Source organism: Oryctolagus cuniculus, chromosome 16, assembly GCF_051225735.1.
Source record: "Oryctolagus cuniculus isolate XC-2025 breed Fujian yellow rabbit chromosome 16, ASM5122573v1, whole genome shotgun sequence".
Classification (NCBI taxonomy): Eukaryota; Metazoa; Chordata; class Mammalia; order Lagomorpha; family Leporidae; genus Oryctolagus; species Oryctolagus cuniculus.
In genome coordinates, this window is record NC_142882.1 from 50,876,081 (window position 1) to 51,019,150 (window position 143,070).

At 50.2% G+C, this 143,070-nt stretch overlaps 2 long non-coding RNA genes across 8 annotated transcripts; both read right to left on the reverse strand.

The window, feature by feature from the left end:
- Positions 1 to 15,527: 15,527 nt before the first annotated feature.
- LOC149121740 (uncharacterized) lies at positions 15,528 to 20,825 on the reverse strand. 3 transcript variants are annotated; one of them, XR_016223203.1, is made up of 4 exons: positions 20,556 to 20,825; positions 19,545 to 19,685; positions 19,139 to 19,396; positions 15,528 to 15,744 (listed from the first exon to the last, which is right to left on the reverse strand). It is a non-coding gene; the product is annotated as an uncharacterized LOC149121740 (long non-coding RNA). The 3 variants fall into 3 exon arrangements; XR_016223205.1 differs by lacking the exon at positions 19,139 to 19,396 and having other exon boundaries at positions 15,528 to 15,718; XR_016223204.1 differs by lacking the exon at positions 19,139 to 19,396.
- A 2,083-nt stretch (positions 20,826 to 22,908) lies between these two features.
- On the reverse strand, positions 22,909 to 57,838 carry LOC149121741 (uncharacterized). Of its 5 annotated transcripts, XR_016222523.1 has the most exons (5): positions 56,788 to 57,838; positions 44,976 to 45,112; positions 36,023 to 36,172; positions 24,102 to 24,240; positions 22,909 to 23,928 (listed from the first exon to the last, which is right to left on the reverse strand). It is a non-coding gene; the product is annotated as an uncharacterized LOC149121741 (long non-coding RNA). The 5 variants fall into 5 exon arrangements; XR_016222526.1 differs by lacking the exons at positions 24,102 to 24,240; positions 36,023 to 36,172; XR_016222524.1 differs by lacking the exons at positions 22,909 to 23,928; positions 36,023 to 36,172 and having other exon boundaries at positions 23,938 to 24,240.
- Between the last annotated feature and the right edge of the window lie 85,232 nt (positions 57,839 to 143,070).

A 143,070-nucleotide genomic window follows, 5' to 3' on the forward strand; every position in this document is an offset into this window, starting at 1 on the left:
GCTGCGGCGCTGGCCCTCATGTGGCTTTTAATATCGTTAAAGGAATGTGTCTGGATGCTTGAGACTTTTCCGGCATGAGAGCAGGCAACACGTGGGAAATGGAGCGAAGCTGGAGATCCGTGTGTGCCCATTTACAGCAAGGACATGGACGTGAGCACGCTCCCGATGGAGATCTGGGATGCTCGTGCAGTATCTCATGAACTGTCTAGATCAGCACTGGTTCTGCTCCCCCTCCCCTTCTTTTTGGGGCACTCCTGGTTTCTCTGTAGGGCAGTGTCTTGAAACAGGCAGTGGTAGATTATAAAGGGGATGTGGGTGGGCGTTTAGTATGGTGGCTAAGACACTTCCTGGGGAGGAGTGGGCAGCAGCACTGTGGCGTAGAAGGTTAAGCTGCCATCTGCCACACTGGCATCCCATCACGGGTACTGGTTCGAGTCTCGGCTGCTCCACTTCCAATCCAGCTCCCTGATAATGGCCTGGGAAAGATGTGCAAGGGGGTCCAAGTGCTTGGGCCTCGGCCACCCGTGTGGGAGATCTACAGGAAGTGCTTGCTCCTGGCTTTGGCCTGGCCCAGCCCTGGCTGTTGCAGCCATTTGGGGAGTGAACCAGTAGACTTTGGAAGATTCATTCTCTCTCTCTTCCTCCCTCCATCCCTCTCCCTCTCATTCTCTATCCCTTTCTACCTCTGCCTTTCAAATAAATAAATAGTTCTTTAAAAAAAAATACAGGGCTGGGGCAGCAGTGCTGTGGTGTAGTAGGCTAAGTCTCTGCCTGTGGCTCTGGCATCCCATATGGGTGCCAGTTCGTGTCCTGGCTGCTCCTCTTCCAATCCAGTTCTCTGTTTGTGGCCTGGGAAAGCATTGGAGGATGGCCCAAGTGCTTGGGCCCCTGCACCCACATGGGAGACTTGGAGGAACCTCCTGACTCCTGGCTTTGGATCAGCCCAGTTCTGGCTGTTATAGCCATTTGAGAAGTTAACCAGTGGATGGAAGACCTCTCTCTCTCTCTCTGTAATTCCACCTCTCAAATAAATAAATATTAAACAAAAAGACTGCTTGAGATGCCAGCATCCCATTTCCATGTACCCGGCTCTCCTGATTCCAGCTTCCTGTTACCGAGCACCCCGTGAGAGTAAATGACGGCTCAGGTCGACGGGTCTCTGTCACCCACATTGGAGAACTTGACTGAGTTCCTGGCTCCTAGCTTTGGCCTGAACCAGCAGATGGAAGATCGATCTCTCTCTCTTTCTCTCTCTGCCTTTCAAATACAATCAAAGTAAATAAATACAAATTTAAGAGGGGGATGGTGATCCACTGCAGGGTGTGCTGGAGCAATCTCATTTGCTAGCCCAGAGCACGGAGGGTCTGCAGAGAATGGGGGCAGGGGCCTGGGCCCAGGGCTTCAAGGTGGAAGCACCCAAAGTCATCCACTCTGGCTGCCCATTGGGGTACAGAGCAGGGCCTTGGCAACTCAGCTCATCAAAGGGCTCTTGTAAGTCCATAATTCACCCCTTTGGTATCCAGTCAATACCTCCTTCAGCTCAACTTTGTAACCTTATAAATAGAATGGAGGCCTTGAACTTCAGCTCGTGGCTCATTTTTTTTTTTATCTGATCTGTGCCAACCATCCCTTGATATTTCCCTTTAAATAAATCTGTAGCTAGTACTTCTTTTCCCTCCCCACTCCCAACACAGACACACAGACACACAGACACACACACACACGCACGCACACTGAGCTCATCAGAATAAGATAACTCAGGCCAGCTCTCTACCTTTTTATCTGTGAAAGTGACTTCTCTCCACACCTATCTCAGCATTGCAGACGGACAAGCAGTCTTTCCAATTTGCAGTTAGCAAAGGTTAAAAGGGTGGACATTTGGCCTAGCAGTTAAGATGCAGCATTGCATATGGGAGTCCCCAGGTTTGATTCCTGCCCCACTTCTGAGTCCAGCATTCCTGCTAATGCGGACCTGGGAGGCAGCAGGTGACGGCTCAGGTTGAGTCTCTGCCATGCACGCTGCAGATCTGGTTGAGTTCCTGGCCCCTGGCTTTGGCCTGGTGTAGCCCTGGGCATTGAGGGCATTTGGGGAGTGAATCAGTCGATGGAAGAGCTCTGTCTGCCTACCTCTTTCCCTGTTCATTTTAAATAAAATATTTTTTAAAAAACTTATTCACTTATTGAAAGTCAGTGTTACACAGAGAGAGAAGGAAAGGCAGAGAAAGAGAGATCTTCCATCTGCTGGTTCACTCCCTAAATGGCCACAATGGCTGGAGCTGCGCCAATCCAAAGCCAGGAGTCAGGAGCTTCTTCCAGGTCTCCCACGTGGATGCTGGGGCCCAAGGACTTGGGCCATCTTCCACTGCTTTCCCAGGCCATAGCAGAGAGCTGGATCAGAAGAGGAGCAGCTGGGACCTGAACTGGTGCCCATATGAGATGCTGGCACTGCAGGCAGTGGCTTTACTTGCTATGCCATAGCGCCAGCCCCAAAATAAATAATTTTAAAGACTAAAAAAAAAAAACTCTCTAAAACATAATCTGGGAAAGGCGATTCTAGCTTCTAGCTAAAGAGATTGTACACTAATTAAATTGAAGTGCCTATCAGGATTAAAGCAAGTTCCATGAAAGGAAAAGTTTCACCAATGCAGAGAGCATGAAACATAATAAATTCATTTAATAATCTTCTTAGGGTAAACAGTTAGAATAATGAAGATTTTCCACACAGGAGGTCATTATTATATTCATCAAAGTTGGATTTTTTTCCTCTTTCTCCCTTCCTTTTGTTCTTCCTTCTCTTGTCACTCCCCCCACCCCCCCTTTCTGAGGCAGGTGCACATGCGTGCGCACACACACACACACACACACACACCCCACTCTCCCATCTTCTGCTGGTTCATTCCCTAAATGCCTACAACTGGGAACTCATTCTCCTACTTGGGCGGCAGGGGCTCACATACCTGAGCCATCACCATTGGCTCCCTGGTCTACGTTAACAGGAAGGTGCAGTGAGGAGCCAGATTGGGAATCAAATCCACATGCTCTGATGGGGAATGTGGGCGTCTTAGCACAGTCGGCTAGATGCCCACCCATGGGCTATCTTATTTTATAAAACGTTGGGCAAGGCGCGGCTTCACGCCCACTGCAGGATCAAGCATGCTTTAAGCACTTGGCAGTCAGCTAAGGACCTCCCCGCTCAGCAGCTCATCTACCAAGAAATCTCCCTCCTTTTCCTGCCCCTCCCTGGCGAACCTTCCAAGGCTCAGCCCAGTGTAGGCCGTAACTCCTAACGCTGTTTGTTAGACTATTTGTCATCTTTCCACCCACTCTCCAAAGTCACAAAATGTCATTTTTTTTTTAAGAAAACCAAGATAGTTACAACTCATCAGAGAGTTGGACCTAGTGAAGAGCGATTATTCTATAATTTAATCATGGGCACAGGGATGTGCCAAATAGCATTTTCCTATATGAACCACCCATAGAATGTGCTGGAGCTTTAAATTGAGAAATACATAGAACACGGGGCAGTCATTTGGCCTAGTATAAAGGCACCTGCACATCATGGTGCAGTACATTACACAGCCGCTTGAGACACCTGCACCCTGCGCTGGGCACTGGTTCAAGGTCCAGCTGCTTTGTGTCCAAACCAGCTTCCTGCTGATGCACCGTGAGAGGCAGCAGATGACAGCTCAAGTGTTTGACCCCCTGTCACCCACGTGGAAGACCCAGATGGAGTTTCTGGCTCCTGGCTTAGGCCTGGACCAGCCCTGGCTATTGCGGAGATTGGAGAGTGAATCAGTGGGTGGAAGATCTCTCTCTTTTTGCCTTTTAAGTACATGAAAAATAAATATATTTTTAAAAGATTTCCCATATCCCATATCAGAGTGCCTGGATTCGATTCCCAGTTCTGGCTCCTGATTCCAGCCTCCTGCTAATGCAGACCCTGGGAACTATCAGGTGACGGCTCAGGTTCATGGGTCTCTGCCACCCAAGTGGGAGACCTGGATGGAGTTCCCAGCTCCTAGTTTTAGCCTGGCCTGGCCTTGGCTGTTACAGACATTTAGGAAGTGAACCAGGGGATACAGTTTTGTCTGTTTCTGTCTCTCTGCCTCTTTAATAATAATTACATAGAATCTATGATTATCTCACTATAACAACTTTAATTTTAAAAAGCATAATGCCCTAATTCACTAGTCAAGACTTTCATGAAGTTAAGCACGCAAGCAAGAGGGGCCTTCCAAAGATCACTGACAACAGTATTATGAAAAACTACATGTAGATTTCAAAAATTTTTGGCACCAAAATAAATTTACTTTTTACTTCCGTTTCTCTAAGCTCCTTTCCAAGTACCCTCGACTCTCCCTCCCATGAGTCAATTCTAAAAAGCACCTTTCCCTCCCCCATCCTACTCCTAACTCTTCATTCTGACATATATTTCATTTTTCCGCAGAGAGCTCAGTACTGATAGGACAACAAAGGGTTCTGGGTGGGAGTAGGCAGGATGGGGCAGAAGAAGAAAGAACGAGAGGACTGGTCTGAGACACAGATCCTCAGACCACAGGAAGGTGCAAACACAGAAGCGTCTCATTGTCTGTTGTCTTGCCTCCTAATCTAGCTGATCCCTCAGAATTCAACGTGGCCTTGAGACTATTTACAGCCCAAGGAAGCCAGACATCTCTAGGTTAGGTGATGTGGGAGTAGTGTGGCTTATTGTTTCTTTTAGAAAATGTGTTCAAGTCCAGATATAAATGGATTCAGTAAGAACGTTTTTAAAAACAAAGAATGGGAAAGGTTGAGCTTATATCCAAGGGTACTTCAAGAAGTTCATGGAGAATGGAATTGAAAATTAAAATTAGGTGTGGGAGTTTGGCTTAGTGGTTAGATAGTGGAGAAGATGCCTGCATCCCATGTTGGAGTACCCGGGTTTGATTCCCAGTTCTGACTCCCGACCCCAGCTTTCTCCTAATACAGACCCCAGGAGGCAGCACTGACAGCTCCAGTTACTGGGTTCCTGAGAGACCTGCATTGAGGTTTTAGCTCCTGGCTTTGGCCCTGTCAAATAAAAAAGCAAATGAAAGAGGTCTACTAAAGCAATTTGAAGAGAATTTTTTAAAAACTTTATTTTGGTGAAAAAGTCGAAACCCACATAGGGATTTTGTTCATGGCACACATTTCCCATGAACCTTTTGAAGATTCCCTCATACCTCCCTTCCATTGCCTTAACACTTCACCCCAAATTACGAAAGATGAGCTGCTTAAGGGTCACCCAATAGCTTTTCTCAGGCTCCCAAGTGTCCCATCTGAGGTAGGGCCCAAATGTTAGGAGCATTCAAAGCACCTGTTAAGTTTATAAACTTATGATATTGCTTCTGCAGATTCTTTGACACAGAGGTGGCACTGCCAAGGCATGGTTAGAATCCAATACCGCATCAAGATACTCTAACGGACTCCATCTTGCTTACAAATCAGCAGAGTTGATGTCATTAATCTTTGAATAGATTACTGTAGAAGTTGCTAGAATACAAACATCTAGAGGACATGGAGTCTTATCTGTTTGTTTACGAGCCTATCCCAAGAGATCAGAATAGTGGTTTCATGTGTTAAGTGCTCAACAAATATTTATTGATTGAATTAAGTTAGAAGCTCAGCTCAGCCGGGTGCATTCCACATTGTAGTCCAGCAGTGAGAAGGTGGCTGTGCTTAGAAGCAACTGTGAAGAGAGATGCAACAGGCTCCTGGCTGATATTAATCTCTGTGGAGAATTTGCTTTTCAAGAGCGTGAGATTCTCCTTCTAAGTGTAACAGATCTGCAGAGACACTGACAGGCAAAGGAGAGGTTACAGAAGAAAACACAGAACCATTTTAATCAGCGTGTCTGAATGTTTCCAACTCTAAAATTCAGTTAATGATGCTCCTTTTGCAATTTTAGAAAATGCTCAAGTTAGGACTATATTTCTGATTTTGAGTCTTTCCTTGGAGAACATTTTCTCAAATGCTATTGTTTTCAACTATGCCTTGCTTATGCGAGATTCTAGCAATGGCTCTGCATTTTGCTATTTCTGTGGGACTCAGCATTAGTCAGGGTTCTGATCATAGGATGAGGTTCCTGGGGTATAGCCTCAAATCAGCCCCCAGCGAGTTAATTGCATGATCTTTGACAATTCAGGGTCTTTTGTATCTCAACTTCATCATCTATCAGATGAGTTTAATCCATCTTTGCACCTATCACCCAGGGATCAAAAACCTTTCAAAAACTATAAGGCAAGGAAATACAAGCAAGAAATGAACAGCGTGGTTGGATCTATGTATTGGCAGGGTGCTTCACTCTCATGCCTACTCTGAAAACATTCTGCTGATGTCTTCTGGAAAATCCAAGCCTACAGTCACCTGCCTTTGGCAGCTCTGATGGACTCCACAGAGCTCTGGTGTCAGGGACATCAGCTTAGGTTCACTATCAGTCTGTCGATCAGCCCCGATCCACCTGTAACATGGGGACAGCAAACAGAGCTGCTTGGAATAATAAACAAAAGCAGTGTGCATGTGGTTTGCAATTATAACAATGTATATTTGCATATTAGTTTGCTGCAGTTATGGGAATCAAACTCACGTCCCCAAATTTCAAATTTTCCTTTTCGTTGTTCTGGAATTAGACTTGCAATAGGATAAACTTCGAGGTTCATCATCTGGAGAAAATAGCTGATAGTTTGGTATGTGCCTTAATAAAATGCCATCCTTCAAGTCTCACTCTTGGGGGCTGGCGCTGTGGCACAGCAGGTTAACGTCCTGGCCTGAAGCGCTGGCATTCCATATGGGCGCCGGTTCTAGTCCCGGCTGCTCCTCTTCCAATCCAGCTCTCTGCTATGTCCCGAGGAGGCAGTGGAAGGTGGCCCAAGTCCTTGTCCCCTGTATCCATGTGGGAGACCCAGAAGTAGCTCCTGGCTTCTGGTTTTGGATTGGTACAGCTCCGGCCGTTGCAGCCATCTGGGGAGTGAACCAGTGGATGGAAGACCTCTCTTTCTGTCTCTCTCTCTGTTTCAAATAAATTAAAAAAAAAAAAAAGTCTGACCCTTGAAACAAACTGAAGAGGCAATCTACAGAATCTTCAGTGTTCTTCCATCTCCTTTCTAGTGCAAATGTTGCTTATGGTGACCGGAGGGATGGCCAATATTAATACTTAACATAGGAAGCCATAGCTTGTGGTTAATGTGGAGGTGTTGGTGGGGGCATTGTGCTAGAGCAGGCTAAGCCATGACTTTGGGTGCCTGCGTATCCTAGTGCTGGTTCAAGTTCCAGCTCCTCTGTTTCCAATGCAGTTTCCTGCTAATGCACACTCCAGGAGGCAGTGCATGGTGGCCCAAGTACTTGGGCCCCTGCCACCAAAGTGGGAGACCTGACTGGGGTTCCAGGCTCCTGGCTTGGACCTGGCCTAGCCCTGGCTGTTGCAGGTTTTTGGGACGTGAAGCAGTAGATGGAAGATTCTCTCTTGCTCTCCAACACTCTGCTATTCAAACATGTAAATTATTAAAGCTTTATTTTTTTTTTTAAATGTAGATGTCTTTGTAATGGAAAGCATCAGACTGCCACTCTGGAGATTGTGGTACAGGGGATGTTTAAGATCCAAGTAAAGCCGGCGCCGCGGCTCACTAGGCTAATCCTCCGCCTTGCGGCGCCAGCACACCGGGTTCTAGTCCCGGTCGGGGCGCTGGATTCTGTCCCGGTTGCCCCTCTTCCAGGCCAGCTCTCTGCTGTGGCCAGGGAGTGCAGTGGAGGATGGCCCAGGTGCTTGGGCCCTGCACCCCATGGGAGACCAGGAAAAGCACCTGGCTCCTGCCATCGGATCAGCGCGGTGCGCCGGCCGCAGCGCGCCGGCCGCAGCGGCCTTTGGAGGGTGAACCAACGGCAAAGGAAGACCTTTCTCTCTGTCTCTCTCACTGTCCACTCTGCCTGTCAAAAATAAATAAATAAATAAATAAAAGATCCAAGTAAAGATGCCCACGTCCCATGTCAGAGTGCCTGGCTCAAGTCTTGGCTCCAGCTCCTGGTTCCAGCTTCCTGCTAATGCACACTGGAGGCGGTGGTGAGGACTCCAGTAAGTGCTTTCCTGACACCCATGTGGGAGACCTGAATTGAGTTCAACTCTTGGCTTCAGCCTGGCTGTTGGGGGCACTTGGGAGCACACATTCTCTCTCTCTGGAATCAAATCGATTTAAAAGAGATTGGGAGAGGCTCCAGTCACAGCTTCCGTTACCTGCGTGATTTCCTGCAGAAAAGATTTCCATATTCCCAGTTTCCCGGATTTTACCTTTCTCTTTGTAGACCACGTCTACATACATAAAAGTTACCAAAAGCAGTACTTTTATTTTTGTAAGAAGTGACACAGTCTTCTAGGTTAACTGGGAGTAGGGGGCGGGAAGCATATTTTAATCCTATGCTATCACTACTCCTCCAAACAAATTTTCATAGCTTTCCTTGTGGGTGAGGATACAAGTCTACTTTTGGTGTTAACCAGGCTGTGGTAAAAAAATAAATATACAGAGGCGGGATTGTGACACAGCAGGTTAAGCTGCCACCTGGGACGCCGGCATCCCCTGTATTAGTGCCGGTTCAAACCCCAGCTCTTCTGCTTCTCAACCAGCTTCCTGCGAATGCACCCTGGGAGGCAACAGATGATGGCTCAGACACTCGGGCCCTTGACACCCACACAGAAGACCCAGGTGGAGTTCCTGGCTCCTGGCTTTGGCTTGGCCCAGCCCCAGCTTTTGTGGGCAATTGGCAGGTAAACAGCAGATGGAAGATATTTCTTTCTCTGCCTATCAAGTAAATGAAAAGAAAGTTTTTTTAAAAATGGTGTATACATACAGAATTTATCACTTGAGCTATTTCTGGGTGTATGGTTCAGTGGCATCCAGTCCATTCATATCATTGCACAACCCCCATCGGCATTTATCTTCAAGACTTTCCAATGTTCCCAACCTGAAACTGCACCCATTAAATAAGAATTCTCCATCGCCCCTTTTCCTCACCCTGAGGGCCTATAATCTGCTTTTAAAGTTTTAATTAATTTAAATTAATTTTTAAAATTAATTGATTTAAAAATTTAAAATTAATTTTAAATCAATTAATTTTTAAAATTAATTAATTTTAAATTAATTAATTTGAAGGCCAGGGAGGCAAAGAGAGCTCCCGTATGCTGGTTTAGTCTCCAAATGCCAAAAGCAACTGTGGCTGGACTGAAACAAAGTCAGGAGCTGGGAACTCGGTCTACTTGATGGCAGGAACCAACCACTGGGGCCGTCACTGCTGCCACCCAGGGGCTGGGTTAACAGGAAGCTGGAGCCGGAGTCAGAACGAGGACTCAGACCCAGGAACGCAGATATGGGGCACAGGCATCCTAACCTGTAGGCTAAGGGCCTATTCCTCTACAGTCAACGTTCTGTCTCCATGAATTTGACAAACCTAGGACCTTGTATAGGAGGAGTCATACGCTGTTTGTCCCTTTGTGTCAGACTTTGTGTCGGAACCATGGCATCACAGTTTACACATGTTGCAGCACCTGTGAGAGTGTCATTCCTTCTAAGGGCTGAATGACATGCCATCGTCTATGATATGCCACCTTTTGTTTATCCATGCGTCTGGCAATGCACTTTTGGACTGTGCCGCCTTTTTTGGCTTTGGTGGATGACATTGCCCACAAGCACTGATATACAAGTATCCATTAAAGTCCGTGCTTTCCCCGTGCTTTTGGAAATGTGACTGTCGGATCCTATGGCGATTCTGTCTAAGTTTTCTCATGGAGCTTCCTGCTATAGTGTTTTCCACAGTGGCTGTACCATTTTACATTTCCACCAGCAATGCAAAAAGATTCTCAGTTCTCTGCATCCCCGCCACTACTTATATCGCATTCTGTGTTTTCAATAATTGCCACCCTAGCAGGTGTGAAATGGTTTCACCTTGTGGTTTTGACTTGCATTTCCTTAATGATGAGTGATACTGAGTAACTTACTGTTTTCTGAACCAACTAAAACTCATTAGCTGGAGAGTCAAGACCCCATAACCCCTCCTCACAACATATCTGAGCCTGTACTCGCCCTCCCCACCTGTATTCCCTCTGGTATCTTTCTCCCTATCACCTTGTGGCCCAACACAACAGCACGTGGAAGGCAAGGCAGAGCACGGAGCCTCTGTCTGGAGATGATCATGGAAGCTCTCAACTTCCCCAGTATTCTAATGACTCACTCACATCTGTCACAATATCTGGACCACGGTGGTAACCGATGCTTCTGAATTCGAGTTTGCCTGCAGTCTTATGGTGTAATAGTTTACGGTGGTAATGGAAGCTTCTGAAGTCGAATTTGCCTCAAGTCTTGACACACAAGTTGAGGTCAGGCCTGTGAACCAGCTACTTTACTTACAGCTCCAAAGCGTTAGCAGGGATGACCCAGATATGGACCCATCCCTACCTGATCAACAGTTGCTTTGCTTTTCCATGGGACACAGGTACCATAGCACCACCCCCTCCTCTCATCATCAGTGAATGGGTAACTCTTGAAGCTTGTTGGCGGGTACACGGTCTCTCTACCTTCATGTGCATCTGAAATTTTTTTTTCATAATAAAAGGAATAATGGAAGGGATTACTCCCAGCCTTCCTTACCCATCTGGTTTGATGCATTTGAGTAATTCATTTGGAATCAATGGATCATTGTTATGGGATTTAATTTAATTATACAATCAATTCTGTGCTGACAAATGCTTAAGGCATTTTCAGTCCGTAGGACATAAAAATTATGTGATGAGCCATTTTATATAGTCATTTTAAGTTATGCTTCATATTTGCTGAGCATAGAAAATAACATTTAAATAGCATTCAAATACCTCCTATAATTGCACTGAAAAAATTTCCCCAGTGTTACTGAAATCAGCTGCAAGTTTTCCTTCCAGATACATGAAGTACTAGAAGAGAAGCCAAAACACAGACATGGACTCAACATGCTGCCAAAAATAATAATAGAACTTTAAATGTTAAACGGCTTTTGCAAAAGCTCCTCTCTGGAATGAGATGCGCTCACTCAAGTGGTGACTCCTCCACCCTCCTGCTTCTTGGAACAGATGTGCCTGCCTGGCTGACGTCCCCAGTCCCACTCCGGTTGCCACTGTCTGGGATGGACATGTGGGGCTACTGCAGGTCAACACGGAAAGTGGAATGGAAACTGCGCACTTTGGGAAACTTTACATTGGAACTAAAAAACAACAAAAGAGCAACAGTAGTGAGCTGCTGCTGTGAGGGCAAGCTGATTGTCCCTCATCTCTATAGGCGTCATGAAATGCACTAAGGCCAACACTGGCCTCTTTGTTGTGTTTCTTGGTGAAAAATGAGAGCACCAAGGATTGTCCTGTGGTTGGCGTTCCCTTCCTTAGACACAAGTTATTACCCCTTACAAATGGTTTTATCGGTCATGTAGTGGGCATTGGCAAAGGTTCATTGCTTTTCCAAGTCATGTCAGAATGTCTATCAGGGTATTTCATTCCCGGCTAGCCCTCTGAGTCTGGTTGTCCCTAGTCATGTAGTTAAAAGACAACTGGCAAGGGGACCACAATGCAGAATTGGGGGTAGCGATCTCTATGGAGCAGCCAGCATAACCTAGATCCTCTCCACCAGTGTGGACCACACTGGGAGTTGGCCACTTCGTGCCTCCAGCAAATGCTGGTCATGTGCCAGCAAGTTCTCCCAGTTTTTAGGGAGATACCTGTGATGCCACAGTTTTCAAGCCATCAACCATGGTGTTTGCTTTTTGAAATGTTAGGAACAAAAAAAAAATGAAAATCAAATAAGACAACATATGTAAAGTGGTGATATTGTAAAAGTCTATAAATGTTAGCTACTACTTAGGATTTATGATTACCCTATCCACAGCAAAATTTCTTCCAAATTTCTTTTTCATTCAGAAATGACTGAGTGCCAAGTGTGTGTCAAGCACTGTATTTGGGCACTAGGGATATAGCACTGAACAAACAAGAAAGTTCTTTGCTTTCATCAAGTGTACGTGTTATGAGATGGAAGATGGATGGTAGATTTCCAAACTAAGTAATTCCACTTAATAGTTGCCATAAATTTAACAAACCAGGATAATGGGGATAGAGAATGACTGAGGAGAAGGGGACTGAACCCAAGTTAACTTTCTATAGAATGACCAAGGAAAGCCACTCTGAGGATGAGACCTAGGGGGCAGGTAAGATGGAGCTGTCTCTGTGAAGATTCAAAGATGGGGCATCCCAGGCACAGGGAACAGCAAGAGCAAAGACCCTGAGATGGCCCCCATTTCAACACTGGGGTACGCGACCACACACAGTACATGCAAGGCTGCAGTCCTCTGCTGTCTGAACAATTTTGAGATAGAACGAGGAGGGGAGAAGAAGGGAGAGAAGGAGAGAGGGAGAGAGAGAGAAAACATAAGCTCCAATGCCTGCAATGACCCTGGCTCAGCTGGACCAAAGCTAGGAATCAGGAACTCAGCCTCCGTCTCCAACATGGGTGTCAGAAACCCAGTCACTTGAGTCATCGTTACTGCCACCCAGAGTCTGCATTAGCAGGAAGTTGGAGTCAGGAACAGGAGTAGGGACTTGAAGCAGTACTCCAATGTGGGATGCAGGTGTCTCAACCAGCATCTTAATTGCTCGTCCAAATACCGGCCCTGTTTCTTTTTCAAAGCAACCAGCTATTCTACCTGCAATCAGAATAAACTGCCACCAGTAGAGTTCGATAGTCAGGTGAAAACTCACCCATTTATGTAAATGGTATAGAAACTTTAACCAAATAGGAGCAGTGACTCCTGGAATCAGTGTTGGTGGCTATTGCTCTTTCACATTTCACTGGGTGGGTCCAGCTTAGATGGTTGGGACCAGACCCATAATCTACTACTACTCAAACTCACTGATCTAAGAACAAGAGTAGGAGCTAGGTTGGGTCCTGCTGTGCCAGTAGCCTGGGATCTGCTCTTGAACAGGTCATTTAGACCTGATGTGACTTAGTTCATTCATCTAGAACAGAAGGGATGCTTGGACCAGTGCATCTGTACCTTGAATGTGCCTTCCAGTCCCCCTGGGGACTTTGTGGCTGGCAGCCTCTGACTCATGGGGCTGGTGTTTCTAAGCAGGTCTCAGGTGGTGCTGAAGTAGCCCACTTCAGACCACAGTTTTGAGTGGTCAGAGTTTAGATTACCTCTACGGTGTCTTCCAGTTCTAAAACTAGGGCTCTGAGTCCTAGGTTTACTGTGACTTGAACTTCAGGTCCTCGATCTAATCTTAATACAGTGAAGATCTGGAATGAGCAAGATCTTACTGCAATTCTCAACCTGTCCCTTCTGGCTTGTTCAACCCTTGCAAATCAAGGTCATTGCCTCACCTCAGCTCCCTCCTACTGACACCTATGCATCCTAGGGCAGGATGGGTGAAACTCCTTATCACTTGTCAAAGCTATTGATGTGGAAATGAGGAAGCTTCAATTTCCTACGTGTGCCCGCATTCGGGATGCAATGGTTTGTTCTCCAGAATAAGCAATGAAGGAGCACAATATTTGATACACATGACTTGATTCATATGTATAATCGTCGGGCAAGATGTTTTAAAGGTGACACAAAATTCCATACAGTTCCAGAAGTTCAGTGAAAGATATTATTGTTGGTTTTACCTGCTAAGACTCCCTCGGAGCGCATTAGTAGGCGAGCAGCCAGGCTGGCAAGATCTACTCTGTAACAAGCAAGGGGGAAGGAGAATCAGCCTACAACTACGGGAAGTATGAGTTCTTGTTGGAAGAGACTGATGTTGGAAAGGCAGGAGGTACGATGGGGACAGTCCTGCTGATCACGATGGCTTATGTTTGAATGAGACCAAAAAAGCTTTCAAATGGTTTCTAGGAGTTATCAGATGTCATCATCTCTTTATGACCAAGGAAGCTGCGGGCTCAAGAGAGTGACAAATCGACAAGGAAAGAGATGGGCTCTGAACTCAGATCTACGCAGTGTCATCTTTGGTATGAGGATGGTGTTCCAGTTCTAGAACGGTAACCCAGTCTTCACAAGCTCGCAGAGTACAGCTCAGACAGGGAGCGAAGGATTCCATCCAGTTCCATCAACTCTCACAGTGACTCTGCTGCTGCCGGCCCCAGGCCCTGGGATTTCCTTTGTGGGGAGGTTGGGATCACATAATCTATATTTCCCATCAAACGTGCTCTCCTGTACAGAGTCCCATGTGGATAGATTGAGTCCAGCCAGAATGCCAATAAATCGCGTAATGGAATTAACTGCCATTTAATTCATTTCGTCTTCAGCATTTCATCTCCCAGACATTAGCCCAAGGGATCATAGTGTCAGGGGGCATCCATCAAAGGGAAGATAAACAAAGGAAATGGGACTTATTCTTCCTAATCCTTCTCAGGGTTTTCAGGGCACTGCCTGATAGAAAACTGGCCATTTCAGACAAGAAACCACAAATACCAGCTGTTTGGTATCTGCATGTTCAATCAGCTTTTTTCTTTAAGGAAAAAAATCAAGCCACAATATTGCTATGAAAGGAAGATTGTCTGCTTGGAGTGCTTGAACACACATTTCCAGAGAAGTGGTATCACCAGGTACTTCTCACTGCCCACTAGCAATTCTTTTTGTAGAGGGATATTAGGTAGCAAATAGAAAATCACATTGAACATGCCTCTTGACCAAAACCTGGAATCAATTCAGGGCAGTCACAAGGAAGAGAAGTATTTAGCTGTAACTCCCACGTATTGTGGGCTCCGTATATGGTTTCCAGGAGCCACAACAAAGTTTTAGAATTGATCATGATGTGTAGATAGACAAAATTAGTAGACAGCGATGCCTGGGCAAGGTTGCTTGTATGGTCTTCCCAGCCATCACAGGCACTTGTAAATATGCTCCTAGGTGGTGGTGGTGGGGTCTCTGTTCATGCTATCACATGATGTTTTCAACATTAATTCCAACACAGACAAACTACACCAAGTCACAGGCCAAAATCCAGCACACGGTATAGCATTAAACTTCCCCATGCTAGACACAATGGAAAACCCAACATCAATGAAAACATCTAGCATTTGTCCCCTCATGTTTCTTCTTTGTAAACCTTGTTATCAGTGGGATTACACTATTTTTGAGTGGGCACGCTACACTGAACTGTGGCCCTGGTGAGAATGAAACTGGCCACACCTACCTGTGAATCCTCCCCTCCCATTCCAGCCATGCTGGCCTCGGCTGAGAAAACGGTGACCACGCAGGCTTCCAGTGGTGGAGGGGTTCTCCGAGCAGGAATTCTCTCTCAAGCCTGGCACTGTAAGATCTGGGTAGGATGAGTGGCAGTCCCCAGAGGCAGCTTCAGAGTGGCAGGCCACCATCTCTTCTCCTTTGGATGATTCAGAAGTTGAAGGTGATGGCACTGCACGTGTCACAGCTGTGACTCCAGCTGGAGTTGGTGACCACACCCTGTCTTTTTTTTTTTAAGATTTATTTATTTATTTGAAAGAGTTACACAGAGAGAGGAGAGGCAGAGAGAGAGAGGAGAGGCAGAGAGAGAGAGAGAGAGAGAGAGGCCTTCCATCTGATGGTTCACTCTCCAGATGGTCGCAATGGCCGGAGCTGCACCGATCTGAAGCCAGGAGCCAGGAGCTTCTTCTGGGTCTCCCACACAGGTGCAGGGGCCAAAGACTTGGTCCATCTTGTACTGCTTTCCCAGGCCACAGCAGAGAGCTGGATCAGAAGAGGAGCAGCTGGGACTAGAACCAGTGCCCATATGGGATGCTGGTGCTTCAGGCCAGGCGGTTAACCCACTGAGCTACAGCACCGGCCCCTTCCCTTTCCTTTTTTCTTGGGGCTAGAGAATGTGCATGCAGAGGTAGGGGGTGGGAGTGGGTGCACTCTGCCAGTGGTGTGGGCAGTGACCTGGCAAGGTAGGGAACTTGAGAAAAAGACAGAGGATGCAACCATTTGCATCAGGTACCCCATTCCCATATCAGGTACTCAGCTCCCACATCTTCCTTCCCCTCACTCACTAAGGACATGCATTTCTTGCTTAGGAGTTAATCCAGGGATCTGGGTCCCCAAAGCCATCACTCTCAAATGACCTGGAGGCACTGATGGTCACAGCGGTCAAAGTGCTGAAGCAAGCAAATCCTGGCACTGGAGAAAGTTCTCCACTGAAAGAACCCGAATTTCCTCTCCTGTACCCCACTCTGATTCAGCGCCATCGGAGCTGGCTCCCAAACTATAGGTACTGCTTTAGGTTTCTGAAAGGAGGATTTATTTTACTTATTGGAAGGGCAAAATCAGAGAGAGAGAGAGAGAGAGAGAGAGAGAGAGAGAGAGAGAGAGAGATCCTCCATTCACTGATCCACTTCCCAAATGGCTGCAACAACTGGGGCTGGGCCAAGCGGAAGTTAGGCGCCAAGAATTCCATCCAAGTTTCCCACATGGGTGGCAGGGTCCCAAGCACTTGGATCATCATCTACTGCTTTCCCAGGTGCATTAGCAGGGAGCTGGATTGGAAGCAGAGCAGCCAGGACTCGAACTGGCACTCCTATGGGATGCAAGCATCAGAGGCATCAGCTTAATTGGCTGTGCCACAAGGCTGGTCCCAAAAATACTTTCTTCTAGATAGAGCAACACAAGGTCCCCATGTATGAGCTGCAGAGGACGGATCTGGGTTGGCAAGAGGGATCTTCCCCCAACTCTCTTGCCTGATGGTCATAGAGAGTTTCTGTGCAGTGCCCGGACTTTTTCTACACTTCCTAGTAGCTCCAGGCAAGAGGGGAAGGTGGAAAGAATGGAAGCCAGATCACAGAACGGAAGCCAGGATGAAGGGCTCCTACCACGATGCCTCACCTTGCCTGGTTGTAAGCCGCTGGCTCTTGGAAGTAGAACCCACCTCCAATCACTAGGGGAAGGTCTTGACTGTTGGTCCAGCAGACCCGATGACCTGTTTGGGCTCATTTGGCCACTTCTTGGCCCTTGTGTCCTGTTTTTCCTTCCTCCCCTTGCTTATCCAGGGTAACCCAGAGAAGAGCTGAGAGATGTTAAATACGGTTTCTGATAGTGGAGATCTGGGAACCAATCAGTAAGGAGGAGCACGATCCAATCCAAGCTGACTCAGAGATGGCACGTGAGGACAGCAAGGAGGGCAGACGTCTGCAAGGGCTTGGGCAATCAACTCATTAGGGAGGAATTTTAGGAACAGAGACAGAGAGGCCAGGGCACAGACTGGTGCTAAGGATCAAAAGGCACTCCCAGCCCCACACCCAGCCACCACACGTGTCTGTCTGGAGAGACAGGGTTAGGTAGAGCCACGTCCTGCGTGGTGAAAGGACACCTTCTAATTTTGTTGTCAGCCAGACTGCATCTCCATCCACGTGAACTGAACACCTGCGAAATCCCAGGTGCCGTGATCAGACTAAAGTCTCTGCTCTCCTCCCAGAAAGAGTTTTCTAAGATTCAGCCCCAGAGCCCTTCATCAGCTCCCAACACGTGATCAGTGTTTGGCTGGGAATGGGTGGGAAGGTGGCAGTGGCCGGGGCTGCAGAACAAGAGGCTTGCTCAGATGCGATCCAGAAGCCTGCTCAGGTGGGAGCCCAGCCCAGGTCAGTCCAGTGTAGATCAGCAGCACCCTGGGAGCCCAAGGCTGCCCTTACAGCTATTGCATCAGTTAGGTACAGTGGGAACTTGGGCTACACCAATGCATTAGTAGAGCCATCCCTTGGAACTCCCAAGGAGGCTGGTTCCAGACCTCCATGGGCACCAACATCTGCAGGTACTCAAGTCTGTATACAAGATGGGCTACAAGCATAGAATCTGTGTCAAGCCTAGGAACATCCTCCCGTGCACCTTAAATCATCTCTGGATTACTTGTAATACTGAAGACAAGGTGAATGCTACTCCAATTGCTGTTGTACTGTCCTGTTTAGGGAATAATGGCAGAGGAAAAAGTCTGTACAGACACAATTTAAAAAAAATTTTTTGATCCACAGCTGGTTGAATCCCTGGACACAGACCCCATGGATACAGAGAACCAGCTCCATGGTGAGTCAAACAAGCAAAAATCTGCCCAGTAGAGTTGAGATTCTGAGGGTAGACACTGATCCTAAATAGCATCCATGAAACTAAGTGTATTATATGTTGTGTTAGAAGAAGCCAGTATGGACATAAAGTAGAAGGGAATTGGGTACTGCAATTGAAACAAAGGGTGCTCAGGGGCAGGTGTTCGCCTGGTGGTCAGGATCCTGGAGTCTCACATTGGAGGCCTGGATTTGAAGTTCAGCTCTGCTACTGATTCCAACTTTGTGCCAGTGTAGACCCTGGGAGGCAGCAGGTTATGGCTCACGCAGTTGGGTTTCCACTACCTGTGAGGGAGACCTGGATTTTGTTCCTAGCTCTTGGCTTCTGCCCCAGGCCAGTTGGGTCTTTGTAGTTGAGGGCATTTGGAGAATGAACTGGTAGATAGGAGTCCCCTCTCCCTCCCTCCCTCCCTCCCTCTCTCTCTGTCTCATCGACTCTTTGCCTCTCAAATAAAAAAATAAATAAATCAGGGTGCTCCCAGGGGCCCCCTTAAGAAGCGGTGTTAGAGCAAGGGATTGATGGAGGTGATGTGAGGTTCACTCCCAGAGATGCTGAGTCCCAAGCCCTCCTCCATGTCAGTCAATCAGGCCAAGAAGGGCCTCCCCTTCTGCAAACTGTACCACGCCTGCAGAGTGAGCTCTGCGTGCTGTTCACCTGGTGTGTGCCTCTCCTGTGGGCCCTGGTAGCAGCTGCTTGATTAAAATCCAGTGCCAAGGCCATCGCTGGAACAGCCTCTTAGGCCTGCTCTGGTGGAGCTCCTGAGCTGAGCAAGGCCCTGGGGGAGCTTGGGACCCAGACAAATCACTGCTGCTTTAGGACAAGACAGGACACCGAGCAAGGCCCTCACAGTGCTTTCCCGTCTCCACCCTCTCAGACTATGTTCCCTGCATAAATGCTCAAACGGAGTGATATGCAACCAACAGACACGTTGCAAGCAGTTTTCTGTCCTGCCCAAGGCTGTTTCGTCATCTGGCCAGAAGTACAGGTCTCTATAACAAGCCAGTGCAATCCACACTCCTCCCTGTATCGGGCTCACCTTCTGTGCCTTCTCAGAAGCTCTTGGTTTTCCCTGTCTCCTGGACTCTAAGCCCCATGCTCTTTGTGGCAGCAGGATGGTCAGCCCCGCCACCATCCATGCACATGGACGGCCAGCGTCTCCCCAGTCTCTGGATTCTATGCAGCCTTGGACCAATGGGTACAACATCCGCATCCACACCACAGCTAGGGGTTGCCATGCCCAGTGAAGGCACCAGCAGAGAACTGGCCTCTGTGTTCTGACCTCTCCTGGCCTATTCTAAGAACACAGAGCACACAGCAGTTAGAGGCAAAATTGCTAAGAATTCTGTTTGTTCCCTCGGACACGCATGTCCGAAATAGATTTCCAACACCCTTGCTCTAGGTGTGAGATGCAGCCACAACAATTCAAGGCCACGCATACTCACAGACTCAAGGCTTCAACTTTTTCCACCACCAACAGACACAAGGGACTCAGATTCCTCCCGGAGAAACTGACGACCTGTTTTCTTTCATTGCTAAAGTCTGTTTTAAAATTCGCCCCTGACCTGGCATCCACATCTCTGTCCCTGTAGGAGATAAACATTAAATGACGCTAACCTGGGTTAGAGGCGGTGTCTTATAAAGAGACGCTATTGCAACCTGAATTGCCATTCTGTGTGTGAGTGTGTGCGCGCGCACTTTTTCCTGACTCACAAAAACCAGTTAAACGCTTTTAAGCTGTGCACTGAAACATTTTTAAACTCAGACAATTTGCCAGGTCACCGGGTGCAGTGGTGCGTTCCCAGTGTGCATCAGCAAAGGCAATTCGCGGAACAACTCTGGAGGGATTATGTCTGTAGCACGATCCTTCCCTGGATGCTCTCACCCGTCTGCTTCCTTAGTCCTGTGGCCAAAGTTAAGGGAGCGAGAGCCACAGGCCAGTTTCACAACACAGTAATAGGAAGCCTGCTTTTCACAACACGCTTCAGATCGGTGTGGGCTCCTGGCTTCACATGCTTATTGCACGCAGAGGGATTTTTTTTTTTTTTTTTTTTTGGTAATGCTTGGCGGCTCTACCTAGAGCCAGCAAGTAGGAGAAGGGGAAACTAGCGCTCTCCTCTGGGAGCATGCGCCTCTGCATGTGATGTTCTGTTCTACGGGGCTTACCTACTGGCCTCAAGCTCCTTGATGGCGAGACTCTGAGAAGGCCCAATGCAGGGGTGCTCAGCGTGGGATCCTGTGCACACTTGCAACCAACACACAAGCCCAGGAATGCTCCCCCTCAACCATATTTTGGGGTATCTCCTTTACACAAAGAATAAATTTAGACAGGCCTGCAGGACCCTTTTTGGAACAGCTGCCTATCAATCTTCTCCCCTTTAGTTCCCTCCCCTGAGCCCCTGTCCCACAGCAGACTGCAAATCCCCCATCCTCCAACCCATCTTGCATTTGCTCACCTCTGGCCCTTTGCTCGCAGAGATCCCACTACCGGAAATGTTGCCCTCACCTTCAGAAATCACAGCCACCTTCCTGGCCTCTCCTCCAAGAAGCCTTCTTGGGTAGCCTTTCCCCGTTTCCCAGTTGGGGTTCATCTCTGCTCCCCTACTCCCTCCTCGCTCTGTGCCTCCATCTTTACTTACTGAATGTTTATGGGCTTATTTTACTTGTAAAGCACACACACATGCGCAGATCTTCCAACCAGCGGCTCACTCCCCCACTCCTTTTATTCGCCGGAGGAAGATGAGGCAGCACATGTTTGGGGCAAGTGGGAAACACTGGGCCCAATTACAGACAGGTGTTTTCAATTCCACTCCTCTTCTTTGCTTGGAGCTAAGTAGGAGCCAAGCACGCAAGGCTGGGGGTGGGTTAGAGGTGGACAAAGTTTTCCAGGACCTTCCGTCCAGGTAGCTTAGAGGTGGGATGTTCAAGGGTGAGCCGAGAAGGGGGCCAAGGATTTAGAACCCAGGGTATGCACCCGGGAGTTGAGATTGGATTGCTGCTTGCATTGGGCCAGGCAATAACGAGGGAACAGCCGCAGAGAGAAGCTGCCTCACATCTGAAGAGCTCTCCAAAATTATGGCTGTAACCCCCAGGGACTCCGATACGCTGGGGGTGGCAGGAGTTAACAGGGCTAGAGCACTTATCACAGGCAGCTTGACAGCTCTTGTCTTTGCACCTGTCTCAGTCACTTGGCTTTGAGCTTTTTGAGGGCAGGGATCAAGGCTTACTCATCTTTATACCTCCCACATACTAGCACTCAATAAATAATGGCTGGAGAACTGAATTGAGTTACATCAAGTGCACTCGGGCAAAGGTTCTCTCTTAATGTTCTCTTAATAGCTTCTATAAGACAACTGGATTCAATTTTACATAGCTTGAAAACATTTTATGTAGCCCGAATCAGCTTCAAGGAGGAAAATGCTTCTTTCAAATAGGTGTGTTTGTCTGGAAATAGGAAACCAGCCAGTAGAAAAGGCTTCCTTTTGAAACGGTATCTAAGCCTGGAGCAATGCAGCCTAGCTTGGGTCCTACAGTGCGAGGTGCTGTCTCTGCTCCTGACTTTGAGATATGGAAACTTCCTGGAAGGTTAGAGAAATTTTTCTGATTCTGAGGATTCGTGTCAGCTGTATAATTGGAGGAAAAGAAAAGTATGCACAGAAAAGGAAATTAACATGTTTCTGCCACCCAATGATAAATGTTCCATCATGTTGTGCTGATTGTCTAAGTATTTCTTTGTGTCTCAGGTCCTAAAGATACCCAGAACTCTGTACCAGAACTAGGGCTGCTACTCTTTTTTTGCTTGGTCATTGCTTACTGTGTAGGGTTTTTTTTTTTAAGGTTTATTTTTATTTGTTTGAAAGACAGAGTGACAGTGTATGGGGCATGAACAAGATTGACCAAAGTGACTCCATTTTGAAATGTGAAATGGAGCAGCTCTAAGCCAAATGGCATTGGTGGAGGATTGGTCAATCAAACACACAGATCCAGGACTTGGGTCCAAGAAATGGCCCAAAGGAGATAGATATCAGGCGAAATAAAGACTCATTGACTTGAGGATAAAGTGACAACTCTACCTAACGTGGCCCATAAAAGGAGGAACTTCAGCTCAGTGCACCAGACAAAGCTGGCACAATGGCACACAGGCACCCCCCTTCAGCAGCTGGTAGTTGCGTGACGTGCTCTGCCCCAGGGACTCTGCAGCACCCTCGACTGCCTTGACGCCTGCCTGCCCCATGACCGCAGCCTCCCAGACGACAGCCTCCACTCTCACACCCCTTCCTCTCCTCCTCCCCTGATCTGAGGGACATGCATCAGTGACTAGCCCTGTGCATTGCTGTGAGTGATTTGTGTGTGCGTGCATGTGTGTGTGTGCATATGTGTGTGTGTGACAGATCTGACACTGTGGAAAGACACACCATGTGTGGTCACCTCCTTGGGAGAGAGGGTCTCTCAGGTATGTGTGTTGGTACTCAGGACAGAGGAGAGAGGGAGCAAGACAGAAATCTTTCTTTTGTTGGTTCACTACCCAAAAGGAGCCAGGAGCCAGGAACTCCATCTGGATCTACCACATGGGTGGCCAGGGCCAAACACTTGGGCCATCTTCTACTGCTTTGCCAGGCCATTAGCAGGGAGCTGGATCAGAAGTGGAGCAGCTGGGGTTCAAACAGGTGCTCTAAGATGGGATATTGGCATCACAGCTGGATTAACCCCTGTGCCCTAACATGGGCCCTCATAGCTTATATTTCTCATCCTGTTTTTTCTTTCTGAGTTTTCTCCCACTCTAAGATATAAGATTCTAACATCTCTGACTTTTTTTTAAAAAAGATTTTATTTATTTGAGAGGTAGAGTTACAGACAGTGAGAGGGAGAGACAGGGAGAGAAAGGTCTTCCATCCACTGGTTCACTCCCCAGATGGCTGCAACAGTCGGAGCTGGGCCGATCCAAAGCCAAGAGCCAGGAGCTTCCTCCAGGTCTTCCACATGGGTGCAGGGGCCCAAGGACTTGGGCCATCTTCTACTGCTTTCCCAGGCCACAGCAGAGAGCTGGATTGGAAGTGGAGCAGCCGGGACTCGAACATGTGCCCATAGGGGATGCCTGCACTGCAGGTGGAGGATTAACCTACTGTGCCACAGCTCTGGGCCCTAACATATCTGTCTGTAAGCTTTCTCCTCTCTTCCTATCTATTAGACTCTACCCTCAGGAAAAGCTATAACTCAATCACACTAAAGTGTGAATCATAGTTAAGACTAGTCTACTTGTTCCCCACATATTTCTATTTAGTTAGAGCTAAAAGCCTTCAAACACTTACACCTGGATTCCTAATTCTAACCTTTAGAGCCATATAATGTACTTTTTCATTCTCTCTGGAGGCACATTCAGGTTTTGAAGACCATTTTCAGGAAAAAGAAATTGAAATTGTGAATATAAACCTAGTTATACCTTATTTATTTAGAAGAAAGTCCTAACGTCCAATCGTTGAGCTTGACCGTGAACTCACCCGGGATGATTTCATTGGTCTTTGTCTTCCGGAGAAATTGGCCATGCAGAAATCATCAGCCTTACTTACAGATGAGGAACCCAAGACCCAGAGAAGCCGCACAACGAGTAGAATCAGACAGCCACAGGAAGTGTCCACCCCAACGACCTGAGGCCAAGGAGAGTGGCGTGGTGTGTCGGGACTAAGGGAGCATTGGTCCATGAGATCCAAACCCAGATCTTCTGGCTCCAAGCCTACTGTTCTTTCCAGTACTGTTGCCATCTTGCTGAGGCCACGGCTCACAGCTCCGAGCGTCTGTCCAGCGCTCTCTGCCAGCCCTCCTGTGCGATGTCTCCCTCCCAAGAAGAACAAGAGAGGGTAATGTTAGTGCAGACTTGGCATTTTCATATCAACACGCACAGTGACCAAAAAAAAAAAAAAAAACTTAGTCTGCTCTTGTAACAGGTGAGACGGCCTGGGAGAAAGCGCAGGTGTCCTGTTTCCCGTGATTGGGATGTGGCCTACCCAAGGAGCTAGATGAGGCCTGTGCGAGCTGGAAGCTGCTGCGGGTCCCCAGGGGTAATTCTATCCATCTGCTTGTCCATCAGAACACTCCCTCTGCCAACACGCACACTTTATCCATGGAAATGGGGATCTTAAGCTCCTGAAAAGGCATCAGAAAATTCTCAGGTGGTTTCAGGCCTATGAAGGCAACACCCCCCTACCTCATAAAAGAGGCCGACACGGGGTGGAGGGAGTGTGCCCACTCCCTCTCCCTCTCTCTTTTACTGGGGACCACGGCTGGAGGTGCTATGCAGAGCCTGGTGAAAAATGAATGCACCCATGCCCACTTCATGGGAGCGTCCGGAAGACTTCCACATCAAGTTTGTCTGAGATAAGTTTCATGATGAACAGAGAGGTACCTGTTTCCAGAAACTCCATAATGAAACCTTCTGTTAAAAATGAAAAGAATTCTTGTTAATCAGAGAAAAACATCCTAATTTCTCTTTTGACAGTCTGAGGTTCATACTCAGAGCTTTCCTAAGAGCACGATTACACACGGTGGGAAGAATGTAGGAATTTGGACAGGCTGGGGAGGTGGCCAGAATTAGAAACTGAGATATGGCTTGCATTTGTTCGACAATAAGAAGGGGCTTCCTGCCAGCGCCGCGGCTCACTGGGCTAATCCTCCGCCTTGCGGCGCCGGCACACCGGGTTCTAGTCCCAGTCGGGGCGCCGGATTCTGTCCCGGTTGCCCCTCTTCCAGGCCAGCTCTCTGCTGTGGCCAGGGAGTGCAGTGAAGGATGGCCCAAGTGCTTGGGCCCTGCACCCCATGGGAGACCAGGAGAAGCACCTGGCTCCTGCCTTTGGATCAGCACGGTGCGCTGGCTGCAGCGTGCCAGCCGTGGCAGCCATTGGAGGGTGAACCAACGGCAAAAGGAAGACCTTTCTCTCTGTCTCTCTCTCTCTCACTGTCCACTCTGCCTGTCAAAAAAAAAAAAAAAAAAAAAAAAAAAAAAAAGGCTTCCGTGCGTGTGGGTTTTTTTTTTTTTGTTTTTTTTTTTTTTTTTTTTTTTACTTATTTGACAGAGTTAGAGAGAGAGAGAAAGAGAAAGAGAGAGAGAAAGGTCTTCCTTCTGTTGGTTCACCACCCAAATGGCTGCTACAGCTGGCGCACTGCGCTGATCCGAAGCCAGGAACCAGGTGCTTCCTCCAGGTCTCCCATGCGGGTGCAGGGCCCAAGCACTTGGGCCATCCTCCACTGCACTCCCAGGCCACAGCAGAGAGCTGGACTGGAAGAGGAGCAACTGGGACTAGTACCTTATGCCCATATGGGATGCCGGCGCCGCAGGCGGAGGATTAGCCAAGTGAACTACGGGGCCGGCCCCGGATTTGTTTTAATCTCATCAATGTGAATGGTGCTGCCAACAAGTTTCCTGTCCTATCTTTATTTTTACTTATTTTTTTTAAAGATTGATTTATTTATTTGAAAGGCAGAGTTAGAGAGAGAGAGAGACCTCTCTCTGTGTTGGTTCACTCCCCAAATAGCTATAACAGCCAGGGCTGGTCCAGTCCAAAGCCAGGAACCTGGAACCCCATCTGGGTCTCCCACATGGGTGGCAGGGGCGCGAGTTCTTGAGATATCTTCTGCTGCTTTCATGGGTGCGTTCGCAGGGAGCTGGGTTGGAAGTGGAGCTGCCAGGATTGGTACTGGGGCTCATACGGGATGCTGGCATCCCCAGGCACAGGTTTAACCAGCTGTGCCACAATGCCAGCCCCTTGTCCTCTTCTTACCCATTCTCTTAGAAGCTGTCCTGGGTTGATGGTAGGTGTGGCCACAATCGTCCAACCCTCCTGGATCCGTGCTCTTTCTGTGTTGAATGGCAGTACTGCCATTGAGAGGTGCAATGTACTTCCCCACTGTTTGAACATGGGCCGGGCTGTCGACTAGCTCAGGCCAACAGAATGCAGGAAAGTGCAGGAGTAGGAGTCTCGGGCCCAGGCCCCACCTTGAGAGGCTTCCACGTATCTGGTTTTTCTCTTTGGCCTGTGGACCGGCAACGTAAGTGCTCCTGGGGGGCTTGTGGGGGAATGAGAGACGCAAGACCCAGCACCTCCCTCTCCACTGCCACTGCCCTAACTGTCAGCCTCCAACCACCTGCCCCATGAGGAAGGTCATCCCAGAGTAGCTGCTCCCAGCAGACTGGCCGGCAGGCTGCAGACCATGAGTAAGCCCAGTCTGTTTCATACTTGGACAGAACAAAAGAACCGCCCAGGCGGTCCTCAGACCCAAGAGCTGAGTAAGTCTTGTTATTTTAGGGCATTACGCCTTGGAGAGATTTTTTTTTTTCCACAGACAAATACAGAAAGCAAGCATAATATATTCCTACAAAGCACTGGATATTTTGAGAGTATTTTCTACTTAAAGGTGGAAATTTTTTGTATGGCAGTTGGATAATCTAACTTTCATCCATTTGAACGTCTTTGACGGGTGCACTGTGTAATCTGAGCTTAAATACTCGCATGTTATGGGTATAGCCACAGGGAGTCATAGACATACATTTGGCAAGAACATGATTCTGGACATCATTAGAAAGCAGAAAAAAAAACCATAAAGTTTTTAAAACTAAGTAAAATTGTTAAAACGACAAGATCTGATTACATACCCTAGAGATTCAGGGGTTTTATTTCAGACATATTACCAAATAATTAAGACGTTTTAGATAGGCTGAGAGTTTTCCATAGAGCAGGGTCTTGGCCCTCTGTCCATTTCTATAAGTAAAGTTTTATTAGCACACAATCATACTCATAGTATGTTTACATACTATGTATGTATTGTTTACAGTACTTGTGGGACAATGGCAGAGTTGAGTGGTTGCAACAGATACTTTGTGGCCCACAAAACCTAAAGCACTAATTCTCTGACCTTGTAGAAAAAGTTTTCCAACACCTAGAGTATACTACAAATATTTTTAAGTAAAGCTATCAAAATAGCCATTATTAGCATACTCCGAAACGGCAAGCTTGGGCTTGATAAAACCTAACCGGCAGCATTGCAGAGAGAGAGAAAGTACAAAAGGGAAGAAGGGACACAGGAATGCAGTCACTGCTGAGCCCGTTGGCTGGGTTTCTTTCAACGAAGCCACAGTCAGATCGCACCGATGGGAGAGCCAGTCACGGAGGATTCACAGCAAGCCAAGCTCCGCTGAGCTTTGCCATCTGCTTTGTTGTAGCCTGTTCATCACTCAGGTCCCGCAGGCATCACCTGAGTCCTTCTCCAGAGCCACTGTCCCGTTTCGGGGACACAGGACTTGCAATAGGGCAGAGAGACTGCTGGGCTGCACAGTCACCTTCCTGAGCTTAGTCCCATGTGCCCCAGGGGCCATCAGGTGGTCTCTCAGGTTCTTGGCTGCGTCCTGGCACTCTGGACTGCTGCTAATGGTTGTGAGGCTGCTAATGGCGCAGCAGTGTTGGCAACCAGCGGTACTGCTCCAGCAAAGAAAGTCATTCACCGCTCAGGTGTCAGTGGGTCCTACACACCTGCCGACGCTCCCCCAGCTCACTGGACAGAGGCCCTGGGTTTCAAGCTCTGGCAACCCCGCCTGACTGAGAGAATGAGGTATCTGGCTGGTGCCTCACTCAGTGAGGCCACAGATGGGCAAATGGCAGCGATGGCAGGAAGTTGATCTTGCAGGAAGTGTTCCGTAAACCCAAGTGATTACAGAATAGCTCTGGACGGTGGGAAATCCGAGACTTTTATTTTCTTCTTTTCTCCATGTTTTATTAAAGATGTATTTACTTACATGAAAGACAGAGTTAGAGAGAGAGAGAGATTCATTCTCAAATGACTGTGATGGCTGGGGCTAAGCCAGGCCAAAGCCAGGAACTTGGAACTCCATCTGGGTCTCCCATGGGGGTGGCAGGGGTCCAAGTCCTTGGACCACCTTCTGTTACTGTTTTAGGCACATTAGCAGGGAGCTGGATTGGAAGTGGAACAACCAGGACTTGAAGTGGCTCCCATATGGGATGCTGGCAATGTGGCTTAATCTGCTGTGCCACAATGCCAAACCCTTTTCTTTATGTAAAAAAAATACTTTTAAGATGACTTTTTAATTTTTAAAAAAAATATGTTTATTCTATTAATTTATTTCAAAGGCAGAGTTACAGAGAGAGAGAGGAAGAGATAGATCTTTCATCCTCTGGTTCACTTCCCAAATGGCTGCAACAGTTGGGGCTGTGCCAGGCTGAAGTCAGGAGCCTGGAAATCCATCCAGGTCTCGCACATGCCCAGCAGGGGTCCAAGCACTTAGATCATCACCTGCTGCTTTCCCAGGTTCAATAGCGGGGAGCTGGAGGAGAAGTGGAGCAGCCAGGACTCCAGCCAGTGCACAGATATGAGATGCGGGCATCCTAAGTGTGGCTTTGCTCTATGTCCCACAATGCCTGCCTCTGTTCTTTCCATTGCTATGCAGTTTCTGCATGTATTAATTGCATAAAATAAAATATGTTTCTAGAGGGACCCCAGTCCTATTGTTGAAGCAAGGAGACTGGGGAAAGCTGATGACCAGATGTTTACCAGGTACCCAGGTGCACACCCCTCCGTGCTGGTTGTAAAATAAACCTTCCATGCACAGAGTACTGCTGGCTGATTCGTCTTGGGCCTGTCTCCATGACCCGAGGCCCGCTCTGACCTATGCTGTACTTGGCAACACCTTGACTTAGTTGAGGCATCGGCACCGCAGCCTGCCTGGCCATTAGAAACACCTGCTGCGATGGGCGGGGCTCATGCAAACTCCTAGTTCCCAGGGAGCGCAGGAGCAGTTCCCCGCGTGTTCTCCGTGGTCAGCTGCATGTGGGAAGCTGATCTTTGTGGAGCCAGTCAGATTCTGGGTCTGACCTGGCCGGGGAGGTCATTGTGGTCTGCTGGGCCTCGCAGAGGTCAACTAGAGACACCTAGCAGAGAGATGGACGGCAGTGCACCTGCTGTCAATCAGGGCTGTGCTTCCCCCTCCAAACCCTTTCTGTTTCCTTCAATGGTTATGAATTTGGCCTCTAAAACCATTCTGCCTACATCCAAAAGCTGGTTCTGCCACTTTCCTCCTGGAAGACACCTGGCAAGTTTCCTGACCTCTCTGTTCCTCAAGCCCCCTTACCTGTGCAGTGAGGATCAGCGTCCCTCCGTCCTGGGGTTGTTAGGAAGGTCGGGCCAGTTACTGGTTCAAATGCGTCCACTGCCCGGCACATAACGCTAATGGAGGCAGGCTGTCTTCACCACTGATTGAGTTTTGGGGGTGGGAGTACAGCGTGCTGTCCTAGGTCTCTCTTGCCTTCAGCTCTTTTCTGAGTGAAGCCAGTTTCTTGGTGGTGGTGGGGCGCTCTCACCAGCTTTGAGAGGTAGGCTGGGGCACACGTGTCCATGCCAGTGTTTGTTTTTAGGTTTTGTTTTAGGTTTTTAGGTTTTGCATTTCGGTTGCCGGGAAAATGTGCAAGTGAGCACTGCAGGGTCTAGAAAACATCTGTACCTGGGCCCTCCAAGTCCCACCCAGCCCAAATCATGCTCTTCTTTCCCACCTGTGGGGCTGGCAGGCTTGGCTGCACCAGCTGCCACGGCAAATCACCATGGGCAAACAACAGAAGTCTACTTGTCATGGTGCTGGAAGACGGGAAGGCCAAGGTCAAGGCATGGGAAGATTCAGTGTGCCCCGAGGGCCTGCTTTCAGCTGCAGAGATGGGGGCTTTGAGCTATGTCCCTGCGTGGTGGAGGGGCCAGGGTGGCTGTCCTATCTAGGGTCCTTTTAATAAGGTCCTGATCTCATCTGTGAAGGTTCTGCCCTTGTGACCTCATCACTCCCCAAAGACCCTGCCTCCCATGCCCATTGCATTCATGAATAGGTTTCAGTATGGAATTTTGGGGTAAAGATTTACTTATTTATTTGAAAGGCAGAGTTAGAGAGAGAGAAGGAGAGGCAGAGAAAGAGACAGAAGTCTTCTATTTGCTGGTCTGCTCCCCAAATGCCCAAAATGGCTAGGGCTGCACCAGGTCAAAGCCAGCAGCCAGGAGCTTCATCTGGGTCTCCCATGTGCGTGGAAGGGGCCCAAGCACTTGGGTCATCTTCTGCTGCTTTCTCAGGTGCACTATCAGGGAGCTGGATAGGAAGTGGAACAGCCAGGAACCGAATCGGTGTCCATAGGGGATGCCAGCATTGTAGGTGGTGACTTATCCCACTGTGTTACAATGCTGACCCCTCAACAGGAAATTTTGAGGGAACACAAACAATCAGACCATAGTCATTTGGAAAATATTCAATATCTTAAGGTGTAATCAGGAAAAAAACCCAAACACTAAACCCAAGGCAGATTTCATTGCTTGCCAAGCTATGGTTACAACCACGGCATTTTCAGCTTAGTGAATTCTTGCCTCACGATCACACTCTGGGGTTAATAAACTGCCCTGGTCACAGAGAGGCAGAGGAGAAGCCAGCTTTCCTCCAAGCTGCCAGCTCTGTACCTGGAGCCCCCGGGACAGCAGAGTGGCAGGTACCGCAGGAAGCCACCGCCTGCAGGATCAGTGGCCTCCTTCTCATGCAGCTGAGCTGGGCGACCTGGTGGCTGCTTTTCTCCAAAGAACATTATTGGCCAGCTATGATGAGCCAGGCCTTTATTTCTAGGCAGTAAACATGATTCTTGCCCTTCCCAGGATAGCGTCAGATACTTCCTTGGGTGATTTAATGAGCACGCCTTACAGAACTAGCACAGGTATCTACCATTATAGATATTTACAACCTGGAAACTTCTCGTATCACTCTACGTTGGGTGAATGTCAGTGGGGCACCCAAAGAGGAGGCCCAGGGCCAACCGTGAGTCCCTCAGAGCAGTTCTGCATCTCCCCAAGATCGCTCCTGGAGCCAGGAAGAACAGTCATCTCTCAGGTTACAAGCAATGAATGCCCTCGGCTCTTCCATCGCTCCCCTACACTTGCCGTCATTCGCAGTGGGGCAGGCTCGTGTAGGTGCGTCCTCTCCATGGGTGACCCCGCCTGACCCATCAGTGGCCACTTCCCCATCTTTCTTGTCCCTGCTCCTCAGTGGGCAGTGGCCACATGCTTTTGGAGGAGACGGTCTACAGGGTAGAGGGGACCTCCTTCAGCCTGGATCCCTGGAGCAGAGCATGCACATCTCGTGGGAAGTTTGGAGATTGTTACCCAGCCCACACTGCCCAGGCTCAGAGCTTCTGATTTTACTTGGCTTGGGGGCAGGGAGGAGAGGTGGGGAGGAAGAACTGAGCACTGAGAGTGTGCACAGCACATCAGGGGAATCCCCAGGACGGCGCTGTCCTGAGAACCACTTCCCACACCAGGCAAAGAACGTTGGTACATGTTGGTTTAACACTCTCAGATTTCCCCAAACCTGGGAAGTAACAGCGAAAACAAGGCATGGGGTTTCCTGGGAGCCAGCTCCAGCAGGGGGGCATTCAAACCCTAGAAGAAACCCAGGCTGGGCTAGCCTGACATGCCAGTCTGGCCCGCAGTGCGTTTGTGACCCAAGCCATTGTCCAGAGCGGCTGATCTGCTGCAGAATTTAACACATCTGCTAGGGGCAGGGGAGGAAATGCAAAGAAATGGTTCAGAGTTCGTTACCCAAGGCACCTGCAATTTTACTTGCTTCAGGTTCTAGTCTGTTGGGGTTGCAAGAAACAGAAGCCTGTTACTAGAAGATAGCTTAGGACATTGGATTACATCAGGACATTGAGCTGGGAGAGGATTTTTGGATATGTCTCCAAAAGCGTAGGCAATAAAAGCAAAAATTGACCAATGGGATTTTATATCAATCTAAAAACTTCTGCACAGCAGACAATCAATGGAGTTAAGAGAATGGGAGAAAATATTTGCAAACTCTGCCTCTGACAAGAGATTAATATCCAGAAGACATAAGGAATTCAACAGCAGAGAAACAAACAGTTCTATTTAAAATGGGGGAAATGATATGAATAGACATTTCTCAAAAGCAGAAATACAATTGGCCATCAAGGACATGAAATAATGCTAACATCACTAATTGTTAGAAAAATGCAAATCAAGACTACTGTGAGATATCATCTTATTCCTGTTAGAATGACTATTATATCTTTTTAAAAAATCCCAAAGTAGCAAATTTTGCAAGAATGTAGAGAAAAAGAGGAAACACAATTATCCTGTTGGTGGAAATATAAATTAGTACAGTCGTTATGAAAAACAGTTGGAGCTTCCTCAAAACACTGGAACTACCGTGTTCCATTAGTGCCACTCCATCACCGGACATACATGCAAAGGAACTGAAATTGTACATCAAAGAAACATCTGCTCACCCATATTTATCAGGGAACTATTCACAACAACCAAAATATGGGATAAGCCTCGATGTCGACGGGCAGGTGAATGGATAAAGGCAATGGGCTATGCACACAAGATGGAATATTACTCAGCCGTAAAAAATCACAAGATCCTGCCATTTGTGGCAACAGGGAGGCACTGAAAGGTGTGATGTTAAGTGAAACGGGCCAGGCCCAGAAAGTCAAATATTGCACGTTCTCCCTCATAAGCAGAAGCAGTGTGGTTATCAGAGGGAGAGAATAGTGGATGAGAGACGGCTGGATGGGAGAATGGATAGTTAAGGGGTACAGGGGTGCAGGCAGGTAGGAGGAACTACTCTGATGTTCTATAGCACGGTATGGTAACTATGCTTGCCAACAATTAGTTGTACATTTCAGCACGGCTAGCAGAGAGGATTTTGAATGTTCCAACACAGAGTATGATGACGTATGCTTGCCATGAAGGATATACCAGTTACGCCAATTTGATCATTACATATCGTTGTAACACACATATTGAAATTTCACCCTGGACCCCCTAAGTATGTATAATTAAGCATCAATTACCAATAAAAAATGAATAAATTTTAAAAACACACCACAATAAAAAATGAAAAGAAAAAGAAGTCTGCTCATTCGGGCCCAAGCACAGAGGATGCAATGAAAGAAATGTCACAGGCAAACTCATGGAGGCCGAGGGGCCCAAGGCCCGGCAGGCTACCAGGAACCCCGAGGCCCTCGGTCTTCCCCCAGCCTCCATGTGACCTCCCTCCTCTGTGTGCCTCTGAACTAATGGCCATCATCTCCCTCCGCCAGTTTCACTTGCTTGCTGCCCTGGCTTCCTCCCCCCAGCAAGGCCCCGGTCCTGATGCGGGGCGACTCCCTGGCTCAGGTCCCCACCTCCTGTTGGTGGCAGTGCACCGCCCTGCTCACATTCACGCACTTGCATTTGCTCAACCTCGTATATTTGTTTTCAGCTAGAAAACCCAAATCATAGGTCCTTGGTCAACCAACCAGCTGGCGGCCCTCGAGCTGGGAGTTGTCCTGGTCTCATCAGCTATGGCTGGGGAAGCCAGGCCATAGCAGGGGCTCAAGGGTTACACTGGAAGTTTCACTGGGGACACCGATCCATGCCAGAGAGTCAGTGCGTTGATGACAGCTGTGAGATGGGTAAGCATGCAGCGTTTGAAACAGGTCGCTCAGCACCAGCTGGGTTACTCCCAGGCTCACATCAAGAGGGACAGAGTCAAGAGATTTTTAAGGATCATTTTTTGAGGGGCAAGGGTTGGGTCCAGCGGTTAAGCCACCATGTGGGCTGCCCACCACCCGTATCACAGTGCCTGGTTCGAGTCCTGGATCCTCCGTTTCCAATCCTGTTTCCTGTTGATGCACAGGCTGGGAGGCAGCAGGTGGTAGCTCAGGTAGTTGGGTTCCTGTCACCCACATGCGAAATCCAGACTGAGTTCTCCTGGCTTTGACCTTGCCCTCCCTGGCTATTGGGTTCATCTGGGTAGTGAACCAGTGGGTGGACAGTGGGTGGAAGATTCCTCTCCTTCTCTCCTATTCTCCTTCTCTCCCTCCCTTCCTCCCCTCCCCCGCCACCCCGCCTTTCAAATATATTAAAATAATTAAATTAAAACATCATGTCTTTGGGGGAAAGCCGGCATGCCTGCAGCACCCCCACCCCATAGCTCTGGCCGTAACTCAGAAAGACAAACCTGTGTTCCCTGAAGGGACCCAAGGACTGGTGCCTGTGGGTGACGGGATGGGGTGATGTTGTCTGCAGGAACAGAGGAAACACGTGTACATAGGAAATAGCTTTCTAGGGGCAAGTCCAAGGCGCATGAGTCCCTGTGGGTGTCATGAGGCAATTGTGGTAGGATTGTTAGCTTGTGGGTCCAAGAAGGTGGGAAGCGGGAGTAAGGGGTTAGGGGTTCGGGGACACAACACCAGCAGATGTTGAGGGGCGGCCAGGAGAGGCCAGCCAAAGTGGGGGTACGAGGTCACACAGGGTGCATTCAGGAATCACAGAGAACCAACGAAAGCACCTGCAAACGATTGGTCTGGGGATGAACGCGCCTATCCCCTACCTTCCTTCTGCTGCAACCTTGAGGGTTCAGGAAATGTGGTCCAGCAGGTCCAGCTCACAGATGACTAGAAAGGCCAGACATGGGAAGAACGAAGCCACCAATCTTGGCTCCTTCCCGGACCACTGCAGGAGTGAAATGCTCACATCTACCATGCAACTGCTTGGGACAAAAGGACTGGAGGAATTTTGTTGTGATCTGAGGATGCCCATGAATGCTGTGGTTCTGCTCTGAAGCAGGAGAAAAACAAGCCCATTGAACAGATCGGAAGGGACAGTGGGGAACAAAAATAAAACTGTCTTCATGGCTCCATCCCGTGAGTCCTGCTGCAGGCAGTGGGTGTGGACAGGACAGACTAAGTTAGAGGATGAAGAAGTCAGGCAGTGAGGGTGTGTGATGGATATTCCTCCACTTACAGCAGCTCCCACGGGGACAGCATCGTGGCACAGCATCCCAAATCAGAGTGCCATTTGGAGTCCCGGCTGCTCCACTTCCAGTCCAGTTCTCGGCTAATGCACCGGGGGAAGATAGGAGAAGATGGCATGACTACTTAGGCCCCTGCCACCCATGTGGGAGACCCAGATGCAGTTTTGGGTTCCTGACTCAGGCCTGGCCCAGCCCTGGCCATTGTGGCTATTAGGGGTATGAACCAACAGATGAAAGATATTTCTGTGTCTGTGTGTCTGTGTGTCTGTGTGTGACTCAGTCTTTCAAACAAATAAAAATAAAATCTTTTTAAAACGTCTCTGCTTGTGACACTGGCATCCCATATCTGAGTGCCAGTTCTAGTCCTGGCCTGGGAAAGCAGCAGATAATGGTCCAAGTGCTTAGGCTGTTGCCACCCATGTGGGAGACCCAGATGAAGCCCCTGGCTCCTGGTTTCATCCTAGCCCTGGCTGCTATGGCTATTTGAGAAGTAAACCAGTGGATAAAGAATCTCTCTCTCTCTCTTCATCACTTTGCCCTTCAAATAAATGAAAAATAAATCTTAAAAAAAAAAAAGATTCTACACTAAAGCTGGGTTCAGAGGGAAGTTTTAGTCTTATCTGGCTTAAGGAATTCTTTCCAGAACTCCCGCTAAAACGAGTTTTCTGGAGAAAACAAAGCTCGTGAGTTCGTCCATGCAAGTGAGTAGGGACTGAGTGATTAGAATAGCCGGTTCTCCCACACAAGGCCCATGGGACAAAACACGGGCAGCAGTGAGCTCTGGCAGAGGGAAGGGGACAGAGACAGAGAGAAGAGAGATAGGGTGCACCTGGGAAAGATCTGGGAGGAGGTGCAGAAGCCATCCCAGTCACCACAAGGTACAGTCAAGAACATGAGGGCCTGGGGGTCTGAGCAGCCGGGACTCCCTCCCTGCCTGCTGGGCTAGCTCCATCAACAGCTGGCTGGGCTAGCTCCATCAACAGCTGTGGGTCCTGTTGCCTGTCCGCCCGGTTCTTCACTGTGCAAAACCTCACCGTGAAACGCTGCTTCAGCAAACGGCTCCAGGAGCTCACAAAGAATGCTCACCTGCCCCTTGCATAGACAAAAGCATGGAGAGAGTGCGCTGTGGCAGCTGCAGGTTAGAATCCGCTGGAGGCTTTTACAAGGTCCTGGTGCCTGGCTCCTTCATGCAATTGACCTTGATGGCTCTTAACCTTGGCTGTGCATTGGAACCACCTGGAGAACATTACGAAGCATTGGCGCCTGCATTCCTGGTTCCCCCTGCCCCCATTTGGAGATTCTAGCAGCCTGGGCTACCAAGCAGCCCAGCCCGGGTGATTCTGGCGTGCAGCTAAGGTTAGAACCACTGCTTGGGAAGAATGCAGGGCACGGATGCTCTGACCTGGGCGGTCTGAGTGGGGACCCAGGAGTCTCCCTTACAGCAATCTTCCCCAAGCAGATGACTCTCCCTCTGCAGTGCAAAACCAAGCCGAGTTTAGCCGTGTCAATTCAGAACAAGCAGATCAATCTGATAACCTAGCATGGTGTAGGCAGAGAACCTGGTTGATTGATAGAATTTCTCCCTTTTCCAGCCATCACCCTGACATCCTACTGGGAGAGCTGTCACACACCCTCAGTTTGTGCCCCATGATTGAATTGACTGGTCCATCCCGTGCCCACAGTGCCATCTTGTAGCCCCATGCCCATCACAGTGCCCGGCACACAGATGGTAATCAAATGTTAAGAGCAGGGTAGCCAGTAGTTACTTGGAGACCTTTAAAAAAACAAACAAACAAAAAAACAGGCCACACCCTGAACTAAATAAATAAAGATTTGGTATGGGGTTTGGGCACTTGATCTATCATTCATAGATGAATGGATCAGTCTTTTAGCCAAAATAATCAAACTCTGTGTGTGTGTGTGTGTGTGTGTGTGTGTGTGTAACTCCACCTCGATCTTTCTCTGACTTCTCTCTCTTCCTCAACTGGCCAAAGACCCTTTAGCTGCTTTGGGAATGGTACAATGCACCTGCTCCCCCCTCCCTTCCTAAACGCATCTCCTAGATGGGCATGGCACACCCGGGCAGCTTCACAGCTTGGGAATTTGCAGCTGCCTGAGAAATCCTTGTGTGGCCAACCAGTGGCTTTCCAAGGGGACAACCTGGCCTTCCCTAGAAGCACTGAAACACAAGGGTCCTTTACAGCTATAGTGGAAAATGGGATGAAAAGAGGAATTTGTCTTGGTGCGAAAACATTTTGAAATCCGAGCAAACGAGGGGTCTTCAAAGAGTTCATGAACATGCATATTATGGCAAAACTATGCGTGGATTTTGAAATTTTTTTTGGCACCATGGTAAATTTATCTCTTAATTCCATTTCCATGGGGGTTTTGAAGTATCCCAGTATTTCAGACCAAATCTGATACTTGAAAGATTTTCTGTATGTGAGGTGTGTTGCTTTCCATACCTGTTTAGTGAAGAAGTTGGTCTTGTACTTTGAGGACAAGGCTTCCCTTCTCGAAGAATGCTCTCCCTACCCACAAGAGCAACTGCCAGCACTGCCTGACTTTGGCCCTTCTCTGCAAAGGCCCACACAAAGCAGCAGGACCTGGGGAGATACAGGGAGACACTCCAGGGCGTTCCAGACCCTGTACCAGCACAGGGCTGTCCAAATTCCACATCAGGACAAGTAGACATGGCTTTGGACTGCGCTGTGCCTATGCTGGACAATAAATATTATGACCAGCTTTCTGGTCTACCTCCTTCCCCACTCAGACCTGGAGCCACCTGACCTCTACTGGCAGCTCCACAGTGTCCTGTCCTCTGGGACAGTCCCATCCACAGGAAGCAGAGATTTCCAAGGTTTTGTCCAAGCCCCTTGAGCTCAGTATCAACTCACACCTGCCCCCAGCCTGGTTCTGATCTCCAGGCCCAAGATCTCAAAACTGACTTCTGGTCTCACTGCCGAGAAATAAGGGAAATCCAGCCCCAGCTCCTGAATCCTCACCTGAGCCCTTGTGCCAACTCCCAGCCTGGATGAGCTGCGTGGCCTCGGCCTCTGCCGGAGCAGAGTTCACTTCCTTCCTGTCAGCCAGCCCTGCCCTCATCCCTCGGACCAGCTCAAGAACCCACTCTGCGTTTTGGAAACTGCTCTTTAACACGGACTTTTTGCACGCAGCTGCCTGCCCAGGACCTCCACATGCCATTGTGGTCAGGTGACCTCAGAGCAGAGAAGGAAGGAAGGGATAAGCCACATGGACGTGCAGGGAAGGGCATTCTAAGGAAAAGGATGAGCAGGTGCAAGAGGTGCAGAGCGAGCATGCACTGGGCGTGGCGAAGGGAACACGGGGCTAGAACGATCTGGGGAATGAGGTATGGTTAAAATGGGGCTTGACGTGACAGGTGAAGAATCTGGGTTGGGGTGGGCATTTGACGTAGCAGTGAAGATGCTGAGACGCCTGCTTCCCATTTCGGGGTGCCTACTTTGAGCCCCAGTTACTCTACTTGTGAGAGGCAGCAGATCATGGCCCAAGTGCTTGTGTCCCCACCGCCCACACCACATGGGAGACCCAGATAGAGTTCTACATTCTTGAACTCCAGCCTGGCCCAGCCCCAGCTGATGTAAGCATACAGGAAGTGAACCAGAAGATGGAAGATCTCTCTGTGTCTCTCCCTCTGTCTTTCGAATAAAATTAAAATAAAAAAAATGTAAAAAGCTCTATTATTGTAAAGAATACAGATTTTACTCTAAGTAAAATGAACAAGATGCAGAATCATCGTTCTTAAAAACTCACAGAACTTGCAACCCCAAACAGCTGAGGGATGAGTAAAAAGACGCTATAGGCAGAATGAGGAGGTGGGTCTGGTTCTGTCCATCTCCGTGATGAAGCATCATGCAAACGCCCAGTGGCTCTGAGCTTGCGCCTAGACCCTTCTCCCCAGAAGCTGCCCTGCCCCAGGGACAGTGCCCTGGTCCTCCCCGCGCTGTCCACTTTGCCCATGTGTAGTTCAATCCTTCTTGTCCTAAGCTACCGCGTATGGAAGGTGCTCATGCCTCCCCCTTCCCTGCTCCTTGAGAGAAATCAATAGCAGCTCCAGCCAGCCGAGCCTCCGAGGATGCGCACTGCCTTAGTCCGACCTCCTTACTGTGATGGAAAGCCTCAGGCTGGATACCTAGAAACAAAGGAGGCTGATTCAGCTCACAGTGTTGGAGGCTGAAAATTCCAGGGTGGGCAGTCTCTTCCGCTGATCTTCTGGTGAGGGTCTCATGGTCAACGGCACCGCCAGGGGAGCATGTGGTGGAGGTTAGGCCACTGCACAGCAGCAAGCTGAAGGCAGGAGAGGGGGCAGACTTGGCCACCCTTTGGAGGCCACACCCCCAGTGACCTAAGGCCCTCCCACAGGCCCTGTCTCTTGAGATCTCCATGCTGAGCACGGAGCTCCCAGCTCTGGGCGGGGGGAAGGTGGGGGGTGGTGAACTCAAACCATATCCAAACCCTAGCTTGCCCTTTGTGCAGAGAGGGGGCAGGAGGAGAGGGCACTGGGAAGGGGAAGACGCTGCTACTTTTAGATAGGGAAACCAACCAGCTGGCTCAGAAGGACTGTCTTCCCTCCCTCTCTTCATCACCACAGGCTCCACGGATTGAAGGTACTGTTAATGTCTGTAGCTCTGACTTCAGTCAATGACAGGGAACCCGGACCTGATTCCGTAAAATACACACTGGCCATGTCTACACTTCCTTACCCATCTACACATACTGCTCAATGACCTGACCTTGAGCCTCCATCATGGCCCAGAAGCAAGTGTCTTGGTGATGGCCACAATCCCAGAAGGTCTTGTATTCTAACTACAGCAGTCCTAAGAGTAATCATCTGGGGCGCAAACTTGTGTACAGTATGCCCAATGTCAGCACAGTTCAAAGACAGCTTTGAAGGTGCGCATATTTCCATTTATATACGTGAGCGTGAGTGTGTGATTCCAGGGTTCCAACTGAAGAATGAGAAGGGGCCAGCATCCCATTCGCGCACTGGTTCAAGTCCCGGCTGCTCCAGTTCCAATCTAGCTCCTTGCTATTGTGCCTGGGAAGGCAGCAGAAGATGGCCCAAGCAGCTGAGCTCCTGCCATCCACATGGGAGCCCTGGATGGAGTTCCAGCCTCTTGGCTTCAGTCTGTCCCAATCCTGGCTGTTGTGGCCATTTGGGGAGTGAACCAGCAGACAGAAGAATCTCTCTCTCTCTCTCTCTCTCTCTCCCTCCCTCCCTCCCTCCTCTCTTTCTCTCTGCCTCTACCTCTTTGTAACTCTGCCTTTCAAATAAATAATCTTTAAAAAATAAAATTGATTGGAACAATTGTGCAACATGTACCCCATTGAGTATTCCTTAGCTATCAAAAACAACACTGAGCAGCACTGCCTGACATGGAAAGGAGCCCATGACACACAGCATTCAAAAGCCAGATCGCTCAAGTATGCTGAATGGGGCACAGTTACTGGCAATTGCACCTCAAAGTCTGGAAAAATATACGCATATGCCCAAATCAATCATTTTAGGTTCACCTGTGCTTTTAGAGGGGTTGGTTTGGTTTTTACTTCTTCGTGTTTTCCTGTGTTCTCTGATTTTTCAATACTGACCATTAGTGACTGTTTAAATCAGATAAGACCAGTATTGCTAAAATGCTCGAAAGTGTGAGATGAAACGCTGGATCAGTCTATCTCAGCCGAAAGGAGAGCCCTCCCCTGTGCCGCCCCTCGGCCACTCCATCACGCCATCACAGATAGGATTACACTTCAGCTCGCTTGAGCAGATGAGCATCTGTCCTATTTTTAAAAGCTTCCAGAGAAAGAGGCTTCGAAATTTCCCTAGGCAACCTGTTCCAGGGTTTACCGAAGCCATCTGAGAAAGACATTTCGCCTTCTATCTCATCTGAAACACCTGCTCTGGGAGCCGAGCCCTCTCTTTCCTCCTCTAGCTCCCGGGGAAAATAAGAAACAGTATCCGGCATTTGTCCTAAGCAAGAGTGACTATTTTCCAGAATAGCTAAAATTATATACATCCTGCAAGTTCAACATATGTTCACGCCGGCGCACACACACTGTCAGGACGTGCACGTTCTGAACAAGCAGGATCCCATCAGCAAATGTGACATTCTGAGCCTGAAGCTGGGTAGGAGGAGGGCAAGGAGCCGCTCCGAGGGGCCCAGCCTCTGCCAGGCTGCTGTGCAGCACAGACTGGGGGCCCCAGGCTGGGTTTGCCTTGAGGTTTGCAGTGGTGGACGGGCCAGGAAGGCAGCCTTGGGCAGGAAGGAGAGCTGGAGACATGCAGGAAGTTACCTCACCCTGTTCTGGTTGATAAGGAACTGCACTAGCTCCCCTGGCCTTGAGACAATGAAAGACACTGAGTCTGCCAGTGCCGATGGCCCTGGAGAAGGATACATTGTAACAAGAGCCTTTCTCCTGCTCCTGCTCCTCCTCTTCCTGTTGATCATTCAGACCTTGCACCCCTTCAGCCTCTGCTGCCTGATCCCTTGTCCTCAGACCCCTGGCTGCTAACTTACGTGAGCCATGCACTGTTGTCAGAACGTACCATGCCTTCATTGGATCTCCGCCCCCCCGCCTACCTACACCGTAGCTCCTGCCACCTGCATTTACCATGAGCTCATCCAAGAGTGTGCTTTGCTACCTGCTGGGCGCCCAGTGGCCTGCCGCTCAGGAGTGAGGCTACCAATGAGGGCTTGATCCTTGCAGATAGCTGCTTGTCAACCCTGTGCCAGCAGGCTGTGACTTCCACCCTCTGCTCTCCATAAGCCATTTGCTTTTCCTTCCAGCTGTTGCATGACCCATGGGCATAGCTGGATTCCCAGGGGCTCGAGGCTCCTTTTCCCTTTCCTGGCACCTGCATACAGGGCATTCTCTGTTTGCCTGGCGTCGCCCTCATCACTTCCAGGTGTAAACTATCCAACTGTGAAAGCCAGGAAGCAACAGCACAACCAGGATTTGAACGCAGGGACTGTCTGTGCTTGGAACGCCCACATTCTGCAGCTTCTCTCTAAAAGCGTCCAATAGAAGAACAGGGAGACTGTGATTCATCAAAACAGTCCGTGATGGGCATTTGGTGCCTCAGTCAAACAAAGCACCTTGAACTTGAGATGCTCTCAGCTTGTATCAGGTGCCCGGGGTTTGAGTTCCAGCTCCGCTTCTGACCCAGTTTTCTGTTCATGTACACTCCGGGATGTAGCAGGTGAGTGAGTTCCTGCCATCCATGTGGGAGACCCTGAAGGAGTTCTGGCTTTGGATGGGCCCAGGGTTGGCTGTTGTGAGCATTTGGGATGGGGGGTGGGGCTGAACCAGTGGATGAAAGATCTTTCAAATAGAATGGAAATAAATTTTTTTTAAAAAAATTAAAGGTACTGTTAAACATCGTTTTTCTGAATGTCTAGTATCAGTTCTACCTGGCAACTGCATTGTAAGCAGTGAATTCTCTCCTGGTTGAATTTACTGAGTGCTGGCTGCACGCCAGGCCCTTTGCTGAGTGATGAAATGATACGAGGATGATGGTGATAGGAAATGCCAGTGACTGAGCTCTCAGGACGTGGGCGCTGTGGCAGGTGCTGAAGGCGCTGTCAGAGGACAGCAATGACTGATGATGGTGATGACAGTAACGGTTACCAGCAATTGATACTTGCTGGGGGCTACACGGTGTGCATTGCATTTCAGCCTCACTGCACCTTGTGAAACACGTGTTTCCCATGTGTGCCTGTTTTACAGTTGCGACTCTGGGAGGCGTCAGAAACCACCAGTGGGTCAAACAGCTCGGAATCAAGGCTGCTTCCCGTGTACTCTGTCTCCAGGGAGTAGAGAGCTCTACCCTTTGGGATTTCTTTCTGTCGCCTTCAGGCTGTAGCTAACTAATTCCACCCATGTTCTGACTCAAATGTGCCATTGGTAGGGCTCACGTTGTTAACAGAGGCCGTGTTGTCCGTAGAGCTAGTAAGTAGAGATGGTATTGTCGGCAGAGGTTGCACTGTCAGTAGAGGTTGTGCTCTCAGGAGAGCTCGTGTTGCTGGTAGAGCTGCTGTTATCAAGCTAACATTCTTTTCTTAAAGATTTATTTATTTATTTGAAAGTCAGAGTTACATAGAAAGAAGCAGAGGCAGAGAGAGGGAGAGAGGTCTTCCATCCGCTGGTTCATTCCCCAGCTGGCCACAACTGCTGGAGCTGCACTGATCCAAAGCCAGTAGCCAGGAGCTTCCCCTGGATCCCCCACGTGGGTGCAGGGGTCCAAGCTCTTGGGCCATCTTCTGCACTTGATCTTAGCCAAAAGGCCGAGAAGCGATTGGGCCATCTTCTACTTGCTTTCCCAGGTCATAGCAGAGAGCCAGATCAGAAGTGGAGCAGCTGGGACTCAAACTGGTGCCCATATGGGATGCCAGCACTGCAGGTGGCAGCTTTACCCACTACACCACAGCACTGGCTGCTATAACACTCTTTTGAGCACAGATATGTTGAGGTGAAGCCCAGTGGAGTAAAAGGAAAAATATTTTTCCAAACATTTTTGTAAGAAATATGAGTCATTAGCATTCCAGAGAAGCCTACAACAAGCACGGAGATCCTTGATATTCATCAAGTTCAACGCACCGTGCCAGTGAGACATGAATCTCATTACCTGCTCAGTGGGGCTCTTGGAACCACAGAAAGGACTTCCTTTTCCATTAAGCACCCTGCTTTGCAGTGAGGTCCTCCCCGGGCACATCTGCAGCAGGAACCAAACTTTGAACTCAGAGCTATCAAAGTTAACTTCAGAATTGGATGTCACTATCAAATAGCTGGATCAACCATTAAATGAATATGGTAGGACTTGTACCTCTGTGTGAAGGCTTTCATCTTTAAAAATTACCAAAGAAGGTCATAATTTCTTGTTCAACTAGTAATATAACCACTTACAAATATCAATAGCTCCATTTGTAGAGTTGTTTTCTGGTTTAGCCTAGGAAATGGACAGAAAAAGCAACCTAGCCCATGTACATGTGGGTGCACCTGGGCGCATGTGAAGTGTTTCTGTGCAGTGTGTCTTTCAATCAGTCATCTTACTGATGCGTGTGGTTCCAGGTGACGTTCTGCTCTTTCTAGAAATAAAAATTCACCTGCTACAGACATGTAACCACCAAGGAGAGCCAAAATCCCATGCTACAGGCTCTGCAGAGGGACGCCAGAGGAGTGGTTCCCAGGATGGCTTGAGGAATAATTTCACTAGAGTACTCAGGGTGAATATCCTTATTCTGTGATTTTTAAAAGTATTTTTATACTACTGCTTTCACGAAGATTTCAAGAAATCACCAATAATTCCAATTCCTTCACATTAGTTTAGCCCAGCAGTTCATCTAATAAAATTTCTGTGAAATTTTTACTTTTGTCTGGATGAAAAAGACAAAAGCTTTATGTTGAAGAGTATGAAAAGGAGACAATTTGAAGAAAAAATAAAAACATTTCGTCCAAATATAAAGTATTTTAAAATGTGGATTTCCCTCTTCTTTTTTTTTATTTACTTATTTTATTTGAAAGGTGGAAAGTGGAGGGAGGGAGAGGGAGAGGGGGAGGGAGAGGGAGAAAGTGGGGGACAGGAGAGATCTTCTGTCTGCTGGTTCATTTCCCAAATGCCCACACAGTCAGGGTCGGGGACAGGCCGAAGCTGGGAGCCAGGAATTCAGCCCAGATCTCCCGTGCGGGTGGCAGGGACCCAGCTCCTGGAGCCACCATCCCCTGTTGCCTCCCAGGATGTGCATTAGCAGGAAGCTGGAATTGGGGGTGGAGCCAGGACCCGATTGCAGATCCTTTGCTACAGCATGCAGACACCCAAAGTGGCATCCTAACCACTACAGCCAATGCCCACCCCCGTCCCCACCCCATCCCATCCCCAGCTGTTCCTTAAAAAGTTAAGCACAAATTGACCCCTCGATGCGGCAATTCAACTCCTAGGAATGAAGAGACATAAAAACAGGTGACCACACAGAGAATTGTACCTGACTTCCATGGCAGCTCTACTCACCGTAGTCCAGAGGTGGAAACGACCTGGCTGTGCCTCCAGGAATGGGTGGACGCAGTGCAGTGTGCGTCGGTCCACGGATTCTTATTTGGCAGCAAACAAGGAATGAAACGCTGCTACGTGCTGTGACGCGGCTAAACCTTGAAAAGGTAAAAGGTGCCTGTCACAGAAGTCCACGTACTGTATGATCCCGTTTATGTGAAATGTCCATGGAAGCCCAGGGAAGCCAAAGGTACATTCGTGTTTGCCCAGGGCTAGGGCAGGAACGGGGAGGGACCACAAATGCACAAGGGCATTTTCACGGTCAGCTTCGAACAATGCTGTAAATTTACTAAAGCCACAGAATTACGTGCTTCAAATAAGTGAACTGAAGGTAGAGAACTTACGACTCCATAGCACTGTCAAAATAAATACTATATGTTTTTTTTTTTTTTTTTTTTTGACAGGCAGAGTGGACAGTGAGAGAGACAGAGAGAAAGGTCTTCCTTTGCCGTTGGTTCACCCTCCAATGGCCGCCGCTGCAGCCGGCGCACCGCGCTGATCCTGGCAGGAGCCAGGAGCCAGGTGCTTTTCCTGGTCTCCCATGGGGTGCAGGGCCCAAGCACCTGGGCCATCCTCCACTGCACTCCCTGGCCATAGCAGAGAGCTGGCCTGGAAGAGGGGCAACCGGGACAGAATCCGGCGCCCCGACCGGGACTAGAACCCGGTGTGCCGGCGCCGCAAGGTGGAGGATTAGCCTATTGAGCCACGGCGCCGGCTCAATACTATATGTAATGACTTTCCCTCCTACCTATTTCTGGTCCCCAAACTTAAATTTAATGTAAAAAAGCAACAGGGGAATATATATATATATATATATGTAAAATACATAAAATGTGGGGATTTTATACATCAAAACACAAAATAAAAATAAAACACAAAGACCAAATTAACAATATTTGCCATACATAAGACATAATACAATTTAAACAGTAGAGAAATATTTCACACAAAGCCCAACAGAAAGAAGCAATGAGATCCCAGATATCATGGGTAAAGGGCACACACAGACTAGTTCACCGCCCCCTCAAAAAGTGGCTAATGAACAAAAGAAAATATATCCAACTCTAAGGAAAAAAAAAAAACAGAAAAATACAAATCTTAGAAACTATAGTTTTCACCAACTAAAATAGCAAATACAATTTTTATTTATTATTATTATTATTATTGTTATTTTGACAGGCAGAGTGGACAGTGAGAGAGAGAGACAGAGAGAAAGGTCTTCCTTTTGCCGTTGGTTCACCCTCCAATGGCCGCCGTGGCCGGTGCGCTTCGGCTGGCGCACCGCGCTGATCCAAAGGCAGGAGCCAGGTGCTTCTCCTGGTCTCCCATGGGGTGCAGGGCCCAAGGACTTGGGCCATCCTCCACTGCACTCCCTGGCCACAACAGAGAGCTGGCCTGGAAGAGGAGCAACCAGGACAGAATCCGGTGCCCCGACCGGGACTAGAACCTGCTGTGCTGGCGCTGCAAGGCGGAGGATTAGCCTAGTGAGCAGCGGTGCCGGCTGCAAATACACTTTTAAAAATGTGAAGTCCACATCTGCTGGGGTATTGTGAGATAAGCTCTCTTGGTGCTGTTGGGTTAAACACAAAGAAGGGGCCGGCGTTGTGGGACAGCCGGTTAAGCTGCACTTGTGACACTGGCATCCCACAGTGGAGACGGTCTGAGTCCTAGCTACTCCGCTTCTGATGCACCTTCCTGCTAATGTGTCTGGGAGGTAGTGGATGCTGGTTCAAGTGCTTAGGTTTCTACCACTTCCCTGGAGACCCAGATAGAATTCCTGGCTCCTGGCTTTGACCTGGCTCAGTCCAGGCTGTTGTGGCCATTTGGGGAGTGAACCAGCAGATGGAAGATATCTCTCTCTCTTTGTCTCTCCTCTCTGTTGCTCTGCCTTTCAAAAAAAATTTTTTTAAATATAAAGGAGGATACTCTTTTAGAAAAACAATTGGTTGTTTGTCCTAGAATACAGAAAAATATTGGTAACCTTTAAATAATTGTACTATAATTATAAGATGTTGGCTTAAGAAAATAATTTCAAAATATGGAAAAGATAATCATTTTAAGATACAGAAAAAACTTAGTACACACAGATGTTCAGTCTTTGTAATAGTAAATAATAAGACCTACTGAACTATTCAATAATTGGACAATGTTTTAAGTAAGTGAATCTATATTTATCCAATGGCATTCGATATGAACATTGAAAATATTTATTGGAAATTGATAATAACATGAACATATTGTTGAGTCATCATAATCATCAAGGGAGAATCAAGATACATACTGTCTGTGAAAAAAAATCACTTCCGGTGTGGTGGGTGGAGGCTGGGGATATGTTAAGCAAAAGTAGAAGTTTCAGTTAGACAGCAGGACTGCATTCTTTTTTTTTTTTTTTTTTTTTTTTTGACAGGCAGAGTGGACAGTGAGAGAGAGAGACAGAGAGAAAGGTCTTCCTTTGCTGTTGGTTCACCCTCCAATGGCCGCCACGGCCGTTGCACCGCGCTGATCTGATGGCAGGAGCCAGGTGCTTCTCCTGGTCTCCCATGGGGTGCAGGGCCCAAGCACTTGGGCCATCCTCCACTGCACTCCCTGGCCACAGCAGAGAGCTGGCCTGGAAGAGGGGCAACTGGGACAGAATAGGCGCCCCAACCGGGACTAGAACCCGGTGTGCCAGCGCCGCAAGGCGGAGGATTAGCCTAGTGAGCCGCAGCGCCGGCCCAGGACTGCATTCTTAAGATCTGGTACACAGGGGCTGGCGCTGTGACGTAGCAGTAAAGCCGCCGCCTGCAACACCGGCATACCATACAGGTTCCAGTTCAGGTCCCGGCTGCTCCACGTCTGATCCAGCTCTCTGCTGTGGCCTGGGAAGCAGCATAAGATGGCCCAGGTCCTTGGGCCCCTGCACCCACATGGGAGACCTGCAAGAAGCTCCTGGTTTTGGATGTGTGCAGCTCTGGCCGTTGCAGCCAACTGGGGAGTGAACCAGTCTCTCTCTCTCTGCCTATCCTTCTCTTGGTGTAACTCTGACTTTCAGAAAAATAAATAAATCTTAAAAAAAAAGATCTAGTACACAGCACAGTGACCCAAGCCATTAATAACACACTGTGTACTTCAGAATGGCTGAAAAAATATTTTCAATGTTTTTGCTATAAAAAATGAGAAAGTATGTTAGATGATGAATGCTTTAACTTGATATATAATCATTCCACAGCCAGCCCTCCACATCTGCAATTCTGCATCTACACATTTAACCAACTATGAATTGGAAATATTTGAAAAAATAATTCCAGAGAGTTCCAAAAAGCAAAGCGCAAATTTGCCACCCACTGGGCACTACACTGAGTGCATACACATGAGGTGACGTGCAGGCACCCCTGCTGCAGCCTCCCCCTCCTCCCATATCCTCAGCCCACCCTCACCAGAGCCTTGTCAACTTTTGTTGATTTCCCAGGCTGTTAACAGGGAGCTGGATTGGAAGTGGAGCAGCAGGGACTCGAACTGGTGCCCATATAGGATGGTGGCGCTGCAGGCAGCAGTTTAACCCACTGCGCCACAGCACCACCTGTCATGCTTGTTTTTTAAGGGGAAATCTTCAAAGCAAAAGACCAAAAGCTGGTATTGTGGAATAGCTCATTGCCCGTGCCTCTTACCTATCAAAAACCTGTCTGGGTTAAGTGACACAGTTGTTTCGGGTGATACATTAGAATTTACTTTTCTGAACAGAATGCTACACTCTAACCAGTTGACTGCTGGCATGTTACTCTGCAAGTGAAATGTTCGCCAGCCATCTATCTACCAAGCGGGGCTGCCCACGGGCCAGCCAACAGCCTATTGGTAGCATTAGATCGCTGCCCAACAGAGCAGTCGCTGTCTGCCGTACATCAAAAACAACTGTGCAATTAAGTCAGTTCAGGCCCAACGTCAGCCAATTCAGCGAGACAAATAAGGATTCACAAAAGCAAATATCAGTTGGCATAGCAGGAAGCAACACTGATGGATGGACTGAACTCAGTTTTCAACTCATTTGCATAGTGTTCCGCACACTCCAGCTGGCACCCATTTCGCTTAAAGTGAAGCCTGCCTGCAGCTACACCATCTTACCAGGGTCAATAACACTTTACTGAGGACCTTCTAGCCTTAGCAAGGGACCGGTGTTTGCATTCTGGCTGCCCATCCCCCACAGGGCAGCCTGCCTGCAGCCTGAGACCAGAGCAGAAACTGTTCTGAATATGCATCTAGCACAATGGACGTCTAGAGAAAGGCAGATGCGACAGCTGTACCCAGCTGAAGACAGCCTAGCCCGCGACAGGTTTACAGGATGGCTGGGGCAGCCCTCGGAGGCCGTGGCGGGTCCCTTGCGACTCTGAAGGCTGCTGTGTCTTGGTGTCGTTTGCCAGCAGTTTTTCTCCTTTCTGACTGGGGCTACCCACTAGGCCAGGAGTCTCTGTATCATCACACTCTGATGGAATGCGGGCAGCCAGGAGCCAGGGAGACGGTGAGATCCGCCACGGAGGGGAGGACTTCCGGGTTCTGAGCTGTGCGATTTAAATCACAGAGAGTCCTTTGGGCTCCTGGCAGTGTACAAAAAAATGCAAAGTTTGAAGAGTTCCATAGTCAGCAACGCAGCAAACCAATTCACCATAAAATACGAAAGAAAGAAAGGAAGGAAGAATGGAGTGAAATGCACAGTTGAGTTCAATAAGGGTAAGGGAAATCCTCAGAGAACAAAGGGAAAAAAATGAAACGAAAGTGTGAATCCAGAATTTTTTTAAGATTTATTTATTTATTGGAAAGAGCTATACACAGAGAGAAGGAGAGACAGAAAGTAAGAGAGAGAGAGAGAGAGGTCTTCCATCCACTGGTTCATTCTCCAGTTGGCTGAAATGGCTGGAGCTGCACTGATCCAAAGCCAGGAGCCAGGAGCTTCTTCCAGGTCTCCCACATGGGTGCAGAGGGTCCTAGTACTTGGACCATCTTCCACTGCTTTCCCAGGCCATAGCAGAGAGCTGGATCGGAAGTGGAGCAGCTGGGACTCGAATCGATGCCCATATGGGATGCCAGCACTGCAGGTGCGGGCTTTACCGGCTATGCCACAGTGCTAGCCGCATGAATTCAGAATTTGATTGCCCTGGGGACATTTGCTGGCATTCACGCACTGGGAAGATGGCTGTGGGCTGTGATACCTGGTGCCCTTGAGAGGTAGATAGACAAGCGGTGGATGCCCCCATCTTCCACCCTTCCTCTGCAAGCTAAGTTAGTGTGTGCCTTCTGGTGGATAGCAACCATGGAAACATGAACCAAACTGTCACAAAAGGCAGGGTGGCTCTGGCTGAAAGGCCAAGCCTCTCCTCTGAGCGTCTGTACCTTCAAGCCAACCTGTACTCATTCCCTTGTTCACGCATTCAGCAAATATTCATGGAACATCTACTATGTGCCAGGCTTGTGAGCCAGACATTGGAGTTAGCACGCAGGACGCAACAGGTGAGTCCTGTCTGGAAAGAGGGAACTCCAAAGAACTCATGGAAAATGAAATAAAAAGACAAGTTCCTTTTGGTGCAAAACATCTAAGCCAGACCGGAATTAGCAAGGATGTATTTCATGGAGAAGGGAAAAGCCAGTGTCTGAGAGACAGCAGGAGCCTTGTGGGCCACTCAGTGGCTGTGATTTATTTCAAGGCCATGTGAGGGCATTGAAGGGTAAGCTGAGGAGGAGGGGGCTCCCCGTGAGCACTGTGTGGAGGGCTGGCCTCAGGTGCACAGAAGCCAAAGCAGGGCAGAGGGTATGGACAAGCACAGGTGGCGATGGCCAAAAACGGGCAGAAGTGGGGCAGGCCTAACAGGTTCCTGATGGCCTAGGGGTGGGCTACAGGAGAGAGAGGGTCAAGAGGGCTTCCTGACTGTGCCCTGGTTAGCTGGAAGGACAGAGCTGGCTTTTCAGACATGAAGAGGGACAGCGAGAGGAACTGGTGGGCACTGCTGGTTTAGGTGTGGACGCACTTTGACTGCATCACAGACCTACCGTTGGAGGAAAAGTTGCTAACAGGAATTTTAAAGTGTGTGAAGACTCCCATTAGAATAGAGGAAAGGCCAGCGCCGCGGCTCACTTGGCTAATCCTCCACCTGTGGTGCCGGCACCCAGGGTTCTAGTCCTGGTTGGGGCACCGGATTCTGTCCTGGTTGCTCCTCTTCCAGTCCAGCTCTCTGCTGTGGCCCAGGAGAGCAGCGGAGGATGGCCCAGGTGCTTGGGCCCTGCACCCCATGGGAGACCAGGAGGAGGCACCTGGCTCCTGGCTTTCAATGGAGGCAGCGCGCCGGCTGTGGCGGCCATTTGAGGGGTGAACCAACGGAGGGAAGACCTTTCTCTCTGTCTCTCTCTCTCTCACTGTTTAACAACAACAACAACAACAACAACAACAAAAAGAATAGAGGAAAGGCAGAATTGCTAGAGGAGCTAGAAGTTCAATAGAAAGATCTGGAAATTCATGTAAGCAAGTAGGAGGCAGAACTTTTTAAACTAAGAATAAAGTAGACAATAAAAGTACCATCAAGAGGGTCAGTAGAACTGATGCTGATTCTTTGGCGGGGGGGAGGGGGACTAGAAAAATGAGCAAAATGCTATTGGGATTGCCTAGGTAATGAGAAAAAAAGGCACAAGTTCAGATGTTAGGCCAACACATTTTAATAAAGTAGACAAGTGCCAAATAAGTTGTTAACTTCTCCAAAACTGACCCAAGAATAGCAAGCACAATTGTCCTTAGAACTTTAAATAAATTCACTCGGTGGTTGCAGGTTTTGCCTTCCCACGGAGAAAGCACCAGTCAGTTACGATGGACATTCAAGGGTCATACCAACTCTCCAGAGAAGAAGAAAGAAGGGCAGGGAGATGGAGAGGGGGGAGGAGAAACCAGAAGAGGAACAAGGAGTACAAAGCTCATGAATCAAGGGGAGGCTGTCATCATGTAAGAAAACCAGTTTGAGAATCTCATTCATGAACAAAAACTCAACAATCCTCAATAAAATGTTAGGAAGCCAAATCTACCAGTTCACAAAAAAACAAAATATATGTGGCCAACATCAGCTTAACACTCGAATAACTTTTCATTTATTTATATGTTAGATTTTTGAGAGGCAGAGAGAGAGAGAGAGAGAGACAAGATGGAGACATCTTCCATCACTGGTTCTCTCCCCAAATGCCAGTAACAGCTGAGGTTGGGCCAGGTCAAGGTCAGGAACCTAGAATTCAACTTGGGTCTCCCATGCAGGTGGCAGGAGCCCAAGCACTTGAGCCATCATCTGCTGTCTCCCAGCGTGTGCATTAGCAGGGAGCTGGAATAGGTAGCAAAGTCGAGACTCAAACAGGCACTGCAATACAAACCCAGCAGCTTCTTATGCTGTGCCCACTGCCTGCTTCTAGAGAATCTTGGAATGCAAAGCTGAAGGCACAAGCAGGCGTTTTCCCACAGAGGGAATCATAAATGGTGAACATGTGGAAGATGTTGAAACGCTCTGATATATCAGAGAAATGCCATTCTTCCGGTGAAGCAAAAACAGTGTTTGGACTGGCGACAGTCTGAAGGGTAAGGGAGGCTGGTGTAACAGAAAGGCTGGTACATTGCGTGGGGCACAGACGGACGAAGACACAGTCATAGCAATGGGGTGGCAAACAACTCGTCGTGGTCCAGGGCCCTCAAAGCTGTGGTCATCCTATCAGCTGGGGGCTTCACCCATGGGTTTATACCCTGGAGAAATGCTTGTCCTTGGGCACAAAAGGACACATCCACCCACAGAAGTTCCCCGAGGGACAAGGTTTCTAGTTGCAAAAGCCTCGCTCAGATGTCCAGCAAGCAACAACAGCAACATGGAAGTGACAAGGACCCGACTGGAGCTACTGGGATCTCATGTCCCACTGTGAACTTCAGAAGGACTCATGCAGAGGGATGCTGTTTATCAGCCAAAACCTTCTACAGCTAAATAGTGGATTAAGATGAAGGCTTGTCTGATGGGTTTAAAAGGCTGACCCAGGCCAGCCTCCCTCTGTAGCATACACAGGGGTCTTCTAAAAGTTTATGGGGGGTTAGGATGCCCATGTCCCATAACAGAGTGCCTGGGTTCAAAACCTGCCTCCACTCCTGAGTCCAACTTTGTGCATAGGCAGGTCCTGGAAGGCAGCCGGGACAGCTCAAGTAACTGGGTTCCCGACACTGCTGTTGGAGACCCAGACGGAGTTCCCAGCTCCCCCTTGGCCTCAGTCCACCCCAGCCACTGTGGACATTTGAGGAGTGAATTAGACAGGAGCTCTGTCTCTCTCCCTCCCTGTCCCCCTGGCTTTCACATCAATCAATAATTTGTTTTAAAATGTCCATGGAAAATACATATTAGGAAAAGTTATGTGTGGATTTAAAATAATTTTGTATCCAAATAAACTTGTCTTTTTTTTTTTTTCATGCACTGAAGTTCTCACTCCAGTTATTGGATTAGGAAGAGAGGGCCTTTGGCAAGTTGCTTTATTATTTTTAAAGCTTTATTTATTTATTTACTTTTCAAAGGCAGAGCAATAGAAGGAGAGACAGAGAGAAAGATCTTCCATCTGCTAACTAACCTCAACAGCCAGATGTAGGGGAGGCCAAAGCCAGGAGTCTGGAACTCCATTCTAGTTTCCCACGTGGGTGACAGGGGTCCAAGCACTTGGACCATTCTCTGCTGTCTTCCCATGCGTGTGGGCAGGAAGCTGGGTTGGAAGTGGAGCAGCTGGGACTTGAACTAACACTCCAATATGGCACGCCGGTGTCTCAAGGGGTGGCTTCACTCCCTGTCCCAAAACGGTGGCCCCTGGGAGGTTTTTAAGTGACAGGAGCAGAGCCCTCCTGGATGAAATGAGTGCCCCTCTACAGGGCTCCCCTCGCCCCCTGAGAGCCCTCTCCCTTCTGGCACGTGAGGCTGGAGAAGCCACCCTCACCGGACGACCAACCTCCTGGCGCCTTGAACTTGGATTTCCCAGTCTCCAGAACAGTGGGAAAGGAATTCTGCTGTGTATGAACTTCGATTACAGCTGACCGAAGGAACCAAGGTAGTGCCCGTGCCACCCACACCTCTGTCCCCAGTCCCTTCATTAAACTAGGCGGCTACACCCTCTGTTTCCCTCCTGGACCTGGAGTAGCATAAAACCCAAGTAGAAATTAGGGGAGCAGCACGGAGAAGAGAGAGCAGACCCCAGGCAGGCGGCGCTGTGGCCCCGACTCCTGCCCCGCCCTTTGCTGGTCTCTTGGTCACTTGCCTCACTTGGCGTGCTGCTCCGGGTCACGTACGGGAGCAGTGGTTTTTAAACACACACACGTACACACAAGAGGGGTCTGGTCTGTTTCTAGAGAAAGGCTCCTGTCACTGCCTGAGAGCAATGGGCTTCTGTTGGCTCCAGGAGCCCTGCCTCAGGGGCCTATCTGACCCCGATGCTGCCTGGCTGCTCACAGCACAACCCAGCCCTAGCAGGAGACAGAAAAAGGGAGCCGAACGTGCTAGTGGACGGGGACTCTCACACTGGAGCAGAACCTCCATCACGGGGCTGTTCCCTAAGCAATGCAGACTCCACAAGTCTCCTGGTTATCTCCCCAGACTCCCACGAGGAACCCCCACCTCCCCAGCCCTTCTGCCTTGTCCCCCAGGGAAAGACGGGTGCTTGCTCCCACGGGCACAAGGGCAGGTTTTGGAGAGGGGGAGGTTTTTGGGCCAAACCAGTTTTGGAGAGGGGGAGATGTGTGTAGGAATGGGGGCCTGGGCTGGGGGGAAGCCGGGCTTGCCGTCCAGGAGGGTCCCTACAGGGCAGTCAATAGGCTGTAAACTGTGCGCCCATGAGTAGGAAGCTGGTATGACAAGACGTGAGGACGTGCACCTAGGACTGCGGAGAAAGCTCCTTCAGGAACCTGGGAACTGGTATAACTGGTTGTCAATCATGATGCATCGTGGAGGGAAAACTGTTGGGCTTTTGCATGAGAGAGGGAAGGGAGGGGGAGTGGAGAGAGAGAGAATCCATCCACCACCCACATCCTGACAGCTGGGGCAGGACACGTGCACCCACCTAGGGCTGTCTTGCAACAGCTGTGCTAACCACGTAAGAAGCCATTCTGTTTGAGGGCCCCCGGTCATTCTCCATGAAAACAAAAGGCCAAGGCTTCAGAGATAATTCCATCAAAGGCATCCACTTCCTGGATGATCTCACTCCAAAGATCTGCAGCACTCAGATAAGCGTGCTGGGGCCCTGGCAGGGGTCCCCGCAGAGGGAGGAAGGGGCTGGGAACCTGACTCCGCTCCAGGCTGGGTGCCCTCCTGTGGGCTGAAGGGCAGGACAGCTGTGGCCATCAAAAGTCAGGACGCCCCAGGACAGCCCCTGCCTGCTCCGTGAGGAAGCCAAGAGGAGGGCCACGGCGCCCCCAAAATCAGACCTCCACTGACGCACCCGTGTTCTCCAGGGGCCCTTCTGGCTCTCGTACCATCGATTTCTCGTATTTTCGGGCATTTGGATTCGGGTGTCATTCTTGAGCTTCTTTGTACTTTCGTAGTCTTAGAAAATCTAACGCTCAGTAATAGGTTAGGAAAAAAATATCAGGAGATGTTGGAATGTAATTTATGAGACTAACAGTGTAAGTCTGCAAGAAAGACAATGAAATGAGCTTCCCCAGCACTTGTGTGTTTGTTCTGTGAACAGGTTCAGGGCTCATTCTGTGCCAGACGTGACTCCAAGCCCAGGAGACAGAAAGATGAAACAGTTCCCTCTCCTGGCAGGGCTCTCAGATCCACCCAAGGTCACAGGGACTTCAACAAACAGTTAGATACTAAGTGCTACAAAGTAATTCCAGCCTTGGAAATTCTGCTAATATGACACTGAATAATGAATGGAACGGAGTGAGCATCGTTTATCAAGACTTCCTTTCATACTGCTCACATGGGGCCCTACAATTTGTTAACTTAGACAATACCCCGACCCCGAACCATTCGTCTTGCTCCCGTAGAACTTGGCTGCAATGCAGGAAAGGTTGTGTATGCCTATGTAAGCCATATGACCGAGGAACGGAATTTTGCATTTAATTAAAGTTCAGTCCACTTAAATTTAGGCAACAGTGGTATGACACGGTTCAGCAGTTCCTGGCCCCTGTAGATCTAACCAGATTTACCCAAACCAGGGAAGGTTCATTGGTTAAGATTAAAATGAAGTAACGCACCAATGGGAACGGCCACTGAGGCGTTGAAGAGCGAGCCACCTGCCTGCCCACCTGCACCCACTTGGCCTTGAAGCTCTAGAGGAAAAGGAGCCCATGACTCAGATGGAACAGGTAAGGTGGGGAGCCTACACAGTACAAGGCCCAGAAACTGAGATGGAGACACAGGGCAGGAACCAAGCAGCCAGCAAACTCCAGGGGCAGCAGAAAAGGTAGGGAGTGCCGAAAAGGAGAACCGGTACAGATTTGCACTTGGCCCAAGTCTGCAAACATTTGAGATGGTAGAAAAGTCAGCTGACTCCCACCCCAGAGCCACTCGTGGGCGCCTCTCCATCCAGCCACAGATGCTTTTCCGAGTGCACCCCACATGCTCAGCACCAGGTGGAGCTCATTAAGGCATCCACCATAGAGAGGCTGATGTTGCTTGGGAGGCCAAGTGCCCACACCTAGAACAGCAAGAAACCCACAGGAGCCCGCATGCAGTAAAGCACTGTGCTGTATTTAATGTAGCCACAGCGAAAGCTAACCTTGTAAAACATAAGCAGCGGGGGTGCAGGCTGCTCTCACCTGGGACGGCTTCGCAGAGAAGAGCAGTGTGATACGGAGGCTCTGCAAGTCTCAGGTCTCAGCTCCATCAGTCTGGCATCCCGAGTCCTTTACAGACTGCCCCTCACCTACCTCCAGCTGCATCCTTCACCAGACCCAGCCGAAGCCCTGCTTTTGCCAGCATGAACTGCGGCTCGCCCAGGAGCAGACGTCTCCGGCGCTGAGGGGCCCGTGCTTGGGCTGAGGGTGCACCTGTGTGGGATGCGGATGATCAGCGAGAACTTGTTTCTCTTGCTGAGGTTTTCTGGATGAAAGCTGCAGTAAGTGCTGACTCACAGCTCCCTTTCAAGGACTCGCTGCTGCTAAAAAGGAGGTATCTAGCATTTCTGCTGGTTTTAGAAGGTGGTGGGAGATGGATTCCATTCCACTCCTCCTGCCAGAAGTGGGGTGTGCCAGACAGGGATGTGTTGGCCAGCGCAGTGGCCAGAGGGATGCACAAAGCCAGCAAGCCCCCAGCGAATGTCATGTGGAAATTATATTAAGTGCTGCAACAGTCCATGGGACTTAAAGACTGAGCAGTCCTTTAAGAAAGTGTATATAAGAAATCTCAATGTTCTTACCATCATGGGTTTTCATTTATAATAAAGCTTAATATTACAACTATTTATCTTACTATTTGCTGACACTTGGTTGTTTGGCAGTAAATGTTCCCAGTAGCTAGTGAATAATAAAATTAAAGTGTGCCTGGAAGTGAAAATTAAGTCATCAAGAAAGTTGATGAGGGGCCAGCGCTGTGGTGCAGTGGGTTAACACCCTGGCCTGAAGCACCGGCATCCCACATGGGCACTGGTTCAAGACCCAGCAGCTCCACTTCTGATCCAGCTCTCTGCTATGGCCTGGGAAAGCAGTGGAAGATGGCCCAAGTCCTTGGGCCCCTGCACCCATGTGGGAGACCTGCAGGAAGCTCCTGGCTCCTGGCTCCGGATCAGCCTGGCTCTGGCAGTTGCAGCTAACTGGGGAGTGAACCGTCGGATGGAAGACCTATCTCTTTCTCTCTCCCTCCCTCCCTCCCTCCCTCTCCTCTCTCTGTGTAACTCTTACTTTCAAATAAAAAAATAAATCTTAAAAGAAAAGAAAATTCATGAATACATGACTTGTGCAGAATGTTGGGTGACATTTGCTATCTACACTGGAGGTCCTGGTGACGTCACTGACCACGTGAAAACCAGACAGGGCTCTACTGAAGAAGTAACAAAGTACTTAAGCATTAGAACTGTATCTTTTTAAAGATTCATTTATTCAAAGGCAGAATGAGAAAGATAGGGAGATCTTCTATCCGCTGGTTCATTCCCCAAATGGCTGCAATAGTCAGGTCTGGGGCAAACTGAAGTCAGGAGCCAACAACTCCATCTGGGTCTTCCACATGGGTGGCAGGGGCTCTAGCACTTGAGCCATCATTTGCTGCCCCCCAGGTGCACTGGCAGGAAGTGAAGTGGAACAGCAGGGACTGGTACCAGCACTCTGATATGGGAGGCAGGCATTGCCTCTCAACACCAGCCCCTTGGACACAGTTTTAAGAAGCATAGTGGTAAAGCCGCCGCTTGTGCCGCTGGTAACCAATACGGGCACTGGTTTAAGTCCTGGTTGCTCTACTTCTGATCCAGCTTCCTGCTAATGGCCTGGGAAAGCAGAGAAAGATGGCCCAAGTCCTTGGGCCCATGCCATCCATGTGAGAGACCTAGAAGAAGCTCCTGGCTCCTGGCTTTGAATCAGCCCAGCTCCAACCATTGTAGCCATTTGTAGAGGATGGGAGACAGCCTCTCTCTGTCTCCCTCTCTATGTAACTCTGCCTTTCAAATAAATAAACAACCTTTATTTAAAAAAAAAGGCTGTGCCCCGAATAACAATTCCACCTGTACAGCTGCAGAAAGTGTATTTGCACAGCACCCCATGAAGCGTGCCTTTGATTTCTATCAAACAACGGTTCTTCTAAATTAACCTTGCCTATTTTTAGTCCAAGCCCCTACACACAATGACTGAACAGCTGGACATGTGTTGGCTACCTTGCCAAAAGGAGAGCTGCAAGACTTGTGTGAAGCCCCTTCTAGACCAGAGTCCTCAGATATTCCAAGCAGAAAACCAAGTCCTTCCAAGGACGGCTTGATTTTCATTCATGCAATCCACGAGACCAAGGGAAAACTTTTTGGAAATTTCTTCTCTTGATAAACATCTGACATGGTTGAGAATGCTGTTATAAATTCAGTCCAAAAGTTCAACGCTGAGGATAAGACATTTTTTTTCCCAGAAATGATAGGAATACAAATTTCAGGGTGGAAGGACACAGGTTTGTGGAGAAACAATGTTCTAAGTTAAGGAAGTTAAAGACCACAGTGTACTTGGAAATGGCCGTGAGGCTCATAACTCACAAATGTGTCCAAAACACTGTGATATTCCACTAAAGGAAATGGAAAGTGCCACAGTCAAAAACTACAAATAGTTCTTTATGAAGTAACTGAAGTACCAAATTCTTGAGGCAGAACTTATATTAAGTATCCAATGACCACCCCCTCCAAAAACAACAACAACAGCAATCATCAAACCAAGAATCCTATATTGACAATAACAATAAAAACTTCAACTTGGGAGTACACACTTTCTTCCTCTGTTTCCTATCAGCAATCTGATTTTAGAACTGAGGCTGGCCCTGTAGAGCAGTGGGTTAATTCAGTGTCTAAGTTGGCATCCATATGAGCTCCAGTTCAAGCCCCGGCTGCTCCAATTCCCATCCAGCTCCCTGCAAATGTGCCTGTGAGGGCACTGGATGATGGCCCAAGTGCTTGCACCCTGCACCCATGTGGGAGACCTGGATGGGGTTTCAGGTTCCTGGCTTTGGCCTGGCCCAGCCTCAGCTGTTGTGGCCATTTGGGGATTGAACCAGTGGGTAGACAATCTCTTTCTCTGTCTCTCATGTCTCTCCCTAACTTTCAAATAAATACATAAATCCTTAAAAATAAAAAAAATAACTGAGCCATTGAATGACTACTTTGTACAGCAACCTAAATATTCTGGAATATCATTGAATTCTTTTGGAATAATTCTTTAAATGTTGGTTGCATTTTGATGAAAATTAGTTGGAATATTTTAATAAGTTATTCAATAAATGGAGTGCAAGGAAATTCAGAGTGTGAAGCTTTTTGCAAATGGTAATTATATAAAACAAGCATACACAGGGACACATGGAAATTGTCTCCATCAAAGCAAGTGAAGAAATTAACTACGAGAGCTCAGAGGTGTGGGGAATCTTGACTTGTGGGCAGAATCCTTTGATGCAGTTCCTATTGTTAATTGCATCCATTTATATTCTGTAGTGAAATGGAACATAATTGACAAGGCCTGCAATTTCACAATGTTTAACTTGAAAGCATTCAAAAGAATCACTCATCATAAATAAAAATGACTTGACAAGTCACGCCCTGTAAAAACACTTGTTAAATAACGATGCTCTGAATGGGAGCAAAAGACATACGTTGTGAAGATCTTCAGGAATGATGGAGGAACACAACTCAACGTGAGACTCTCCTCTCGGCTGCACTTGCTGACAGTACCACACAATCCAGCACCTGTGCAGAGGATTCGTGCGGCTAAGCAGATGTGTTGCTCCACAGAGAACACTCAATTTCAAGTTTAGAAATCACAAAATGCAACCGCAGATGATATGGGAGAGAATTCTACTTTAAGAATTAAAAAGACAGGGCAGTAAGCACATTCTTCAAAAATACCAATGACTTACCGCATGGGACACACACACGAGGACACGTCAAAAGGTCTGTGGGGAAGTAGAATTAAGGTAAATTGGGGGCTGGTGCTGTGGTGTAGCGGGTTAAAGCCCTGGCCTGAAGTGCCAGCATCACACATGGGCACTGGTTCTAGTCCTGGCTGCTCCTCTTCTGATCCCGCTCTCTGCTGTGGCCTGGAAAAGCAGTAGAAGATGGCCCAAGTCCTTGGGCCCCTGCACCTGAGTGGGAGACCTGGAAGAAGCTCCTGGCTCCTGGCTTCGGATTGGCGCAGCTCCGGCCGTTGCAGCCATTTGGGGAGTGAACCATCAGATGGAAGATCTCTCTCTATCTCTTCCTCTCTCTGTAACTCTGTCTTTCAAATAAATAAAATAGAAAAAAAAAAAAAGAATTCAGGTTAATTGACTTTGGTGCAAAAAAAAATTTGAAATCCATGTGTAATTTTTTAAAGATTTATTTTATTTATTTGTAAGGCAGAGTTATAGAGAGAGAGAGGGAGAGAAATACAAAGATATTTTTCATCTGCTGGTTCACTCCCCAAATGGCTGAAATGACTGGGGCTGGGCCGGGTTAAAGCCAGGAGCCAGGAGCTTTATCCTGGTCTCCCATGTGGATGCAGGGGCCCAAGGACTTGGGTCATCTTCAACTGCTTTCCCAGGTGCATTAGCAGGGAGCTGGATTGGAAGTGGAGCAGTCAGGATGCTGGCACTTCAGGTGGCAGCTTAACCTGCTGTGCTACAAAGCTGACCCCCCAAATTTTGCTTTATGGACATGAACGATATTATGTTCTGTTTTAAAAAATAATTTTTATGTTTTTGAGAACTATCAACAATTTCAAAACCGATTTTTTCATTATTTTAAAACTCTATCTCAAAAGTGTCTCAGGCTGGGAAAGTAGTGGCTTTACCCAAGCCATAGCTCATGTCAGTGTGCGTCATGCTTCTGTATGTCTTCAATCCACTGGCCTGGAACTTCTTGAGAGCCAGGATTTGAGATTACCTACCGGGGAATCATTGCCTTCCCCAATGTTCTAACTGTGGTTATCCTCTGGGCTGGGTATTCTCATGCCCCCCATTTACAGATGAGAACACTGAGGCAGGGACGAAGTCAACCACAGTCATCCATCCTAGACAGTGACGAGCTACGCTGTGAGCCCAGGCTTCCACCCACTCCCCATGTGGTTCTCTGGGTAAGGGTCTTCTGTAAATATCTGTAGAATGAATGCAAACCGAATGAATGAACAGGTAGGAGACAACAGCGCTTGTTACAACTATGATGGGTGAAAACATGGCAGTGAGAAGCCAGGACGACTTCGTGGTCACCCTCCAGGACGGAGAGGCAATGAGTTGGCGCCAGCACTTTGCAAGGGACAGTGACATGCTGTAAGTCAACAAGACCCTGCACGCAGCTCACCAGCTGCCAGGTGCAAAGAGTCAAGAAAACAAAGATGTTTCCCCAGGCTCTTTGCAGACGCCTCCTCACCGGGGCTGTTGACTCAGACACTGATAAGTGGACACTCTCTCTGAAACAAGGATGTTGTGTGCTGGTCCTGTGCACCCTGGAGGCGGTCCTGGCCTGCAGCTGGTGCAGGGAGCACAGGGGTCACGTCTAACAGAGCTCCTTCCCAGATGTCTGGGCTTGGAGTGGGGGTGGGTGCAGAGCAGCCTTGCATTCTGGTCCCCGGGACCTGATAGACGCCTTTGACATAGCTGGGATCTTAGGATAGAAAATTGTCCCGCGGTGGAGCCCTTGGCAGCGAGGGCTGGGCTTGTTGGCTTGTTGGCTGAGACATTCGGGAGGTGGGTGGGAAAGGAAAAATGTAGCCTGGCTGAGAGAGGGTCCAGGTAGGAGGACCCGGGAAGGGAGGAAGAACAGGGTGACAGAGACGCAGGTGCGGGGGTGGAAGGAACGTGGGACAAGAAGACGTAGCTTGGAGAAGGAAAAGTGACAATCATTATTACACCCATCCACGTGGCATAGATGCTGGCGGTGCCGGCGCTCAGGCACACCCCCGGGGAAGCTCACAGCCCAGGGTTTTTTCCTTCAGTCTTGTAACTTCTGCCTTTGACAAAGCAACATCGGTTCTGCCCTGTGGTCTCCCTCACCCAATGCTGTTTTCTCCTTCTCTGTCTTTCCCAGGCTTCCCCCTACCAAGCCCCCATGGCTAATTCCGCCCTGGTGTCTGCTTCTTCCTTCTTTGTTTCTAGAGGTTTCTAGAGGTATTTCCCCAGGTAAATCCCCACGCTTGGTTCTGTTCCAGGGTCTGCTTCTTGCGGGAGTTGAGCTGACACAGTTCCCACAATTGCAGGAAGTGATGTCTCGTCTTAAAGATGCAGAGTGCGTCCTACTGTTGCGTGCTGGGTTGTCTGCAAGATTCCTGGGTCCAGATTCTTGGTTTATTGGTTCAGTGAGGTATTCATGTAATCAATAAGTAGTATTGAAGCACCCACTGTGGTTTTTTTAAGATTTACTTTTATTTATTTGAAAGGCAGAATGACAGAGAAATGGAGAGAGAGAGAGAGAATCTTTCACCCACTGGCTCTTTCCTCTATAGACCACAACAGCCAGTGCTGGGCCAGGCTGGAGCCAGGAGCCCAGAACTCTATCTGGGTCTCCCACGTGGGAGGCAGGGGCGTGGGCCATCCTCTGTTGCTTTGCCAGGCACGTGTTCAGTTACTCCCACCAGGGGCCATGGGAGCTGGCAGCAGCCTGATCATGGTGAGACAACAGCACGGCCACACCAGCTGCCACGGGCTGGCATTCCACTTTCTCTGCGTTAAGCTGCCCACACCATCACCACCACCACCAAACCCAAGAGCAGCCACAACCCTTCCATGGGGCTGGAACCACCAGGACTGTGGAGCAGACCAGAGAAGGAGCTGGCCAAGAGCAGGTGCACAGAGCCTGTGGAAGAGGGACAAGGAGCTGTCCCTGTAACCAGACTCTCAGTGGGACACTGAGCCCCACTCCCCAACCCCCTCACATCTGTGTTCCTGCCAGGAAGCCAGAGATCACCCCAGCCTGACAGGCTGTTGTGGAAAATGAGCCACAGAGCCTGTATCCCTGGCACAGCAGAGACGCACCCAGGGCTGCAGGGAAAAGCTGGAGTTCTTGGGAAGGTGGCAGGTTTAGCTCTCAACTCTGCCATCTTCCCATCTTCATCCTGAGACTTCTCCAGGCCTCCGCTTGCCATGCCCTGAGCGGGGAGAGCAGCCACACTTGCCCAGTAAGGGAGACACCGGATGGGACACGCGCAGCCTGCCCGGTGCAAGGCCAGGGTGAGCGAGGATTCTTCTTGGTTGCCTGTCTCTCTAACCACGTGGCCCTCCGCTTGGGCAGCCTTTCCCCCTGAGGGGCTGTGCTCTGAGTGTCTCTGGACAAAGTGACAGCACCCCCCCCCCCCGCCCCGCACCAGTGCTGTTTCACCATGGGGTAGGGACCCTGTGACCCTTCCCCCAACCCCACCTCAGTCCACCCCAATACAGTGTGCATTTCCCGGTGAGCATTTCCTGTGGCCTGAGCTTATGCTGGGGCTGGCCACACGGGCAGCAAGGCTGCTTTAAGGTGAGGGTGGCGGGAGCTTCTAGAATCTTCCACATCGGTGAGGCCCATAGCGCTGACAGACCCTCTGCAGGGGGCAGCGTGGACCTCCCAGGGGCGAGGTTGTCTTGGGCAAACAGTGGATTGGGCACCCTGGAAGAACAATGGTGGACGCTCTTGGCCTTGACCTCCAATGCGCCCTCCTTTGAAAGTCCAGGTCAGCAGTGCTAATATCAGACATTCTCCAGAGAGGACAGCTGGGCCATCCCCACCCAGTGTCACCTGTGTCACCCAGTGGCCTGCCAGTGTCAGCTAGTGACGCTGAGACCCCCCAGGCCTTGGCAGGAACCAGCCACAAGGGCAGGGCGGCTCTGAATTCCCTTGCTGGGGACTGGAGTCCCAGCAGGAGGACGGGGCTGCAGGAAGCATCTGCAGCTCCAGGGTACACCTGCCCCACCCCCAGCCTTTGAGTGGCATTTCCAAAGGTTGACCTTTCCCAGCTGCAGGAAGCCGCCAAGTTCCCAGCAGAATGTTCTGAGCTCCAGGCTCCGAGCCACCAGCTCCCCCTTTGAGTCTGGGTAAGAGGAGGAGGGAGGAGAGGTGGAGAGGAGGGGGATGGAGCCCTGGGACAGGGCGATTTCTCCTCCTGGTTTCCTTTGCTTGGGGAAGCATGAAAGCAAACCCATCAATCAGGCCTCCTCCCTCCTAATGAGTCAGAAACTTGACAATGGGAGTTTTTTGAAAAACCCATGAATAATTTTTTTTTTTTGGCCTTGTTGGATTCATGAAGCGTGGGCTACAGGATCCCCTATGGGCTTTTTTTTTTTTTTTTTTTTTTTTTTTGACAGGCAGAGTGGACAGTGAGAGAGAGAGACAGAGAGAAAGGTCTTCCTTTGCCGTTGGTTCACCCTCCAATGGCCGCCGTGGCTGGTGTGCTGCGGCCGGCGCACCGCGCTGATCCGATGGCAGGAGACAGGTACTTATCCTGGTCTCCCAAGGGGTGCAGGGCCCAAGCACTTGGGCCATCCTCCACTGCACTCCCTGGCCACAGCAGAGAGCTGGCCTGGAAGAGGGGCAACCGGGACAGAATCCGGCGCCCCGACCGGGACTAGAACCTGGTGTGCCAGCGCCGTAAGGCGGAGGATTAGCCTAGTGAGCTGCAGCACCGGCTTCCCCTATGGGCTTTTTAGAGAACCAGTAGCAAGTCAGCTGATGCTTGCTGGGAAGTGGGGTTCTGCCCTGTGGTTGTCATGCAAAAGGGGGCCCTCTGGGAAAGCCAGGCCTTGCAGGAGAGGAGGGTGAGATTACAGACCCACTAAAGGGTCTGTAAGCAGGAGGCCCTCCTGCTGCACCTGTTTAAGAGACTTACAAACACTGTTAATGGTAAGGACACTCAGTATTCTTTTCTTCCTTGAACTCATATTTCCATTCCATTACCCCACTGTAAGGTATTTACTGCTTGGGAATCTATTATTAATCACCCCACCATAATCTTGTGTAACAATAATACAAATCCAACTAATTTTTTACATGTCTTAAGGCATTAGATGTTACTTTGTTTTAATTTGGTTTCTCCTGGATTGAGTCATTTAAAATGATTAAAACAAAGTTAAAGCTACATGAATATTTTACAACTGTAGACAATGCACCATAAAATCAGGGACACGTGAGAGGTATGCCCTTCTGGTTTTTGTTTTTATTTGTATTTATTTGAGAGTCAGAAAGAGAGACAGTGCAGCTTTGGGCTTCCCACAGCGCCCTCTATTGGCAGAGCCCACACTGAGCCAGCGGCCAGATGGGACCTGAACGCAGGGTCCAGCTCCGGGATCATGGGTGGAGCTGCAAGGCAATGAATTAACAATTGGCGCAAACGTCCAGAGAAGAGCACATTTAAAGATGTCACACTGGGCCGGCGCCGTGGCTCACTAGGCTAATCCTCCGCCTAGCGGCGCTGGCACACCGGGTTCTAGTCCCGGTTGGGGTGCCAGATTCTGTCCCGGTTGCCCCTCTTCCAGGCCAGCTCTCTGCTATGGCCAGGGAGTGCAGTGGAGGATGGCCCAGGTGCTTGGGCCCTGCACCCCATGGGAGACCAGGAAAAGCACCTGGCTCCTGTCTCCTGCCATCGGATCAGCGCGGTGCGCCGGCCGCAGCGCGCCGGCCGCGGCGGCCATTGGAGGGTGAACCAACGGCAAAGGAAGACCTTTCTCTCTGTCTCTCTCTCTCTCACTGTCCACTCTGCCTGTCAAAAAAAAAAATTTAAAAAAATAAAAAAAAGATGTCACACTGGTCCTGAAAAGGGACCAACGACTTTGTCCCCTCTAACCAGATCACCTGGGTCTGGAGCAGAGGGACCAGAAACTCATTGACCCTGAGGCCCAGGCTGGAGCATCCTCCCAAGTTCACAAAATTGCAACTCTGCTTCTGCGTGCTTGCACAGTGAGCCCCTCTCAAGCGCTCAGGAAGCACAGCCAGGGTTCCCCAGTGAGAACTGGTTATGGTGTCTGCCCAGCCGGGGTTCACCCCAGCTCCAATCCTTGGAGACGAATCCTTGGGTTCCTGCCCGAGAAGAGCAGGAAGACAGAGAGCAAGGGATCAACCAGGTCCACCTCTGCCCACTTCTGCTGTTTGGAATTGAAAGGGTTTCAATCAGCCCCCGAGAGGCACAAATTGAATGGATTTCAAACAGCCCCCAAGAGGATCACTTTCCCCAGCTGCCCCATAATCTTTATCACTTCATTTGTTTGCACCAAGTGTGACAGCTTTTATTTCACAGTCATTCTCTGTGGGCTTGACTTGCAGGCATCGCTCTGCCATTTTCTACAAAGCACCTCATTACTCGTCTGCAATGTCTCCGGGAGAAGCCCCCCTGCAAGGCCAGTGTCTCGAATGCTGCCACCCACGTGGGACACTAGACTGAGTTCTGAGCTCTTGGCCTTGGCCTGCCAGCCCTGGACATTGTAGATATTTGGGAAGTGAACCAGCAGATGGAACATTCTCTCTCTTGCGCTCTCTCTCTCTTCCCCTCTCCCCCTCCCTTTTCAAATAAAGTAAATAATTGAAAAAAAAATACTTTAATGTAGATAAAAGGTCATAGAAGAGAGTTTACCCTCATGAACAAAACATGTCAGATACGCCCAAAGGATCGCTGGGGTCCCTTCCTGGTCAGTATCCACCTCCGCTCCCTGACTTCCACTGCCCTGGATTTGTCTCTTCTTTGACTTCACATAAATGGAAATTACACAGTGTACCTTCCTGTGCCCCTGGCTTATTTCACTCAGTACTGCCCGTGAGATTCCTGCACAGGTCACTCCCTCTTCTTCAGCGCAGGGTGCTATGTCATCGTGTGTATAGACCACACTTGTCTATCCATTCTGCTGTTGGTGCACAGCTGATGATGTTCCGTGTTTGGATGTTACGATGACGTCTCTAAAAATATCCTTACACATGCCTTTCGCTGATTATGTATCTGTGTGTATAGGGGGGCTATTGTATCAGTACAATAAGAGCAAAAATCACAACATTTTATCAAGAAACGTTTACTATGAAGAATGTTTATAACAAGAGTAACAAGGAATTGACTAACAGGAAGTAGAGAGAAGTATAAAGAAGACAGAAAAAGCAGTTATAAGGAGCATTTACAAACCCGGGGGTTGAGACAGACAGCTCACAGAAGACCCCCTTCCACCCTCTGCTTCAGGATGGGACAGAAGAATTATCAGAGAGGACGTGGCCATGGACTTGCAGAGAAACCAGTACAGGGTTGCTTGGTGGAAGCTTCTAAAATCTGCCTTCTGGAAGCTTCTGGAAATATGTTGTTTGGGATGCTAGGGAAAGCTGTTTATAGGGCAGTGCCACACCTGAGGCTGCCTGAGACAAAACTTCCTGAAACAGGTGCCTGGAGAAGCTAGAAGTCACAGGGTGCCACTGGCTGCCATGAGCTAGAGTAGAGGAGCGAAATGTTTCACAGGAGTATATGTTTCACTGTATAACTGGCTAACAGACAAAGTGTGTGCACTGCAGGGCTGGGGGCTAGAAGGGGTGTGTACACTGCAGGGCTGGGGGCTGGAGGGGTATATGCACTACAGGGCTGGGAGCTAGAGAAGTGTGTGCATGGCAGGGCTGGAGCTGGAGAGGGCATGTGCACTGCGGGGCTGGGGGCTGGAGGGGCGTGTATACTGCAGGGCTGGGGGCTAGAGTGGGCGTGTGCATTGCAGGGCTGGGAGAATGAGGGGGCCTGTGCACTGCGGGGCTGGGGGCTGGAGGGGCGTGTGGACTGCAGGGCTGGGGGCTGAGGAGCCCGCTGAACCTGGAGCAAACCTTCCTCTTGCAGTGTCTCCCAGCAGTGTCTACCGACCTTGGTCTTCAGTACCAGCAGGCAAAGGCGAGTTCCTACTTAAAGGGCTGAGATCCATCTTCACAGAGCAGTCACAAAAAAGGATTAATGTATGGCTGAGGGAAAGACCTAGAAGTGGAACCACCAGGTCACAGCTTTGTAGCACATTCAGCACTAGTGGTTTTTGCCAGTTTTCCAAAGGTGCCAATTTCCAGTCTTACAATCAACCTCCAAGACCTCCTGTTGCCAACACTTGGTATTGTCAGTTTTTCTCATTTTTAGACATTCTGGTGGGTGTGACGAAGTATTTCATTTAGCATTTCTTTGATGGATTAAACTGTTTCTGTGTTCCCTGGACACTTGGATATGCATCTTCTCTGGTACAGACTCTGTTCGAGCCTGCTGCTCATTTTTATTAGGTTGTCTTTTTATTGGTCTGCAATAGTGTTTTCACATATGCTGGATATGAGTCTCTCATCAGATGTGTGTTTGTCCCAATACCTTTCCCCATTTGTGGCTTGCCTATGTTACTTTATTTTTTATATAAATTTGTAGAGACTGTAAACCACAATGTGCTGTCTCACTTAGGATAAATGTCAGTGCCTACAGAGTCGGACAATGCACTCATACACAGAATTGGAATGGAGCGAACTTTTGGATTTTGCACACTCACCTAGGGAGGCAAACAAAGAGTTCAGGATTCATCCTAATTGATTTTGAATACCTGTTCTCTTTGCATTCCACCTGTTCGATTATTAAAGGCAATGGCTTCTGCTGATGGGGGAGTCGGGGTTTTGGATTGGTTATAGAAGCCGCTGTTAGCCCCAGATTGTCTTCCTCTACCTCTGATGGAGACATCCTGCTTAGAAATCAGGGTAAGCCCGCCTCCCCAGCACGCTGCTTTATAACCACTGGCTGCTTTTCAGCAGGTTCTTTGGAAGGAGCAACCAAGCATTCTTACTCACGTCTGTACAACCTCAGAGCTGGCCCAGCATCAGGTGCTCCCTGCACACTCAGCGAATGCTCCTTGAGCGTCTTGGTTGTCTCCCAGCAAACATCTATTTCAGATGGGAGTTAGGACACAGGCTCGGTTCTTACATAAGCCCGTTTTTAACTGATGGTGGTGCTGATGATCGTAGATAGAGGGGAGAGATGGGGGGAACTGGGAGCCCCAGCACCACCCTGTGGCTGATGGGAAGTGGAACAGAGTCTGTCTCAGCCCACACAGCGACCTAGCTGCTACTGCAGTGGCAGAGAGGTGCTGGCCGGAAGGGGAGCAGAGACAGGGCAGGGGCCCCCCGGGAGCCCCTGAGCAGAGCCTGCTGACCCTGTAGAGACAGCTACACACTTTCAGCTCGCTTATCTCTTCTGTATGTGTACCCATGTACTATAAATAAAAACCGATGTTCTGGTGGCACTGAAGGATTGGGGCACTTGGCAGAGTGTTGGAGCCCCAGCAGAGAGCCGAGCTGGATTTTCTGTCTCAGCCCCCAGATGTAAGAGAGTCACTTGTCACTCATTCTGTGTGTCACCTCGGGTCACCTGCTATGCACTGCCACACCCAGGAGGGCCTCTTGTCTTTCCGATGTGGTTTCAAAGTGGCCGCACTGTGTTCTCCCATTGCTTCCTTCCTTCCAGTCACCAGATGACCCCCAGGCAATGCGAGCCCAGCATTGACTGCCCCGCCCCAGCTTAGCAACTGTCAATTGCTGGAGACGCCCACGTTTGCCCAGTTCCATGCCATTGGGCATGCCACGTACTGCACTTCCCTCCATCTCTCCTGAGAACACAGCCCCCAGCCTCCCTTTCCTGAGGCTGCAAAGAAGCCCCGGTGCTGTCAGGCTGTGCATAAGAGCTCGGGTTCCAGAACTAGAACTTTGTATCCAGATTTTAGCGATGGTGTGTGCCACGCGTGGGAGCCTTAGTTTTCTCATCTGTGAAATGGGGCTAAAGATCATGTGCTCATGGGAGTGCTAGGATTAAATGCGGTGAGGCATGTAAAGTGTCAGATGCACAGAGGCACAGGTGATAGCTCTCATCCACTCCTGTGCTGTGTGAAGGGCCAGACTCAAACTCCAGAGACAGCCAGTGACTCCGCCGCCTTCCTCCCAATGCTAACATTTCAGCAGTCATTCGCACTTATTGTGATTTTGAGTGTCGTTACTAGCAACCAACAATCAAATGAGTGTTGCTGGAATTCTTTTTTTTATTTTTTTTATTTATTTTATTTTATTTTATTTTTGACAGGCAGAGTGGACAGTGTTCACCCTCCAATGGCCGCCGCGGCCGGCGCGCTGCGGCCCGTGCACCGCGCTGATCCGATGGCAGGAACCAGGTGCTTCTCCTGGTCTCCCATGGGGTGCAGGGCCCAAGCACTTGGGCCATCCTCCACTGTACTCCCTGGCCACAGCAGAGAGCTGGCCTGGAAGAGGGGCAACCGGGACAGAATCCGGCGCCCCGACCGGGTTCTTTTTTAAATTCATCCTTGGATTTGCTTCCAGGGTGGAGAACTTGAGAAGATTTGCCTCTGATTTCTCTTCTCTCTTTAATTCAGTTGATGGTGTAGTTCATTATCCACTTGGGGTTAGTTTAGAATAAAATTAATATTCAAATATTCAAATCGAGAACAGCGGGTTTGAAACGCCATTAGGAAGATTTATGGCCTGCAGTGAGCAATCAGGGCTCCATTCGTTACCACCTGTCTTTGGTAAGTTTGGGGCCTCTGGCTCAGCTCACAGCCTGATACCTGTCCCGCTCTGGCCCTGGGCTGCTGTGTGTACAGCTGTATCCGTGGGTGAACTGAGGGCTCGCTTAAGTGGCGCATTTCTCAACATGGGCACCTGCAGCTGATTGCATACTCTCTCACGTGAGCATTCTACATACTGCACTGGGGCCAAGGAACAGGGTGAGGTGTGGGGGCTGACTTATACTCCCCATCTCCAAGTTCAAGTTCACAGGTTGAAGACTTAACCCCTAGGGCCTCTGAATAAGCTGCATTTGGAGATCGCGCCTGGAGAGCGGCGATTAAGCTCCAGTGAGGCCGCTGAGGTGGCCCTGGTCCAGCTTTACTGTGTGTTGAGAACAAACTGGGGTGCAGAGAGGGGAGCCCAGGACACATCCTCAGAGAACGTCACCAGCAAAGCCAGCCCGGAGGCCTTCCCTTACAGCCCTCTGGGGAACCCAGCTCAGCCAGCACCCTGAACCCGGAACTCCCAGCCTCCAGAGCTCTGGGAAGATACACCCCTGTTGTGCAAGCCACCTGGCACATCTGGTATTGTGTCAGCCCCAACAAGCTGAGGCACAAAGACAGGTGAGACTCTCTTGGGTAACTCAGTGTCACAGGTACCACAGGTGTGTTCCAGGGAAGCTAAATGATGGAGAGCTGCATTTCCAATATACAGGAGAGAGCTGCGAGAGGGAACCCCATGGATCCCACTGGCCCAGTGCAGGTGTACAGCATAGCTGTTAAAACACAGACTCCGAGGGCTGGCGCTGTAGTGCAGTAGGCTAAACCTCCGCCTGTGGTGCCAGAATCCCATATGGGCACCAGTTCAGGTCCCGGCTGCTCAACTTCCAATCCATCTACCTCCAGTGGCCTGGGAAAGCAGTGGAAAATCGCCCAAGTGCTTGGGCCGCTGCCACCCACATGGGAGACCTGGAAGAAGCTCCTGGCTCCAGGCTCCAGATCAGGGCAGCTCTGGCTGTTACAGCCATATGGAGAGTGAACCAGCGGATGGAAGACCTTTCTCTCTGTCTCTCCCTCTCTCTGACTATAACTCTATCTCTCAAATAAATAAATAAAATCTTTAAAAAGAAAAAGCACAGACTTTGAAGCCTAACACTGTACCTGTCTCTGTACCTTGATGTCCTCATCTGAAAAATGGGACTAAAACCTGCCTCGCAGGGCCGTTGAAAGCATCATGCAGGTTAGCTAACGTGAAGAGCTTTGACACCGGGCATCTCTGGTGTTATTGTCTCGCCTTTGAAAAAGATTTAAGAGGGATGATAATTACAGGTTCTTCCAATCAATCAATTACCCACTGGGCATTCTGGAAGACCTTGTGTTTATCAGATTCCTTTCTTTGGTTCAGACTTGTCTCCCTTTGCAAATTTTAATCCAAGGATAATGAAGAACTTCTCAGCAGGAAGTCTCAGGGAAGCCACTTGGAGGGGAAGCATCTCAGGAAATTCCAAACTAATCTGCTGGGGTAAAAGCCTCAGGATCTAAAATCTGCTGCAGTGCCAGCCAGCTGCCGTCTCGCCTGCCGGGAGGGTGGACTCCTTTCTGCTGCTGGTCTCAGAGTCGGTTTACTTTGTGCAAATTAGCCTGGCCGTGCTTTTGTGAAGTGTGCACGCTTCTGGAGCTGAACTCAACTTCAACACAAACTCCACTGAAAACCAGGACCCTCCCAAGATGTAGAGCCCAGGCTCACCCAAGGACCTGTGGGTCCTCTCTACAGCTTCTTCCCACTGGGTGAGGAGGCCCTGTCCTCTTGGGGCTAAGTGGAGGCCCGTGAAGAAGATAGTCTCTAAATGGGATCCCTGAGACAGCAAATAAACACCTGTTTCCTACAAACACATCTCAGGGAATATCAGGGCCAGACTGATACCAACATATATTTGTTGCTTATCTGAAATTCAGATTCATCTTGGACATTGTCTGTTTTTCTTTACTAAATTAAAATTACAGATAAATCTTTCATAAGATCAGCATATCCCAAATATTGCATGGTGTGTATTTATACCAAAGGAATTGGGTATCTGAGATTTAACCTTGTGCCCTGTGTTTTAACTGACAACTGCCTTCATGTATACTGTCATTCAACCCACATCAAAGTGAATGAGGGAAGTACTATTATTGCCTCCTTTTTTGGATGAGGAAAGGAGGCCAATTTGACAATATCAAATGCTGGCGACGATGCAGAGCAACCGGAATTCTCATCTCCTGCTGACACAGCAAGCACACAGTGTAAAATCACTTTAGAAAAATGATTTACCAGATTCTTAACCACTAAAACATATACCTCCCATGTAACCCTACCTACCGTATCAGCCACTGAAATACCTGGAAAAGTGTTTGTTTGGAAACTGGAGAGGTGAAAAACAAAGGGAACTTGACCCAAGGGCTATATCTGGTTGATCAATTTGTTTCCTGTAGGGTTGCAGGTGGGGATCTGGAAATTACTTATCCACCAAAGAGGGACAAAGAAAGAACTGCATTGCAGACCTGGTTCTCACTGTAGGAAAATGATGTGACAAAGTAGGAGAGAAGGAAGGCTAACGTGAACTGCCCCATGCAGTATCGGAGATATTGACTCATCTTTTTAAAAAGTACACACATACTCACACAGAAAAAAATAGCAGGGCGCATGTGCATGAGGACGTCTATCCACTGAGAGAGGTTGAAAGCACTGGCACTCCAGGAGCCGTGAGCATGCTTGCTGCTCAGATTTTGGTATCTAAACACCATTCTTCAACCACAGGGGCCAAATCTCTTTGGTGAACTGATTCATTCTAGCACTAGGGTAGAGAAAATATAAAATGAATCTGTAGCATCTTTGGGTGCCAGGAAGCCAAATGGTGATTAAAAATAAATAGTATGGCTGGCACCGCAGCTCAATAGGCTAATCCTCCACCTAGTGGTGCCGGCACACCAGGTTCTAGTCCTGGTCGGGGTGCCGAATTCTGTCCCGGTTGCCCCTCTTCCAGGCCAGCTCTCTGCTGTGGTCCTGGAAGGCAGTGGAGGATGGCCCAAGTGCTTGGGCCCTGCACCCCATGGGAGACCAGGAGAAGCACCTGGCTCCTGGCTCCTGCCATCGGATCAGCGCAGTGCGCCGGCCGTGGCGGCCATTGGAGGGTGAACCAACGGCAAAAGGAAGACCTTTCTCTCTGTCTCTCTGTCTCTCTCTCTCTCACTGTCCACTCTGCCTGTCCAAAAAAATAAATAAATAAATAGTAAATAAATAAAGAAAAATTTAAAAAGACTCAAGTATTTCCACAAGCCACTGGAGCCACCTGAAATTGTTCACAAAGGCCAAAGTTGGAACAACTTGAGTGACAGAATAAATGATCAGAATGGGTTACAACCCAAAGAGCCACATACATATCCAGCAGTCCATAGTGATAGAAATTTACAGCTGATACATAAAGGCATGAGGGAGACTTGACAAGACTTTCTTAGGGAAGTATGTAATCCACAAATGAAGAAGGAGCAAGGGAGGTGGATGACCGGGGGAGCCCTGTGGTTATCATGGCAAGGCTGATCCAGCAATTGATGCTAAGTGAGGGCACAGAAGTGCAAGCAGGAAGAGGATGTTTGCAAAGTCCCTTAGTGCTTAACAATTACAGGGGAAAATGGTGAGTTTGTGCTGGAGAATCCAGGCAAGCTCCATATTTGCCAAATGATCACCATTAACATCACCCACAATTCCACTCAGAACCACGCCCCCTGTGCAGCCATGATGTGACCCACAAACCCACTCAGAACCATGCCCCCATGCAGCCATGACGTCACCCACAAACCCACTCAGAACCACGTCCCCATGCAACCATGATGTCACCCACAATCTCGCTCAGAACCACGCCTCCCCTCACCCCCCCTGTGCAGCTGAGAATGGCAAGATGCTTCCTGTGCTTCCCCAACCTGATCACGAGAAAACGTCAGCTACACCCAGACTGAGGGACGGTCTACAAAGGGCCACTGCTCTCCAGAGTGGCCCAGCCACTAGGGACAAGGACTGAGGAACCCAGGAGACCTGACATTGAGGTGAAACCCAGAGCAGAAAAGGAGCACTGGGGAGAGGGTGAGAGGTGGGCGGAAGTCCCCTTCCTTCCCTTTTGCTCGAGGCCAGAGTGGTTGCTGTTAACATGTGCAAGTTCAGGGCCTGCGTTGTGATGCAGCAGGCTAAGCCGCTACCTGTGATGCCAGCATCCCATGTGGATGCTGGTTCAAGTCCTGGCTGCTCCACTTCCAACCCAACTCCCTGCTGTTGTGCCTGGGAAACAGCAGAGGATGGCCCAAGTGCTTGGACACCTGTACCCACATGGGAGACCTGGAAGGAGTTCCAGGATCCTGGCTTCAGCCTGGCTCAGCCCTGCCTATTGTGGTCATATAAATGAACCAGCAGAAGGAAAATCTGTCTCCCTGTCTCTCTCTCTCTTCCTCTGTATCTCTGCCTTTCAAATAAATAAATCTTTTTTTTTTAAAGATTTATTTATTTGAAAGTCAGAGTTACATGGAGAGTGGAGAGGCAGAGAGAGGGAGAAGTCTTCCATCCGCTGGTTCACTCCCCACTTGGTCGCAACGGATGGAGCTGCACTGATCTGGAGTCAGGAGCTTCCTGGCTTCCTCCGGGTCTCCCATGTGGGTGCAGGGGCCCAAGGACTTGGGCCATCCTCTACTGCTTTCCCAGGCCATAGAGAGAGCTGGATCAGAAGTGGAGCAGCCGGGACCAGAACCAGTGTCCATATGGGATGCTGGCACTGCAGGCAGCGGCTTTACCTGCTACTCCACAGCGTCGGCCCCTAAATAAATAAATCTTAAAAAAGAAATGGGCAAGTTCACGAAAGCTTGGAAAGTGGCACTGGTCCTGGCCAGGTGCTAATGGGGATGCAAAGCCACTGTCGTGAAAAACACTGAAGATGGCACCTCCGATTGCCTCTGTGGTCATGCTCTGGTGGCTGGAATTGACCACTATCCCTGTAAAGCGACAGCCACCCACCATGGACAAAAAGAAAGCCATCAAAAGACCAAAGGTCAAGTATTTTGTGATTTTTTTTGTTAAAGATTTATTTATTTATTTGAAAGCCAGAGCTACAGAGAGAGGGAGGTGGAGACAAAGAAAGAGAGGTCTTCTACCCATTGGTTCACTCCCCAGATGGCTGCAATGGCCGTAGCTGTGCCCAGCTGAAGCCAGGAGCCAGGAGCTTATTCTAGGTCTCCTGTGTGAGCGCAGGGGCCCAAGCACTTGGGCTATCTGTTGCTTTTTCCCAGGCCAATAGCAGGGAGCTGGATCAGAAGTGGAGCAGCCGGGACTTGAACCAGTGCACATATGGGATGCTGGCATCATAGACAGGTGCTTTACCTGCTATACCATAACTACGGTCACCTCCTGCCCACCAGGTGCTTTGTGGATATTCCCTTGGACAAAACTGTGGTCAACAAGGGTGTTTTCAGAGACCCTGCTCTTAAACACAGGCCCAATGAGAGGCCAAGGTCAAGGTCAGAGAGGGTACAAGGCCGGTTCTTCCAGGAGCTGCATTTTAGATATTTTTGTTCCAAAAAAAAAAAAAAAAAAAAAGAAAGAAAGAAAAGAAAAGAAAAAAACTTTAAAAATGCATCAGTGAAAAAAAGGTAGAATCCAAATAAAATGTATGTTGGATGAGTAGTATTGTACTCAGGATAATTTCTTCATTTTCATACCTATTCCATGGTTATGTAAGACGGTAACACGAGCAGGAACTGGGTGAAGCACATATAGGAACCCTGTGTGCTATTTTTACAATTCTTCTGAGTCTAAAATTATCTTAAAAAAAAAGTATTAGCCAACAACCACGAAACCCTCATTTCACTCTCACAATTCCTTGCTGTAGCAGAATCAAAGAATGGATTAAAGAGCCATAACGATAGAGTGGGGGCTGGCACTGTGACGTAGTAGGCTAAGCCTCCGCCTGTGGCATAGGCATCCCATATGGGCGCCGGTTCGTGTCCTGGCTGCTCCACCTCAGATCCAGTTCTCTGATAATGCACCTGGGATAGCAGTAGAAGATGGCCCAAGTGCTTGGGTCCCTGCCACCCAGGTTGGAGACCCAGATGAAGTTCCTGGCTCCTGACTTCGGGTTGGCCCAGTGCTGGCCATGGTAGCCATTTGGTGAGTGGACCAGTGGATGGAAGACCTCTCTCTCTGTCTCTCTCCCTTTCTCTGTAACTTTACCTCTCAAAGAAATCAATAAAACCTTTAAAAAAGAAAAGGGTCAGGCTTCCACCTTTGCGATTAACGAGTGACTTCCCTGGCGCTCCCTTCATCTTTAAATTGGGCCAGGGATCTTAAAGAGGCTGTCTTCTTCCTTCTTCCTCCTCCTCACATCTAAGTCAGGGTCCTCTCCTGGCTGCAGCAGCCCACACAGCACGCAGCCTGCTCAGGGACCAGGGGCCCGACCCCTCCTCAGCCCTGCGCCTTCCCCGCAGGTGGCTCCTGTCCTTAGAACAGCGGCCAACCTTCTAGAATTCTGTGAGGAAGACGGTGCCGAGGACCTTCCCCCAAGGCCACGGTCACAAGGCCTGGTCTAAGGGGCCCTCACTTGCCTCCTTCTTTGAGGGCAACTCCCTTCTCTGGGTGTAGACAGGGACTCTCAGTGGGTCACACCGTGAAATCCACCTGCTGCCATCACACTGCGCCTGACTATGTCTTCCCTTGCTCCACAGGCAGAGAATTTTCTTAACCTGATGCCAGGTATTGTACATAATTTTTTTAAATGATTTATTTAGTTCTTTGAAAGGCAGAGCTATGGGGTCAGGGGAGGAAATACTGATCTTCCATCCACTCCCTCATGACGGAGCACCGACCCTGTGTGCAACTGCGCCCATCGGGCACTTGGCCACCTCTCTGGCCCCAGCAGCTCCTGCCTTCTGGACAGCATCTCAGAGCGCAGGGAGAGGCTGCACACTCTCGCTCACAGACGCACCCCTGTGCCGCCACTACAGGTCCCTATGGGGACCCAGGCCGGGCCCCGCGACTGCCTTCTATTCTGAGGCCTTCAGGAACTGGTGGGAGAGTGTTTCTCTCCCACCTCCATGTTGTGCAAAATACACCACCCACAACCTCATGACTTGAGCAACTAATAACCCAACAACCCTCTGCTACCTTCACCATGACTCCAGACTCACTCAGACTGTCAGACACCCGTCCCAGGGCTGCCCAGGCTGCGTCCACATCTGGAGACTCGGCCAGGGCAGAGCCTGCTTCCACGCTCACTCCAGGTGTTGACAGAGCTCATTTCCTCATGGTTCTGACACCCAAGGGCCCTGGCTTCTTGCTGGCTGTTGGCTCTCAGCCCCTAGAGGTCACTCACACGCAGCTCCTGCCTCTTATAACTTGGCAGCTTCCGTCTTCAGAGTCGCTTTCAACTTCTGCTTGCGACTTAATCGAGGGAGTGGTCTTGATCACCTTGGCCATAGAAGGTAACCTAGCATGGCATGCATTGCTTTGATCACACAAGGCAATCCAATCAAGGGCAGTGACACCATAGCCTTGACCTATCAGAGTGCTGGTTTGAGTCCCAGCTGCTCTGCTTCCAACCCAGCTCCCTGCTAATGCACCTGGGAAGGCAGCAGAAGATGGCCCAAGTGCTTGGACCCCTGCCACCCATGTGGGACACCTGGATGGAGTTCCTGGTTCCTGGCTTTGGCCTGGCCATCTTCTAACTTGTTAGAAGCAAGTCTTAGGAGGCTGGATTGTAATGCAAAAAGTTAAGGTGTCATTTGCAAGGCCAGTATCCCTTGAGTGCTGGTTTGAGTCCTAGCTGCTCCTCTTCCAATTCAGCTTCCTGCTAATGTGCCCAGGAAAGCAGAAGATGGCCCAAGTGCTTGGGTCTCTGCCACCCATGTGGGAGATCTGTGTGGAGCTCCTGGCTCTTGGCTTCATTCTGGCCCAGCACTGGCTATTGCAGGCATTTAGGGAGTGATTCAGTGCTTGGATAATTTTTGTCTCTTTTGCTCTGCCTTTCAAATAAATAAATAATAAATCTTTTAAAAAAATCAAAAAGCTTCCACCTGCACTCACGGGGATGGGGTTTCAGAGGGTGTGACCTGTTGGGGTGTGGCTGTCACACTGGGCCACTGACCCCACGGTTTCCTCTTTGCTTTTTTTTGTCAGGCCTGAGCTGGGTTTCAGCTCTTGTTCGTGAACTCTGCTGGCTCCTGGAATCCCCCCACCCTTTCCCCCACAGATGGTCACAGATGATGTAATTTAGCCTGTTGGTGGCATCCAGCCTCGAGAAACAGATACCGCCCAACCTCAGGAAACTGATGCTGGAGAGGCTAAGGGTCTTGTCCCAGGTCACTCCGGCTGTCAATCTGCCTGGCCTGCAGTGTTGCAGCTGTCATCCCACAGGCTTGTCATAAAGGCACCGCGTATGCTGCTGACCCTGTACCCGGGCTGTCAGGAACCACAGGCACCGGATCCTGGAATCTTGGCTTTTTAGCAAAATGCGCCCTTGCCCCTACCTGCCCTGTGGAAACCCCACATGGAAGGTGGAGCTCTGTTCTCGTAGCTTGGTGGCACATTAACAAGAGTTAAATCTTCTTAAGTGCTTCTAGCATAATCCAGCGTGCAGCAGGCAAACCATAAATGGGGGGAAATTAATCAAAGGAAATGATCTTTAATCCCCTTCCTAGGCCTGCTTTTGTTCTCCTGCTTTCTCTCAGCAGACTTCCTGCTGAGACCTTACACTTCCGGACAGAGCCACACACCCCGGGGGTGGGGGTGGGAGGGGAGCAAGCTGGGGGTTCAGGCCCCTTTGATATCTGAAGGCACTGGAAGGAGTAGGGAGTCAGAGTCGCTCTCCTGCAATCTACCTGGGGGCCTGGCCCTGCCCACGTGGGCCCAGCAGCTCTAGCCCACAGCATGGGCAGTGGAGGCTGCACACAAGATCCAGATGCTGAGACTCCGCCCCGCCGGTCCCCGCCTCCGCCTGGCACCACGGCAGCAAGACCTGAACCTGCTCACGGTGAGGCTTCCTTTGGCAGGGTCACGGGCACAGAGGCAGACAAGCAGGCCATTGTCTGCGCTGGCCGGTCCGGCTTTATCTCTGGTTACTTGAGGCAACCAGGACAGACTCCGGAGCTTCCCACATCTCGACACCGAGGCTCGCTCCTAACAGGGCAGAGGTTGCCATTGTCACATTCAGCCACGCTCACAAGGACAGGGCGCCTGCCTCCTGGCACTCAGCACTGCGACTGCAACATTGCAACACTGTCACAGGGGCTTCTGCACTTCTCTTCCTTTTGAAAACATGCTTTCAGTCACTTATTTTCATTTTATTTGAAAGGCAGAGAGAGAGATAGCTCCCATCTGCTGGTTTGCTTTCCAAATGCCTGCAACAGCCAGAGCAGGGCCAGGCTGCAGCCAGGAGCCAGGAACTCCATCGGGGTCTCCCGCATGGGCGGCCGGGAGCCATGCACCTGACCCATGCACCTGACCCATCATGGCTGCCTCCCAGGGTGTGCTTTGGCAGGAAATGGGAATTGAGAGTGGAGCTGGGACTGGACCTAGGCCCTTGGATACTGCTGAGCCAAATGCCTGTGCCTTCTGCGTGGTTCTTCAACGCGCTCTGACCTTAGTCCCACCTCATCGCGGAAGTGCCATGGCTCTGAAGCTCTTGGTGACACGTGATCAAAGCTCAGAGAGATGGCGGCTGGAGGCTGCTCTGGCCGCTGAACAGCCGGGGAACCTGACGCTTGTCTGGGGCTGCCTTCCTCCTCTCCACGGTCCTTCGCTCATGGGTTGAATGAACAGGAGAGCAGGTGACACCTTTACCAAAGGGCCTGGCCTGGACAGACATCACCGTGGCGGAGGGAGCGCCCGGTCTGCCCTGTCCAGCGCAGCCGCGGCCAGCCATGTCCAGTGAGTGCTCACCACATGGCCAGCTTGGGATCCTGTTGTTGAAAAGTTTTTTCCGCTCCCCAAATTCTAAGCAGCTCACAAAGACTTGCTCAGCTTTTGTCTGTGGTTTCGGGAAATGGAAGCTCCCTGAGAGGTCACCCTTGGGAGGGCGGGGGGCCGCTGAGCCCGAGTGGGGAGTGGGGGGTGGCCCTGCGGCTGGCTCCCTGGGGCTCCTTCCAGGGCAGGACCCCATGAAGGGGCTGAGCACTGTACACAGGAGGTACCCCAGGTGGAACTCCCTGCTGGACTGATGGTTTAAGAAAACAAAGACGTTTCTTGTCCACTTAGCCATGCCTAGGGCTTCCTGGGAGATTCCGAAGCTTGCACAGGGGTAGGGACGGGGAGGGGCGGGAGAAATCAAAGAGGCAGTCCCCTCACCCACCCCAAGCACCCACCGCCTGCCTTCCCTGGAGCCAAGCCACAGTGTGTCATGGTTGGCGCTCCACAGCCTGGCTCACCACTGTCAGCCTCTGAGCCGCAGGAACCAATTCTTTCTGCTAAGTAAGTAGAAAAGAAGACAAATTTCATTCATTATGTAGTTATCCCATGGAGCCGGCAAGCAAGGGAAGCAACTTGCTGGCTGGCCCGTATTTTAAATTTAACTTGCTGACTTCAGATTTCACTAATAGTCTGTATGCCAATGAAGTGACTCTTGAGGGTTTGATGAAATTCTGTGTGTGTGTGTATGTGTCTCACTCTGCTGGGCAACACAGTAGCCACTAGCCGAGGGTAGTTATATAATTTAGATGAAAACATAATTAGGATTAATCCCAATTAAAAATTCCACCCTGGCTAGCGTTGACCCCATGGGATGGAAGACATGGAACATTCTGCCGTTGCCACATAGGGCTGCACCTTGGGAATGCACATCTAGGAAGGTGTTTTAAACAAGTGCGACAGCAATGATTTGTTTTATGCTTAAGATACACGAACCTGACTGTACTGCAAAGACTCGCAGTCCAGAGTCATCATTTTCCATATGATTCCCAGCTGCAGGTAAGATGCATCTTCCTCCCATGCCGGCAACATCTCGCTTTCTATTGCAAGCTTTAAGGGTTTTGTTCCCTGGGCCCCCACGATGTCCTGAGACTCATAGGTGAGTGGCAGTGCCTTTTGTGGGCTGAGATGGAGTGAATCCACGAGGGAGGTGACAAGAACGCCAGCTACTGGCCATGCCCTGCGGCGGGGTTGGACTGAATTTACGACCACTTGCAGCTGGCCCCAGGGAGCCTCAGCCTGCCAAGACCTGTGCGGGGTGGGGGGAGCTGCCTCAGAGGAGGCAGGGGCAAAGCACTGGACAGAGACTACCAGGTACAGTGTCTTGTGGACTGATTAGTCTCATGATGGTTTGCTGCTCCCCTCGGTCTCCCCAGCAGCCTCATGGCTTTGCATGGCACAGGGGTGGCTGTGTGGGGGTCCCATGAGAAACCATTGTCCCTTTGCCTAGGGACCAGCGGGAATGTGCCCACACACACTTGGAGAAGTAGCAGGACCAGAACAGGATCACTCACGCTGCACCCCAAAGAGACAGAAGCTGCTGCAAGACAAAGAGAAAGGACCAGGAGCTCCAGTGCTGGCCTGGCTCTGCCCGGCCCTGCGACGCTGGCGAGTCCTTCGCGGGATGTAGCTCTGCTCTCACAAGGACACTTGGCCCTGAAGTTCCAGCGACTGCCATGGTCCCCAGCTTTAAGAGTTTACTCGCTGGCGTGGGGCTAAGCACTTGTCATGCACGACCCTGTGGGACTGTCCGAGAGCTCCGGAGGACGGTCACTCCTGTGACTTTAGTTAGGTGACATCCCAAACTCAGACACGCCCCCAGTGTGTGCATCTTAGCCTCCCCAGTCACCTGCTTCAGCACTGGCCCTGGAGCCACCCCCCGCCGGGGACCCCAACCCCAGCTCTGCTGCAAGGCACCTGCATGTCCTTCCCTGTTGTCTCATCTGTGAAATGGGTTGCCCCAATGCCTGGCATCCCGTGAGAGCTGTTGGGAGTGCAGAACCCCGGGTCCCAGAGCAGAGCAGAGTGGCTGTCACAAGCTCCCCGGGGTAGTTCGCACATTAGCCTGTGAGACGGGAATTCCACAGTGCAGTGGATTCCTTTGTAAGGCACAGGCAGCTCCCTCTCAGGCTCCATCCCCGGTGCTCCTCGGATGAACCTGGCCATGACCACCCAGGGCCCTGTGCTGAAAGATGAGGAAGCCGAGTCCTTGCTGTCAGGACTCCGGCCAACACGTGAGCCCTGCCGGCCACAAGCGAGGAAGGAAGTCCTGCTGAGGTCACACAGAGGCTGCTGCAGGTGTCCCTGCAAATTCATGCCTAATTAGGAAAAACCCAGGGAAGCCCGAATCCTGCTCTGGGGAGCTGGGTGACTGCTGTGTCCTCTCTGGGAGCTGACCCCTCCTCCCAGCAGCCAGGTGCACCTGGCCCTCAGATTCCTGGGTGTTCCGCTGGCAAGGGAGGCTGCTTACAGGAGAGCTTTGAACAAAGGGTCCCTGATGGCTTGGATCATGTATACCCCTTTCCACTTCTGCTTTCTAAGGGGTTCCCCAAAGCAGGGCTTGAGACAGGGACCCTTGTTCAAGCGATTTGTAGGGGCTATAAGGAGAACGGGTCCAGGCAGGTTCAGCAGGTAAAATACAGGATGCCCAGGTGAACTTGGCTTTCAGATAACCAAGAAGTAACTCCTAGTACGAGCAGGGCCAGCATCTCCTGGGACACACTCACAGTACAAAGCTTCACTGGGTGTGTGCTGTGGGTTGGGTGTGGTTTGTCCCAAGGCTTCGTGTGTTAGAGACTTGGTCCCCACTATGCTGAGGCTGGAAGAAGGTGGCACCCTTAGCAGGTGGCGCCTAGTGGGTGGGGCGGTTACTGTGCACTCTCAGAAGAGATGAAGGCAGTTCTCACGGAACCCAGTTATGTCCTGCAACAGAGGGCTTGTTATAGAGAAACAGAGCCCGGGTGAGAGTTCGCCCAGGTGGGGAAGGGGCCATCTGGGGACACTGCCTCCCATATCCGAGTGCCTGGGTTTGAATCCTGCCTCTCTCCCCGACTCCAGCTTCCTACCAGTGCGCAGGCCGGGAGGCAGCAGGTGAAGGCTCAAGTCCTTGGATCCCTGCCACTCACACGGGAGACCTGGATTGGGTTTTTGGTTCCCAGTTTTGGCCTGGCCCAGCTCTGGCTGTTGCAGGCATTGTGGGAGTGAACCAGCAGAGGAGAGATCTCCTTGTCTCTATCCCAAAATAAAATACGAATACAACTAATAAGGAGAGGAGGAGGAAGAGGAGGAAGAAGATGACTGTGTACATTCCTGTTGGTTTTGCCTGCCCTGGGGGGTTCCTGAGAGCTGAGAAGTTTCTGGAACAGACATTGGGATGCAGGGGTAGAGAGAAGCTTCCGGGGCACTATGCCTCCCTGCAGACAATGAGGCACGGCTGTCTCCTTTCTGGGCTGTCTCAGCTGATGTTGCTTTAGGGACTGTAGACAAAGCACGGACTACATCTAAGCAGAGAAAGAACTCCCCAGTGAGGGGTGTCTGACGCACTTGCCACTTGAGGGAAACTAGAAAGGAACAGACGTGTTCCGGACCGAATTCTCAAAACCTCGAGCTGAAGGTAGACAAGGAAGATGGCACCCAGTTGCTCAACAGCAGGGCCATTCTCAAACAGCAAGGCCCAGTCCCAAGCCTCAGGGTCCCTTTGCAGTCTCCTGTGACAAGGAGATTGGCGTTCCCCAAGTGTGGGCCCCAGGCTGCATCTGGGTTGTCATGGAGCCTTTGTGCTTAGAGGAGTTGGGAAGACCCTGTGAATTTTCCAGCTTTGTGGGGTCCCTTTGCACCATGGAGGCTCTGAGAAGTCCTGCAGTGAAGAAACCGAGCTTGGCTTATGCTGTGGTGTAGCGGGTAGGCACCACCTGCAGGGCTAGCATCCCATGTAGGCGCTAGTTCGAGTCCCGGCTGTTCCACTTCCAATCCAGCTCCTCGCTAATGCTCCTAGGAAACCAATGGAAGATGGCCCAAGTCCCTGGGCCTCTGCACCCATGTGGGGAACCTGGCAGAAGCTCCTGGCTCCTGGCTTCAGACCAGCCCAGCTTAAGCTGTTGTGGCCATCTGGGGAGTGAACCAGCAGAGGGAAGACCTCTCTTTCTCTATCTCTCTCTGCCTCTCTGAAACTATGCCTTTCAGATAAATAAATAAACCTTAAGAAAGGAAGGAAGGAAGGAAGGAAGGAAGGAAGGAAGGAAGGAAGGAAGGAAGGAATCCAGCTTTCTACAAGTGACCTTGACTTGCACGACTCAGGAGTGCTGTAGGCTAGATACCAGGAAGAGGTGCCGGCACGGGGAGGTCCCCCTATGACATCTACACTAACCAGCCTGCTCTAGTTCTTCCTGGCTGGAAGTGGAAGACAGTTCAAGGACTCATGGGAAGTAGGAGGATGGTGGGACCCATCACCCAAGAGATCCCACCTACTTCTCTTCCCGACCCTACATCCAGGGGAAGCTTCAGGTTTTTATTTAGCTTTCCACTCATTTGAGAGAGAGAGAGAGAGAGAGAGAGAGAGAGAGAGAGAGAATGAATATGAGAATGCTTCCATCCAGCGGCTCACTCCCCAGATGCCCACAGAAGAGGCCACACCAGGCTGAAGGCAGGAGCCCAGAACTCCACGTGGGTCTCCCACGTGGTTGGCAGGGACCCAATTACTTGAGCCATCACTTGCTCCTGCCCAGGGTGCATGTTAGCAGGAAGCGGGCTTGGAAGAACAGGCAGGATTCGAACCATGCACTCTGACACGGGACGCAGGTGTCACAAGCAGCATCCTAGCTACGCAGCCGGGTCTTCCTGGAAGTTGCCACACGGGGGCACTCTGGGTAACCACAGGGAGGCCAGCTCCGGGGGGCGCTGCAGGTGCAGGTGAACCTGGGTGGGCCTGCTAGGTGAACCAACCCTGCAGCTCACCCTGAGGGGAGAAGGCTAAGCAAGCCCTGTTCGTTCTGGCATCTGCAGGGAAAGCCACCCCGGAGGAAGCGAGCAGCAATGCTGAGCCCCGCTGTGTGGGACGCCCACTTCTTCCAGCCAGGGACATGTCCACTCCTCTCCAGAATCAAGAGTGGAAAATGCCACCATTACCTGTTGTGTTGTTTCAGGACACTGAGAGGGTCCTTCTGCCCCTAATTTATTTCTGAACACAATTTCTGAAACTCCACCGTGAGAGTCATTCCTTTAACTGAGTCGTTCTCACTAGGGGATGACTGTCACTGGCAGATCTCGAGGCCCCCACCCCGGAGTCCTGGTCAACAGGAACTTAACAACCGCGTCCCTGTAGGCACGGGTATTGTGTGTGTGTGTGTGGGGGGGAAACCCCACGCCTAGGACCAGAGGACTGATGCTGACGGCTCAGGCCCTGCCCCGCTGGCTGCCATGAGAGCCACGTGGGTGGCTTGAGGACACCCTTGACCACCAGGGCTCAGTCCCCGGGACGGGCTGCACGGTGGTGTCTGTTTTTCTTTTAAGGCTTCCAGTAGCCTGTGTGGTCTCCGTTTGTAATTGTTTCATCTGCAAGAAAGAGAGAAAGAGAGAGAGGGTGCGAGCTTCCATCCTCTGGTTCACTCCCCAAATGCCCACAACAGTCAGGCCAGGGCCAGGCTAAAGCCAGGAGCTCCATCCAAGTCCCCCACGTGGGTGGTGGGGGCCCCAGCAGTCACCTGCTGCCTCCTGGGGTGTGCATTGGCAGGGGCCTGGGTAGAAGTGGAGATGGATGCTGGGACTGTAATGGGCACTGTGCCATGGGATATGGGCATCCTGATTGGTGGCTTGACCCCCCCCAGCATCCCCCCACAGTGCCGCCTTGTGACCCCCCCCCCAGGACACTGCAGCGCCACACATGGCAGCTTAGCCCTGCCATCCTGACAGCGCTGAGGGAGCAGGTGCCCCTGCCTCTGCCGGTGTGGCCTGCAGCTGCCATGTTGGAGAAAGCATGGCAGCCTTTCTGGAGGAGGGGGCAAGGGGCAGCCAGAAAATTCATCCAACACCTGTGCTGCCTCCTCATCATCTCCACCTCCTCTGAAGGGGCCTGGCTTTGTCACTGACCCCAGCCACACGGGCAGATGCCAGGTGGTCTCCCCTCTAGCCCTCGCCCATCCGCGGGTCCATGCTCCCCTCCTGAAGGGGTCTCAGGAAACCCCTCCGAGGCACCCTCTCAGCGGGCACCTCTTGTCACTCCACCACATGGGTGGAGTCCTGAGGCACCATTTGGTTATCAAGTGCCCCATAAAGGAGGACAGGGTCCCCACTCCCAGGCATGTACATCGGAATTCACACCGGAGTGCATCTCAAAAATGTCCCGGCGCCGGCAGGTGCAGCCCTAACTGGAAATGGGGGCCGCCGGGTTGAGGAGAGGCCCCTTTCAGCTGCACGAGGATTGGTTTGGAAAATCTTGTGAGGGGGCAGTGATGAAAGCTCGCTTTGCCCTATGTTTACCCTACAGCCTTTGCTGCAAGTGCAGACAAGCACAAAGAAATATCTCACGTAGCACGTGTCTGACTCTAGGATGCGCTACCTGTTTGAGGAACGGGGATCAGGGCTATCCAGAACACCCCCCTCTAGAACAAATGGTTATCATCCCCCCCCAACCCACCCATGAGGCTGAGGCTCTGCAGGAAGAGCCTGCTCCACCCCCAGAGCCGGCACAGAGCTGTGCCGTCGCTGCACTATTTGCAAACCGCTCCTGAGGCAGGTGGCCAGGCTGCCACCTTCCTCTGCTCCGCCCTCCCAGGTGCAGCTGCCCCAGCCCTGTGACCCCCGGGTCCCTGCCTCCTGCCCAAGCAGATACCACTTCCTCTTCTTCTGCCAGGGAGGAGAGTGTCCCAGACTTCCTGCAGAGCCCTGCACTGGGGGGAAGGGGGGATGTCTGTGTTTGAAGAAAGATAAGAAAAAGGAAGAAAGGACTCCATGATCTGAGTCATGGGCTCCATCTGTCATTCTACCAGGCAATGGAAAGGTGGATGGATGCACCTGCCAGCCCAGCCCACCTGCCTGTGTCACCTGGGCTGCAGGCCCAGGGGTGGGGGAGCCAGGGACATTTGAATAAGGGACCCAGAGACCCTCGTCCTCACCCTTATTTTGCTCTTCTCCCCTTGCAGAGTCATAAATTCAACCTCAAAATGCAGACCAAGTGGAGGATTGAAAATAAACACATAGCCTGGACCAAAGGATGAGCAATTGTGGAGCAGGCAACAGCGCCATCTGCTGTTCAGAACAGCTCCAGCCAGGTAAGGAGAAAGAATCCTTGATAGCACGGAGCGGCTGACTCTGTAGCCATCTTTACACTCGTTGTTTGGGGATTTCCGGTAGGGATGACACTGCCCTCGTTAATGACGTATCTTGATTAGGGGTCATTATAACATGCCTGCACCCTGGTTTTCTCAGGGAACATAAGACAGCCAAAGCACAACATGCAAACAGCAGCAAACTCAACGGACTCTCCTAGAGATGGAAGGTGTTGGAACCTCAGCAAACGTGGTTGATCTGTCTCAAGTAAGGGCGATGCTGCGGGTTAGATTCTATCCTCCAAAAATCTGCTGACCTCCACGCCCCAGGACCTCACTGTGAAATAGACTCACTCGGATAATCAAGTTACCGTGAAGCTGCTAGGGTAGCCTCAACGGGACTGAATTTTCTCATGAAAAGGGGAAATTTGGCTGTGGGGACAGAGGGGCACCCAGAGGGGATCGTCGTGTGGGCATGAGGACAGGGACTGGGGTGGAGCATCTGGAAGCTGGGAAGTGCTGATCAGCAGCCACCGACAGAAGCCGGAGAGAGACTTGGGACAGCTTCCCCCTCGGGAGGGACCCACACCTGGATTTCAGCTCCAGAACCCCAAGATGCCACCTGCTCTCAGCTGCAGAGCCTGTGGCACTTTGTATGGGGCTCTGGGGCACCAGGACAGGCACACTTTATGGGGTGAAGAGTTACCCCCACTGCAGCCTTCACTGGACAGACACATTCCTGATACAGCCAAACTGGCACAAGCCGGCTCCGATGCCAACTAGCAGGCATGTGGCTTCCAAGCTCAGAGAGGCTTGGCACCTTATTTACCAGCTGCCTTGTCTATAACTGGGAGCAGCACCCCCCGCCCCCAGTCCCATCCCTCCACCGAGCTCCTGCACGCGATTCCTGCAACCACCTTGCTTGGTGCCTGGAGCAGCTGACCTGCAGGGAAGCACCTGCAGCTTCTGCTTCTCTTTGGTAGCCAGCTGGGATCGTCCAAGAGGAAGCAGCAGCAGCCTTAGGCTGTAGGTTCCCGGTGAGGGCTCACTCCAGGATATTGTACTAAGCATGACCAATCGGCTTTCTTTCCTTTTTTTTTTTTAAGGATTTATTTATTTATTTGAAAGAGTTACAGAGAGAGGTAGAGACAGAGACAGAGACAGACAGAGAGAGAGAGAGAGAGAGATATCTTCCATCCTCTGGTTCACCCCCAGATGGCTTCAACAGCCGGAGCTGAGCCAATCCGAAACCAGGAACCAGGAGCTTCTTCCAGGTCTCCCACATGGGTGCAGGGGCCCAAGGGCTTGGGCCATCTTCCACTGCTTTCCCAGGCCAAAGCAGAGAGCTGGATCAGAAATGGAGCAGCCAGGACTAGAACCGGCACCCATATGGGATGCCAGCAAGGGAGACGGTCCCTTTAATAAAAGCACCTTAAGTTTCCAGTGTGGTCCTCCTTGTGCTGCCCAGACACACGCCATGATTAGCTCCGGAAGAAAACCTCAAAATGCAACTCTCAGATCTGATGACATCACGGGTTATTAAAGGGACCATCTCCTGAGGGGTAGGCAGAATGAAAGCCAACTGGACACAGGGAACTCACGGCGTGCGGTGGCCTTGTGATGGACCAATGCTCTCAGCAGAGGTTGCAGGGAAGAGACCGGAATCGAATGGCTCAGGCCCTCTTGGTAGTGAGGGTGGTGGATCCGGGGAAAACGGGCAGAGGATTCTGCATTGTCAGGAGGCGGAGTTTATTTCTGGACCCCGGTCCTGGCCTTGGCCACTAGGGCATCAGCAAGGATGACCCACATAGAAGCTGGACCTGTGTGTGTGCATTTGTGCTGGCCACTCACCCAGAGCCCTTTGGCCACTGAGTGGGAACACCTGGGAACCAAGCCCGACCCTGGGGTCTCCGGATGGCCAAAGTATGGCACCCAATAAATCACCAAACCCACCAGGTCTCTCCAACGAAGACCCCTGCACCATGCAGTTCCCACACCGGCAGCCCTTGTTACACATGCAAGTTGCAGGCCCCAGCACAGGCCATGCGTTCAGAAACTTGGGGTGTGTGGGAGGGGCTCAGCCTGTGTTCATCATGGGCCCCAGGGCAACCTGCTGCTCATCACACTTGAGGGCTGCAGCAGCTACAGCAAAGTCGGGCCCTGCAGAGAGGGGTGGGGCTCTGAGGTGCAGGCTGGGGCCATGGGGCAGCACAGGCGAGGCTGGGGTTTTTGGCACATAGCAGTCCCCTTAAGCCTGCCTGGACCCCAGGGCAGCTCTGGTCCCTCCCAGGACACCAGCCCACCTGCACAACCCCCTTCACCAGCAGGTGCCAGTTCCCGTCCCACTACCAGGCTCTCCACAAGAATTTGGCCCCAGGCCGGCGCCGTGGCTCAATAGGCTAATCCTCCACCTTGCGGTGCGGGCACACCGGGTTCTAGTCCCGGTCGGGGCGCCGGATTCTGACCCGGTTGCCCCTCTTCCAGGCCAGCTCTCTGCTATGGCCCGGGAGTGCAGTGGAGGATGGCCCAGGTGCTTGGGCCCTGCACCCCATGGGAGACCAGGAAAAGCACCTGGCTCCTGGCTCCTGCCATCGGATCAGCGCGGTGCGCCGGCTGCAGCGGCGGCCATTGGAGGGTGAACCAACGGCAAAGGAAGACCTTTCTCTCTCTGTCTCTCTCTCTCATTGTCCACTCTGCCTGTCAAAAAAAAAAAAAAAAAAAAAAAAAAGAATTTGGCCCCAGTGTTGCCAGACGAGACTTACTGTGCCTGCTCTGTGTGCATGGGACACATTTTCAATGGACACTAAGGGTGATGGACAGAAGCGGGGGAAAATGTGAGAAGTCTTCAGAAAGTTCATGGAAAATTCATGCTGTGAAAAAAAATATGCATGCATTTCAAGTTTTTACACCAAAATAAACTTCTGTTTCAATTCCATTTTCCATGAGCTTTCCAAAGCACCCCTGAATTAACAGGGGTGCGCTGGAGTTGGCGTGGAACAGTGAGGGAGAGGCAACTGATAAATTTTCAGGAATGAGCTGTTCAACATAGCTGTTATTAAAACTTAAGTCACACAAACTCACAATTAGGCATGTTAAAATAGAAGTACTAGGGGCCGGCGCTGTGGCGTAGCAGGTAAAGGCTCTGCCTGAGGTGCCGGTGTCCCATATGGGCACCAGTTCCAGTCCCGGCTGCTCCATTTCTGACCCAGCTCCCTGCTAACGCACCTGGGAAAACAGCGGGAGATGACCCAAGCACTCGGGCCCCTGCATCCCTGTGAGAGACCCAGAAAAAGCTCCTGGCTCCTGGCTTTGGCCTGGCCCAGCTCTGGCCTTTGCAGCCATTTGGGGAGTGAACCAGTGGATGGAAGATCATTTGCTCTTTCTCTCTCTCTTTCTCTCTCTCTCTGTCTCTCCCTCTCTCTCACTCTATAACTCTGCCTTTCAAATAAATAAAAATAAATCTTTAAAAAAGCAGAATCCTCTGTGCTTTATTATTGTCACCATATTGTACGATGATCTGTTTTGAGGTTGCTCTGTCACTCCCGCATAGTGGAACTACCATGTAAAGGGAGCTACCGTGCACCCGCTCTCACCTCTGTGGTCATTCAGGCGCTGACAGCTAGAACGGAGCTGTGGTGACAGCTGATTGGATCTGAGGTCAGCACGTGCTGTGTGTCAGTGCTTGTGTCCCAGGAGAGCTGTCAAACCCTCGCCAGCACCCGTGTCTGTCGGGTGTGCCCAGGCTGCCTTTCCGCTCCTGGTCATACCACATGCATCTGAGACTCGGAAGCTGGCACGCTGGGCGTGACGTTCCTCTACCTCAGTGAGGGCTGTGGTCGTTTGTTATTGCTGCCGCGGCAAAGCAGCTCAAAACGACAGACACAGAGCATCTCAGTTCAGGCAGCCAGAAGTCCCAGCCGGGTCTCCCTCGGCTCGCTCTGTCTGCAGGCTCTGGGGGGAGATGGCTTTCCCGCCACTTCCTGCATCGGCTGCCTCCACCGTCAGAGTCAGCCAGGGCAGGTGGAGGGTGCTCTTGATGGCAGTCCATCTGCTGAGGCCTCTGCCTCCCTCTTCCCTAGCGAAGGAGCCCCCCCCCCCATCCACGGGGAGCACCTGGCTCCCCCACGCTAGGCTCCTTAAGACCCATGGATGAGTATCTTTCACTCTGTATCTTTCACTCCGTCGGTAACTGCTCTGCCTTCCCCAGGAGCCTGGATTCTCTGTGACCCATGCCACACCCCCCGCGAGTGGATCCTGGTGGCTTTGTAAGAAGAGGGATAGGGACATGACACAGACACACCCACTTCCTGTCTCTTGTCACAGGGTGCTCTGTGCCACCTTGGGATCACCCGCCAGCAAGGGCACCATCTGCCTCCGAGAGGGAGTGACGCAGCCAAGAACACTTTCTCGCAAGAGCCCAGCTGCTGGGCAGGCTTCCAGCCTCCAAGGTGGAGAGCTAAACAAACTGCTTTCTTTTTTTAAATAAACTAGCTTGCCTTGGTATTTCCTTATAATGAGAAAAAAATATATATGTACTATTATAGGTAGTCACTCCCAAAGCAAGGTATGGGGACCACTGGCATGAGAAAGAGACACAGATGCTAGGAGCCCATCATGAGATGCCTCTGATTTAAAAGAAATTTGCTCAAACCAAATCTAGTAGCAGGTTGCATGGCAACCCACTGGACACCGGCTCTGGGACGTCCCTATAGTGGCTGCGGTCACCGAGTGAGTCGACCCCCATCAGAGGTTCTTTTGACACAGGTAGACAAGAGACAAGCCATGGGGTTTACACACTGCAGAAGGAGGAAGCGGCGTGGTCATCATTGGCAAGCACTCCGAAATCACTTGGCAAAATTCAAGAGAATAAAGCAAAGAGACCTAAGCATAGTAACTGATAACTTTTCCTCCACACACAAAAAAATAGAGCATTTGTGAAATCAAAGAGCTGACAGACACAGCCGCTGTAGCAGAAATGGCTATGAAATATGCACATTTTGCAGACTTTTCCTAAAGGCAAATTTAAAATTCCCTCACATACAAAAGGCTTGAATGAGGAAAGTATCTGTTCTTGGATAGATGTCAATTCTCCCCTGGCTTGTTTATAATTTCACTGAAATCCTAAATTCATATGGAAAAATACACACTTAATAGAAAATTGCAAATGAGGGAGGAAAGCAAAACTCCGCTACACATTGCAGTGAGTCCTAAAGCTAAAATAATTGAACAATGCAGCGTTAATGAGAAATTGTCAAGCCTACGAAAAAAAAAATAAACTCAATCACCACGCTCAAATATAGATGTGAATGAAGCATTTGATAGCATTCCAAATCAACCAGAAAAGAGGCTATTATTAAATTATATTGGGAAAATATTTCTTCCACTCATTTTCTGGGTTTTTTAAAAAAGATTTCTTTATTTGAAAAGCAGAGTGACAGAGAAAAAGAAGTAGAGACAGAGAGGGAAAAATCCCAGGAGCTGACTCACTCCCTAAATGCCAGGAACTCCATCTGGGTCTCTCACGTGAGTGGTGGGGTCTCGAGCACTTGGGCCGTCACCTGCTGCTTTGAAAGCACATTAGCAGGGAGCTGGGTCAGAAGCAGAGCAGCTGGGACTTTGACCAGCACTCAGATGTGGGGTGCAGGCATCTGACATGGCAGCTTAACCATTGTGCCGTAACACCTGCACCTCTGATTAGTGTAGAAAAATGACTAATTATTATAATAAAGCCACACTGCCAACCAGTCTAGTTTTTTTTTTTTTTTTTGGTACTTTTCTCAGTTGTTCCATTTGGAGTATGGCAATACCTACAACTATTAATCAGGTTGCCGTCTCCTTTCCAAGGTTTAATTTGGAAAACCGTGTCTAGATCAACTTTTACTTCCTGTATGAAAACTGATTCCTAAGGAATAAAGATATAAACTAATAAGTAAAGCCGCAAACGCACTGGATTAAGAAGAAACACTGTTAATAGAGCATGTACCCAGGGTCAAGCACGGACTCCCAATGTTCTTCCGTGACCGACACAAATGATGCCTCTGAATCCAGAGGGGGTGAGTTGCTCAGAAGCCATTTAACAAGGATTGGTGAACTTGAACTGCGTACAGCATAAAGCTCTCTGCGTGGGTGTGGCTGTTTGGCACAGTGCTTAAAGACTCAGCTTGAGATGCTGCCTGCACCTGAAGGTGGGGTGCCCGGGGTTCCAGCCCCAGCTCCGCTTCCAATCCAGTGTCCTGCTAATCCACACTCCGGGAGGCAGCAGGTGATGGCTCAGACACTTAGGTCTCTGCCCCCCACATGCCTGACTCGAATTGAGTTCCTGGCTCCTGCCCTGGCCCTTGTGGGCATTTGAGGAGTGAACCAGCAGAAGGGAGATCTGTCTCTGTCTCTTTCAAAAAAAATTAAAATAAATAAAAATTTTAAAGATATCTACATGGAAAAATTCAGTGAAAAGATAAAGCAACCAAGAAAAACAAAATGATGTCCAGCACAGACGTCAGAGGACTCAGCGACCGCATATGCAGAGCACCTGCAAATTAGGACATGAACCTGCAACCCAAGAACAGGGGAGAAGAAGCGTCCGTGGACAAAGACATCCAAGCGCTTACAATTAAAGAAGCGAAATGACAAAAGGGGGCTACTCTTCTTTGCCTTGTGCACTGGCAAAATATTTAAAAGTTAAAATATTTTTTAAAAACCAAGGTGTCTTTTCTTGACACCAGATTATTTGCAAGGTGGTAAGGGTCCCAATACTTTGTAGACACAATATATTTATAAGGAGAATCATGGGGACCAGCTAACATCAGCTTCAATCTTTATTTGATAAGGGGAGGGAATCTAAAATAACAAGCCTGCCTCTGGCAAGGACCCAACCAAAAACACCTGCAGCATACAAAGTCCCAGGGCCACCAAGTGCAGTTGTTCAGCTGTGCACTGCACAAAGGTGTTGTGCTGCTTGCCTCCTAGGCAGCCCTCCTGTTTTGAAATGTGTTCTCTGCTGTCTCAAAGGTGGGGACTCTGGACATTTCTTCAATGGTTTTCAAGCAGACGGCAGTGAGGCAACAAATCGTTAAGCTACATTTTAACAAAATGATTGCATCTTCAGAGATGAAAGAAAGTAGTGTCTTTTCTGTGGGGCTTGTTTCATATTGTTACGTTGCAGCTTACAAATGAAGGGCTTTGTTGCTCTAATAGATTATTTGTATTATGCTGCATTTTGTGCTTCCAGCCCAGGAATTGGCTGATCATCATGAGTGGAGATATATTAAAAACTTCTTTTTGAATCCATTTTAGTATTGAAGCCCTAATAACGTCCTTCTCCATCTTACAATTTGCATCCCTAACATTTCTTACTTTACCTAAATGTCGCTCCCCCTCTTCGTGGAGGAACGACACTAAACCCTGCCTAGGCTTCATATCCGAGTCACGGCACCATTATGTCGCTCCCCGTCTTTGTGGAGGAGCGACACTAGACCCTGCGCTGTTCTTTTGTCTGCTCGGCCCTCCCCGGGTTTGCTGCTGGTTCTTCCCGGGTTGGCTACCGTCCCTTCCACCTCCGTGGAAGGGCGGTTCCCCCTGCCACCTTCCCCACTTCCGCGGGGAAGCAGCACACCGCCGGCCGGCTCGCTCAGGGGCTGCATAGGTGTTCCTTCAGATAGATGTTCCTGGTGCATGTTGTCTCTCTCCTCCTTTATAGTCCTCTTCCACCAATCCCAACTCTGCTACCCACACACCGAGTACGCTGCTCTCCTCCAATCAGGTGCTCTGCATATGCGGTCGCTGAGTCCTCTGACGTCTGTGCTGGACATCATTTTGTTTTTCTTGGTTGCTTTATCTTTTCACTGAATTTTTCCATGTAGATATCTTTAAAATTTTTATTTATTTTAATTTTTTTTTGAAAGAGACAGAGACGGATCTCCCTTCTGCTGGTTCACTCCTCAAATGCCCACAAGGGCCAGGGCAGGAGCCAGGAACTCAATTCGAGTCAGGCATGTGGGGGGCAGAGACCTAAGTGTCTGAGCCATCACCTGCTGCCTCCCGGAGTGTGGATTAGCAGGACACTGGATTGGAAGCGGAGCTGGGGCTGGAACCCCGGGCACCCCACCTTCAGGTGCAGGCAGCATCTCAAGCTGAGTCTTTAAGCACTGTGCCAAACAGCCACACCCACGCAGAGAGCTTTATGCTGCTTATTGGCTGAACTGGAGGCAGCTGTGTAGAAGCTGTTTCCTCCTCTCCCAGCGCCATATTGTGGGAGAGCAGATGCATAGAATAAGTCTTAATTCCAGTAACAGTCTAGTCCGAGTTGCTCCCAGTTGCTCCCCACACCTAAATGGGATCTTTCAGCTGGGAGTACATTTATTGCATGAGGAATCACTGAACAATAATCAATCATTTCCCATTTTTAATCCACAAATTATTCCAAAGACAATTTCTAAAGGTTGCTATAAAATCATTCACTAGCTGTATTGTTGCGCTCTTTGCTATGGAAATGTTGTGGGTGCACATACTAGCCACCTTCGGGTCACAGATGGTCTCCAGAGAAACACGCAGAGATGCAGAGGTTTGGGTGGATCTGTAATGGAAGCTGCTCCATCCACCGCTGGGGCCAAGGGGTCCCACCTTGGGCCTTGGGGCAGCTGGACACCCAGGGAACTCAGGGGGAGAGGGGTTCACTCGGGCGGAGGGCCACTGGGGGAGGGCCCACACTCCAGGCTGAAGACCTGAGCTCCAAGCCAGCCCCACCCAGGAGCACATCCTCCTTCCCCCTTTCTGCGCTATGGATTGATTGAGTGGTGCCCACCCCAATGGGACGAGGTTGACTCTGTCTTCCCCGCCCACCTGCTCCATTGCCAGCCTCCTTCAGGGATGCCCCGCCCAGGGAGGAGGCGTGGCCAGCTCACTAAGGCTAACCTTGGCTTGTGTGTGCCAAGATCTCAAGGACTCTAAGGTCAGGGGCTCAGCCGCTCTATTGCCTTTCCCGAGAGATCAGAAATACTCATGTTTCAAAATTTGTCCCAAAGGGACAAATACCACTTGTTCTCCTTGATAGGTGACAACTGAGCACCAAAAAGGAAACCTGTTAAAGTGAAATGAACACTATGAGAAATGGTGACTTGATCAGCCCTCACCCTGACTGTTGATGAACAGCTTAATATGTTATCCCTCTTAGTATTTTTTTTTTGTTTGTTCTACTTAATACTTTTGGTTGAATACTGTAATCAATTCACAATTATTCTTAAGTGCTGAAACTTAACTGAAAAGTGTTTGCTGTTAAATATGAGTGGGAATAAGAGAGGGAAGAAATGTGCAATTCGGGACATGCTCAAGCTGACTTACCTCAAACAGTAGAGTTAGAAACATACCAGGGGATTCGAATTCAATCCCATCGAGGTGGCACGTACCAATGCCATCTCACTAGTCCCAGTGATCAATTTCTGTTCACAATTGATCGTAATGATAGGACTAAGAACCAAAGGGAGCACATAAACAAGAATAGTGTCTGCAAATACTAGCTGATAGAATAAAAAAGGGAGAGAATGATCCAGCATGGAAAGTGAGATACACAGCAGACCCATGGAATGGCAAATGTCCTAACAGCACTCTGGCCTCATAATCAGCCCTTAAGGCATGCGGATCCGGCTGAAATGCCCATGAGAGTATTTCAGGCATGGAAAGCCAAGACACTCTCAGGGAAAAAAAACCTAAATGAAAGATATCCGTGAGTGAGATCCCAGTGGAAAGAATGGGTCATCAAAGAAGGAGGTACCTTTCTCTGAAGGGAGGAGAGAACTTCCACTTTGACCATGGCCTTGTCTAAATATGATCAGAGTCAGTGAACTCAGGGGGCTTCCATAGCCTTGGCAGCTCATGACAAGAGCCTACGGTGATTACTGATGCCATAAACAAGAGTGTCAATTTGTTAAGTCAACAACAGGAGTCACTGTGCACTTACTCCTCATGTAGGATCTTTGTCCTTAGTGTGCTGTACATTGAGATTTCATGCTATAACTAGTACTCAAACAGTATTTTTCACTTTATGTTTCTGTGTGGGAGCAAACTGTTGAAATCTTTACTTAATGTATGCTAAACTGATCTTCTGTATATAAAGAGAATCGATAATTAATCTTGATGTGAATGGAAGGGGAGAGGGAGTGGATAAGGGGAGGTTTGTGGGTTGGAGGGATGTTATGGGGGGGAAGCCATTGTAATCCATAAGCTGTACTTTGGAAATCTATATTCATTAAATAAAAGTTAAAAAAATTTTTTTGAAAGAATTCCTTCGGATGCTTGATTTGGAGAAGATGCAAGAAATAGCAGAATCACAGGAGAGGAAGTTGAGAGGCCTGGTTTCCACAGTGTGGTGGGGACACATGGCATTAGGGGACCCTTTCTGTGTCAGCCCCTCTGAAGGAGACAAAGGAAAGAGAAATCTCCTGGGAGCCTCTCAGATGGGACCCGCTTCCCTTCCACCTGGGTTCGAAACTGTGCCACTGGAGTGTCACAGGGCAGGACCCTCTCGGTGCCATTATTCACCTGACAAACTCCACTTTCCAAGGACGACACAGCAGGGAGTCATAAGAAACGTGCTACTCTCAAATTCTTTCAAATGATGGGGGGGAGGGAGGAGGAATCACCAGATTCTTGTTGTTTTATTCTATCTCACCAGAGTCTGTTTTGTCTTAGAAACTCTTCACCCATGAGTTACAAACTGAAGCGTGAGGATGTGCGAGGGTGTCACAGACCCTCAGTCAACCACTGACAAAGTGCACGTCAGTGCAAGTGCCTTAAAGTCACGAGGACACTCGCACCTAGAAACACACAGCCGTCCACGCTGCAGGACGATGACATGACGCGTGCAAGTAGCAGATACGGCGTTGTGCTTCTGTGGAACACCCCACAGGCATGATTCAGTTTTTCAAGAAGCAATAGCTAAAACTCCAGAAATCATGCATGAGGCTCCACGGTCATGGCCACGCGCACTGTCTTCATCGGGCAGAAACCCAAGCCAAAGACACCTGCAGCACAGTGCATTTGTGCTGAAGGCAACACCAACTCCAAATAACAACTGCCATTGCTTAGGGGATACAACAGGGACCGAATCATGAAAAATACAGCAGACGCGAGTTCCGGGAATCCCCCCATCTACAGGGGATGTGCACTGAGACCCCTAGCAGATGTCTGAAACCACAGATAGCAACACAACTTACAAGTGCTATGTTTTTTCCCCATCCAAAAATACTGATGATAAAGTTTAATTGATGAATTAGGCATGGTAAGGGATTAACAGAACAGGACAATTATAACCATTTATGGTAACAGAAGTTACATGAATTGACCTCTCTCTCAAACTTGATCTTATTTTTTTTCCTTTCCGTAGTAAGTCAAGGACTTTTGCCTTTGCATCTAAAGGAAGCTCTTTATGATACCCCTCTGGCATAAGCTACTCTGTGCCCTGGGGCATTATTAAGAAAATACGGAAAGTTGGACACAAGTTTGGCATCTGCCATAGCCAAGATGCACACACAGGGACTGACAGGCAGTGGCACATATGGCACGGGCACCCTGCCCAGGGGGCATCCGTGTCCCAGTGGGACAGCATAAGATGGCTAGAGATTTCGTCACGCTCCCCAGATGGCGATTTAAAACTTAAACACTGAATAGTTCTGGACTCCTCCATCTATTTTTGCAGGCTGTGGCTGACCATGGGTAACTAAAACTACGAATAAATGGGGACTACTATAAACGCTTCATATAAGAAATGAAAACATACACCCTCCATTATCTTGGATACGACTCCTGACGCAGACATTGCAGAACAAAAGGCAACTTGTACTAGAGTTGTCAAATTTCCAGATGAAACCTTCCCCTGCATGTACATTTGGGCGCTCTAAAAGACAACAGGACATTGAATGTTTGTAGTGGGCCATTTAAAAAAACCACATCTAAACTCAACAGTCTGAAGGCCAAGGAGATTACAATGTTGCAAATATATGTAGAAAATATAATGAGTGGTAATAGAAACAAAACAAAACAAAAAAACGAACACCCTCTAAAACAGTTCCAGGAAATTGTATAGTTCTTTTCTTTCTTTCTTTTCTTTTTTTTTTTTTTTTTTTTTTTTTTTTTTTTACAGGCAGAGTGGACAGTGAGAGAGACAGAAAGGTCTTCCTTTTGCTGTTGGTTCACCCTCCAATGGCGCCGCATCACGCTGATCTGAAGCCAGGAGACAGGTGTTTCTCCTGGTCTCCCATGTGGGTGCAGGGCCCAAGGACTTGGGCCATCCTCCACTGCACTCCCAGGCCACAGCAGAGAGCTGGCCTGGAAGAGGGGCAACCGGGACAGAAACCGGCACCCCGACCAGGACTAGAACCCTGTGTGCTGGTGCCGCAGGTGGAGGATTAGCCTAGTGAGCTGCGGTGCCGGCCCTATAGTTCTTTTCCTGCACTAACTTCGTTGCAAACAATGCAGCAAGGATCTCTTTTGACACTTGGAGTTTCCTAAAAACATTGCCCGGGGACACTGATGGCCAGGTGAACTACAGAATTGAATTATGAACTATATCCCCCGACTTGGGTTTGAGACGTTTTCAAAGGCACAGTGGAAAGATCGCATTAAAAGGAGCTCAAAGAAAAACCAGATTATTTTCCAATACAGATTCTGGGATGCACAGTAGAGATACATGTCTACAAAACAAACTTTAAATTTCATTTCCTCAGTACTAACTTCTGGTGATCAGTAAAACAGGAGCCGGGAGCCAAGTGGTGCAGGAATCCGATGTGCAGAAGGCATCAAAGCACGTAAATTCTTTAGAGAAAACCAGCGGCGACATTCGTCAAACATCTGTGACTGCTGCCAAACACGCAGCACTCTCGACTTTAACACCACTTTCCCTGCCACACAAACACAAACCCAAAACCACACACAGATGGCAAGGGTTTCAGCTGCATAGCCTTACCACCAGCTACTCCTCTGGGACCTTCGACTACATTTTAACATTGACTTCTTTTCTACCTTAAGTGTGATCGCTTCCTTATTTTTTTCTTTTTTCTTTTTTTTTTCTTTTTTTTTTATTTTTTTTATTTTTTATTTTTTTTATCTTTTATTTAATGAATATAAATTTCCAAAGTACGTCTCATGGGTTACAATGGCTTTCCCCCCCATACCGTCCCTCCCACCCACCACCCTCCCCTTTCCCACTCCCTCTCCCCTTCCATTCACATCAAGATTCATTTTCGATTATCTTAGTATACAGAAGATCAGCTTAGTATACCTTAAGTAAGGATTTCAACAGTTTGTTCCCACACAGAAACATAAAGTGAAAAATAATAGATGATTTTTTTTTAAATGATGATGAAATCAGATCAGACCTATTGTCATGTTTAATCCCAGTGAGAGTCAAGTTGGGAATTGATAGTTTCTTTTCTTTTTTTTTTTTTTTTTTAACAGAAGATCAGTTTAGTGTACATTAAGTAAAGATTTCAACAGTTTGCACCCCCATAGAAACACAAAGTGAAATATACTGTTTGAGTACTCATTATAGCATTAAGCCTCAGTGTACAGCACATTGATCACTTCCTTATTGAAAGGTTGGTGACGTTGGAGGCGTAGCAGACATCTATGTGTTGCTGGATGACATACATAATTGGAAAAATTAAATATGATCCTTTACATATTTCTTTGCAATTGAGAGGAGCGAAAGCTGGAACTGGGTCACCAGCAGAGGAACTAAAAACCCAGAATTGGTTTCCAGATTCCAGCGAGCGTGTCCCTCAGCCTTTGCAGAGTATTTGTGGCAACAGTTCACCGGGAGCTTCCAAGTGCGTGTGTTAACTTCGGGGATTTCACCAACGCAGCCGGGATCAGTAGGAAGTACAGCCTCTCAAAATTACCTTTTATAAAGGACTACTCATATGTATGCTTTAACTGAGGATTTCAAATCAGAGGATTGTCAACTATAGCAATGATCTCTACAGAAAGTGAGGTATTGGACCAAGTAAGCATGGAAACCGCCAAAGGAGACTGTTTCTATGACAGCAAGACAAGTAAGGGTTCTACAGGCAAGTATTACATGACAGGGAGTTGAAGTCCTCATTATTCGCTTAAAGATCTTAGGTTTGCTATGATCTTCCAAAATTTGATTTGCTTATCTTATAAAAGCCGCTGTACACTTTGTTATAATGCCGCTGAAAGTTGAATTTAAAATAAGCTGAATTTCGTCCAAAGGAAAATTCCTTAGGCCAACTGGATCTAGTAGTTTACTTGAGCCAAGCAAAAAAAAAAACCACAGCATGTGCGTTGGGCAGCTCCTAGAATCAGCTCGGGCTGAGTGAGCTCCCACCAACAACGTAATCAGACAGGGGCGTTGGAACACCGGGACGCTCAGAGAACCACGTGATGCGCTACAGCTTAGGCTAATCAGTCAGTGGGTTACAGCTTAGTTAGTGAATGGTTTGCAGGGTCTCCTGCAACCCAACCAAAGCTCAGGTCCCATGGTTCAAGGTCTAGGTTAAGATGCAGCTTGCAAAGCCAGCTTCCCACGTTGGAGTGCCAGTGTGAACCAGGGATGCTCTGCTTCCCTCCAAGCTCCCAGAGAATGCACCCAGCAAGGCAGCCTATGAGGGGCCCAAGTGCTTGTATGGCAGACCTGGATGGAGCTCCTGGCTCCTGGCTTTGGCCTGGCCCAATCCCAGCAGTTACAGCCATTTGGGGGAGTGAACCAGCAGATGGAAGAGCTGTCTCTGCCTCTACCTCTATCCTCCACCTTTCAAATAAATAAAATAAATCTTTTTTTAAAAAAAGTCTCTGTTGGTCTGTCATGTCCAGCATAGATGCCCAGTCCAAATCCACTGCCTCCCATAAATTTCATTTTACAGTTTTTTAAAAAAAATGTTTATTTCAACAAAGGCCCCCCCCCTTTTTTTTCCCCTGAGCCAGACAAAGCCACTGTAGAGGCTACATTGGCTCTCAGAGCTGCCCAGTGCAAGCAGCACCTGGCTCCTTGCACCAAAGCTGGTCTTGACCACCACTCATTCCCCTGGCCCCTTCCACGTACCCCTCCTCCATTGCTGCGGATGGCAGGGTCTGGAGCAGGAGCTCACTTCCTGTGGCCCACAAAGCCTGGGAGAGGTGTGCATCCCCCTTCATTTCAGGTGTTGGTAGGACTCTGAAAAGCTCCAGGGTTGTGGCTTCCCTGGATGGATGGTTCCTAGGCTCCGTGATGCATTAGAATCACCTGCAGGGCTCCCGAAGCCCCAGGTAACAAGTCAGCCCCGCAGACTTGTAAACAGGAGGAGGTCTGCAGCAGTGCCGAGAATTTGCATTTTCTTTTTTCTTTTGAGATTTCTTTATTTTGAAAGTCAGAATTCCAAAGAGACTGAGAGACACAGAGAGAGCGAGCTAGAGGTTTTCCATCTGCGGGTTCACTCCCCAGATGACCACACTGGCCAGCGCTGGGCCAGGCCAAAGCCAGGAGCCAGGAGCCTCTTCCAGGTCTCCTGCATGGGTGGCAGGGGCCCAAGCACTTGAGCCATATGCTGCTACTTTTCCCAAGTGCATTCGCAGGAAGCTGGGTTGAAAGTGGAGCGTCAGGGACCCGACCTGGTGCCCATATAGGATGCAGGCATTGCCAGCCCCATGAATTTGCATTTCTAACAGATTTCCAGGGAGATGTCAACAGAGGGTGGATATTGTCCCTGGGCCTGCCCAGGGTAGAGCCCTGTTTATAAAACGTTGTTTCCTGCAGTGGGCAACAGTCTTTGTCACCACTAGGGGGCAGCACTTGCATACAACTCTCAGCAGCTTACAAAAGCAGCTTACAAAACAAAAAGCTTACAAAACCACGTGAAAGGTGTTTCTTAGACTAATGGAAGGACAGCCTACACCTGACAACCGATCAACTGCTTCTTAAGAATACAGACTCATTCAAATCAGGCTTCCAGTACTGGCGAAATAGACTGTTAGACGGGAAAAGGGTCTGGCCCCTAGCCTCACAGCCCTGGCCGGGATGATGAGAAATGACCCAGGCTGGACGCCGCAGTGGGTTTACTAGATACAGACCCACCCACCCTATTTGAATGCAGTGCACCTGGGGTAGGCACGGGCAGTGAGGTGTTTAACAAGGAGCCGCAGCTTGGCCACCTGCATCTGTGAAATTAACACAAAGCCAATGCTCAGCTGTGCATGTTTGCACACTCTTGGCTTTCTCAACGTGGTTCCTTCTAGATTCAGGCCTCACAGCAGTCCCATATGCAGAAGAGCTACCCTGCCCACCATGTAGGCTGCTCTGGGCTCACGCTGTGAGCTAAGCTACTGCCTGCCACTCGGGCATCTCATACCAGAACAGTGGCCCGATTCCTGGCGGCTCCACTTCCGATCCAGCTCCCTGCTGATACCCCGGGAAAGTAGCAGATGATGGCCCAGGTGCTTGGGTCCCTACCACCCATGTGGGGTACTAGGATGGAGTTCCAGGCTCCTGGCTGTGGCCTGGTCCAGACTCAACTGTTGGGACCATTTAGGGAGTGAACCAGTAAACAGAAGGTCTCTGTTGCCCTTTTAAATAAATAAACAATCATTAAAAAAAAAAAAGAAAAGAAAAGGGGCTGGCGTCGTGGCTCACTTGGTTAATCTTCTGCCTGTGGCGCCAGCATCCCATAAGGGTGCTGGGTTCTAGGCCCAGCTGCTCCTCTTCCAGTCCAGCTCTCTGCTGTGGCCCGGGAGTGCAGTGGAGGATGGCCCAAGTGCTTGGGCCCTGCACCTGCATGGGAGACCAGGAAGAAACACCTGGCTCCTGGCTTTGGATCAGCGCAGCGCCGGCCATAGTGGCCATTTAGGGGGTGAGCCAACGGAAGGAAGACCTTTCTCTCTCTCTCTCTCTCTCTCACTGTCTATAACTCTACCTGTAAAAAACAAAAACAAACAAACAAAAAAACAGAAAAGAAAGAGGGCTGCTAGGGAACACCAGATTTCAAAGATTTAATAGAAGGAAAAAGAATATAAAATACTCAGTGGTAACTTTCTGTGTTGATTACATGTTGAAATAATAAATGCTTTATTTATGGTGTTAAAACATTCTGAGAATCACTTTCACCTCTGTCTCTTTACACTTCTGATGCAGCTACTGAAAGTTAAGTTACATATGTGGCTCATGGTATATTTCTATGGAACAAAACTAACCAGTTAGAGGATGTAAATGACTTCAGCAAAAATATAAAGGGACTTTTAAAAATGCATGGAAAATGTGTCTCATGGAAAACTTATGCATTTCAAAAATTTTTTGCACCAAAAAACTCTGGTTTTAATTCCATTTTCCCATGAACTGTTTGAAATCCCCCTTTCTTTCATTTTTTAAAATTTTATTGATTTATTAGAAAGGCAGAGTTACAGAGAGGCAGAGGCAGAGACAGAGAGAGAGGTCTTTCATCCGCTGGTTCATTCCCCAAATGGCTGCAATGGCTGGAGCCAGGCCTACCTGAAGCCAGGAGCTTCTTCTGGGTCTCCTAGGCAGGTACAGGGGCCCAAGCACTTGGGCCATCTTCTAATGCTTTCCCAGGCCATAGCAGAGAGCTGGATCAGAAATGGAGCAGCTGGGACTTGAATTGGTGCCATTATGGGATTCTGGTGCTGCAAGCTGCAGCTTTACCAGCTACACCAAAGCGCCGGCCCCTGAAGTCCTGTTTTTGAAGGGGAAAAGTAGAAACTGGAGAGGAAGAGTTCAGTGGGGCTCAGGAGTCTCCTGGCCCAGCATTCCGCCAGTCTCCTTCCCTCCCTTCCTCCTCTTTTTTCTCCTCTGTCTCTGTCTCTTTCTCTTCATTTAAAAGGCAGAGCAACTGAGAGAGAAAGATCTTCCATCCTCTATGGCCAATGCCTGGAGGCTGGGCCAGGCTGAAGCCAGGAGCCAGGAACTCCATCCGGGTCTTCCACGCGGGTGCAGGGGCCCAAGCACTTCAGTCATCATGCACTGCCTTCCAGGATACACTAGCAGGGAGCTGGATCAGAGGGAGCTGGAAAGCCGGGCCTCAAATTGGTGCTCACAGGGGATGCCGGCATCACAGGTGGTGGCTCCATCTGCTGTACCACAGCGCCAGCCCCCGTCAGGGTTCCTGACTGAGGCTGCACAGCCTGGGAGCAGGGCCTGGGAAAGTCACGTGCTCCAGGCTGCAACCTTGGCAGGGCTTCAGTAGCAGGTCAACCCAGCACACTCCAGCCGGCACATACCTAGGAAACACCCACGCTCCAAACAGGCTGAGCTCTGAAGGGGACGGGGCTCAGCTCCTGGGCCAGCGTTGCCAGGGCGACTTCGCAGAGGGAGAACACCATGTGGTTTCTGCAAATGACTGCTGGCCCCTGGGCCACCTCCCTGGACCCATGGAACCTACCCGGTAGCTGACAATGTCACGCTCATGATGGGAAAACACTTCACCAGTAATCCGGACCCTGAGCTGTACTGCTTGTTGTTCATTTCGCAGAATGAGGCAGCCTCTCTACAGTACCAGTCCTGTGCTCCGAGGAAGCCGGGGTCGTCTGTAGCTACCGTGCTCAGCAGAGTCCCATGGGTTAAAAATGCACCTTCTCAGACCCCAGCCCAGAAGCCAGTGATCAGAAACTCTGGGATTAGGGCCTGCACTCTTGAACTTGAACAGCCCTGTGGGTGAATGGGAGTACACACTAAGAACACGAGTGAGGAGAAAGAGGAGGCCCAGGAGCCATGGGTGTCTACAAACACAGCTTTCCCTGTGCCTGCTGTCTTTGGGAAGCCACAGGTCAGCCTGTAACCAAAGTGGACTCTGGGGGCTAACACTGTGGCACAGTGGGTTACTCTATCACCCGTGGTGCCGACATCCCATATTGGAGCACCGGTTTGAGTCCTGGCTGGTCCAATGCTGATCCAGCTTCCTGCTAATGTGCAGCAGATGATGGCCCAAGTGTTTGTGCCCTGGCAACCATGACACGTGGTGGTGGTGGTGGTGGTGGTGGGGGAAGCACATTCCGTGCATGCCTGTTATTGGGCTGAGCGAGCTCTGGCACCTGTGGGACACGCACAAAGCCTGGGAACCCAGCTCACGCTCTCCGTGGCTCTCGGTGCACCTGCAGCAAACCCGCATCTGTCCCTGGAAGCAGCTTCCTCTCCAGCACCAGTGAGGAAATGGATGACAACCGTATCGGGTCCCGTTCTTGCTTATGGCCTCCGGAAAGCTCTGTCTGCTCGATCTCACTGAGTCCGATTGGAACCCAGGGGGTCCTCCAGCGGGTTTTGGGGGTCCCAGCCTTGGCTGCCCCTGACAACAGGGCCCTGGAGACAGGCCCCTGACAACAGGCCACTGAGACCTCTTCCTGCAGCTCCGGTGCGCCGGGATGCCATGCTTCTTCCTGGGTCTGCTGCTTTTCTTGGGGGAGCTCAGGAAGCGCATACATTGTCCCTTGGTGTCCCTGGGGGATTGGCTCAGGCCACAGCAGATGCAAACGCTGCAGTCCTTTATGTTAACTGGCACGGCATTTGCATAGAAGCTCTGCCCACAACCCTGCTGTATCCTTAAAGTCAACTCCAGGTGACGTACAAGGCCTAACACAATGCAGTTGCTGTCTAAGTTCTGTTAGGCTGCACTGCTGGGCTGATCAGAAGCCAGGAACCTGGAGCTTCATCCGGGTCTCCCTTGTGGGTCCAGGGGCCCAACTTCCACTTGGGCCATCTTCCCACTGGCTCTCCCAGGCCATAGCATAGAGCTGGACCGGAAGAGGGGGCAGCTGGGGCATGAACTGGTGCTCACATGGGATGCCTGCTATGCAACAGCTGGCCCCTGGCTGCATTTTCTTTCCAGAGTCTTTGAGGGGGTGGGTGGGGGGATGGGGACAGTCATGAATCAGGAAATGCCACTTTAAAAGGCCCTAAGCCGCTGAGTCACTAGCAAATCCCCGCGGGCCAGCTCCCTGCACACATGCCCGGTCAGGGCAATGCCCAGGTTGTCTTTCAAGTGACAAAGACACCCAGAATCAGGCCACGTCAGAAACCCCAAACCAAGAATCCCTGCCCCACCCCCCCGCAGGTGTGCTGGGCACTGAGCACTGTGTATTATTCCTGATCTCGGCTCACTTCCTGGCAGTGCCCCGGGCTGGATGTCCCTGGCGCTAAGGCCTTTTAGCTTACAGGGCTCTGTGCTGAGCACCCAGAGGCCTTGGGGGATAACACGGCTTCCTTCTGTGCTCTGGCAGGGCTGCAGTGGCAGAGGGGGCGGGACGGGGCCACACTCCGGAGGGGGCCTGGGAGGGGGCCTTCTTCCTGGGAAGTCCCAGGCCCTGGGCTGTTTTCACTGCCTCCTCCCTTCCCTGGGCACACCTGGTGGAGAAAGCCTATTGAGAACTTCCCAGAAGGGAGCCCGGAGACTCTTCCCTCTGCCTCCGAGGCCTGGGGCCACCCCTTGATTTTCACCGTTGGGGGCTGTCTGAGTCCAATCCCCTGCCCTCCTTCAAGCCGGTGTCATCACACAAGCTCCCAGAAGCGCCTCCCCCTGCCTCCTGCCCTGGGCCGGGCAGGTGACCACAGCGAGCTGGCCCGCCCCAGCGAGGAGATGGTGAACATGGTGCAAAGCCTGGAGGGAATGAAGCCCCCTCGCTAGCTCTTCTAAGGCAACAGGTCTTCATCCGCTCAGCCCCTACGCGAGAGGGCGCCTTTACGCCGCTTACCCACGTCTGCACCAACAGACACAACCAGGGGACCGTTAAGGTCTACGCAGTCCCTGCTGTTGGGGCCAAGGCAGGCACTGGGTTCCTTGGGGAACCTGTTCCCAGTCAGAGAACGGAACGGGGGCAGGCATGTGGCAGTGGCTGGAGGACTGGGTCCCGCGGGAAGCAGCAGTAGGGGGGCTGCTGGGCTGCAGAACACGCGTCTGGTAGAGGGTGAAGACGCAGGAGGGCTTGGGTTCCGGTTTCGAATGTGTTCATGGTGGCACTATGTATATATACAGAAATTTCCCGGGGAGTTAGGAAGATGACAACCAGACGCTTCAAGGAGTGCCTGGCAGTGCTATGGTGGGGTCCTGAGGCTCCCCAGCTGTTGAATTCCAAGTTCTCGCCTCTGCTTGAGAAAAGAATTCAAAGCAGAGACACAGTTAAAGTGCAGGCATGGGGAGATGTATTTAAAGAGGCAGAGAGAGAGAGTTGCAGATTCAGACACGATTGCGGGCAGTCCCATAATAAAGATGCACGGCCGGTGCGGTGGCTCAGTAGGCTAATCCTCCGCCTTGCGGCGCCGGCACACGGGGTTCTAGTCCCGGTCAGGGTGCCGGATTCTGTCCCGGTTGCCCCTCTTCCAGGCCAGCTCTCTGCTGTGGCCCAGGAGTGCAGTGGAGGATGGCCCAAGTACTTGGGCCCTGCACCCCATGGGAGACCAGGAGAAGCACCTGGCTCCTGCCTTGGGATAGGCGCGGTGCGCCGGCCGCAGCGCGCCGGCCACGGCGGCCATTGGAGGGTGAACCAACGGCAAAGGAAGACCTTTCTCTCTGTCTCTCTCTGTCACTGTCCACTCTGCCTGTCAAAAAAAAAAAAAAAAAAGATACACACCATGAGAAGAGGAACTCACCCCTCCCTGGTTTAGTAGCCCCCTGGATCGGGTAGGGGGCTGGGGCCTGAAATCGAATAAACAAACGGGTGCATGGGGCGGGTTGGGTGAGCGTGATGTCCTCTGGGAAGGCTCTCCTGGCTTCTCTCTGCAGAGCCCAGGGTACACGTGTTGGTCCTGGCGTGGCTGGGTGCACCATGGCAAAGTGCGTGCTGCCTGGGTGGAGTTGGGGGTGCAGAGCCACGGCACAGAGACTGCTGGGAACCCTCAGCTCCATTGTTCCTTGACTGTCTCCCTGTCCAGCCCACATCTGTGCCACCCAACTTTTCAAAAATGATCTGAGACTCAAGGTGATCTGGGGGAAAGAGAAGCCAGAGTAGTGTTGCTAATCCAAGTGCAAACTCCTTTAGACCACACATGCACACAGCGAATGAAGAAGTGGGCGAGCGACTGACTGATGGTGCTAGAATCTCCGTCACGCAGCACTGGACTCACGCTGGTCCTCCTCCCAGGGCCAAGTGTACAAATGGAGGAAGCTATCGGTTTTGCCTGCTTAACCCTGACTCCAGGACCCTGGACCACAGACGTGACTTCCACTTGGCCTGTGCCCGCCTCCTCGTAGCCAAGCACACAGCCCAGGATGCTGCACCTGCCAGCGTCCCCCATCCCCACTCCTTCTCCCCAGCGCTCAATCCCATGGTCCTCCTTATGCCCTTCCCTTAGTAAAGTCATCTGGACTTGTGGCTGTCAGTAGTGCCCCACGCGAGGGTTGCCTGCCGCACACGTGAGTCCTCACTCACGTCTCCACGTTGGTGTCTCACAGCCTCCATGCCTTTCTAGATCAAGGGTGGTGTGCCTGGCATTCCCCAGGCAAGTCTGCAGGCAGCTCTCCCACCGCAGTGCACAGTTGGAGACCATGCAGTACTGCCATGCTCATACCCAGAATACCAGTTAGCAGGATGTCTGCTGGCTCCCAAATACATCCAGAGTCAAACTCTTTTTAAAAATATATTTATTTATTTGAAAGAGTGAGAGCGAGTGAGCAAGCAAGCAAGACATCTTCCATCTGTCGTTCACACCCCAAATAGTTGCAACAGCTGGGATGGGGCCAGACTGAAGCCAGGAGCCAGGAACTCCATCTGGGCCTCCTATGTGGGTGCAGGGGCCCAAGCACGTGGACCATCTTCCACTGCCTTCTCAGGAGCATTAGCAGGAAGCAGGATTGGAGTGGAGGAACCAGGACTCGAACCGGCGCTCTGATAAGGGATGCTGGCATCCCGAGCAGCGGCTTAACTCACTGTGCCGCAACCCTGGCTCTCTCATGTCCTCATTACTACTGTGCTCTCCGCTGCACTCCAAGGGCGAGCTGAAGGCTCCATAGTTGTCCACGAGGCCTCCTCAAGAGTTTTCTCTCTGCCCTCACCTCCTCTCCCCTTCCCTTCCCTCCCTGACTCTGCTGCAGCCACAGTGGCCTCTGGCTGCTCCCCAAACACCCCCGGCCTTACTCTTCCCACCTTAGCCCCTGGCACTGGCTGGGTGCCCCTCTTTCAGGCCTCTGTTCAACTACAGCTGCTCAGGGCAGCCTCTCTGGCGGCACCACTGAAACTGCAAGGCCCAGATTCCCGGGCTCGCACGTCCCTTCCTTGCCTTGCTTTCTGCTGTGCGTGTTGCCCGCCTCGCCCACAAGAATGGAAGCTCTGTGACAGCAAGTCTATCTCTCTTGTCTCTGTGTATCCCGGAGGCCCGGACACATTCCGGGCACTTTGTGGATGCTGCCTAAATTACTGGGCACTGCACAAACACCCTGCCTTTGAATCTTAGTAAGGGGACTGGCACTGTGGTGCAGTGGGTTGCGCCACCACTTGCAATGTCAGCATCCTATATCGGAATGCTGGTTCAAGTCCTGGGCTGCTCCACTTCTCATCTGGCTCACTGCTATTTGTGCCTGGGAATGCAGCAGAGGATGGCCCAAGTGTTTGGGCCCCTGGTCCCCATATGGAAGACCTGGATGGAGCTCTCCTGGCTTTGGCCTTGCCCAGCCCTGACTCTTGTGACCAATTTGCGAGTGAACCCATGGATAGATTTCCCCCCAACGCCTGTCACTCTGCCTTTCAAATAAAAAAAATCAATCTTTGAAATAAATAAAATGACTCTTAACAAGGGAAGTGTAAGCACCCCTTTTCCATTTTGCTAACCCTTTTCCAAACACACCCAACGGTGTCTCTCCCATGCAGCCCTGAGTTCAGTGGCTGCAGAGTCTGAAATGATGCTGGAAGAAGCATTTAGAGTTGCTTTTCTGCCTCATGAACATCCAGCTTAGCATCCTCTGGTACCTGTCCTAACCTGGCTTGCCAAGAGCCACACACTCACTGGAGGACATGATACTGTCCCCAGGCCTGGAGACAGGCACCTTGCTCAACTAATTCACCCTCAGCCCTCATGCCCATGCACTGATCTCACTTCCCACGGATTTTCCTGCATTGCATTTTTTTTGCCCTGTTGCACTTGCTTCCCACACTTGGTGCGCAGTATTCAAATTGGCTGTGTTTGGATTTTGACCCCATTGCAAGTTTCTTAATCTCTCTGTGCTCTCTCTCACACTTCCCCATCTGCAAAATGAAAATGATGATAATAGTACCCGCCTTCTAGGCTTGCAGTGAAGGCTGGCAGGGTTGACAGGAAGTGCCTAGCAGAGTAGAGGGTGCAGAGTCATCCTCGTTAGTACTGTCATTATCCTTTCGGTTACTAACCAGCTCCCCCTGAGGTGCCTGGGACAGAGGAAGTACTTAGGAAGTTTGCTGGACAGGTGAATGAGTAAGTAGATGAATGAATGAAGTTGAGCTATTTCAGTGCAGGGGCTATCTGCGTTCATCTGTTTTGAGCAAATTCTAGCCCTAATAATCCTCAGGAAACGCTGGTAGAATTTGGAATGAATGGCACATAGGAAGAGTTCTGCTTCATTCAATGGAATAGAGAAAATTCTGGAAGAGCATACAAAAAACCCCAAACTAATCACAGTATTGAGGGAGTTCTGGGAGGTGGATAGGCTAAGTCTGGGTCTGGGGTAGGTTTTTACATTTTTCTGGGATTTGGTATTTTCTTTCTGTGCATTGGAACTAAGAGTGGCTCATGTAACCAAAGAGGGCAGAATCAGATAACAGCCACCAAGAGCACACTCAGGGTGAGGCACCTGTGGAGAGCCCATTCAGTAACTGTGGGCTTGAAGCCCACATGGCAACTGGGGTAGACGCCTGTGTCTTTGCTCTAGAGAACGGCAAGGTACCTGGCTCCCTGCGACGATGGTCGTGGGTCCGGGGACGCATTTCGGCCCCAGCTCTTGCCTTCTTTATATGCCCAGTACATCTGCATACCTTAACCAAAGGCTTCTCGTGCTCATGACCTGGGGCGTTCCTGCTTTTCTAACCAGAACCTCATTTGACATGTGCAAGCAAGTCCAGACCCATCGTACTCTTTCCTGAGACTTGAGAATGAAGACTGGGCCCTTTCCAGTTGCTTCCTCTCCCGACTTCCTGCTCTGGACCCTCTCCAAGTCTAGGCAAGCTTGCAGATGGCAGAGAAGGAGATGCGGAGCACGACAAAGTGAGCGCTGAGTCACCGAGCGCGTTCGTCTGCGTGCTTGCCCAATGGCAACCAAGCACCTGCCGTAGCAAGCTCAAGCCCAGTACCTCTTAGCTCTGTGTGCCCTTTGGGGCTGAGGGTTTTTTTTTTTTTTTTAATGTCATCTATTTGGCCAGGGCTAGTGCTGTGGTATAGAAGGTTGAGCCTCTGCCTGCAGTGTCAGCATCCCATACGGGCACTGGTTCCAATCTCGGCTGCTCTACTTCCAATCCAGCTCTCTGCTATGGCCTAGGAAAGCAGTAGAAGATGGCCCAAGTGCTTGGGCCTCTGCATCCATGTGGAAGACCAGGAAGGCTCCAGGCTTCAGATCGGCCCAGCTCCGGCTATTGAGGCCATTTAGGGAGTGAACCAGCAGATGAAAGAGCTCTCTCCCTCTCTCTCTCTCGCTCTCTCTCTGTCACTCTGCCTCTCAAATAAGTCAAACTTTTTTTTTTAAAGTCATCTATTTGGAAGATTGACTTCTCCCGAACTTACGGTGAAGTGAGAGAACATTTTCCTGCACTTGGATGAGAAGAGGGGGCACGGCTGGCACCTCTGGCGCTCGGGAACATCTGCACGGAACTGGGAGGATGGCGGCCTGGGCGCACAGCGCTGCCTTTCAAAGTTACAAACAGCCAGGTGCTTTATGCTAGAGTTAGAAGTGTCTCGACCCAACTGCAGAAGTTTGTTCTCCTCCAGTGAACCTTGAAAAGCCAGCTTCCAAGTCCTCCAGCTTGGGAAGTTTGAAAGAGAAAATGCAGATGCAAATGTCTGACATGGCAGGGTGATTGTTCCTGCAATTTAAGGAAGGTTCTCGTATTTGTTTCCACTGCATCCTATAAATGAAAACGTCATGGGGGAGCTGACACTGCCCACAGGGCTCATCCTCTCAGTAATCACTGACTTTCCTCACCCTCTGGTTCTTCATTTTGATTGTAATTAAGAACCCAAGGGGCCTTCGTGATACATTTGCCATATGTGGACGCACACACACATGCGCACAATTGATGAGCAACTCTTTAAGATTCAACATAAGACCGTCATTTGGAGCAGAAGTGATGAGAGGATGGTGAGATAATGGCTGTAGTTGGTCTTGTTTCCTACAGAATCTCGACAGCAAGAAACGTGCTCGGTAGCTACCTCTGACTATGTGAATAAATGAAGAGGTGCATTACACCAAAGCATGTATTTAAGTATGGTGGTGTGTCGCACATTAGAGGAAGGAAACTCAAGCCACGAGGAGGCTTCTGTCACAACTCACGGCATTCTTAGTTGCTGGCATTTTGACACTCACAATAAGTTTCAATGCCCCCAAACACCACTGAACAACCAGGACTAGTGGGAGGTCTTTAGGTCGGTGGGCGCTGGCCCTTGGAAGGCAGTGCTTGTGAGAGGGTTGGCTGTTTAAGACGAGGGAGCGCCCTGTCTTGCCCTGTGGTCTTTTCTCTGCTCAAAGTCCTCATGACTCCAAACCAATGGGGCTGCTAGATACTAGACTGAGAACCTCCCACATCATGTGCCAAAATAAACCTTCTTCCATCTGAAGTGGCTTTTTGAGTGTTTTAGATAGAGTAACAAAAAGCTAACTAATGCACCATCCCTCCTGGGGTGTCCCCTATCCTTCCAGGTTCCCCAACACTGAGACTCCCTGGTGTCCAAACAGCATCACATGACGTCCAGACATGGGGCTCCAATGGCCTGATTGGGCATATAGAGAAAGGCAGAGAGAAGAGGAAACCAAAAGGATCCAGATCCAGATCCAGGAGGTTTAGTATCCGAGTGATGGTAGCAGAAGGGACGTGGAGCCTGGTGACCGATGACTTAACGCACCAGCATGTGATGAGAAGAATAAGCAGATACCCTTCTGACAATTCTGCATGCGGGAAGGTCTGAGGATCCCCAGGGTCTGTTCCTGGCCCCTGTCCTTGGCTCTGGGGTCCTCGTGGCGTTTGCCCTGCACCTTTGCATAGCCTTCCCTCCGCCTCCATCTCTGTGTCACAGTGTTCCCTTTTGATAAGCACACCTGTGATGTCAGGTCAGCGCTCATCTCGCTCTAAATTGATCACTGCTGCGAAGACCCCACCTCCAAGGAAGACCACGTTTGGAGGCACTGGGGGTTGGGATGGCAACATCTGAGTCGGGGATGGGGGTGGGGCGCACAGTTCAATCTGCAGCAGCCAGTAGGAAGGAGAGAGCGAGTGTGCATCCTGGGACAACAGCTGGCAGTCATTCTCTTCACTTCCGAGCCTTGGAAAGCCCCTGAGTCTCGTCTCCGGTTCTCGTAATCTTATGCCACCAAGAGAAAAATTAAAAAAAAAAGACTTCTAATTACATTCCATACATTTTTGATGATGAACTCACTTTACTGCCTTCTATACAACATGCTAACTAGGTTCTCACTACTGTAGTCTAAATGGCCCAGTGAAAACAGCATTCCTAGGACATGGCAATCCACCCATCAGACCTGATGCAGGTGTGTGGACACTGCCCAGTGTTAGGTCACCTGAGGCTCCAGATCCTCGGGGCAAGTTAGATGGAGATGAAAGACGTTGGTGGCCTTTTCCCTGCTTGTTGTCGCAGTGAAACCCTGCCTTGTGTTCTCAGCTGCTTGGAGGAACACCGAGCTGATTGCGAGGTACAGTAGAGTTCGCACTCAGGACAAGTAAAAGCGGATCGTGAGCAGGTTCCCACTGAGCCCTTCCCATGTGCCATGTCTGGGTGAGCCCCTGAGAGTCACCTGTGAGCATTCTCAGCCTCAGGCAGATGAAATTCAGACGTATCAAGAGCTAGAAGTTTGGGGCCACTTGCAGCGTTGGCATTCCATATGGGCGATAGTTTGAGTCCCGGCTGCTCCACTTTTTTTTTTTTTAAAGATTTTATTTTTATTTATTTGAGAGGTAGAGTTGCAGACAGTGAGAGGAAGAGACAGAGAGAAAGGTCTTACTTCCATTGGTTCACTCCCCAAATGGCCGCAAAGGCCAGAGTTGCGCCGATCCGAAGCCAGGAGCCAGGAGCTTCTTCCAGGTCTCCCAAGCAGGGGCCCAAGGACTTGGGCCATCTTTTACTGCATTCCCAGGCCATAGCAGAGAGTTGGATGGGAAGTGGAGCAGCCGGGACTAGAACCAGTGCCCATATGGGATGCCGGCGCCACAGGCAGAGGATTAACCTACTGTGCCATGGAGCCAGCCCTTGCTCCACTTCTGATCCAGCTCTCTGCTAATGCACCTGGGAAAGCAGCAGAAAATGGCCCAAGCACTAGGGCCCCCGCACCCACGTGGGAGACCAGGATGAAGCTCCTGGCTCATGGCCTCAACCTGGCCCAGCTCCGGCTGTTGCCACCATTTAGGGAGTGAACCAGCAGATAGAGGACCTCTCTCTCTCTCTCTCTCTCTCTCTCTCTCTCTCTCTCTCTCTGTCTCCCTCTGTCTCTGTAACTCTGCATTTCAAGTAAATAAATCTTTTTTAAAAAAGTAAGAGCTATAAGTTCCGAGACAGTGTGGCTGAACCCATTAGTTTCAGCCAGAACCTTTGCTTACTGTTGTATAAACATATATTTTTTTAAAGATTTATTTATTTATTTGAAAGTCAGAGTTACACAGAGAGGGGAGAGGCAGAGAGAAAGAGAGAGGTCTTCCATCTGCTGGCTCACTCCCCAGATGGCTGCAACTGCCGGAGTTGTGCCGATCTGAAGCCTGGAGCCAGGAGCTTCTTCCGGGTCTCCCATGCGGGTGCAGGGTCCCAAGAACTTGGACCATCTTCTACTGCATTCCCAGGCCATAGCAGATAACCAGCACCCATATGGGATGCTGGCGCTTCTGGCCAGGGCATTAACCTGCTGCGCCACAGTGCCGGCCCCTGTATAAACCTGTTGATGGGTGGGTTACCATGCCATGCTACTGGCTAAATACTTTTTTTTTATTTATGTTACCCTTGCACATGAGCAAGGGTACCTTTTTGTTTGCTTGCACTGAGAAAATTAGTCAAAAGCATGCATCGGAGGCAAACACGGTGACTCAGCATTGATATTTCATTACTAGAAATAATTCGTTCTTTATGCTTCCAGGCTTTAAAACCTAGATATTCTCAAGTATGCATTTCTAAATAATAACACAACAGGCACACACAAATGATGTGCAATAGGAAGTATTCTGTGGATTTCATTCTGTCATCCTTTTTGTCCTGGTCTTTCGAGGAACTGTTTCTAATGAAGATGACAGTTGCTGAAAACACACAGGAAGATAAAGTGTATGGACTTGTTGCCCAACTCCTTCCAGCCCAACCCTGATTAGAAACCAAGGCTCCCTCCTCTGACCGAGGGGTCTTGACCCTAACTGGGCTCTGGCTGTTGTCACACGGAACTGGCCCTTGAAGATCTTATCTGAAGTGTAGACACAGTCGAACCTCAACAGTAGGCCACGTGGTAGGGTCACAAGCCAGTGGTTTGCAGAATGGAACGTACTCCACAGTTTGGTGACACCAACCCATGGATGCCAGTGGGGCACAAGAAGCTGGCCACGAGGCTGAGTCCCTGGGCCAGTGGTGCTAGCCTCATCTTGCACTGGGAACACAGGGTGCACATCCCTCACCCCGGGGCCTCCAGGTATGGCTCAAGGGAGGTCTTCCTTCCGCCGACCTCTGGAGGGCGCTCTCCCTGGGTGCCCAGGGTTTCTCACTGCCCTTGCCCTCTCTTGTTCATGTCTAAGATGCCCCTAGTAGCCTCCTGCCCCTCGGTCAGCCACCCTTCCCCTCAGCCTCACTATCCAAACTGCCCCACACATATCCCGCCAAGGTGTCCCAAGAAGATCCTGGTCCCATGTGTTGTTCAATCTTCAAGCTGTCCATGCACGTTCCCCGGGTCCTGCTTTTTCCTTACCCTCTGTGCTCAGCCTCCCACCCCTTGGCCAAGGCCATTTGCATCTTCAGAAGGACACGGAATTGGGGGGTCGTTCACTACAGGGTCGCAAAGAGAAGTGAAAGCTCTCATGTGCTGAGAGGGGAAACGCTGGGGACCAAGGCGGGGTCACGAGGAAACCCTTCACTCCCACCCCCAAAGCTACTTTAAGCTGTTCCTGTCCAGACAGAAGGGGCACACCCCCAGGAAACTGACATCTATAGGCCTCTGATTCAGTGTGAATTCCCCCGCTCTCTTTGTTAGACGTGAACGTGAGCTATTTTTTTTTTTTTCTAGATTTATTTGAAAAGGAAACAATCGTGGTGGTCTTGCTTCTCAGGAGAGCTGGCGATGCGTGGCAGCACTTCCTTCAGGTCTGCTCCTGGGGACCAGAGGCGAGGCCGGGCCGCCTGAGAAGCGGCTTGCCCACTCAGTGCCCGCGTTTCGGCTGCAAGGTCAAGATGACTGTGCGCTTTTAGGCTTCCTAGGAAAGATCATGTTTCTTTCTGTCCCGTAGTGAATCACCAGCTCCCTAGTGGGCTCTGCAGGCTGCCCTTTCCAATACCACTCTCCTTTCCTTTGTAGCTTTTGCTTGATAATGAGTTCATTCCAAGGCTTCCTGCCTGGCTGGGATGATGTCTCTGTCAGACGCTATGTAGCAATCCGAGGTTGAGTGGGACCCCTGGCAACTGGCATCCATCCTGGTCTTATCGGCATCCCTCAGTGGGCAGGCACCCAGACAGGTCCCAGACAGGCACCCAGACATGTCCCACGTAGAGGAGAACTGGCTGGGTTTTCCTGGACGTTGGCTTGATTTGAGCTCTCACTCAAGGAATGGTTCGTGACCCCAACTAGACCTCAGGGAAGCTCTCACGGGCCAATTAAAGGCTGCAGAAGATATTTCATTCTCTCTCCCTCTCTTTTGAAAAGATTGATTTATTTATTTGAAAGGCAGAGTTACAGAGAGGCAGAGGCACAGAGAGAGAGAGAGAGAGAGAGAGAGAGATCTTCCATCTGTTGGTTCACTCCCCCAGAAGGCCACGACAGCTGGAGCTGTACTGATCTGAATCCAGCAGCCAGGAGCTTCTTCTGGGTCTCCCATGTGGGTGCAGGGGCCCAAGGACTTGGGCTATCTTCTACTGCTTTCCCATAGCAGAGAGCTGGATCGGAAGTGGAGCAGCCGGGTCTCGAACCGGCACCCATATGGGATGCCAGCACTGCAAGCAGTGGCTTCACCCGCTAGGCCCCAGCGCCAGCCCCTCATTCATACCTTTAGTACCCCATTATGAAGTTTAGACAGAGGAGCCAAGTGTCGTGCAGTGTTTACTTTTAAAGAAATGTGAAAGTGATTATGATTATGGAAGCACATATGTGGATGGAGCTGTGAAATACAGCGATAGAACCTAATGATGTGGTGCAGCGTGCTTCCAAGGCAAATGCACACACACACGTACTCGCACTTCATGGAGCAAGAGAGGAAAATTTCTTCTGAATGGATAAATACGTTTAGGAAAAGCAGACTCACGGGTTCCTGCACATTCCTGGCTTTACGACCCTACAGCTTGATTGAGTTAATGCTGACTTTCCTCATTTGGCTGGCAAAATACGGATTCATTCTGCAGTTGTTATTGCAAAGTAATTAGCTTGAATTTCCCTCTTACACCTCGCCGGATATTAATCTTTCAGCATCCTTTCTCTCCATTTTGCAATATTCCTGATGCTCATGCTTCCTGTTGAGAAACAGCTGTGCTGGGGGATATCCTGCATGGTCAGCAGGTCCATGGTTCTGGGTGCCAACTCTCAGCAGAGAGGCCTCTGGTATTGACCTTGGGTGTGGCTTTGGCAGGGTGGGGGAGGCTACCTGTGCCCTGGTAGTTCTGAGGCTTGCCAGACCCATATCATTCATTGAACCGTGACTTATTTTTTATTATTTATCTATTTAGGAGGATCACACACACACACACACACACACACATAGGAAGAGAGAGAGAGAGAAAGAGAAAGGGGAGGGGAGAAACACCTGTCTGTTGTTTTACTCCCCCAAATGGCAAAAGCCAGGACTCAACCAGGCTGAAGCTGAGAGTTGAGAACGCAATTCAGGTCTGCCACAAGACTGGCAGGAACGAAACTACGAAAGCCATTGCCTGCTGCCTCCCAATACCTGCATTAGCAGAGAGCTGGAGCCAGGAGCTGGAGCCAGGCACTGAACCCTAGACACCACTACTCCAAACGCCGGCCCCTCACCGCGGTCTTGGAGAGCAGCTGTCTTCCAAAGGTTGTTTTCTTGCGGGAGCGCCGAGGGCAGGCGATCATTTCCTACTTTTTTATTTGGAAGCAGCAGTTTCAGATGGCATCTGCGGTGGTTTGCACTGTGACTTCTCATGGCATCTCATGGCCGTTTTGGGGCATGCCATGAAATGTGACCTGGGAGAAACAGACAGCTTTGCCAAGACTAACATCGCTGATGGTTCTTTCTCCATTTGAGGGAGCTTGTCCCAAGTTGGGAGAAATTGAGAGATCAATCTGTAGGACTCAAACCCTAACTGTGTGGGTGTCTCAGGTACTTATTACTGCATAGTTAACCCCCCTTTGTGACACAATATGTGGGTCATGAATTCAGACAGGGCTCAGTGGGGGCCAGGCTCTGAGGCAGATCAGCTGGAACTGGAGGATCCAAGATGGCTTCACTCACGCGCTCAGCACCTGGCTGATGGCTGGGGGAGCTCACTTCTCCTCCAAATGCCTGCCCCCCAGCATGGTCTTATAATGTGCTTGTAAAACCATTTTTTCCTCTTAACCCCTACATCAAACCATAGAGAAAAGCAACCTGTGGGAATAAGGGAAACAGCTGAGTATTTGTAGCTCAAATAACAAAAGCTGTGCTCCACTGGGAAGTTGGTCCCTACTTTTGGTTGCTTGCACTACTTGGCTCAAGCAATACACCTTGATTTTCTACTGGTTCCTTCCTTCATTCATTGAATGTCTTTCAGCATTGGATATGTTCTCAGTAACCTTCATAACGGCCTCCAAGATGGTAGGGTTTCCAGTGATACTGTAAGTCGTAAAAGCAGGAGCTGCCATATTTCACAGTTAACCAGGGCTTCCTCGTTCCCTAGTTGGTACTCTACAGGCAGCAGATGCCAGGGACACCATGGTGAAAAAGATACATATAGAACCTGTCATCTTATAGCTTGATGAGAAAGTCAGGCAAGGGATAGCAAAGTGAACATTTTAAATAATGAAACACTCATAAAATGTTGTGGGAGAAATAACGTGATGAGGATTAGACACAGGAGAATGTTCTAGGGAGTTCTAGAAGAGCATTCTGAAGCAGGGGTGCTTAAGCAGAGATCTGATGATTAAGAAGTTTGAGCCATGTGAGGAGCAGGGGTGGGGGAGGCACCCTAGCCAGGTGGCAGCAAGGATTCTTCAAGACAAAGGTGCTGAGGAGGGAGAGTGTGGCCTGTTCTTAGAACTGAAAATGGCCTGGCACCACTGGGATAGATGGAACACGTTCATCTAGAAAACCATAAAGCACAGACAATCAAAAACAATCTCAAGACAACAACTAAAACAACTGGACCCAGACTTTATCAAACCTATCAACAGCACCTCTGGTAGGAAAATACAGGCTCTAAAGTGAGTTGCTTATTGTTATTTTAAAGATTTACTTAGTTATTTGAAAGGCAGAGTTAGAGAGAGAGAGAGAGAGAGAGAGAGAATGAATCTTCCATTTGCTGGTTCACTCCCTAAATGTCTGCAATGGCAGAAGATGGGCCAGGCTGAAGCCAGGAGCTTCTTCCGGATCTCCCACGTGAGTGCAGGGGCCCAAGCACTTGGACCACCTTCTGCTGCTTTCCTAGGTGCATTAGCAGAGAGCTGGATTGGAAGTGGAGCAACCGGGTCTTGAACCTGTGCCCATATGGGAAGCCGGACTGGCAGACGACAGCATTACCCGCTAGGCCAGAGCGCCAGCCCCTTGACTGTTTCGAAATGCAACTGCTTGGGACGCTTCCTCTTGGAGCCCAGCAGCCCTACTGCAAGCCAGTGGGGCGACAGGTGCTGCCGTTGCCACGGCTGGCTGCCGCTGAGTTCCCAGTCATGGACCAAAGGCACCTTCCAGCCTGTGAGTGAGCCCCAGCTGAGCCCAGTCAACAGACACGTGAAAGCGCATAATAAACGGTAGCTTCCAGTCGCTCAGTCTTGGGCTAACTTATCATTCAGCAACAGGACGCTAGCAGAGCGCACTGATCAAAGCTTCATTTTCTCTCACAGAACCCGTTCCTCCCTCTGTGCATCCCACTTCAGGAAAATGCTCTGCCTTGATCAGGTCAAAACTCTTGGGTTCATTCTGGATCCTTTCTTCTCGAATGTCATGTCCAGTCCGTTAACGGGTGTGGTTGGCCCGATCTCTGGTTCACAGTTATGACCTCTGCACCTTGCATCATTGTTTGAGGGCCCATGGCTCCTCCCTAGGGCTTCTGCGGTAGCTCCTTGGCTGGTTCCCTGCTTCCACCCTTGCCCCAACTGGTTCTCCTCCATGTGGTGGCCAGAGTGATCCTTGGACAACAGCAACCACTGTTCATCTCAGACTTAGGATAAACCCCAAGTTCTTGTCTCGGCCTCAGACGACCTCCAGGATCTGCCCCAGCTTCCTTGCCAAGCCCATTTCCTTCCGCTGCCTTCCTTGCACAATCTGCTCTTGGACGGGGGCTCTCTGGCTGCCTCCTGAATATGCCAATCAACCTCTCCCCACACTCACCACGCCCTAACCCTGGAACTGTCCTCCTTCCGTGTCAGGATGACCCTTGCTCTCATCCCCATGCAGATTTCCCTAAGGGAGACTCCTCCCTCCCCACCTTGGCACCCCTCGCCGGCTTCCCGCCCCTAATGCTCCTTTGATTGTCTTCATTTTTTTGCAAAATGGCCTGCCTTTGCTACTGATCTCTTCATTTGCCAACTATTTCGCCCTGCTAGAATCTAGTCTCCCAAGGACAGGATGCTATTTTCTCACTGGTCTATCACATAGTACGCCCGCAGAGGTATTTCTTGAATGAATGGGGGAATCGCTGAACCTGTTCGCCAACATGTCATAAGGACTCACACGCATCTGCCTTCCTCATGTCTAAGCTGATGTTTCCCACTCTTCCTGCAGCTCTGAACATCAGGACCATGGCTCTTGCAGGCTGGGATCGGGTAGAACGAGGACATGTCAGGGGATTAGGGGTCTCCTTATAGGACCCCAGACCTACCTTCTCTCCACTTCTAACTTCTTTGAGCTCAGGTTCACATGAGCCCTCGTACTGGAACCTGGGCAAGTCTGAATGACCGACTGACCCTGGATATTCATCTGATTAATTAACATTGGAAGGTTCCCTACGCTGCCCCAGGTATTGCTTGAAGGGTTTGTGATGCCTTGGAGAATGGAGAGAGACTGGACTCTGTCCAGTGAAAGCTGACATGTTTAAAGTATGGCTGAAATGAGAGAGGGGCTAGGGAGTAAGGGTCAGAGGTGTGAAAGAGGCCGCCTAGAACCAAGCCCCTGGGAGTGAAATGGAACCCCGGGGGTCCTCCCAGTTTAGTCCAGACTGGATTCTTGTGGGGGTACCCCAGAGCTCCCCTGGTTCCTGAATGGCCTTCCAGCCTTCCATTCATCTGAGACTAGACTAGACTTCCTGCCATACTGCCCTTCACCTGTATGGAAACCTCATATTTGTATAATACTCCCGAGGAATGAGAAGGGTCACCATTTATGTGCGACAGCTGGCCAGTGCCGCGAAGGGGACACAGCATGGGGCCGATGCTGTGGCAGAGGGGTATAGCCGCCACCTGCAACACGGATGTCCCACATGGGAGCCAGTTCAAGTCCTGGCTGCACCACTTCTGATCCAGCTCCCTGCTAATGTTCCTGGGAAAGCAGTGGAAGATGGCACAAGTGCTTTGGTGCCTGCACCCATGTGGGAGATCAGGAAGTAGCTCCTGGCTCCTGGCTTTAGCCTGGTCCAGCCCCAGCCATTGTAGCCACCTGGGGAGTAAACCAGTGGGTGGATTTCTCTCCCTCTCTCTCTCTCTCCCTCTCCCTCTCCCTCTCTCAAACTGTTCCTTTCAAATAAGTAAAATAATTCTTTAAAAATATAGTAAAATGCCCTGTTGGCAACACTTCTAAATGATGATGTCTGTTGTCTATTGCTATTATACGAGTATATCCCTCTGAATCAGCAAAGTCAAGTGTTGCTTTCCCCATTTCAAGGAAGAGAAAATCCAATCCAATGAGACAGGCATAATAGAAATCAGTTAGGGCAACCAGGCAGGACTTACGCATTCAAAATATTTCCCATATCAACTGCCATTGTGCCCAAGGTGCTACCATAGAGATTTGCTTCTTTGGCTGATGATCTTAGGTCTTAGGTCTGTGAAAATAAAAGGGATCGTCATGAAGAAGGCAACACAGGTGTTCACAATGGAGTTAGGGGCTCCTAGGGTAGCAGCACGTCAGCAGGATCCAAGCTTCTGCTCGGGCATGTGAACTCGGGTCACCCTCATCCTTTGACTGAAAGCTTATAAAAAGGGTAAGTACGCTGGGCCCAGAAGCACAAGATCCAGGTCCAGAGGCCACTGGACTACTGTCTCAGGGACATTTTTACTAAGCCTACGTGTTCATTATCGTCCATCATAACCCCATTTCTCAATTCCTACAGGAGCTCCCCTGCAAAATAATTTGGACTCCTTTATAACGAAGCCACACATGGTTTGTTCACATAAGCTCCCGCCTTCTCTGCCCTCTTGGGAACGCTGGCGTGGAGCTACATGGACCTGCATTTCCTGAATGGCATTTTCTAAGCTCTCCAAAAAATACTTCTATATTGAGGTTTCTAAGTCTGGATGAATCCGAGTTCTTGGCTTGCTTCTCGTTGAAATTTGAGTGCTCTTCGGAGGATCTCTACCCCCAGCAGACTGTCAAGGGCCACCTTGTCACAGTCTGCGTGAGGGCCAGCAGGGAGGGTTGCTGCTTTCAAAGCACAGCGTTCGCCAGGAGGCTTCCAGGCATAAGCTCCTTCTTCAGCAAACCTCTCAGATGCGGTTCTAACTGTAGGTGTTCCTTGACTGGTGATGGGCACCTGACTACAACAGCACGTGAGCCAAACAGACCCCTGCCCCCTCCCCTCCTGAAGGTAGAGCTTTGGCCTCCATCTGACCTTGGGCCCACTCTCATCTGAAACCATGGTCTTGGACCCCACCCCCACCCCCGGGGAACCTGCAGCACCTGAGGACGTACAGGTAGCCAGGACAGACCAAGAGAAATGAGCGCTAGAGCTCAAAGTCCATCTGGTACCTGGATCCTGTCCTTTGGAAGTTTGTTCTTTGGCTCTGTAAATATTCAGATTTTGGGGCCGGTGCTGTGGCACAGTGGGTTAAGGCCCTGACCTCCAGTGTCGGCATCTCATATGGGCGCTGGTTCAAGACCTGGCTGCTCCACTTTCTATCCAGCTCTCTGCTATGGCCTGGGAAAGCAGTGGAAGTTGACCCAAGTCCTTGGGCCCCTGCACCCACCTGGGAGACCCGGAAGAGGCTCCTGGCTATTGCAGTCATGTGGGGAGTGGGCCAGCAATTGGAAGACTTCTCTCTCTCTCTGGCTCTACCTCTCTCTGTGACTGTCTTTCAAATAAATGAAATAAATCTTAAAAGAAAAAATTCAGACTTCAAGGCTATATTACCGGGACTACGGAAGCACCGGCACTCAAATGCAAAGGAAGCATTGGTGGGAAGTATCTACAGAACCTGCTTAAGTCTCTTCTGGAAGCCGGCGCCACTCCAAGACGTGCTCCAAATCTTGGGGACAGATGCGTGCATGGCTGGGAGGCGCTGTTCCCGGCAGACGAGAGTGGATGCAGCCAGCTTGCTCGCCGGGCGCCGCTTGCTAACCAAGAGCGTTTTGCTCGCAGACCCACAGGGCTCTGAGAAATCCCGCGCTGGGGGTCAAACAGCTGCGACCTTCTCAGCCTCTCAAAGCACTTCAAAGGCCTGGAGGAGCCATGTGTCATGGGAAGGCAAAAACCACACTCATGAATATTTTCAGCACATGGGGCTGTCGGAAGGGGGAGGCACGTGACTGAACTTAAAGATGCCGATCCCTAGAGCTTTCCACAGGGCTTGTTTTTATTTTGCTTTGTTTTTAAATTCCTATTTCCTTCAAAGAACAAATATATTCAAGACATAAGCCCTCCAATTGTAAACATCCTTTTCTACATTGGGGATTATTATGGAAGTTTTTCATTTGTTTATTGTCTCCAGAATTCCTAAATTCCTACAGAGCATGCTCTTAGCAAGAATTGCACTTGGCAGGATGTTCTGTGAAGATTCATGAAGATTCAGGCTGGCACCGTGGCTCACTAGGCTAATCCTCCGCCTTGCGGCGCCGGCACACTGGGTTCTAGTCCCAGTCGGGGTTCCGGATTCTGTCCCGGTTGCCCCTCTTCCAGGTCAGCTCTCTGCTGTGGCCAGGGAAGTGCAGTGGAGGATGGCCCAAGTGCTTGGGCCCTGCACCCCATGGGAGACCAGGAGAAGCACCTGGCTCCTGCATGCGGATCAGCGCAGTGCGCTGGCCGCAGCGCGCCGGCTGCGGCGGCCATTGAGGAGGCACATACGGCAAAGGAAGACCTTTCTCTCTGTCTCTCTCTCTCACTGTCCACTCTGCCTGTCAAAAAAAAAAAAAAAAAAAGATTCATGAAGATTCAGAGATGCGGGCCACCAAATCACATAAGAAACTAGAGGCAGAAGGGGGTTAGTGCTGTGGTATAATGGGCTAAGCCTCTGCCTGCGGCGCCAGCATCCCATATGTGCAACAGTTCGTGTCCTGGCTGCTCCTCTTCAGATCCAGCTCTCTGCTATGGCCTGGGAAAGCAATAGAAAATGGGACTTGGGCCACTGCACCTGTTTGGGAGTCCTGGCTCCTGGCTTCAGATTGGCGCAGTTCCAGCTGTTGTGGCCATTTGGTGAGTGACCAATGGATGGAAGACCTTTCTCTCTGTCTCTCCCTCTCTCTGTAACTACCTCTGAAATCAATCATTTTTTTTTAAGAAACCAGAGGCAGTTTTCAATGATTATGAAAGTCCTCTTTATATTTCTTACCTACGGTAGTCAATTGATCTAACCTCTGATCCTTCGCTTTCTTTTTCAAAAGTAATGAGAATCACTTAACTAAGGTGAGACTGATTGCAAACAACCACATCTGATGTATCTGAGGGGTCTTTAAAAGATTCGCAAGTATTTGGAGAAAACTATGCATAGATTTCCAAATTCTTTTATCACCTCCCTCCCACATAATCCACCCTAACTTGTTGGAACGTGTACACACAAGATCCAGTCTGACACTCTAGGAAGGATAAGACATCATGTGAAGAGAACCCTTTCAAAGCAACTTGAGTCCTGCTAAAATTGAACTAACAACAAATATGAACTCATGGTGAAGCTTGGGTGGAAGAGTGGTGACACCACTGATGATACTTTACCAGAAGTGTTTGGGGACAATGCCCCCAAAGAAATCAGCAGTTTACAAATGGACAATGTGTTTTAAGAAGAAACAAGAAATTATTGGTGTCAGACCACCCTCATCAATTTTGGGAGGAAAAAAATTAATTTTGTTCCTGCCCTCCTTGGAGACGACTGTGGGTTCACAGCAGAAATCACAGCCAACAATGTCAATATCGCACCTGCTCGGCTGCACAGTTCCGACTGAAAAACCTAAGTGGAGAAAACTTACTGCTCAGTGGTTACCAGAACCGCCGCACCCAGGTCAGCCCTTGGTGCAAACGTGCAACAAGTAGCATCAAGTCTCCGAAGCATTTCTTCAGGACCTGGGACAAGAGCTGAAACTCGGGTTTGTCAAAGCAAGTCAAAGCAATGGCTAGCAAGGGGCAGACATGATCCCACTCTGCCAAAGCAGAGGAGCCAAGGTCACGGCAACCGTTTTCTGGGCTGTTCAAAGGCATTTTGCTTGGTGACTTTCTGGAAGGTCAAAGAGTGATCACACCTGCTTAGTATGAAAGTGTCTTGAGAAAGCAAGTCTAGGTACTATCAGAAAAAAATGCCCATGAAAGCTTTGCCAGAGAGTCATTCTCCACCATGACAGGGCTCCTGCCCACGCCTCGCTTCAGACAAGGGCAATTTTGTGACGGGAAACCCTTAGGCATCCACCTTCCAGTAACGATTTAGCTCCTTCTGCCTTCTTTGGGTTTTCTCATCTTAAAAAGTCATTTTCCCAGCCATTTTCTCTTCTATTTATGAAGTAAAAAGACTTGCATTGACATGGTTCCATTTCCAGAACCCTCCACGGTGTAGGGATGGACTAAACAGCCACTATCACTGCTTACAGAAGCTATCTTCAACTTGATGGCGTTTATATGGGGAAATATGATTTATGTTTTTATCTTTTAATTCCATTTCCTGTGAACTTTTTGAAGTCCCTCTGTATTGAATGCTTGGTGTGATAAGTGCTTCGCATGCGTTATCTCATTGAATTCTCAAAATAACCTTGTCAGAAAAACTCAATTGTCATTTAGGGAAAACAAACTGTTTTGAACACACTTTTGTGACCAGGTGTGTGGGTTGTTATTTTTTTTTTCTCACATATCTAATTCTCAAGCAGACACCAAATGAGGGTCTCACAACTCAGTTCAATTCTGACACCGTGCCCCGGGAGGAAGCATTAGATCCCATGAGTGAAGGGCCCCCCACTTTAGACGTCAGTCAAAAGTCCCAGGTTGTCACCTGCACTTCTAGGTGATCAGCTATAAGTTGGAGCTCCCACAAGTCCCTCTTCGGGATGGGCCATTTGCAAGGATATCTCACAGAATGCAGGCACTTCCTCATTCACAATTTCCAGCTTATTATGTCATCAGGGACATGACAGAGGGTGCAGAGGAACCGCCCAGTGAGGAGGCACACACGGCAAGGTGCATAAGGGGGTGGGTGTAGGAGCGCCTATCCCTGTGGAACTGGCTGCACCCCTCCCAGCATGCCCATGTGTCCCCCAACATGGACGCTTTCCCCAGGGATTTTCTGGTAGGCTCTCACCTTCCGCAGAGGATGGGGGCTGGGACCACACGTCCCAAGCTTCTAATCGTGGCTTTGTCTTTCTGCTGACCAGGCCCCTTCTAGTTACCTCCTTAGAGCAAAGACACTCCTATCACTCAAGAAATTCCAACAAATTTAGAGGATGTGTTAGGAACTGTGGTCAAACACCAAATATTAGAACAAAGAATCCACGTAGCCCCCTTATTTCTCAAGAAATTAGAAGTGTGTAGGCTCTCCATGCCAGTAACAGGTTGCAGAGACCACATTTTTTTTTTTTTTTTTTTTAGTATCTCATAGATATCTCTAAGATACAGCATGTTTAGTGATTGGTAGAGTTTGGATTCAAACCACTGACCAACCAATTGCCAAGCCACTGGCCACGAATCACCGCTGCTATGCTGTCCAAACCTGCCTCCCAGGTCTACAGCACAACAGAGCCTGGGCACAGCAGTGGGTGGCAAGTGCCTAACTTTCTATGGTGCATAAGTTGGACCTGTGTGACGTTGTGATGTTAGCAGGAAATATAATCAGAAATCCATTAGGATAGGAATGTGTATTTAGTCACTGTCTCCATTTCCTGAGACAGAGCTCCTAACAGCCCTGGACTCTCAGAAGGCGCCAGCATCTTTTTGTGGACTATGGGGGCGTTTGATGGGTGGGGTAGTCGCCAGGGCTGTGATGAGGTGACTGGAGCTTCCAGCCTCACCCCCACGACCTTAGAGCAAAGGTCACAGCCCGTGACTGGTGACCGGCGTCTGAAGTGCGTGGGTGGGGGGCAGTCGGGGGACTCAGCCCTTCACCTGTGGAGCCCAGAGAGGGTCAGAACGGGAAGTGTACTGTCCCAGCCAGTGTGTGCTTGGTGCAGCGGCCGGAAGTGACCTGTGAATGTGGCTGTGGAGAGCGCGGCTTTGTGTGTCTCACAGTCACTAGGCTGTGGTACCTCCCCTGCCCCGGCCTCGCTCCTGCCACTTGGGGCACCATTCCTTGCACTTGGCGCCTTGCCAAGCTGCCCACGTCTGCACCGTCTGCCACCCCGGCCCGGGCCCGCCCTCTAGGGGCCGGTAAGGGAACTGGAAAAGCGCCGCTGGGCGCCGGGCACCGTCCCTTGGGTTCCCTTGCACTGGGGATTCTGTGTCCCTGCCCGCCTGAGATGACCGTCTCACCCTGGAGTTCCACCCGCTGGAGCTGCCCGAGGCCGCTCTGCTGGAGAAAATCCCTCTCTGACCGCGGGTCGCCAATCCTGCCAGTGGAAACTGTGCTGAGCTGCGCGGTCGGGATGCAGTGACGTCCAAGTTCCCTGTTTCACTCTTTACTGTACTTATGTAAATAGACCCTCCGTGGACTCTCAACGGCTTCTTAATGCCAGAAACTTAGTCATCGCGGTGCTTAATGGCCCGCTCTGTGAAATGCCCTCCAGGGCAAAGCCGCCCTGCAGCTGTGCCATCCGCCCTAGGTTTCCTGTCTGCCTTCCCAATTTTGCAATTGCCTGGGGCTTATCTCCCACTTCTGTCTGTGCACAGGCAGGCTCTCTACTCTTCACACTTTTCTCTTCCTTACTGTCGGGTGGGCCTTTGCCATGTCCAGCACCCCTCCGCTGAGACTAAAATTTACCCAAGGACAAAAGGAAACATTTCTTTCAAGTTGTGAATATGACGTTCTCTTTCTAAAAAAGAGTTTTTAACCAACAGAGGAAAATCTCTGGGCTTCCACCTAGTAACCTGCATCCTGCTGAACATGCCATTGTCACATAAAATATACAACCCCTAGAGCACTCATGCTTGTACCTGTGCCTTAGAATCACATGGGAGCCTTGTGACAACACCGTGCTGGGCCCCGCCCTCGCGGCTCTGCTGTTCCAGGTCTGGGGGCAGCCAGAGAACTGGCATGGCCACCAGCTGCAGGGGTCGAGGAGGGAAAGTGGGGGGAGGTCTGGGGGGGAGGAGCTGATGCTGCCACTCAAGCCAAGAGCCACATGCTGAGAGCCAGTGACGTCCTAGCAGAGCTCAGCAGAGCCCTGAGGATCAGTTCTGCCTGATTTCATGCTCTGACGGTTGCAATTTGCCAAATCCCACTCAGGCTGGCCCGAGTGCAGAAAAGCACTTATTGGAAACAGCTGGGACGTCTCCGAAGTTCCAAGACTGAAGAGCACAGTGGCTGGAGGGAGGGATCCCCCCCACCCCCACCCCCTCTTCTCTCTCTCTTCCTTGTTCTCACATCCAGGCTGTAGGCTACTCTGTTCAAATAACCAAAGGGAGCCCTGCCAATGACCTGATCGCCCTCAGGGCCTTGTCATCCCTGAAGCAATCAGCCTGGGCCGGGGTGCAGCAGAGTCTGTGGGCCTCACCATGGCGCCATAGGGAGCACCACGAAGGGTGCAGTTCTCAGAGATGGGAGACGGAGGTGTGACACAGACTTCAGACGGCCTCAGCTGGGTCATCTGGGCTCTCGTGTTCCCAAAGAGCGAGATGACTGTGACTTGGGGGACTCTAGAGACTTGCCAAGGAGCACACATCTCCTGGTGATGGAGCCACAGCTGGGAAGAGGCGAGGATAAGTCTGTTTCTTGGCCTGCGTGCCCTGGAGCTGCTGGTACCAGCTCCGGGGGTGACTGTTAGGTAGTCAGCCATTTTTCAAGCAAGTCAACCTTGGGAACTAGAAATCGGCCATAGATGGAATGTTGGCTACTATCACAGACCAGGACCTTGTTGTTTTTCCTTCTCCCTTTCTCCCTCCCTCCTTCCTCCCCCCCATCTGTTTATAGAAAGAGCCAGTTGACAGGTGCACTACCGCCCAATTCCGTGTGGGGAGAATTTGCCCTGCAGGCGCCCCAACCTTGGGGTGCCCTGCCATTAGCTGATTGTCCTAGGGCTGCTAGCTGGACCCCATTTGCATGTCCAGTCTCTCAGGCCTCTGTCCCACACGGGGACACTTTCTCTCTGACACCTGTCCACCAGTAAGTCCATTGTCCTCATGCCCATCTTGTTCCAGATTCAAAGCTGGCTCCTTTGTATTTGTTTAAAAAAAGCAGAACTCCAGTCTTAAAAGAATCAGACAGGCCTGAGCAAGTATACGCCAGGAGGAAGAGAAGTGCCTTTAAGAGACTCAATTGAAAACAAATTAATCAGGCAGCGAATAAACACATTTCTCCCAGGGATGTTGACTCGCTTTGTAGTTATTTAAAGAAAGCAAATTGTTCGTGGGCAAATTGTCCAAGACAGCTTTTTCCAGGCCCCGGGTGTGTGGCTTGGCTGCCTGCAAGCTCATTCCCATCAGCAGACAATGGCTGGAGAGGATGGGAGCTCCGTGACTGTAAGTGATTCCCCAGGCCCCTGGCCTCCGCCACCTGCCGCCGAGCCCGCTGACGCACCTCCACTGTCATGCTGGCGGCACTCCACGTGGCCTCCTGTCCCACATTACTTAAGAAGCCCCCGCTACGTGTGCTTCACTGACCGCAGGCAGCGCTAGGAGCTGGGGACGGGTAGGGGTTGAGCCAAAGAATTTCCACTCCGTAGTGCTCCCCAGGGCCAGAGACCTAGAATAGCTCAAAGCAAAGCTCCAGTCTTTCAGAGGGATGTGGGGAGCGACTGCTCTGTCTCCAGCATGATTTCCTGGACGCCTGTGGCGTCATGAATCACTTGGCGCCCTTGACCCATGGCAGACCCGGCTGTACCGATGCTCTTATTTGCACTACTGAGAAATACGGAGCTGCTATGGACGAAGGAAGCGCTGGCCCTTACGTCTACACAGGGGAAAGTCTTTTAGGAATTTTGATCTTGTGTTTTTCTTCTTCCTCCTCGTCCCCTTTCCCTTCCGCACCCTCACTGCCGTGTCATGCACACTCACTGTTCTTCTGCCAAGCACTTCCACCGACATACTGAGCTAGGTGCTTGGAGAAACAAAAGGTGCACGGAGTTAGAAAGAACAGGGCACAAGGAGCCAGCTACCTCCCTCTCCGAGATCAACCTGCCTCACCTTATTCGTTGGTTTTTCAACCACATGTGTGGTGGGTGTTAGCGATGGTGAGTGTAACAGGCTCCTCCTCCCCCCAGTTCCCTGAAAGGAGTCAATGGAAGCAGTAATGATGTCCCCACTCTGAAGTGATCCATGCAATGTGCCAGGATGGCGGTGAGTTTCATGGGGTTGCCAAGTGCTCTTGAGGGATGAGTATGTTCTATGAAGACTCTCTACTGCAGCCTGCAAGGGTAGCAGGGGACTAAGGGAGCTTGGTCTTGGTCCCTCTGACTCTGAGATCCTCGCAGGTGCAGGAACTGTGGAGAAAGACAACCAGCCCTGCCCCCTCCTATACAGTGGGGCAGACAGGCAGGAAGGCAGCAGGAAGTCATGGGGGAAAGTGAGGAATTCTCCCTGGGCCAGGCCCTAGCTCCTGGCCCTAGGTTAGATGCACAATTCTGTGCGTGAGCTCTGGCCCTCCTCTTCTGAGCCTGGAGTCAGCACCATTGTAGCCGCCCGCCTGATGGGACCATGATGACGCGCAGATGGGTGTGAAAACATGTGATGAGATGTCTAGCTCCCTAACTGACGTGATACCTCTTCGTCATACCCACCCGTCTTGCGGCCTCAGCTGGGGTCTCACTGGGTTTCCCCTGTACCTGTGCAGGTACCGGGGTGTCAGCTCCTTGGAGACAGGAAACAGGTTCCATTGCTGTTTTGTGTTACCACAACCCAGTATGGTACCTGTTATAAAGCTGCTTGGGACAGTTGCTGGGCCATAATCACTGGCGGACGGCTGAACGGAATGCAGGGATGACCCCCCCGAGAGCCACTTGCAGTGTCCCCCTCTGCCTCCGACACAGCGGCCCCTGTGACCAGAATGTGTCGGAAGCACAAACCCCATGCCCCGTCCTGGCAGAAGGCTTGTACTTCCTGCGACAGCGCTGGGCAGGAGAAAGTGCAGGCCTGGCGCTTTCTCCTCCCAAGAGGGCACTTCCTGTTTTTTTTTTTCTTTTGTAAAGTCCACAATGATCATGTAGTGGGTTGACCACAGACCTTAGGCTGGTGACCTGTAGGCAGTGCAGCTGGGATGGACAGACAGTTGTGATGGGCAGGGGTTGGGAGGCAACAAGACCCAACAGAGCCTCTGGGGGCAGACTCCGTTCTGGATCTGCTGTTGGGCTTCTGTGTCGTGCACACACCCACAGATCTGCAGGGTCCCATGAGGTGCTCAGTGGGAACTGTGCTCATCCTCACCAGTTACCTGAAGAACGAATCGAGAGGTGTGTGTCTGTGGAGGAGCTCCCTATCCTGTGCCTGAATCACTGACGTGACAGGTGCGCGCTCAGGTGAGTGGTGGAGCCAGGAGGGGGTGGGGCAGATTGCAGGATTACAGGACACTCAGCACTGGGAAGTGGGGTGAGAAACAGGAACTGGAAATAGGAGGAGAGAGAGGAGAGAAAGAGAGAGAGAGTCAGGCTGGCACTGCGGCTCAATAGGCTAATCCTCCACCTAGCGGCACCGGCACACCGGGTTCTAGTTCCGGTCGGGGCGCCAGATTCTGTCCCGGTTGCCCCTCTTCCAGGCCAGCTCTCTGCTGTGGCCTGGGAAGGCAGTGGAGGATGGCCCAAGTGCTTGGGCCCTGCACCCGCACGGGAGACCAGGACCAGGAGAAGCACCTGGCTCCTGCCTTCGGATCAGCGCGGTGCGCCGGCCGCAGGGCTGTGGTGGCCATTGGAGGGTGAACCAACGGCAAAAGGAAGACCTTTCTCTCTGTCTCTCTCTCTCACTATCCACTCTGCCTGTCAAAAAAAAAAAAAAAAAAAAAAAAGAGAGAGAGAGAGTCAGTAAGGAGAGTGAGGTGGGGACACTGGGCAGGTGATACATCATGAGGGAGAAGCCTGGGGTATGGATTTCCAGAGTGGGGGACACCCCTAAGGTGGTTTAGAAGGAGGTGACCCGGGACGAGGACGTGGCTCCCATGAAACAAGAAGGCTGAGGCCTGAGGTCTCACAGGGGAGGAGGAGAAAGACGGGGGGGTGATGGTGATGCAGGAGGGAAGTGGTGGTTTCTGTACGGAGAAGAAAGAACACCTGGAGGTGGCCACGGGCCGACAGGAGGCTATGGTGTCACCGACAAGAAGACCGTGTGGATCCACCGTGTGGCGTCCAGAAGATGAAACACAAACCAAGGCTCCTGCATCTCAGCAGCTGAGACACGGCCTCGTGGAGCGAGGACTTCCTGCCCAACTCCGTTCACTGCTCATCAGAAGAGTGGCCTGGGAGGAGCTGAGGAGTGCCCGGGAAAGGGCCAGCGGATGCATGGAGGGAGGGGACGAGCCCCGGGCTGGCATTAGGACAAACCTGTCTCTGCAAAGCTGGGGGGGCCGCAGAGCACCAGCACCTTGGACAGGGTGAGAGGACAGGGTGGAGAGCCGTGTGTGGAGTTGGACGGGAGCTATGGGGAGAGTCGAGGAGAGCGAAGGATCAGAAAGTGGTTGGCGGCTACACAGCTGCCCACACCTCCAGCATCACCCAGGAGTCTGTGTGCTTTCCTCTCCTTTCCTTTCCCTTTCCTTTTCTCCCTTCTCTTCTCTTCTCTCCCCACCCCTTTAATAATTATTTAACCTTGGGTAGGCCATAAGTTTCTTGGTCCAAATGTCATGATACTCAGAAGGATATAGTCCAAGTCCCCCTCCCACTTCTGTCCCTATTGATCCTGTGCCCACCTCTCCAACAGGCAGCCACAATGAGGTTCTCATGTGACATCCAAGCAATCGAGGCTGTGTGAGTGTAATCTGCACACGCAGGTGCACCTTCTCCCTTCCATCTGTGCAGGGGTGGCATATGGCCCGGGCAGTTGCTGTTGCACAACTCTAGGGGGCACTGTCTGCATAGAGTACACGAGATAGGGACCCCAGAGCTGTTCAGCAAGCAAGAAGCCAACAGTGTGCGCAGTTTGTGCATGGAACCGGATGCCCTACCTATCTTTCCACCGCAGTCCCTGAATATATCCTTCTTTTTAGAACACCACTATGCCAAGGCATGGATGTAACATCATTTATTAAAATGACCTACAAAGGACATTTTGGTTGTTCCCAAGTCTATGCTTTATAAATAATACTGAGCATTCATTTTGTACAATTTCAAGTACATAAAATCATTCCCTCAAAGTGTAGTTACTGGGACCAGGTATTTAGCCTAGCAGGTAAGATGTACATCAGAGTACGGAGGTTGGATTCTTGTCTCTGGCTCCCCAGCAGTGCACACCCTGGGAGGTAGCAGGTGATGGCTCATGGGGTTGGGTTCCTGCCACCCACGTGGGAGAGCTGGATTGTGTTCTTGGCTCCCAGCATTGGTCCTGGCCAAGTCTTGGCTGTTACAGGCATTTGAAGAGGGAATCAGTGGGTGGGAGCTCTGTCTTTGTCTCTCTACCTCTCAAATAAACAAATATTTTTAAAAAGTATAGTTACTAGTCAAAGGTTCTGCTAGCAGTAGACTGGTCCAGATAGTAAATATTTCAGTTTTGCAAGCTGTACGGTCTCTGTCTCAACTCTCAGCTTTGCCATAGCAGTGCGAAAGCAGCCATAGATAATGCATAAATGCATTCCCCTGGCTGTGTTGCAATAAAACTTTATTTATGGGAACTTGAATCTGAAATTCATGTCATTTTCATGTGTTCCAAAAATGTATTTTTCTCTTGATTGGTGTTTCAAGCATTTAAAAATACAAAAACAAAACCAAACCTCACTGTTACTTCATGGGTTGTACAGAAACAGCAGCCCATGAGCTGTAGTTTGCCAACCTCTGGTTTACACAATAGAACCATTAGTAAGTATGACCAAGCTGACCTTTGCTGAGGTTGTATCCCTTCATGCGTCCAACAGCAAAATGCAAGATTCTGTCATTCCCCTCAGCTTTGCCAACAGAGTAATTATTGGCTTTGGGGTTTTTGTTAAACAAATAGTGAAAGCAGTATCATAGAGCAGTTTTTGTTGTTGTTGTTGTTGTTGTTGTTGTGTGACAGGCAGAGTGGACAGTGAGAGAGAGACAGAGAGAAAGGTTTTCCTTTGCCGTTGGTTCACCCTCCAATGGCCGCTGAAGCTAGCGCACTGCGGCCGGCGCACCGCGCTGATCTGAAGCCAGGAGCCAGGTGCTTCTCCTGGTCTCCCATGGGGTGCATGGCCCAAGGACTTGGGCCATCCTCCACTGCACTCCTGGGCCACAGCAGAGAGCTGGACAGGAAGAGGAGCGACCGGGACAGATTCTGGCGCCCGGACCAAGACTAGAACCCCGGGGTGCTGGCGCCACAGGCGGAGGATTAGCCTAGTAAGCAGCGGTGCCCGCCAATAGAGCAGTTTTTTTTATGCATATTCTGTTTTTATTGATGACTTAGAAAAGCCTTAATTCAAATTGTAATTGATATAATTATTAAATTCCATAAAGCAGTTTTAATCTGCATTTCTATGAAAATGAATGGGTCTTCATATGTTAAAAAGCATTTTGTTCCCTTCTGCTAATCATCAGTTCAGATTCTTCAGAAAACTTCCTTTTAAATACCAAGTTTTTTTTTGTGTGTGTGTGTGTGTGTGTGTGTGTGGTAAATCCTTTACTTCTTTTTTTTTTTTTAAATTTATTTATTTATTTTATAGGAAGAGTTGCAAAGAGGCAGAGACAGAGAGAGAAAGAGGTCTTTCATCTGCTGGTTCACTCCCCAAATGGCTTCAATGGCTGCAGCTGGGCCGATCCGAAGCCAGGAGCCAGGAGCTTCTTCCAGGTCTCCCACGTGGGTGCAGGGGCCCAAAGAGTTGAGCCATTCTCTGCTGCTTTCCCAGGCCACAGCAGGGAGCTGGATTGGAAGTGGAGCAGCAGGGACTCCAGCCTGCAGGCCAGTGCTCTAATCTGCTGCACCACAGTGCCTGTCCCCTAATTGGCTTTTTATCAGCTATTCAAGAAGCGAAGAATGGATAGCATCTCATCTAAAGATGTAACTAAGGTGATCCGATGAGCTGAGTGAAGGATGTTGGTTTCACAGGCAGAGGTGGGCCAAAGAAAGCAGAAGCCATGAGCAAAAAATGGATGGGGGGCTGGCGCTGTGGCGTAGTGGGTAAAGCCACTGCCTGCAGTACTGGCATCCCATATGAGTACTGGTTTGAGACCCGGCGACACCACTTCCAATCCAGCTCTCTGCTATGGTCTGGGAAAGCAGTGGAAGATGGCCCAAGTCCTTGGGCCCCTGCACCTGTGTGGGAGACCTGGAAGAAGCTCCTGGCTCCTGGCTCCTGGGGCTTTGGATCAGTACAGCTCTGGTGGTTGTGGTCATCTGGGGAGTGAACCAGCAGATGAAAGACCTCTCTCTCTCTCTCTCTGCCTCTCCTTCTCTCTGTGTAACTGTGCCTTTCAAATAAATAAATAAACCTTTAAAAAAGTGGATGGGTGGTCTCAGAGTTACTGTGTTGACAGTGTTGGAGCAGAGGGGACTTCCTGACTGTGCTGGCTTGGCCAAGCTGGACCCTTCTCGCTCCTTGCTGTGGCTCTCCTGGCCCATTTCAAAGTGCAGTTTGATTAGCATGGCATCCAGCAGGAGGGGCTCCATTCTGTTGGACCCTAGGTCAGGAGTTCACATAATCAACAGGTTGGAGGGGGAAAGCAAAATTAATTTTGATAATACCTTACAAACTAAAAAAATGACTCACTGTTAACTTGAAATCCAAGTCATCCTGAATTTTTATTTGCTGAATCTAGCAACCCTGTTCTGGCTGTTGTAGAGACTTGCTGGGGGCTAGGGGGTGGGAGGAGAACCAGTTTAGGAGATAAGAGTGGTGATTCTAGAAACGGAGGCAAAGGGGAGATCAATGACCCATTTTGGAGGTAAAGAACTCACTGCAGGACCGCTATGAGACAGGGAGGAAGGAGAGGCCCGGGGTGGCGCCTGGTTGGATAACGGCAGAGTAAATGCAACCCTCTCTGCTTGTTTGTTCTACCAAGGCTGCAGACACGTGGATACTGAGTCAATACTAGTATGTGGAAATGCCCTGCAAAGTGGTTTATTTACTGACAGCCAAGAGCACACCAGCCAGACCTCCCTGAATCAAAGAGACCAGTATACTTTCAACCTACTCATTGATTGTCTTTGTTTCTTGAAAAGACCACTTTAAACACTTTAAGCCTAAGATGTTATTCAGTAATTAGAACAAACACTAATTATACTTCGGTTCCCTCTGGTGCCCGATTCCCATTATACTGCAGGGAGTAGATGACAGGGTGGAGAGAGTGAGTGACGAGTAGAGAGATGTTAACGGGAGCAAGAAAGAAAAAAGCAGGAGATTCATTGGGTTGGCTTCTAGGCTGCCAAATGCACCATTTTCTCACAGAACTGGCTAATTCTAAAGTATTTCAGGCACGAGTTCACAGGAATTGACAAGTGGTTTGCCAGTCTGCAGAGTGGGAGGAGAGGCAGCATTGACTGAGCTCCCCACGAGATGCCAAATACAACTTGTGGTGGAGGTGTTGTACATTCCCGTGTTACACAAGGTGCTGACCTGCCCAGGACAGATTCAGTGGTTAGAGCGGAACTTGAAAGCAGACCTGCCATCCACCTGAGTCTGGAGTGTGTGGGTTTTCCATTGTACCATCTTCCTTTACGTGGTCTTAGAGTTTCAGTATCTCCATGCTCGGTAAATAGTTCTAAGGCCTTTCCTTGTTGGCTATTTCCCCTTCGGATTCTCCTTTTGCTGTGCCATGGACTGTAAGTAAGGCCATTAGTAGCAGAGAAGCAAATGTTGCACAACGGATTGCATGTGCTGCTTGGTAGTGGTGGCCAGTTCGTCGTTCTGATTGTCGGAGACAAGGCTTGGGCCAAACTGAAATGAGGAAGGGTGTGAGAAGAGGATGTGACCTTCATCTATATAACGAAAAGCAGAGTCTTCCTAAAGCAGAAAATTGTGGCTGGGGTTGGGAAGAATTCTGTGGTGGTCTGCTTTAATGATTGGATGTGCATTTTTTCCTCTGCAGAATCTGGGAGCTGGAAGCTTAGCGGGAGAGCACAGGTGGTTTTGTTGTGGTCCCAGTGAGGAGCCAGCACCCAAGGGGGAAAGCAGGAAAGACGGTGGCATGGAAGAGCCCAAGAGGACCCTGGCGGGTGACAGCCTCCTGCTTTCCTATCCCATGGTGCTGTTCGCTCTCCTGTCCTCATCGTTAGGAAGCTGGCTCACTGGTGCAGCAAGGCCGTGTGAGTCGGGCCTTAAACAAAGGAAGAGCTGTATCTGCTCTTGAAGCAAAGCCAGCAGAGACGCAGAAGGCTTCAGAAGCTATTAGTAGGGAATAAGAAATCACTTTCCAGAATCTTCTGGAATATTCTGGAAGTGAAGGGATTTTCTGCTGTTGTACAGGATGAGGGCTTGAGTGATTTAATTTGGTTATGAAGGAAGACCGGAGGATGGGCCACGGAGGGTCAGGTTATAGTTTGGGAAAATTCCCATTTTTAGTATTGTGTGTCTCAGGCAGGAAATTAGACACAAGAAGAAACCCAAGAAGGTCCTGTGGATGGGTTTCTCCCACAGAAAAAAATCCCTGTATCCCTTGTTATGCAAATAGTATGCAAACTGGGACCCTTACACGTATTTGCCTAGGAAGTTTTGATGACCTTATTCTGGTTTCAGAGGAGCTGGGTCACTAAGAGGGAATGTTTGCCACCAGCCCAGAGCTATTGGAGTTCTTTCCGGGGAAACAGAAGGGTAAATTCCAGATCAAACAAATGCCCGGGTTTTAAATGCGTTCTTCAAATGCTGTAATGACTGCCACCCACAGAGCAAACCAAAAGAAAATTGTGAAACAGCCAGAATGTGATCCATAATCGAAATGAAGCACCAGTGAAAGCTATGCCCCTGTGTGGCCACAACAGTGTCCTCCTCTTGGCTCAACAGTGTGAAGTCAGGGCTTGAACTCTTCCCCGCAGATTTCTTTTTTAAAGATTTATTTATTTGAAAGAGTTACACAGAGAGAGGAGGAGAGGCAGAGAGAGAGAGAGACAGAGAGAGAGAAAGAGAGAGAGAGGTCTTTTACCCTCTGGTTCACTTCCCAATTGGCTGCAATGGTTGGAACTAAGCCGATCTGAAGGCAGGAGCCAGGAGCTTCCTCCTGGTCTCCCACATGGCTGCAGGGGCCCAGGGACTTGGGCCATCTTCTACTGCTTTCCCAGGCCAATCTTCCACTGCTTTCCCAGGCCACAGCAGAGAGCTGGATTGGAAGTGGAGCAGCCAGGGCTAGAACCGGCGCCCATATGGGATGCCGGCGCTTCAGGCCAGGGCGTTAACCCGCTGTGGCACAGTGCCAGCACCCCTGCAGATGGTATTTACAAGTGATGACTCTTCACCATCTCTCTAAGTCTGGCCTTCAATCCATAACTCGGGAGTGAGGCAGAGCGCCTGTCTGATGGTGGCACACATGAGACTGACAGCATCAAACACGGGACCGCTGTTTCCACAGCTGCATCTGTGGCACCTCCCCCGGGGCCCATCAGCAAGAACAGGCGGATGCCACCTTGTGGGGCCTGCAGAGGGAGTGAGAGAACCACTGTCTCTCCAAGGATGGTGGAAAACGTTGGCACATTCCGCCTTGCCTCGAATTTAAAATCTGCCCTGCACGTCAACTGACCTGATTAGGAAGTCGTCACTTCTTGTTCTCTCAACAGACTGAGAATTGTCTCCTAGCAACAGGGGTGTCTTACTAACTTGTAGTGGGACTGTCTCATAGAGGATTTGTTCTGTTGGCTGCAGTTCTGCCAGTAACCAGGAAATGGGCACAGGCAGGATCCACTTAGTCACTGGCCTTGCTATCAACGTATGCATCGAAGAGGTGTCAGTTCCAACATCTGGGGTTCCTGAGTTAGCACTTGGGGGATTCTTCTTCTTCTCTTTTAATTTGAAAGGAATATATATAAAGAGAATCTTCTATCAGCTGGTCCACTCCCCAAGGGCCCACAGCTGGGGCTGGGCCAGGCTGAACCCAGAAATCTGGAACTCTGTCTGGGTCTCCTGTGTGGTTGGCAAGAACCCAAGAACTTGAGGCATCACCTGCTGCTTTCTGGAGTGCACATTGGCAGGAAACTGGATTAGAAGCAGAGAAGCAGAAAAACTGTGTGTGTGTGTGTGTGAGAGAGAGAGAGAGAGAGAGAGAGAGATCTTCCAAACACTGGTTCATTCCCCAAATGGCCACAACAGTGGGGGCTGGGCCAGGTCAAAGCCAGGAGCCAGGAACTCCACACAGGTCTCCCACATAGGTGGCAGGAGCTCAAGTACTTGGGCCATCTGCTGCTGCTTTCCCAGGTACATTGGCAGGGAGCTGGATTGGAAGTAGAGCAGCGGGGACTGGAAGCATGCTCATAGTGGCGCAGGCACTGCAGGTGGTGGCTTAATCCACTGTGTCACAGCACCACCAGTCTTGAAAACTGAAAGACACAGTAGTACAGTGCGGGCTCCTGCAGGGGCCCCTGTTGGCTGTTACTTCACAGGAGGTGGTTTCTTGCTGGCAGAAGTTCCAAAAGAGCACAGGGCATCACAGAGCAGGAGGAGTGCTCGTGGCTCTCTGTGTCTGGTCTCTAACCTTCTTTGAAGGAAGCCCCCAGGATTCAGTCC